Source organism: Salmo trutta, chromosome 15, assembly GCF_901001165.1.
Source record: "Salmo trutta chromosome 15, fSalTru1.1, whole genome shotgun sequence".
NCBI classification, from domain to species: domain Eukaryota; kingdom Metazoa; phylum Chordata; class Actinopteri; order Salmoniformes; family Salmonidae; genus Salmo; species Salmo trutta.
The window spans coordinates 21,389,022-21,501,103 of record NC_042971.1 but is presented as its reverse complement, the minus strand read 5'-3'; the positions used below and the strand labels follow the sequence as shown (position 1 = coordinate 21,501,103).

Here is a 112,082-nt window from a genome sequence, read left to right as displayed (position 1 = left end):
AATCAGCAGGGGATCAAATACTTTTTTCCCTCACTGTATCTATAACCTTTCCCTAATCTCGTGCTGTGCGGCTTTTCACTCCTCCTCATGGACCTGTGACAGGCAGCCCTCACGGTGATCTCCCCTGTCAATGTATCTTTGTTAACTACTGTGTAGAAGACATGAATAACAATTATTTTTAGCTAGCAAGGATCATTTTTAAGCAAGCTAACGAAAATACACACATTCTCAGGTAGATTCTGTCAACGTTACATCATTTTATGAAGTAACTAGCTAGCTACAGTTACTAGTTAAATTAGCTAGCTAGCTAGCTAATATGGTTGTAGCTAGCTAACGCTATATGTGTCACTGACTTGGTACTCACCTTCATAGTTTCTATATAGCTTCCTATATACATCTTGAACCCCTTTTCGTTCTTGCTCGCTAGAGTCTCCGAGGCTGATTTAACAATTCGATTCCGAATCATTAATATTAATTTGAGGTAAGTCCTGAAGACACCTAGTAAAAAACTGCAACATAGTGGTAGTAATGTTATGTTGTCCATAACTAGTCTGACTTCCGTTCTATAGTATGCGCCACCCGAAATTACCACACCAGTAGGAAGTGTGCTTAGAACGTTCGGTCATGGAATGTACATAAGGGCTATTGGCATGTCGAAGTTTATGTTCCTTTTGATGGCATAGAAGGCCCTTCTTGCCTTGTCTCTCAGATCGTTCACAGCTTTGTGTAAGTTGCCTGTGGTGCTGATGTTTAGGCCGAGGTATGTCTAGATTACATTTTTTATTTGTGGTCCTGGCAACTGGACCTATTTTGGAACACCATTATTTTTGTCTTACTGAGATTTACTGTCAATCTGTGCAGAAGATCTAGGTTCTGTTGTAGGCCCTCCTTGGTTGGGGACAGAAGCACCAGATTGTCAGCAAACAGTAGACATTGGACTTCAGATTCAAGTAGGGTGAGGCTGGGTGCTGCAGGCTGTTCTAGAGCCCTCGCCAATTCGTTGATATATATGTTGAAGAGTGTGGGGCTTAAACTGCTTTCCTGTCTCACCCCACGGCCCTGTGGAAAGACATTTTTTGCCATGTTTAACCACACCCTCTTCAACATATATATTGTTTGGGTACATGGATTTTATAATGTTGTATGTTATGTCTCTTGTCTCTCTCTCTCTCCCTTGGTCCAATCACCATGACTGCCAGGGGGCAAACCAAATCCCTCTCCATTCTCAAATCAACTGATTAGGCTACCAACCTATAGGTATCATCAATCAATGCTATTGTCAGAGCAGCAAATATTTTATTTACACATTTTACTGGGCCTATTCAGAGGCTGCGTTTCAAATGGGACACTACTCCCTAAGTAGTGCACTACTTTTGACCAGGGCCCATAGGAAATATGTAGGGAATAGGTTGCCATTTGTGACGTAAGCAGAGTACACATAAACAAATTATGGTTATTTGGGAAGGATGATGGTTCTTCTATGTGGAACCATAATGACTCAAATAACCGTTTTGAGCTCTTCAATGGTTCTTTACAGTTCACAAAATGGATTATTTGTTCTTTAAGTGATAATTCAAATGTAGGGGAAGCGGCTCATTCGAATATTTTGGGGCTTGGTTTGCTTACAGCTCTTTTTGTGCAACTGTGAGTGAGTGTCGCTTCTGTCTGTCTAATGTGTTGTGTTATGCCATTACATATTGTGTATGACTATGGCCAGTGGCTTTGTGTCAATTGAAAATGGTTGACTAAATCCGTCCGTGGTTCTCAATTCTCTCCTCAGGGACCCCCAGTTGTTCCAGAAGTATCTAAATTGATTAAACTTAACACACAATAATAACACCTATGTAATTTTAACAATATAATGGCTGACCAGAATTAAAAAAACTTCTTCATAAGGATCTACAAATAAAGTTTCAGATTGAGACTGGTTCTATAAAGAACCATAAAAAGGGTTCTATTTAGCCTCAAAAAGGGTTGTAACCATAGTGCTCTTGGATAAACAGACTATAATGCTATTCATATGCAAACAAATACGATAAAAGTGGCATATGGTTCAACATTTGAATTGTCAGAGTATGCATATGAATAGCATTATCATATTGTTTTTAAAACCTCTACGGGATCGGTGTACCCCCTGCGGGATGGTTGAGCTAACGTAGGCTAATGTGATTAGCATGAGGTTGTAAGTAACAAAAACATTTCCCAGGACATAGACATATGTGATATTGGCAGAAAGCTTAAGTTCTTGTTAATCTAACTGCACTGTACAATTTACAGTAGCTATTACAGTGAAATAATACCATGCTATTGTTTGAGGAAAGTGCACAGTTATGACCTTAAATGTATCAATAAACCAATTAGGCACATTTGGGCAGACTTGATACAACATTTTGGACAGAAATGCAATGGTTGATTGGATCAGTCTAAAACTTTGTACATACACTGCTGCCATCTAGTGGCCAAAATCTAAATTGCACCTAACCCGGAATAATACATTACTGCCTTTCTCTTGCATTTCAAAGATGATAAAACAAATTAAAAACGCATGTTTTTTCTTTGTATTATCTTTTACTATATCTGTGTTATATTCTCCTACACACATTTACACAAACTTCAAAGGGTTTCCTTTCAAATGGTATCAATAATATCCACATAATTTTCCTCCCTCATGATGCCATCTATTTTGTGAAGTGCACCAGTCCCTCCTGCAGCAAAGCACCCCCACAACATGATGCTGCCACCCCCGTGCTTCACGGTAGTGATGGTGTTCTTCAGCTTCCAAGCTTCCCATGGTGTTTATACTTGCATACTATTGTTTGTACAGATGAATGTGGTACCTTCAGGCATTTGGAAATTTCACTCAAGGATGAGCCAGACTTATGGAGGTCTACATTTTTTTCTGAGGCCTTGGCTGATTTATTTTGATTTTCCAATGATGTCAAGCAAAGAGGCATTGAGTTTGAAGGTAGGCCTTGAAATACAGTGGGGGGAAAAAGTATTTGATCCCCTGCTGATTTTGTACGTTTGCCCACTGATAAAGAAAGGATCAGTCAATAATTTTAATGGTAGGTTTATTTGAACAGTGAGAGACAGAATAACAACAAAATTATCGAGAAAAACGCATGTCAAAAATGTTATAAATTGATTTGCATTTTAATGAGGGAAATAAGTATTTGACCCCCTCTCAATCAGAAAGATTTCTGGCTCCCAGGTGTCTTTTATACAGGTAACGAGCTGAGATTAGGAGCACACTCTTAAAGGGAGTGCTCCTAACCGCAGCTTGTTACCTGTAAAAAAGACACCTGTCCACAGAAGCAATCAATCAATCAGATTCCAAACTCTCCACCATGGCCAAGACCAAAGAGCTCTCCAAGGATGTCAGAGACAAGATTGCAGACCTACACAAGGCTGGAATGGGCTACAAGACCATCGCCAAGCAGCTTGGTGAGAAGGTGACAACATTTGGTGCGATTATTCGCAAATGGAAGAAACACAAAATAACTGTCAATATCCCTCGGCCTGGGGCTCCATGCAAGATCTCACCTCGTGGGGTTGCAATGATCATGAGAATGGTGAGGAATCAGCCCAGAACTACACAGGAGGATCTTGTCAATGATCTCAAGGCAGCTGGGACCATATTCACCAAGAAAACAATTGGTAACACACTACGCTGTGAAGGACTGAAATCCTGCAGTGCCTGCAAGGTCCCCCTGCTCAAGAATACATATACATGCCCGTCCGAAGTTTGCCAATGAACATCTGAATGATTCAGAGGACAACTGGTGAAAGTGTTGTGGTCAGATGAGACCAAAACGGAGCTCTTTGGCATCAACTCAACTCGCCATGTTTGGAGGAGGAGGAATGCTGCCTATGACCCCAAGAACACCATCTCCACCATCAAACATGGAGGTGGAAACATTATGCTTTGGGAGTGTTTTTCTACTAAGGGGACAGGACAACTTCACCGCATCATTTGACGGGCCATGTATCGTCAAATCTTGGGTGAGAACCTCCTTCTCTCAGCCAGGGCATTGAAAATGGGTCGTGGATGGGTATTCCAGCATGACAATGACCCAAAACACACGGTCAAGGCAACAAAGGAGTGGCTCAAGAAGAAGCACATTAAGGTCCTGGAGTGGCCTAGCCAGTCTCCAGACCTTAATCCCATAGAAAATCTGTGGAGGGAGCTGAAGGTTCGAGTTGCCAAACGTCAGCCTCAAAACCTTAATGACTTGGAGAAGATCTGCAAAGAGGAGTGGGACAAAATCCCTCCTGAGATGTGTGCAAACCTGGTGGCCAATTACAAGAAATGTCTGACCTCTGTGATTGCCAACAAGGGTTTTGCCACCAAGTACTAAGTCATGTTTTGCAGAGGGGTCAAATACTTATTTCCCTCATTAAAATGCTAATCATTTTATAGCATTTTGACATGCGTTTTTCTGGATTTTTTTGTTGTTATTCTGTCTCTCACTGTTCAAATAAACCTACCATTAAAATTATAGACTGATCATTTATTTGTAAGTGGGCAAACGTACAAAATCAGCAGGGGATCAAATACTTTTTTCCCCCACTGTTCATCCGCAGGTACACCTCCAATTGACTCAAATGATGTCAATTAGCCTATCAGAATCTTCTAAAGCCATGACATCATTTTCGGGAATGTTCCAAGCTGTTTAAAGGCACAGTCAACTTATTGAATGTAAACTTATGACCCACTGGAATTGTGATACAGGGAATTATAAGTGAAATAATCTGTCTGTAAACAATTGTTGGAAAAATGACTTGTGTCATGCACAAAGTTGATGTCCTAACCGACTTGCCAAAACTATAGTTTGTTTTAACAAGAAATTTGTGGAGTGGTTGAAAAACGAGTTTTAATGATTCCAACCTAGGTGTATGTAAACTTCCAACTTCAACTGTATATACTAGGCGGTGTCAGAGGAAGGCCCAAAAAATTCTCAAAGACTCCAGTCACCCAAGTCATAGACTGTTCTCTCTGCTACTTTATGGCAAGCGGTACCGGAAAACCAAGTCTAGGTCCAAAAGGCTCCTTAACTACTTCTACTCCCAAGCCATAAGACTGTTGAACAATGAATCAAAGGGCCACCCAGACTATTTACATCGACCCCCTCCCCCACCTTTGTTTTTAAACTGCTGCTACTCGCTGTTTAGTATTTATGCACAGTCGCTATACCCCCGTCTATAGCCTCGTTATTGTTATTTTATTGTGTTACTTTTTATTTAATTTTTTACTTTTGTTAATTTAGTAAATATTTTCTGAACACTATTTCCTGGACTGCATTGTTGGTTAAGGGCTTGTAAGAATTTCACGGTAAGGTCTACACCTGTTGTATTCGGCATATGTGACATTTATTCTAATTTTATTTGAATTGAGGCTGTTCTGAGAGCAAAAGTGGTTGTAACTCAATATTAGAAAGATGTACCTAATGTTTTGTACACTCAGTGTATAAAAACGAATGAGCATTGAGTAATGAATTTTTAAAAAATCTAAAAGAAGAGATTTATTTGAAGGTGCTTATATAGTAGGTGTGAACATTGGTGACTGTTAACTCTTTCTTCCTCTTTTATCGTCAGCCATTCTCTATGCATACATTTCTCCTGCACCTGCGGAAAATACACCCACCCCAACAACACCACCTACAAACCCAGAGACTACTACTACCGATGTGTCCATCTTTGCATCTTCCACTGTTGATACTTACACCTCTACTCCAGTGATCGACCCAACACCTAACCCCACAGAGGCCACCCCCACATCCACCCAGACCAACGAGGGAGCCCCAGAGCCAGTATTGTCAACTGGCCAGACAGTGAGCGTAACGCACACAGACACACACACACAAACACACACCTTATCTATTCATTAACAGTACAGAGGAAGGGGAAACCGAATATTGAACCATGAAAGTGATACCACACTGGTTTATTGGCCATCATGGTTTCATCCTGTTTGTGTGTAACCAAATTTATTCAAATGCTACTATTCAAATCACTCTATTAGGCGGGAGCAGCAGCCCCAACTGCCAAATCAGAGGACAAAGTAAGTAAATAGATACAAAATGATGTAAAAACCAAATAAAGTACAAACAAAACAGACCAACAAGGAGACATACATCTGTCAATGAAAATGCCTGCTCCAGGCTACTCTGGCAACTGCAATCTGTTTTTTTTTTTTTTAACAAACAAGTCCAAGTAGTCCTCCCTCTTTCAGTCCGTTTTATTCCATTTGGTTCTTAATTAATATGACCTGGTTGTACTGTAGGTACAGTGCATTTGGAAAGTATTCAGACCCCTTGACTTTTTCCACATTTTGTTATTTTACAGCCTTATACTGAAATTGATTAAATCGTTTTTTCCCTCAATCTACACACAATGCCCCATAATGACAAAGCAAAAACAGGTTTTAGAAATATTTGTTAAAAAACTGAAATATCACATTTACATATATTTTCAGACCCTTTACTAAATACGTTGTTGAAGCACCTTTGGCAGTGATTACAGCCTCGAGTCTTCTTGGGTATGACGCTACAAGCTTGGCACACCTGTATTTTGGGAGTTTCTCCCATTCTTCTCAGCAGATCCTCTCAAGCTTTGTCAGGGTCTATGGGGAGCGTCGCTGCACAGCTATTTTCAGGTCTCTCCAGAGATGTTCGATCAGGTTCAAGTCGGGATCTGGCTTGGCCACTCAAGGACAATCAGAGACTTGTCCCAAAGCCACTCCTGCATTGCCTTGGCTGTCTGCTTAGGGTCGTTGTCTTGTTGGAAGGTAAACCTTTGCCCCAGTCTGAGATCCTGAGCGCTCTGGAGAAGGTTTTCATCAAGGATCTCTCTGTACTAGTCTCCCAGTACCTGTCGCTGAAAAACATCCCCACAGCATGTTGCTGCCACCACCATGCTTCACCGTAGGGATGGTGCCAGGTTTCCTCCAGGAGTGAAGCTTGGCATTCAGGCCAAATAGTTAAATCTTGGTTTCATCAGACCAGAGATGGTGTGGATATGTTTTTCCCCCAACACCACTTTCCATCAATTTGTATAGCAGACCTTCATGCCAAATTGAGCCAAAAGCTTTTTTGAAATCAACAAGGCATGACAAGACTTTGCCTTTGTTTTGGTTTGTTTCTTTGTCAGTTAGGGTGTGCAGGGTCAATACGTGGTCTGTCATATGGTAATTTGGTAAAAAGCCAATTTGACATTTGCCCAGTACATTGTTTTCACTGAGGAAATGTACGAGTCTGCTGTTAATGATAATGCAGAGGATTTTCCCAAGGTTGCTGTTGACACATATCCCACGGTAATCTCTCTCTCTGTCTCCTCTAGGTGAGAGGGATCTTTGTTGGTCTGGAGTTTAGTGGGAGGCTGGGGAGTTTGGGGAGGGGTTAGTTTTGCCAGACCGGACAGGGCTAGACTGGGTTTGGTGAGATGATAAGGGGAGATTCTATTGGCCTGAGACCAGTCCAAGACTGAACCTCCTGCACAACCACTGTGGCAAAGAACCAGAGCCCTGCCTCCTTCCTCTATCTGAAACCACTGCCAAACAACACATTGAGAACCATGATTTATAATTTAACAGGAATGCAGATTGCATTATTATGGGCCAAACTAGGAAATTGTATGCTGTGCTCAGTTCAGATAAAATACTACTTCCAACTGCTGATAATATATAATGCACACAAATATGTTTTATTTAGTTTGTTATTTTATGGAGCCATCCCTTGTATAATTTTCTTCGCTTCCCAGATATCAGCATAGAAAGTAATGCGTATGCTTACTGCCGCTAGGGGGAGCTCTGACGTCAATGGGGAGCATTAGTGGGACCGTGAGGTCTTGGATGTTTCTTCTTCATTCCTGGAGAATGCCTGGTACAGACTACTACTAACTTTTCTCCATCTCATCATTCCACCCTGGTAATTCAGGTATGTAATGTGCAAAAGTACAATATGAGATAACATGGTTAACTACATGGTCCATGAGTTTAGTGAAGGTAATTGAAGGGCGTTTTAAGAGTGAAAAACTGGTAAAAAAATTATAAGTAATGGAGGTTTGCTACGTTGCTAATGGTTTACATGTAAACAAAGCCAACAAGATTGCATCCAAACTTTTTGTGCAATGTGACGATAGAATGTGTTGAAAGTGTTTATATTTGTAGGAAAATATAATTTAACAGTTCTCTAGCTTTATGATAGCCTCGTCGAGAACCAGGCTTCCCTGGGGAAGGCCATGGCACAACATCTGCTAAAAAGGGTTGGAACCCAGTGTAAATCAATGACGCCTCCCATGTGGCGCAATGGTCTAAGGCGGTGTCACTACCGACGCGGGTTCGATCCCAGGCTGTGTCACAGCTGGCCGTAACCGGGAGACCCATGAGGCGGCGCACAATTAGCCCAGCGTCTTCCGGGTTAGGGGAGGGTTTGGCCGGCTGGGATTTCCTTGTCACGTGGTGCTCTAGCGACTACTTGTGGTGGACCGAGCGCCTGCAAGCTGACTTCGGTCGCCAGCTGAAAGGTGTTTCCTCCGACACATTGGTGCGGCTGGTTAAGCGAGCAGTGTCAAAAAGCAGTGCGGCTTGTCGTGTTTCGGAGGACGCATGGCTCTCGACCGTAGGGGATTTGCAGCGATGAGACAAGACTGTAACTACCAATTGGGGAGAAAAAGGGGTAAAAGTACAAGAAAAAAAAAATAATTCAGTTCAACACATCAAACCAATCAAATGTCTTGCTTGCTTGGGCTCACTAAATTAGTGTCGTAGGTGCAACAGTGCATGAGGATGGTTCTGAAAGATGTGCCACGGCTGTCTCGATCCCCCTCAAGTACCAAAAGAGTGTCTGTTCATGAAAGCACTGAGAGTCCAGCGAGACAAGGCCTATTTCAGGGACCCAGGCTCAGCAACAGATGACCAGCCGCCAGATATACACTAACGCCTCACAAGTCCTCAACTGGCAGCTTCATTAAATAATACCCGCAAAACACCAGTCTCAACGTCAACATCTTAATCTTTTATTTTTATTGGCCAGTCTGAGATATGGCGTTTTCTTTGCAACTCTGCCTAGAAAGCCAGCTTCCCGGAGTCGCCTCTTCACCGTTGACGTTGAGACTGGTGTTTTGCGGGTACTATTTAATGAAGCTGCCAGTTGAGGACTTGTGAGGCGTCTGTTTCTCAAACTAGACACTCTAATGTACTTGTCCTCTTGCTCAGTTGTGCACCGGGCCTCCCACTCCTCTTTCTATTCTGGTTAGAGCCAGTTTGAGCTGTTCTGTGAAGGGAGTAGTACACAGCGTTGTACAAGATGTTCAGTTTCTTGGCAATTTCCCGCATGGAATAGCTTTCATTTCTCAGAAGAAGAATAAACTGACGAGTTTCAGAAGAAAGTTCTTTGTTTCTGTCCATTTTGAGCCTGTAATCGAACCCACAAATGCTGATGCTCCAGATACTCAACTAGTCTAAAGAAGGCCAGTTTTATTGCTTCTTTTTAATCAGAACAACAGTTTTCAGTTGTGCTACCATAATTGCAAAGGGGTTTTCTAATGACCAATTAGCCTTTTAAAATGATCAACTTGGATTAGCTAACACAACATGCCATTGGAACACAGGAGTGATGGTTGCTGATAATGGGCCTCTGTACACCTGTGTAGATATTCCATTAAAAAAATCTGCCGTTTCCAGCTACAATAGTCATTTACAACATTAACAATGTCTACGCTGTATTTCTGATCAATTTTATGTTATTTTAATGGACAAAAATGTAGGAATTAATTTGCAGCATCATTGGCTGTAAGTGACAACAATGAAAGTGATCACTGTATAGTTAAAGTGTTCTACCTACGAACAACATAGTTATCTACAGCTAACTTTTGTCAATGGAATAGGCCATGCAGCTACAGGTGAACTTTTGTTTGATTGTTTATTACAGTTTGGGTTATGTTTAGGCATTGACCCCAAATTCTTAAGGTTAGGCATTAAGGGTTAAGGTTTGGGATAGGCTGAAAACCAAAATATCAAAAACAACCTTCCATCACTGGATTAGAACATGCAACCTTTGGAATCGGAGGTAGATGCTTGTGCCCATCCACAACGCCCCAGTAAAACCGAAACCTTCTTGAACGTAACAGCGCTCACTGTTGCCCCTAGTGGCCGGTTTCCACATCTCCCTCACACATGGATGTGCATCTAATATTGACTTCTATCACGGGTGACCTGCTTGTTTACAACTACTTCTGGTACAAAGTCAAGGATACTTAGAGGTCCTTTGGAAATAATTGGTATATGTCTTCAAGGTAATCGGCCCAGAGAAATAACAAAGTATTTGATGCAAGAATTGCAAACACCATGTACGCCTCACAAAAGACTTCATCCAACATCAAGGGGCCCATGTCCAGTTTGGCATTGCACAGAAAGTCAGCAGGACCATTGGAGGGCAGACAGACCTCATGCAGCGATTTGATTAAGACTGTGAGCTGAAGTCAGTCTGGAAAGCCCTCAATCTCAAGTAGATCTGAGGACATTAACCATATAGAAAGTGTGCTTCTTAATCAGAAGGTGTTTGCTTTGACCACTGGCAGGTTCTACCCAAGCTTCCAGAAGTTGCAAATAAACCTGTTGCACAAATTGGACTATGAGGACCTAGTGTTGTGGATCAGCAACCACAAACGGAACATACACCGTGAGAAGAACAAATTGTCTGCTCGTTTGGCACGCAGACAGAGGCACAAACTTTGCCAGTTGATTTCAGCTGTAGTGCTGAGACCCTAGAATGGAAATGAACTGAAATGACAGTTAGAGAAGTAATGTAAGAGAGGAAATAAGACAGTACTGTAACCAATGACAATGTAGACTCACAAAAGGTGTATTTACTTTTATAACGCTACATTCTTGGTTGGATTAATTTGTGTAATTCCTTTAACTGAAAATATTCTATGTACCTTTTCTTATCATTTACTTGTGTAATTACTTTTACTTACAATGTAATGTACTGTTAACATTCTTCCTGTTGTTGCTGTCTGAAACGTGATGAAGGAATACGTTGTATGGGCTGTGATGTGTACACCATGCAAGAGCAATAACAAATGCTATAGCCTTTTCACAACTCTTTGGGCCAACACTGGGGGGAAAGCCCACAATTTTTCTACTTTGAAAGTTGTGTAAAGTTTATAGTAGTATACTTTGTTACTTATTTCAGCCAAATAAGGCTGTCATACAATCCACTGAGCATTAATGTTTCCAAATCTGGAATATTTATTAAGGAGAAAAGTGAAAGTAAAAAAATTGCTATGGGTGACAGGTCACATCTTGGCCCACAAATATTTAAGCTAAATTATTTATTTACAGTGTGTGTATGGCATATATTCTACTATTCCACAGCTCAATGGTAAAAGGGCCTGTTTCCACAAAAATATTATCCTAGACTACATACCATAAGTCTTTTGAGGTGTTAAGCAGATGAGACAATACCTACAGTATTAATCAACATGTAAAAGTATTCATGTATACACAGTTGTGTTTGCAAAAGCCCCAAGTTGTCCCAACACTGAATCATAATCATGACCACTCAAGTGTTCATCATCCCCAAAAAACTCTATGATGATAGAGGGTAGGGCTATTCATGTCTAATGTCAGTAATAGGCAGAGCAGAAAACATTTCCTAAATTCAGAAAAGGGAATTGCACTCAGAATGTTGTCTATTATTTTGTCAGGGTTACCGCCATTGGCTGATGCGCAATAAACAGAGACACTCCCATTGTCATGAACGTCGTTGGAAGCGTACTCGAACCAAAGCGCAGTGTGATCTGGGTTCCACATGTTTATTAAATGAAACTCTCAAAAAACAATAAAGAATAAACGAACACGTGAAGCTATGGAGTGCTCACAGGCAACTACACGTAAACAAGATCCCACAAAAGACAGTGGGGAAATGGCTGCCTAAATATGATCCCCAATCAGAGACAACGCTAAACAGCTGCCTCTGATTGGGAACCATACCAGGCCAACAAAGAAATACACACACTAGATTACCCACCCTAGTCACACCCCGACCTAACCAAAATAGAGAATAAAAAAGGCTCTCTATGGTCAGGGCGTGACACCCATGAACACCTGCGTGCGCCATCTCAAGTGCAAGGTCATGTAATTTCTCTCTCAGGTATTGCCTATGCTCTTCACTGACCAGCCTATATCTGGGTTGTTATTGTTGTCCTACATGCCTCTCCAAAAGACTTGAATTGCCCTCACATACGTCCTTGCAGTTGCATGAGGTAGCACAATTATCACAGCAGTCATGTTTGGGTGATATTGGTTGCATGACCTTATCAAAGAGCTGTAACAATTTCACCTGCTTGCAGCTGGTACTGTTTGACACATACAGTCTCATCTTATTTGAAACTCCAACACGTTGTCTTCAATTGAGTTGACTACATGACACCCTTAAAGTCTATCCCCATTCCCAGTGCTGAAGTATCTATCACAACTCAGATTAGATGACTCATCTTTCAAGGCTGCGATGATGTGCAGTTTGATGTGCTCAGGTGTCTGCTGTGAGTGGTACATGTCGAAAAGTATTTTTCCATTGTGTCCTCTGCTCCTCCTGGATGCACATTTCTCCACAAGGAAATGCTGAAAAACCTGGTTATACAGCAAAGAACAGTCTTCAATTCTCTTATAGTATATGACAGTCCTTGCGGTCTCAGGCCCCTTTGACTCCAACTCTGTGAGCAACGACACGTTCACGGCCAGTCTGATGTTGTTCCTGATGTTGTTCCACCTCAACATATTGCTACATGCCCAGTTGCTTCATTATGTTCTTCCTTGTAGCCTTGGAAGCTGTAGCTGTGACGGCCAATTGAGGAACTGGAACGAGTGACCGCAGCTCTCCAACCCCTCCACACCACTTCCAAAAAGCAGCCTCCTACTCCTGTGCCTTACTACTGCCTTTATAGGAAATGGGATAAAAACATGAAAATATGCATTATTTGTCATAATAAAGGACTAAATAATCCCGGTTCAATGACAACATTGTCATGTTGAAGGTAGAGCGTGGCCTTTGTTAATTTAAAGGAGTGTCATTTTAAGAGAAGGTCCAACATAATTTTTAAAAAGTGATTTAAACTAGAATGCACAGAAACACAACTGATCAAAGAATTGGCACGTTTCAGGCATCCCTCATTTTACAAGTCATATAAATCATATCAAATCTAATTTTATTTGTCACATGCACCGAATAAAACAGGTGTGGACCTTACAGTGAAATGCTTACTTACAAGCCCTTAACCAGCAATGCAGTTAAAAAAAAGACCTACAAAAATTAAGTACAAGAAATAAAAGTAACAAATAAAGAGCAGCAGTAAAATAACAATAGCAAGGCTTTATACAGGGGGTACCGGTTAGTCAAGGTAATTGAGGCAATATGTACATGTAGGTAGAGTTATTAAAGTGTCACGGCCCCTCCTCTGCAGTGCAGGGGCGGTTCCTCCTGCAGGCAGAGGAGGGTCGTTAGTGATTGGAGCCACCTGGGCTCAGGGTATTTAAACTGCTTCACTAACCACTCTTCTCTCTCTCTCTGCTCCTCCAGGTATGATCCTGTTTTGTTGGTTCCTTTCTAGTTTTACGTAGTTTCCACTCTGTCATGTTCACACACACAGATTCATGCAGCCCTGCACTTTACATACACCCTACATTAAGACATTTCCACACCTCATTCCTTTTTTTTGTTTAAAGTTAATAGTTTTTGGTTTATAATAAAGAACCTTTTTGATTGGTCTATACCTGTTGTTCGTGTCCCCCCATTTTTGCCACAGGCTATAGCTACTATGCATAGATAATAACAGAGTAGCAGCAGTGTAAACGGGGGGGGGGGGGCAGGCAATGCAAATAGTCTGGGTAGCCATTTGATTAGATGTTCAGAAGTCTTATGGCTTTGGGGTAGAAGCTGTTAGGAAGCCTCTTGGACCTAGACTTGGCGCTCAGGTACCGCTTGCCGTGCGGTAGCAGAGAGAACAGTCTATGACTAGAGTGGCTGGAATCTTTGACAATTTTTAGGGCCTTCCTCTGACACCGCCTGATATAGAGGTCCTGGATGGCAGGAAGCTTGGCCCCAGTGATGTACCGGGCCGTACGCACTACCCTCTGTAGTGCCTTGCGGTCGGAGGCCGAGCAGTTGCCATACCAGGCAGTGATGCAACCAGTCAGGATGCTCTCGATGGTGCATCTGTAGAACCTTTTGAGGATCTGAGGACCCATGCCAAATCTCTTCAGTCTCCTGAGGGGGAATAGATTTTGTCGTGCCCTCTTCACTACTGACTTGGTATGCTTGGACCGTGTTAGTTTGTTGGTAATGCGGACACCAAGGAACTTGAAACTCTCAACCTGCTCCACTACAGCCCTGTCGATGAGAATGGGGGCGTGCTCGGTCCTCCTTTTCCTATAGTCCACAGTCATCTCCTTTTATCTTGATCTCGTTGACGGAGAGAAAAAGGCTACTGTGGAGTGCAATAGAGATTGCATCATTTGTGGATCTGTTAGGGCGTGTATGCAAATTGAGTGGGTCTAGGGTTTCTGGGATAATGGTGTTGATGTGAGCCATGACCAGCCTTTCAAAGCACTTCATGGCTACAGATGTGAGTGCTACTGGTCGGTAGTCATTTAGCCAGGTTACCTTAGTGTTTTTGGGCACAGGGATTATGGTGGTCTGCTTGAAACATGTAGGTATTACAGACTCGGCCAGGGAGAGTTTGAAAATGCCAGTGAAGACACTTGCCAGTTGGTCAGCGCCTGCTCGGAGTACACATCCTGGTAATCCGTCTAACATAAATCTTGATTAGATAAGTATTCAATCCCTGACTCAATACATGTTAGAATCACCTCTGGCAGCAATTACAGCTGTGAGTCTTTCTGGGTAAGTCTAAGAGCTTTGCACACCTGGATTGTGCAACATTTTCCCATTATTCTTTTCAAAATGTTTCAAGCTCTGTCAAATTGGTTCTTGATCATTGCTAGACAACCATTTTCAGGTCTTGCCATAGATTTTCAAGCAGATTTAAGTCAAAACTATAACTTGGCCACTCAGGAACATTCACTGTCTTCTTGATAAGCAGCTCCATTATAGATTTGGCCTAGTGTTTTAGATTATTGTCTTGCTGAAAGGTGAATTTATCTCCCAGTGTCTGGTGGCAAGCAGACTGAACCCAGTTTTCCTCTAGGATTTTGCCTGTGCTTAGTGCCATTTAGTTTATTTTTTATCCTTAACAACACCCCAGTCTGTAACGATTACAAGCATACCCATAACATGATGCAGCCAACATTAAAATATGTTGAGTGGTACTCAATAATGTGTTGTATTGGATTCGCCCCAAACATAACACTTTGTATTCAGGACAAAAAGTGAATTGCTTTGCCACATTTTTTGCAGTTACTTGTTGCAAACAGGATGTGTTTTTTTTTAAATATTTTTATTCTGTACAGGCTACCTTTTCACTCTGTCAATTGGGCTAGTATTGTGAAGTAACTACAATGTTGTTGATCCATTCTCAGCGTTCTCCCATCACAGCCATTAAACATTGTAACTGTTTTAAAGTCACCATTGGCCTCATGGTGAAATCCCTAAGTGGTTTCCTTCCTTTACGGAAACTGAGTTAGGAAGGACGCCTCTATCTTTGTAGTGACTGGGTGTATTGATACACCATCCAAAGTGTAGTTAATAACTTCATCATGCTCATGTTTTTTTAATATATATTTTTTTATCCATCTATCAATAGGTGCCCTTCTTTGTGGCGCATTGGAAAACCACCCTGGGCTTTATGGTTGAATCTGTGTTTGAAATGCACTGCTCGACTGAGGGACCTTACAGATAATTGTATGTGTGGGGGTACAGAGATGAGGTAATCATTCAAAAATCATGTTAAACACTGTTATTGCACACAGAGTGAGTTCATGCAACTTATGCGTCTTAAGCACATTTGTACTCCAGAACTTATTTAAGCTTGCCATAACAAAGGGGTTGAATACTTATTGACTGAAGACATTTCAGCTTTTCATTTTTAATACATTTCTAAAAACATAATTCCACTTTGACATTATGGGGTATTGTGAACTAACACTTGACTCTTTCCCCCTTACTACTGTAGCTCAGACTTAGCTGATAGCTACTTTATTGAAGAAAAATATACTTACTATGACTGTGATATGTGGTTGTCGCACCTTGCTATCTTAAGATGAATGCACCAGAGGCAGCTGGTGGGAGGAGCTATAGGAGGCCGGGATCATTGTAATGGCTGAAGTGGAATCAATGGAGCGGAGCCAAACACATTGCTTCCATATGGTTGGTACCATTCCATTAATACCATTCCAGACATTACAATGAGCCCATCCTTCTATAGCTCCCCCCACCAGCCTCCTCTGCAATGCACTAACTGTAAGTCGCTCAGAGTAAGAGCGTCTCCTAAATTACTAAAATGTCAAATGGAAATGTAGCCCAGTGACACAAAATCTCAATTTAATCCATTTTAAATTCAGGCGGAAACACAACAAAATGTGGAAAAACTAAAGGGGTGTGAATACTTTCTGAAGGCACTGTATACGGCAACTCCAGGGCAGACAGCCGGGATGACAGCCGGGATGACAGCCGGGATGACAGCCGGGATGACTGCCGGGATGACAGCCGGGATGGTGGACTGTGCACTGGAACTTCCCAATGCGAAACACAAATGCAGTGAGCCAGCGGAAGGTCATGTTGGATTCAGGCAATCGTATTGGACTAGCAATGAATCAAAGCTTACTTCTTAATAATGAGGTGACTTAAGAGTCCAATCCTGGAAGCACAAGCTATACCGCAAGTTATAGAACTTGTCTATAAATCAGCTACCAAAAAGTAAAGATTACATTCATCATAAATATTCATAGTTGATATTTCCACCTATTGTATCTCTGTGTTTACTGGTCTATATTTCCAAGATGAATTAAGATATCCTAATGTTGTTTGTGCATGTAGGGCAGACAACACACTAGTTGTACTCACATTTTTGCAATATCAGGACAAACATAAGCACCCCCCCCCCCCAAATTATTATATGTGAGAAACGGCATGGAATGCCTTTACACATCCGAGCACCGAGAAAGTGATGTGCACATGTGTGTATAGAATGTATATTGTGTAGAGTAGTGTAAAGCGAGTATTAGCGACAGAGTGTATACAGTTGAAGTCGGAAGTTTACATACACTTAGGTTGGAGTCATTAAAACTCGTTTTTCAACCACTCCACAAATTTCTTGTTAACAAACTATAGTTTTGGCAAGTCGGTTAGGACATCTACTTGTGTGCATGACACAAGTATGTTTTCCAACAATTGTTTAGACAGATTATTTCACTTATAATTCACTATCACAATTCCAGTGGGTCAGAAGTTTACATACACTAAGTTGACTGTGCCTTTAAACAGATTGGAAAATTCCAGAAAATTATGTCATGGATTTAGAAGCTTCTAATAGGCTAATTGACATAATTTGAGTCAATTGGAGGTGTACCTGTGGATGTATTTCAAGGCCTACCTTCAAACTCAGTGCTTCTTTGCTTGACATCATGGGAAAAGCAAAAGAAATCAGCCAAGACCTCAGAAAAACAATTGTAGACCTCCACAAGTCTGGTTCATCCTTGGGAGCAATTTCCAAACGCCTGAAGGTACCACGTTGATCTGTACAAACTATAGTACGCAAGTATAAACACCATGGGACCACGCAGCCGTCATACCGCTCAGGAAGGAGACGCGTTCTGTCTCCTAGTGATGAATGTACTTTGGTGTGAAAAGTGCAAATCAATCCCAGAACAACATCAAAGGACTTTGTGAAGATGCTGGAGGAAACAGGTACAAAAGTATCTATATCCACAGTAAAACGAGTCCTATACCGACATAACCTGAAAGGCCGCTCAGCAAGGAAGAAGCTACTGCTCCAAAACCGCCATAAAAAAGCCAGACTATGGTTTGCAACTGCACATGGAGACAAAGATTGTACTTTTTGGAGAAATGTCTGGTCTGATGAAACAAAAATAGAACTGTTTGGCCATAACGACCATTATGTTATGGCCAAAAGGGTGAGGCTTGCAAGACAGAAGAACACCATCCCAACTGTGAAGCACGGGGGTGGCAGCATCATGTTGTGGGGGTGCTTTGTTGCAGGAGGGATTGGTGCACCTCACAAAATAGATGGCTTCATGAGGAAGGAAAATTATGTGGATATATTGAAGCAACATCTCAAGACATCAGTCAGGATGTTAAAGCTTGGTCGCAAATGGGTCTTCCAAATGGACAATAACGACAAGCATACTTCCAATGTTGTGGCAAAATGGCTTAAGGACAACAAAGTCCATAAAAAATGAATCTGGCTCTGAACAGCTGCTTTCTAAACATGATGGCGATTTGTATGTATTATGCTAATTCGATTTAGACTCTGGGGTGTTAATCCAACACAGCACCCTGTTAAACTAAAGCTTCTAAGCTGCACTCACCAGCCTTGAGAAAAGGAAGAAGAGTGGATGCAGAAGAGACACAGAGGGTAGGAAGGACAGAGAGACAGCACCGAGAGAAATAAATCCTGCCTCACTTTGGAAAGTAGAAGGAAGATCTGTTCAAGCAACGCTTCTCCCAGTACTTGATTATGGTGATATAATCTACATGCATGCTGCAGCCTCTGCTTTAAAACCTTTAGATTCAGCACTGCGTTTTATCACTGGGAACGATTTTCGTGCACATCACTGCATTTTGTATAGTTATGTTGGCTGGGAGTCTCTGACTACCAGAAGGGCCCAGCATTGGTTACTTTTTGTAAAGAGGTTCTTCAGAAACTCCCCCACTACCTCAGCTCATGTATAAACTGGAGATCCAGACATTTTAAGACCCACTCTCTAGACTGGCTGGTTCTGGAGGTCCCGCGGGTCTCCACTGACCTGGGTAAAAATGCTTTTAGTTTTTATGCCCCCAGCTCATGGGATAGCCTTCAGCACACCTTGAAATTGGGCTCGCTGGTCTCCATTGGACAGTTTAGAGTATAAGGGAGGTAATACTGTATGTGAGAGTTGTGTTTTTGATTTATTTTGTTGTATTTACTGTATGTTTCCTTTTCACAGAGCTCCCTTGCAGATAAGACCCTGGTCTCAATGGTGACCCATCCTCTATAAATAAATGTAAAAATTACAAATAAATACCCACTTACACAAGTTTGAATATGCACACACACGCACATGTACATGCACCCACACACTCTCTAATACCCACATTAACAAGATCAGTGACATAAGGATTAGTCTCCAGCCAGAGGTCACTGAGGAGAGAAATGGGGTGACTCTGACCTAGATGTAGAGGCAGGCTGAGAAGGGAGAGAGAAGAGAAAGAGAGACAGAGTTGAGAGGGAGAGTAGAGAGAGACAGAGAAAGAGAGAGGTAGAAAGAGAGCACAAAGAAAGGCAGCAGGCAGGTTACCTCCACATTAGCCCCACGCAAAACAACAACTATCCACTGTGTTTGGGCCAAGCTGCTGCTACTGAGAGGATTTAGACTTGAATAACCTTGGACTCACACACAATCTCCCATGGGAGTATGTTAGTGGAGACACCACCCCCCAGTGGATCAGTACTGAACCAACATCACTTCTCATGTTGACCTCATGGCCCGTATTCACAAATAGTTTCAGAGTAGGAGTTCTGGTCTAGGATCAGTTTTTTGCTTTATAATATCACAATGAATAAGATTTTATGGACAGGTGGGACCTAGTCTTAGATCAGCAATCCTACCGTGAGACATTTTATCAATACAGGCCTTGGGCATTTAGACATTTAGGGGGGCAGGTGTACACAGTGTAAAATGAAGACATCCAAATGAATTATTGTCATCTAATTTTGCTGAAAAATGCAATTAATTAGACATCCACATCTCCATAATGGAAAGTGGTAACACTTCCCCCCCCCCCAACCCCATCTCTTAGCTTAGCTCTAGCAAACCAAGTGACAGGCTGCCGTTGTGTTGTTTTCTGCATTAAGGAATGGTGCCTTAATACTCTGAATTGTTTAAAGTCATGGTTAACTGGGCAACAAAATCCATTTATAGAGATCATTTGGACATGATATTTAAAACATGCTTAATGGAGAAGATTAACCTACATTGGTTTCTGATTTAAAAAATGCTAATAATAATATTAGCATTTGTTAGCAGAGACTAGTTGAACAAAGTGTGGATTGTAGTCCCTGTTTGGCAATAAACTGCTTTCAAGATAAGGGAATAAATATCTAAACATGTAATTTCTCTGAACTGTCCCTTTAGGAGTTCATAGTTGGCACAGGTGGAGAAGATTTCTCTTAATCAAAGCCATTTACTGTACAGGTGTGTTTGAATATTAGATAGAAAATTACACAATTGTGAGTCCTTGTTTTGAACAGATCAGGGTCGTAGACACCAAACGCACGAATACAGACCAAATGGGTTAGGGATTAGCTGAATTTGTCCAATAACAAACTCTAGTTTTTGTAGAAAAAAACCCAGCTTTATTATTTACACTAATAAATATGAACCTGGGTCCAAATACTATTTAAAATCATTACAAATACTTTAGCTGTGCTTGATTAAGCTCTCCTGTTGCAATGGAACAAATGGAAAAGTCCCAAACGTGCTCTGCAAACCCTGCAAACCTGGCACCCCAGGCAGGCTTAAGCAAAAGCTTAAAGTATTTGAAAGAGTTTCAAATAGTATAGGAACCCAGGTCAAATACTGTTTGAAGTAATTCCAAGTTATGTTTAAGCCTTTTACAACTGTTCATACACGCATTGACAAACACTGACCTCATTCTACGCCAGATGGTGCTAGAGAGTCATCCATCCATCTCTAAAGTCACAAATATGGTGACATTTGTTTAAATAGAATAATTTACAGAACGGAAGGTCATGTGATAGTCTTTCATGTCTCAGTGGTGGCCTTGAAGTGAATGACGAAACTCCGGCTTAGGGTCTTAGAGACCTCGTTGTAGTGCATAAAAAATATATATATTTTCACCGTCGGCATGGCGACTGCACACGCACACACCCACTCTTCCCAACGTCCCCGGGAGAACTGCTATGGTTGAACCTCAACTCAATATCTGTATCCTGGCAGTGCAGCCTATGTGTTGTAGCTGAATCCATGGTGCCAAGGGCTACTGTATACATATATACAGAGCAAGGCTCAAAAATCAACTAACAGACCAGACACAGGCCTTTTAGGCTCGTTGCATAGGATCCAGGTGCTGTGTAGATCTATGTAGTCCATATATTATCCATATGACCAGGCTGCCAGGCTTTACGTAGCCTATATGTCCATGACATGTAGCTTCACAGGCGTGAATGAGAGGAGGAGGCCAGCTCGTAGAAGAGCACGTAGGCATCACTGCTGCGGACCTGGCTGGATGACATGGGGCTCACCCTGTAGGGAGGACGCAGAGAACAAGTGTGTGTTAGTTAGAGCGTTGTTATAGACACAGAGATATAGAAATATAGATAGATACAGGCACAAACACACCGAAAACAGAGCTATTGACTCTGATTCGTAATATAGGGTGGAGGGGACATCATGGCGTCATTACATACCTGGAGTCATTGTAGCTGTACCACTCCCCCAGGGCTGGGTTCCTGCAGTAGGCTGTGTAGTGGCCACCCAGCGTGTTCCCAGAGTGGTTGGACACCGCATAGAGATTATACACTGCATTCACTACACACACACACACAGAGAGAGACAGAGATTAGTGTTATGTCATTGACATCACTGATGCCTTCATTCAGTTTCAACAGACACCCTATCATTATTGAAAGACAATGCCTGTTAAGCCTGATTTACAAAGAGGATGGCATACCTATAGACTATAAAGCAAGTCATTTGAACTGTGTGTGCGTGGGTGTGTGTACTGTGTGTCCTGAGTTCAATGAAGCCAGTTGATCTAGTCAGTCGAGCAATTCTAAAAATATAAAAGTAGCTGGAGACAGAGTGGTAGCCTATTTACAGATCTTGTTGTTGTTGTTGGTGTGTGTGTGTGTGTGTGTGTGTGTGTGTGTGTGTGTGTGTGTGTGTGTGTGTGTGTGTGTGTGTGTGTGTGTGTGTGTGTGTGTGTGTGTGTGTGTGTGTGTGTGTGTGTGTGTGGGTACTACTTACTGCTGTTTTCAGAGGCAAATTCCCTCATGTCCAGCTCTTTGAGGGGGAAGTTGACGTAGGTAGAGAGTTTACTGGTTCGGACGCGGTTCTCTGAGAAGCGCTTGAGGTCTGGGAGACAGGCTCCGTCAAGGACAAGCACATGTACAGTTCGAGCATAGTAGCATAGATACAGTAGCTATTGATAGCATAGTAGCATCTATAGATTTTGATAGCAATTGATAGAATAGACCGCTTTTGATAGCATAGTAGCATCTATAGATATTGATAGCATGGTAGAATAGACAGCTATTGATAGCATAGTAGCATCTATAGATATTGATAGCATGGTAGAATAGACAGCTATTGATAGCATAGTAGCATCTATAGATATTGAAGTAGCATTGAGCTTTCATAGCTCAGCTGGCTACTGGGTTAACCCCAGAACCATAGACATTCAATACACTGTTTGAAACATAACATTACAATGATTTTGGCTGCAAAGTTCCTAGAATGAGTTAATTAGAAAGATTGAGAGTAACTTAATTGTTGGGGGAACCAATGTTGGGGGAACCAATATGATGTAGTAGAAAGGATACGAAGCACAAGGATCTGGGGGAACTTCTGGATGGTGAACTTCTTAGTGCATTTCCTTCTGGCTTTACACCTGCAGCATGTCTGAAGGAGGAGTGGAAGAGAGGGTTTGGTCATTACATGTAGAAACTCAGTCTCACACACTCACTCACACACCAAGCGCAGTAGTCCCTTACCGGTTTTTCATCTCCATCCAGTACATCTTCTTTGGTGAAGAATCGCATGCAGTCTGTCAGACTCACCTCCCCTGAACCTTTCTGCAGACGCAAACACCCTCAGTCAGACACAGCTTTCTTTGTGTGTGTGTGTGTGTGTGTGTGTGTGTGTGCACGCGTCTGTGCCTGTGTCCATGCCTGCTTGCATGTCTGTGTACACTGACCTTGGCGATGGGTAGTGACAAGTCCCAGAATGGATCGAACACTGTGGAGCAGTAACCACACTCACTGCAGGTCAGAGAGCTCTTCAGCTGGCCAACAAACAGATCTACACAGAGAGAAACAGACATACACACACACACAATTATACACATTGGACATCACACACACACACACTTGTAATACGCACACTTTTTCTCAGTCACTCACCGACCACTTTGCTGTCCTCTCTCTCTAGGTATTTGTTCCACATTTTCTTCCCTTTCTCATTGTCACTGTGGAGGAGACAAACACAGATCCCAGGTGAGATTACAGTCAAACAAGTTGTCCTCTAGAACAGACACACTCCTCTCTAACATAGATCCTGGGTCAGTTTATGTTAAACAAGCTGTCCTGTAGAACAGACACATTCCTCTCTAATACAGATCCCAGGTCAGTTTACGGTCAAACAACCTGTCCTCTAGAACATACATTCCCCAGCTAGCACATAACGGTCTGAGAACCATATGTTTCTTAGAGCTTAGTGAGAGCGTGGTTGTCCTATGGTTATTTTGCATGCAACCTTCAACACCTTTCTGGGAATGGTGCAGGATAGTTGCTTGGCTTTTGGAAGATCCTCAGCACATTAAGGGAACTTGAAAACCCGCCCCAGTATTTTCTTGGTATTTCATTACTTTAACAGAACGTTTCCCATAAGTTCAAACATGGCTACATTTCATATACATTTTTGTAATGTTCTAGGAATGTTCTCCAACTGGTTTGACATTGTGAATGTTCTCAAATAGTTCAGAGAACATTAAGATACAACCCACTGTGCACACAATGGTTGAATCATTATTGTTTCCACGTCATTTCATTGAAATTACATTGAACCAACGTGGAATAGACATTGAATTTTATTTTACCTTTATTTAACTAGGCAAGTCAGTTAGGAACAAAATGTTATTTTCAATGACGGCCTAGGAACAGTGGGTTAACTGCCTTGTTCAGGGGCAGAACGACAGATTTTGTACCTTGTCAGCTCGGGGATTCGATCCTGCAACCTTTCGGTTACTAGTCCAACGATCTAACCACTAGGCTACGCTGCCGCCCCGTGTGGCAGAGCATAACATGCTCTGGTACTTTTCTGACTAGTAAGTATTTTTGAAACCTGTAGCTTTGGGCTGTATGTAGCAATGTGTAGTTCATGTATGCATGCATAATCTGTTAACAGAATTACTGACTTATTTCAATTAGCCACGAAATACCTAGTTTGAAAGTAACTGTTTTCTGGAAGCTGTCCTATGCCATTTTCCCTACATTTACCCCCACATGGGCCAGCCCCCTAGCAATTCTAGTTACAGCCTCTCACCATTTGAGTGAGAGCTAGCAAGATGCACACAGTAGAGGAGAGAGAGAGCAATGACATGGTGCACTTATCCACACATTTGTGAAGTAGTGTACAGTTTTCAGGGACCACTTTAGGCTCTTGGGTGCTAGTTTCAGAACTACTGGCTAAAATGTATACAAAAGTACCGGAGAATATCTTTAACCAATAAAACATGACTCATTACAAAGGCAGTTAACTGCCTGAATATCATGAGGCATGTCTAGGCATGCCTAGGCATGTCTAATCCTAGGAGAACAGGTCAGGTTCATTATCTACTGGGCACACACTGGTTGAATCAACATTGTTTCCACGTCATTTTAATGAAATGACGTAGAACCAACTTGGAATAGACGTCGAATTAATGTCTGTGCCCAGTGGGTAGGCACCAAACAGAAGAAAACGGACTGAAACGGTAAGGGACTACCTAGGCTTGTCCACTAAGAAACGCTGATTTTCCTTTTCAAAACGGTTAAAACTACTGAACAAGCTCCTGGGTTGGTGCTACAGGAGGTGAGACTTACGAGAGGTGGTCAATGTCCTCGGCCGGGAGCCTGGGCCGCACTGTGACCCTGTTGACCTCGTTGTGGAGGCCGTCCAATAGGAAACGCAGGAACTCCTGAGCGTCCTGCTGACTAGAGGAGAGAAAGACATTTCATTTTAAAAGCTTTCTTTTTTTTCCAACCACAAAATAAGAAATGAAAATGAAAGATATTAACAGACATTAATGCCTCACTGGGAAAGGGAGAGAGAGCGCGAGATGCTGTTTTTAATAGCTAACACAAATTTATGAACTCGCTTTCTCACGGCACACGTATGACCATAGAAATATAATTACTAGAACAGACCACAGCCCTTTTCTGAATGAACCTACTTGTATCCCACAAATTTGGGCGCGTATCTCTGGATCTGGGTCTTGAAGTCTGAGGGACTGATGGCCTCGCTGCTGACTGACGTCCATAGGGTCTGAGTGAGTTTGGCAAACTCTGTGTGTGTGTGAGAGAGAGAGAAAGAGACGGGGAGACGGAGTGAGAGAGAGACAGGGGAAAGAAAATGAGACCACTTTTAGAGCCCTTGTACTGTGAAGCAGAGGTCACATTGCAGGGGAGAGGAACCATGTGAAGAATAACAATCAGGTAGCAGACAGACCTTAGCTACTGTTCAAATGTTAATCATTTCCAAACCGTGTGTATGTGTGTGTGTGTGTGTTTGCGCAGAATAGCTCCTATAAATTTCAAATCAATTTACGACACAATCTGTCCAAGTATTAAGCATAGAGGTTATGTTACATATTAGAGGTCAGTATTATAGTGTCCCCAGGTGGTTCTGGAAATATTCTTAGGATGATAATTATGCTGCATAATCATGGTTAGTGCTTCTTTACACAATGTTGTCCTAAGGGAAATAATGGATTATTATTATGTTTTATTACCAAATAGTCCACACTGGCCCACTTCCAACCTTTTCAGAATTTGACAGCTGGTAACGTCCTAATGTTATTCTAATAATGCACTTTGCACTCAGGCTTAAGTAAAGCGCTCCTTGTTGGATCAGTAGTGTGCCTTACCCTCCATGAGAGCGGCCTTGGCCCTGCAGTTGTTGTTGAGGTCGGTGCGGTGCGTGTTCCTCAGACAGTAGTCCCTCAGGTCAGGAGTGTTGCTCAGACACTGCAGGATCGAGTTCATGAAACACTACACCAGGACAGAGAGAGAGAGAGAGGATAGACGACATCAGATCCACTACAAACCAGACATAAACACAGTGTAAAAACAGACTCGTGTGTTAGTGATTTAAGTAATGGTTTACTTACTGTGTTGCCGAGGTTTCTCAGTCCCACCAGGCCTTGAGGACTCTTGGAGTTCTTTTGAGGCAAAGAAAGAGAGACACGGGTTAGAGCACAGCAGAAATCTTTCTTCGCTCAGTCACACTATGGTACATGACAACTTACAAGAAGATGGGACCAAACACGAGGTCACCAGTTTAAGCCTGCTCTTGTGAGTCAGGAAATAGAACCCTCTATCCAGTGAATACTGAAAGAAACTGGTGGTATTACTATTTACCCCCACGGAGTATTTCACTCTGTTGTGAAAACATGGACATCATAAACTGGGTAGTTCGAGCCCTGAATGCTGATTGGCTGAAAGCCGTGGGACATGAAAACATTTATTTTTACTGCTCTAATTACGTTGGTGACCAGTTTATAATAGCAATAAGGCACCTCGGGGGTTTGTGGTATATGGCCAATATACCACGGCTAAGGGCTGTATCCAGGCACTCCACTTTGCGTCGTGCGTAAGAACAGCCCTTAGTCATGGTATATTGGCCATATACCACACCCTTATTGCTTAATTATACACAGTGCGTGAACTGTATGGCCTTTGATGACAGTAGTGTACACTGACATGTTGGATGTTCACTGGAGTTGTGTAACGTTGTCTGAAGGGTATGGTATTACTACAGTAACAGTGGGGTATTACTACAGTGTAAGCACATAGAGCTGGGATGAAACTAGTCGGCATACTGAACACATGACAGCCTCAGGCGGCGTATAGCGAGAGCCTCACGGGGCTGTGTGATACATTCACACGGGTTGTCACCGTCTCACACAAATCACATATGACTTAGTGTCACTGGAGGAATCTGCCACTGCTCTGCTAATCATCGCCATTCCACAAAGAGCCACCAACAGGCTCCTATCGCATGGTGATGTCACAGACCCTTTTTTATTTGGATTTATTTTATTTAACTCGGCAAGTCAGTTAAGAACAAATTCTTATTTACAATGATGGCCTAAGAACAGTGGGTTAACTGCCTTGTTCAGGGGCAGAACGACAGATTTTTACCTCAGGGATTTGATCTAGCAACCTTTCGGTTACTGGCCCAATGCTCTAACCACTAGGCTACCTGCCGCCCTTGAGGTGATAACTTTATAGCAGCCCACGTGATAGAATTCACAGGGCGATGTGCTACACATGGGTAAGAGAGTGAGTAGCCCTACAACTACTATGTTGGTTTTGATGGAATGGATCTCAATTATTTAACATTTACTGTACGGAGAGATCCACTGTACACATGATTACGTAATTCAGCAATTAACTGTCCCTATTCAATCCATTCATATGAATACTGGTTAAGCATAAGCATAGATTCTACACTGTATAGACTTAGCTTGTGTCAATGTAAGTGTCAATACTGTCACCACACATACACTACATGGCCTAAAGTATGTGGACACCCATTCAAATTAGTGGATTCAGCTATTTCAGCCACATGTAAACAATTTAGCACACAGCCATGCAATCTCCATAGACAAACATTGGCTGTAGAACGGCCCGTATTGAAGAGCTCAGGGACTTTCAACGTGGCACCGTCATAGAATGCCACCTTTCCAACAAGTCAGTTTGTCAAATTTCTGCCCTGCTAAAGCTACCCAGGTTAACTGTAAGTGCTGTTTGTGAAGTGGAAACGTCTAAGAGCAACAACAGCTCAGCCGCAAAGTAGTAGGCTACACAAGCTCACAGAACGTGACCGCCGAGTGCTGAAGCGCGCAGCGCGGAAAAATTGTCTGTCCTCGGTTGCAACACTCACTACTGAGTTCAAAGCTGCCTCTGGAAGCAATGTCAGCACAAGAACTGTTCGTTGGGAGCTTCATGAAATGGGTTTCCATGGCCGAGCAGCCGCACACAAGCCTAAGATCACCATGAACAATGCCAAGCATCAGCTGGAGTGGTGTAAAGCTCGCCGCCGTTGGACTCTGGAGCAGTGGAAACGCGTTCTCTGGAGTGATGAATCACGCTTCACCTGCTGGCAGTCTGACAGATGAATCTGGGTTTGGCAGATGTCAGGAGAACGCTATCTGGCCAAATGCATAGTGCCAACTGTAAAGTTTGGTGGAAGAGGAATAATGGTCTGGAGCTGTTTATCATGGTTTGAGCTTGGCCCCTTAGTTCCAGTGAAGGGAAATCTTAAATCTACAGCATACAATGACATTCTAGATGATTCTGTGCTCCAGCTTTGTAGCAAAAGTTTGGAGAAAGGACTTTCCTGTTTCAGCATGACAATTCCCCCGTGCACAAAGTCTAACCTCACGGGAACCCACTAGACAGACCAGGTCTTCCTTGAATACTGGGTTAGGCCATAAGCATATAGTTGCTTTACTGTATAAACTATAGACTTTTAACATAACTGTACATTACATTAAGTCAAACAAATGTATTCAGAAATCCCTTTTTACATCAGCAGGTCACAAAGTGCTATACAGAAACATAACATTTTAATAATTTAGCTGACACTTATCCGAGCGACTTACAGTTAGTGCATTTATCTTAAGATAGCTAGGTGAGACAACCACATATCACAGTCGTAGTAAGCTACATGTACCCCCCACCATCAGCCATACTGTGGTAACGTAGCCTTCCCTGAATACTGGGTTACACCAGTTCTGGGTTAAGCAGGTTTAATGGATAATGTTGCTTTTCCAAGCTAACTGCTACATGTAACCTACTGTATACAGTGTCCCCGTAATACACATTGCTGTATTAGAGGGACATTTCTGGGAATTGGACATTCTTGAAAGTTCCATATTAATATTACATATTCCTCTAGTGTTCTAGCTAGGCTAGTCCAAATTGAAGTGGAGGGTTTGGTGAAAGTGCATCGGTACATCTGCTGACGAATGAAACACCTACGGGAGGCAGGCAGCACCCGCCTGACGCCACAGCTGACAGGACTGGGGTGGCATCACACGTGCATGTGGGTACAGTATAAATACAAACAGTCAGGCACACACAGGCCTTAAAAGGAACATTCACACACGCCATAGACACACACACACACACACACACTGTGAATGAAGTAGAAACAGCAGTCAGATAGATACATGTGAGTCAGTAACTATCTCCTGTCCCACCCCAAACCACTCCACATACCGTACAGTATGTAACACCGCAATGCCACTTCTCACACCCATACAGGTACCAAATTCCTCATACTTCGTTCTCATAGTTCACTTTCCACTGGTCGAGCAGTACAGGCACTGACTACAGGCCAAATTCATTGAGCTGGTGAGTACTGAGTACAGACAGTGCTGCTTTACATGGCCCTTCAGAGAGCGTGTCTGGGCCCACTCTTCATCGTTAGCGCTGAGACGGACCATATGGCTTGAGCCGCATGCACAGGTCAGTTTCTCACACCCTGGGTAGAAATAGCACCAGAGCCAGGGACACTGTTACAGTGATTACTGAGGAGAGGCCCGTAGAGAATGGGCTCTATTGGCATGTGGCTCACTCAGAACATGGAGGGGGGTCCAACAATAAGGGCCCTGATTGGCTAACGGCCCATCTGTTCTAAGGAGGCAGTCATTCCATTGGTTGGCAGAGGTTGAAAGTGTAAGAGTGGGGAGAACGTTGTGTTCTCCAACCTTGCTTTGCAGGACTAGTCACAGCCAAACAACTTGTGGCTGGGCGCACACACGCACACACACACAAAACCCGCTTCATAGCTCTCTCATACACACACTCATACCCATATAAAGTTGGCATATGGTGCACCACCCAGCAGCCACACCGTAGGCGGACTGTACTGCTCATACCAATAACACTAAAAACTGTGGCGGATAAAACATTGATAACGTATTAGAACCATTGATAATGTTGCCAAAGCAGCAATAATGTTGCATTACGGTTATGCGATGGCTGTCACTGTGATGGTGCTGACTGAGGAACATTCTGCTCTCTCGATGTCCCCGTAAAGGACATCCATATCTTTAGGCCCACAGCCCATTCTAAGAACCCATGCACCCAATCATCCCACAGCATACTGTACAGTACATGAGATAAGGCGAGACATTCTTGGAGACACAGGCTGACATTCCTTATCTACTGGTGTTCGTTCAACGTCGTAAAACAACGTCACGCCCCCGATTGTTAGTGTGACGCAGGCCAAATGGTGTTAACAGTGTTCTCGATACCCTAACGTGTGTTGCAGTTATGTAACAATAGGCAAGTCAGGTTATCTTCACCCACAAGTGCTGATGGGACTTTCTTCTATCGACCAGGGAACACGGTGAGGTAAAACAGTGTTCTTTGTCAAGTGTATACTGCGGTACGTTTGACTTTCAAGGGCTAAGCAGCCGTCACTGAGGGCAATGGTTATGAATGGTGGTTTGTTTGGCGTTTCATTGCGAGGTTTTGTGTTGAGAACTTGACTGGTAGAAGGAATGATAGACAGGGTGCTATAGGGCATTGTGAGCCTTTGGTTTGTCCACTAGGGGTCATCCTGTCGTTTCCTCAGGGTTACTCATGTATCGATTAATGAGCCGGTATTTTCATAAAGGGTCTTGGAGTAGGAGTGCTGATCTAGGATCAGTTCCCCCATGTCCATGTAATCTTATTCCGTATGATCTTAAAAGCAAAACTAATCCTAAATCAAAATCGTACTCAGACGCTTGATACATACGGCCCCTGTCTATGTTGTGGTATGTTATACAGGCCTTTAGGCCTACATATACGCCATTTAAAAATACATATTATTTCAAGAACGACTTCAAAGTACTGTGTAGTGTTAATGTAGTCTGTGCCACATCAGATGATCTTTTGTCTTTAGGCCTAATTCTTCTCCTTTCAGTAGACTATGCATGTTGCATTGGAGGTTCAGAAGGGAAAGGCACGAATTTTGTCTCGTCACTAATTCTCTGTACTGTACAGTGTAGCCTACACTCAGGGCCAGAAAAGAACAGCTGGAACGGAAGAAAGCAGGCCTATATTATGTGCAATACGGGCCAGCGGTGCACGCACTCCTACTCAGCTCAGAGCAGTGGTTCCCAACCTTTTGCTGTTACTGTACCACCAAGTACATTCATTATGCTCTTCCCAGAGTAACCCGGGGAGTCCTGGTTGAGAAACGCATGTGCAGAGGATGCTCCGAGCTCTGTAAGAACTGCAGATTATGTAGCCAAATCAACTGCACGAGGTTACAGTAAATTGACAGGCAGGCAGCTTTTTCGAGCACTGTTTTCAGATGCCCGATGACTTGAACATAATGTGAAACTATTCCTATTGGATTGAAACAATAGCTATTGCATGCTGTCATACCATATTTGGATCCACATTTGTTGTCAATGCAACAACCCTGAGCCTATATCGGCCTGTGTAGGATGACAACACTCCACCACACTAAAGTGTAATTCTATTATTTTATATCATCACGGGTGTCGAAATAACGTGTAACTTTTTGGAGAGGATGTAGGCTTGCCTATTCGAGCTACAGGTGCAGAATTTAAGTTAGCCTTGCTTCACTTTTGCTTTGGCAAATCAATAACTAAGCCACAGACCCGTCAATATTCCAAGTTCCAACGTGGAAAGTGTAGTTTAAAGGGCTCAAGCTCTAAAAGCAATTTCATAACACATTTAATCTGTTGCTGACTGGGTAAGTGATATTATTATGTAAGTACGTAGACTACAGCTGCCAACATGATCCTTTCCTGAGGTTTATGTTGTTGATTGAAATGTCGCCTGTAACTAAAACAAATCTATCCGATGATAAATGTGAATATAAAATAGGCCCATAAGCCTAATATCAAAAATCGTCTGACAATATATTCGCTCAGTCACAGTTTGGGCACCGGCTACCTGAATATGCCTTTGCTTGCATACAGAATAGGCGCACTCACCTTGGCTTGATTAATAAGAAGACCCACAAATGTGGACACCAACATTGAGCGCGACATTGGAGGACTCTTCCTGCGCAGGTCAGTCTTTAGGAAGGGGTATGCGGTGACCGGCGGCTCCTCGGGCACCGTGACGGTGTACGACTGTCGCATACTAGGCATGATGGCGGTGTAGGCTACGGTCTAAACAGCAGACGATACAATCAATTAGAGGTGGCGATGCTGAAAAGTTGTCTTCCGCGGGTGCAACAGTAGCTGGTCCCTGTGTAACGTGGTTGCACTTGGTAAGGAAAATGTTCTTCTCATCGAGGACAAGGTGTTCAATTCGCATCCCTCGAAACACTTTAATGATCAAATAACACAGGGGTTGATGATCAATTGTCGCGATTTGCAGTCCGTCAGAAGTGAGACAACCCGATAGACCAGGTAGTCCAGCCTATATTCGAGCCTTTATTTATAAATAAACAGTAACATATAGGCCCCAACGGGCACTTTGCCTACCAGAATAACATTAGACCCCAAACTCAATCTGGAATATCACTGCCTGCAGACTGAGGCCGATTCGGTTTTATATGGTTCCACCTCTCTCAGTGTGGGTTGAATAAACTAGAGTCGGTGTGCAGTGCCCTTTCGTTTTACTACACAGCACACGCCCCCTCAGACTCCGTAGACGTCACGGAGTATCTCATGCTTGTCGAGACGTCAAACAGCAGAGGACGAGACCTTCTCCCCATTCACAGAGGAGGATGAAAGCCGAGCGGATGAGGACTGAGAGGAGGGTGGTGGAAATGCATGATATATCCGTCCGTGTATAATAATATATGCAATTTAGCTGACGCTTTTATCCAAAGCTACTTACTGTCATTTTACGTCTGTCGGTCTCTACATATAGATCAATTTATCTATCCATATATTTTTTACACTTTGCCTTACAACATTGGCTTCATCCACCTTGACATGTGAATTTAGCTTGACAATATAATGCATAATATCAGTGTAATGTCATAAGTAAAACCTATAACATGGTTGTAAAACCTATAACAAGCATTATGTCATGATTATGGCATTATGTCAATCAAAAGTCAATAACGTCCAACGTTTGTTGCTTGCAAATTTAGCAAACTAAAGCAACAGTTGGTCCTAGCTCAAGCATTGCCATGCGTTTCTCTATAATATTGTGAATGAATGACAAAACTGGGTTGCGTTCACTAAGGAGCAAACAGCGCGAAACAGGGAGGGCCTACATAGATCTGACCAATAAGAAACGCTTGTTTTTATTTTCCGTTATAGAACGTGTTGCAACGGTGTACAGTAATGAATACGACCCTGGGGTACAGTAAGAGCAATGTAACACATTACCCAATCAAACATTTTCCCTGGATCAGAGATTTTTTTTTATGCAAGCAGATTTTTGGCATACCAGGGTTGTGCTCATTAGGGCACACAGTCGAAAAAAGGTTTTGCAACCGTAAACGAAAATTAGCTTTCCAGTCCAGGGAGTCCCTTCACCGTTTTCTTCCGTTTGGGGTCCAATAAACTCGTCCCTACTCCTAATTGGCCCATCATCACTCTACTGTCACATTCAGTCTGTACACAGAATAATACCAGCTAGAGGGGGTGTTAAGAAAAAATAATACATCCACCTTCAAAACCTAAACAGGAAATCCAACAAACACAGCTCCTTAATCTTACGAAAGCAAATTGTCGCTTTTCGCCGCATCATTACGTAAGCAGCGTGGAACTGACCCGTTCCCTGAGAATCAGTGCATTCCTCTTATGAAACGCCACTCACGTAAGGTTGGGAGTTATGGTCTAAAAATCATATCTTGATTTTTTCAAAGTTATGTGCGATTCACGATATATATCTCGATTTAAGTGTTCTTTAAATAAGCTTTTTGTACAATTAAAGGTAAAATGCACTGCATTGCAAATAGTCAGCAATAATATAATACATTCAGGGATTGTGAAATTATACCTAGGCTAAATATGAGCCTTCCACAACCATAAGACCCACTAATGATTTAATTATTTTATAAAAAATAGATTCATCTGCTTTTTTGAAATAATCACTGATCTGGCATTCAAGTCTGTCTATTAAAATGGCCATTTTGTAAATAAAATAAAATAATTAAATGACCAGAACCATGCATAATGCACACCAGGGGAAATGGCCAAAATATCATTACATGGAATCATGGAAATATGTTTATTCTAATTCTATAGTTAGAATATAAATAATTGTGGGCACTTTGAATACAGTGCTGTTTGACATGACAACGAATGAAAATGCCAGGAAGGAGTTATTGTGACAGGGTAGGAACCAAAGTGTTGGTCAGTGTTTCCTAGGGGAGCCTATAATCTTTGGCTACATGAAATGTTTCTTCATGCAGCCAAAATATTTATGCTTCGCCTATTCCTCTTTGATTTAGAAGATACTGTTGCACAAACAGCATGCTGATTTAGGCCTACACCATCACTGGTATCAGGCTGTATTAGCTAGCTAGATTTGCTCTGACTAAGTATATTTATTAGCTAGCTAACTAGCGATTGGCATTAGAGGCTAAAACTATTTAGCTAAACTTTCTAAGAAAAGACAAACTAGCTGTTTGCAGATGTAAGAAACACAAATTAATAGTGTAATTATAGAACGCTTGTGGATTTATATTAAGAAGCAAAGTGGAAACAACATAGTTTTGATCAACATTGTTGCATGTGTCACTCAATGAACAACAAATGTGTTCATTGAGTGACAGGGGGCGGGGTTAGGTCTGTGTGGAAAGCAGCATGGAGAGAGAGGATAGGGATGACTCAAGTAGCTTGTAAAATATGCACACGGCAAATCACATTTAACAAACAAAACATGAATATATCGTTATAGAAGGTAAAGTAAAAACCCAAACTGGTCAGTACATCAATACCGTTATATAGTCAAATCTGTTATACTGCCCAGCCCTACTAATAATGACTAACTTCTTGTAGCAGGCATTATAGAAAATTAACACAGGTCTCAAACAATCTCCCAAGCACAAGCCAACGTGCTAGTCAGTAGCCAGCAAATCCCTGGGCAGCCAACTTTTGAAGAAAGGTTGGAGTGAGATTTTGCCTAGAAGGAGTCTGGGGGAGGAACCCCACGAATATTGTACTGTTTTAAATTGAATTACCTGGATTTTTACGTATTGGCTTAGGCCTGTGACCAGGGTAAAAAAAAAACAGGTCAGGTGTATTCAAAATTATTTTAATATTAAATGAACACAAAAAATGTACAACTTTGTTACTCTGAGATTTTTGGGGGGATGAAATTTAAAGTATGCTAATATTTTTTTACACATTTGTTTAGGTGATTTTACACTTTATTCAGACTGTAATGAAATTAAATGGGGAGACAGGCAAATGGGAGAAACAGTGGGAAGGTCGGAAGCACGGATTGATCCCTATTCTCAGGTGGAAAGTTGTAGCAGCCCAGTGGTTAGAGCATTGGGCCAGTAACCGAAAGGTTGCTAGATCGAATCCCCAAGCTGATAAGGTAAAAATCTGCTGTTCTGCCCCTGAACAAGGCAGTTAACCCACTGTTCCTCGGCCGTCATTGTAAATAAGAACTTCAAACTCATTCCACAGAGGGCCGAGTATGTGGGTTTTCGCTCCCCCCTTGTACTTGATTGATGAATTATGGTCAATAATTAGTAAAGAACTCCCCTCACCTGGTTGTCTAGGTCTTAATTGAAAGGGAAAACCAAAAACCTGCAGACACTAGGTCCTCCATGGAATGAGTTTGACACACCTGCACTACACCAAGGTTCTGCACAGGAATACTAATATTAATGGTTGATGGCAGTCGGTAACCAAATCATAGATTGCCGACTCCTTGTCCATAGACTGCGTTCAAGGCAAGGACACACATTTTGGTGAACTCTCTTTAAAATAGGGCTGGAATAAAATCCTGCTTGCTCTCCGGAATGGTTGTCCACCCCTGATCTGTTTCCCAAGTGCTGGGTGTTTGAAAATGTTCTTGTTATAACAATTCATTTATCAAAATCACCCAACCTTGAAGACAAATCTAATGTATATCAATATTTAGGTGGTTTATGCCATCTATGGTTTATGCCATCTAGTTGAAGTTTCTTGCCATAATCTTACTCTACAAAGACAAAAGATGAGTTTATGAGTTGTGAGTCCCCCTACCATCTCTGCCTAGTATGTGCACAATACTAAAATGTCAAAATATATATTTGAGGTCTGGAGCATTAAATATGCAGGACGTAATATGTAGGGACTTATTCAAAACTGCCCATGAATGGCTGCAAAAATACATAGCCTCATATAATTCATTTTCAAAGACACAAGTAGGCATATCAGATTTAAAATATGTGATTACAGTGGCAAAATTGGGAAGAAGCGGAATACAATAATGTCAGTGTGGGGAATAACATTAGTGTTCTTGCTGACAAGCACATTAATTACCCTTTATTTTAGCCCATTGTTAAGAATAAGAATTGTCCCATTGATCAGACTAAATAAAGTACATTGCTAATAAAATCTCATAACCAAATGTGTGGATTAAATCTACTTTTGTACATGCTGTCAAATGGCTGCATTCTGCAATAGGACCCGGAGTAACAGCAACCTAATTTTGTTGACAACATTGTACATAAAACAGCGCTACCGTGCTGCTCTTTTTACAGTTATATAAAGTCAACGGAGAACGTTCTCTCTCCATTCAGCTCCACTCTAATCTTGAGGGGCGTTTTTTTTAAACGCGCATCCAACCCCCTTGATCCGGTACTTAACAAGACCAACATTATGCTGCAATGTGCCGCGGTTCACAGCGCTGTGACAAGAAAACGATCGAGGTTCCGCTCTTGATGTAAAATTGATGTCGCAGATGCTACGATGTCAAAGCGATATGGAGCACAGTTGAAAGTTAACACACTACACAATGGACTCATTAGAAAAATAAAAGCAGTAATTTTCATTGCGTGATATATAAGAGGTGTGGCATGTGAGGGTCAATAGCGTGTGTCTCACGGCCAATGCGTGGGAGTTGGCAGCTCTGTAATAATTTTAGCCAATTTGGATCTATTTAGTAGCTAACAAGGTAGACCAGTCGACTTGTTATAAACAGGCCCTTCTGTCTGTCTGCAACAGTTTGAACAGAATACTAGCCTGTCCACTTTGTTCAGATGTTGAAATGTCAAGTGGCCAACCTTATTTCTCCGAATGAGAATGACTTACCAATTCGTTATATAATTGTGTTTTATGTTTTAACACACAGACTAGAAAAATAATTTTTCAGTACTTGGCTAAAATTCTGCTAGTGGTCCGTTTTATCTCAATGTCGCATGCAATAAACTGAGCATTCATTTATTTTCCAGAATCAATGTTCATTGATACTCCCGTTTAGTAGGTTCTAGTCTGCGCGCAATTTGAGTCTCAATGTGTTTCGGAATCCATATGACTGATTTTGTTGGACCCAAAACTCAAATGCAATTAGTGAGTTGAAACCGCTTGTCAGAGAGGAAGAAGAAGTGATCTCTCATCTTGGTTGTTGTGAGTGGCAGGAGGGGGGGCTTGGTGTGTGTGTGTGTGTTAAAACCTGTTTGGGATAGGGGGCAGTATTTTCCTGCTACTCAGGCCTAGAAGCTAGGATATGAATATAATTGGTAGATTTGGATAGAAAACACTCTAAAGTTTCAAAAACTGTTAAAATAATGTCTGTGAGTATAACAGAACTTATTTGGCAGGCGAAACCCCGAGGACAAACCATCCAGAATTTTATTTTTTGAGTTCACTGTGTTTTCAATTGGCTTTCTATGGGAACCTAGATTTCTGTGGCACTTGGTTGCAGTTCCTATTGCTTCCACTAGATGTCAACAGTCTTTAGAAATTGGTTGATGTTTTTCTTTAGAGAAATGAAGAAGTATGGCTATTCAGAACGAGGGTCCAGCCTAGTGGACTCTAATGTTTTGGTGCGCGGAAGACCTGGATCGCGCTTCACTTTGTTTTCATCCGGTATTGAACACAGTTTATCCCGTCTTAAATTGTATCTATAAGTTACGTTTTAATATACCTAAAGTTGGATTAGGAAAGTTGTTTGAAATGTTTGGAACAAGTTTACAGGTAACTTATTAGATATTTTGTAGTCATGTTGGGCGAGTTGGCACCGGTGTTTTTCTGAATCAAACGCGCCAAATAAATGGACATTTTGGAGATATAACGATGGAATTAATCGAACAAAAGGACCATTTGTGATGTTTCTGGGACATATTGGAGTGCCAACAGAAGAAGTTCTTCAAAGGTAAGGCATGAATTATATCATTATTTCTGAGTTTGTGTCGCGCCTGGCGGGTTCAAATATGATTGTCATGTGTTTGTTTGATGGGATGCTGTCCTCAGATAATCGCATGATGTGCTTTCACCGTAAAGCATTTTTGAAATCTGACACGGTGGCTAGATTAACAAGAAGTTAAGCTTTAATTTGGTGTATTGCACTTGTGAATGTATGAAAGTTAAATATTTCGAATAATTCTTTTGAAAATCGCACTTTGCAAATTCACCGGATGTTGTCGAAACGTTCCGCTAGCGGAACCCCTAACCATAACAGGTTTTAATGGAAAGGTGCACACGGACCGAGACCTGTATATAATGGGGATATGCTCATGTCTCCACCCTAACAATGGGAGTTGTTGTCCCAACGGCGGGAAGGCAGGATACAAGTATAGGTCCAAAATAAGCCCATAGCAACACATTGGGTTTATTTTGGACAGAGTTAGGCGAGAGTAAAACCTCTCGCTTCGCCTCTTCCTCTCTGACACAGCGCAGAAGGAGCGAAGGAGATGAGACCAAAAATACATGAGAATAAGCGTACATAAACGCTCGTAAATGTAAAAATAAAACTCGATTCATGCAATACAGACATCTGAAATACCGCACAAGAACACATAAAAAATTATTTAGATATATCGCCCAGCCATACACTCAAGCGTTATTATAAGAACTACGATAAACTGTGTTTACTAGCAGTCTAGAGGGCAGGGTCGTAATATGACATATATCACCTGCTCCAGATATGTATGTAATAGGGGTTAGATATTGAAATATCAGATATTATCATCATCAATAACGTACTGTCCGAACTCAACAGCCTGGGAGGCACAGTACGGAAGCAGATACTTTAACACTGTTGAGTGTATCTTACACTTGCCATTGAGTTTACAGTGATTGAATGTGAAAAGGCTGCACAGCCATTAGCCGTGGTTTATTGGCCAAATACACCTTTTTGGGCCTTATTGCTTAAATATAACACACCGCCTAAGGGCTGTTCTTAGCACGACGCAACGTGGAGTACCTGAACAAAGCCCCTAGCCGTGGTATATTGGCCATATATGTCACGACTTCCGCCGAAGTCGGTCCCTCTCCTTGTTCGGGCGGCGTTCGGCGGTCGATGTCACCGGTCTTCTAGCCATCGCCGATCCACCTTTCATTTTCCATTTGTTTTGTCTTGTTTTCCCACACACCTGGTATTCATTCCCTCATTACATGTCGTGTATTTAACCCTCTGTTCCCCCCATGTCTGTGTGTGTAATTGTTTATTGTTGAGGTTGGCACGCTTCCGGCTGGTTTGCGCCGGGTTTATTTTATTACCCGTGTTTTGTGGCAGCCTGTACTTTGTACTTGTGTTTTTGTACTTTGTGCTGCCTCACTGGTTCGTTGGGCATTTGTTTTGTGACGCAGTTGCGTTCTGTGCAAATGATTGCCTTAGTAAAGTGCTTTGTCCACTCATCTCTGCTCTCCTGCGCCTGACTTCGATGCACCAGCTACACTCACCTCTTGATAATATATCTATACAGGTGTGCCAAGCTTGTAGCGTCATACCCAAAAAGACTCAAGGCTGTAATCGCTGCCAAAGGTGCTTCAACAAAGTACTGAGTAAAGGGTCTGATAACTTATGTAAAATGTCAGTTTATTTTATTTTTTTATACATTTGCAAAAATGTCTAAAGGCCTGTTTTTGCTCTGTCATTATGGGGTATTGTGGGGGGGCAATTTAATCAATTTTAAAATAAGGCTGTAACCTAACAAAATCTGGAAATATATATTTTCCAAATGCAATGTATGCCATAAATTTACTCCACTATCACCCTATCAGTGAGGTAGGCATCTGTGTACATCAGAGATGTGTAACACAGAATAGGTTTTAATAGTGGGAGATTTAGTTACCGAGATTACCGAGATTTATCGGACAGACAGCGCATCTCAGTATGGAGCGCAGTTCACAATGCATGTATCATCTCACCAGTTAGTAACTTTTTTTCCTTGTGACAGGTACATTTGATGCAGCATAGTCTATGCTACAGTAATATCAAATTGCATCCAAAATAGATAATCCTGTTCAAGATACGTATATCGATGTCCTAGCCTACCTCTTTCAGGTAATACATTTAATGCACTATTAGCCTTATATTTAACTAATGAATGATGGGTTAATATGCATACGCTTCTAACTTATAGCCTCTATACTGTTCTCTTGCACAATATGCATCTGCTCTCAGCTGGCCTCTCTCCTTCTTTGCAACATGGATTCGGGGTAGACGTAACATAGTAAACAAACATCCAGGACACTCAAATTGGTATGATATGTTACGTTTGGTATGAATTTGTCGATGTCCATCATTGATTTAATATGTTATGAATTACAATTCGTATGATACGTTGTGAATTACAAATCATACAATATGTTACAAATATGTTACAAAATACATATAATATGTTATGAATTACAATTTGTTGTGGATAACATTAGCTAGGTTAGGGGTTAAGGTTAGGGTGAAGGTTAGGCTTATAGTTAGGAGTTCTAGGTTAAAGGTTTAAGGAAGGGTTAACTAACATGCTAAGTACACTGAACAAAAATAGAAACGCAACATGTAAAGTGTTGGTCCCCTGTTTTATGAGCTGAAATAAAAGATCCTCTAAATTTTCCATACGCACAGAAAGCTTATTTCTCTCAAATATTTGGCACAAATTTGTTTACATCACTGTTAATGAGCATTTCTCCTTTTCCAAGAGAATCCATCCACCTGACAGGAGTGGTATATCAAGAAGCGGATTAAACAGCATGATCATTATACTCTAAAATGTGCAGTTTTGTCACACAACACAATGTCACAGATGTCTCAAGTTTTGAGGGAGCGTGCAATTGGCATGCTGACTGCAGGAATGTCCACCAGAGTTGATTCCAGATCATTTCTGTTTGTAATAAATCCCTTTTGTTGGGAAAAACTCATTCTGATTGGCTGGGCCTGGATCCCCAGTGGGTGGGCCTGGCTCCCAAGTGGGTAGGCCTATGCCCTCCCAGGCCAAATCATGCCTGCGCCCCTGCCCAGTCATGTGAAATCCATAGATTAGGGCCTAATTTATTTATTTCAATTGACTGATTTCGTTACATGAACTGTAACTCCGTAAAGTCTTTGAAATTGTTGCATGTTGCGTTTAGATTTTTATTTAGTGTAGTTGCAAAGTAGCTAAAAAGTAGTTACAAAGTTAATAATTAGCTAAAATGCTGAAGTTGTCCGTGATGAGATTCGAACACGCAACCTTTAGGTTGCTAGACATTCTCATTATTGTTTTTTTGCCTTAAGTAACCTTCTGTCTAATGTAACCATACCAAACTGAAAATATCATACTAATTTGAGTGTCCTGGATTTTTGTTTACTATGTTACGTCTAGTCTACAGGACCAGGATTTTCTTTTAGCTCTTGTGGAGTCCCAGTAAAAGCTAGACTAGAATAGCTTGTTGAAACCTAGATTTTCCCAAATCTGTGGAGACTGAAGGGATCTTGAGAGTTATCCATTCCTGAGAACGGGTTTGGTAACATATGATTCTGAACTTAATTAATGAAGTTACATATGAAGGGAGTTTCTTTAAGATTGCTTTGTAAATAAATAAAAGAGAATGCAGCTCTCTTCTTACAGACAGAGAGGTCCATCCCACATTTTTATATAGACTCCAATGAAGAGTCCTAAAATTGTCCCCTGTGATAAAATGTATTGCGGAATGGTAGACTGCGTCCAAGGGTTTCAAAACAGAGGTTGCCACATGCATGTAAACAATACCACCAAAAACCAATACAGGGCGAACCGTTGTTTGAACAATCTTTTTCCAATTGTCAATACTGAGGCATGATTTCTTTCGATATCAAAAAAAACAATCGTGGATCTTAGCTTCTTAGTCATATTTTCTATATGCGGTACGAAGAACAACTTCGGACATCAATCTAGACACCCAGGTACTTATATTGAGAAACACTATAATGCAAGCTATTGTTTGCTGAATGTTAAATACAGCAGCCAAAATAACTCGCTATGAGTTTGAAAGAAGTGAGAGAACGAGCGATAGGCTATAGCAGTTATTTATTCAGACCATACCCATTCAATCTTCGTGAAGAGAAGCAAAACCCAGGGCGGACCATTTTTGAGCAAAATGATCATTAACTGGCTAATAATGGGGACCTCAAGGAAAATAATGTCTGGTGTGTTAGAAGACCAGTTTTTTGTCCCGGTAGCCTCAACAGCACTCTGTAGGGTAGCACCATGGTGTAGCCAGAGGACAGCTAGTTTCCGTCCTCCTTTGGGTACACTGATTTCAATACAAAATCTAGGAAGCTCATGCTTCTCACGTCCTTCCATAGATTTAAAGGGTCTACAGACAATACGCATACAGGCACGACTGAGCGTAGCGCAGTGTTGCAATGTAGTTTTGTGACACAAAAGGGGCGGATCCTTGTAATACGCTCCGTCATTCGACGCAGTTTTTTTCCTACCTGGAAATTGAGACCCGACGTATCATTTCTTGCGAAGACTGAGGGGCAGTATTGAGTGAGTTTTGCAACGGAAGTCCCGCCCATGTCTACATCACGTCTTTTCTGGTATTCTTTCTGGTATAAACGCAGAAAAGATGGACGTTCTTCTACTTTTCTTTTACTACTTGCAAGCTTCCTTTTTTGTGAGTTTTATTTTGAGATTTGCTAAGCGCAATTATGTCTATGTCCAGTTTGGACGAGCGTCTGTGCGATCTTGTGAGACAATACAAGAACCTTTACAACCCTTCAATGCGGTTGTATTCAGACAAGCAAGCAAAAACAACAACTGGAGGGAGATATCACGTCATTTAAACACCGATACTGATACTGATATGAAAGATACATGGAGAACGAGTCGGGACCAAGCGGGCTGTGCCTTTTAATGAGGAGTCTGGCCACTCTACCATAAAGGCCTGATTGGTGGAGTGCTGCAGTGATGGTTGTCCTTCTGGAAGGTTCTCCCATCTCCACAGAGGAACTCTGGAGCTCTGTCAGAGTGACCATCGGGTTCTTGGTCACCTCCCTGACCAAGGCCCTTCTCCCCCGATTGCTCAGTTTTGCCAGGCGGCCAGCTCTAGGAAGAGTCTTGGTGGTTCCAAACTTTTTCCATTTAAGAATGATGGAAGCCACTGTGTTCTTGGGGACCTTCAAATGCAGCAGAATTTTTTTGGTACCCTTCCCCAGATCTGTGCCTTGTTTGAACTTGTTTTTGCTTCGTCATTATGGGTTATTGTGCGTAGATTGATGAGGGGAAAAAATGATTTGATCCATTTTGGAATAAGACTGTAACATAACAAATGCTGGAAAAAGTCAAGGGATCTGAATAGTTTCTGAAGGCACTGTACATACACACCCAAAGTGGCAGCGTTAGAGTATTGAGCTGCTGTTTGGGGCCATGTGCCTGACAAATGCTAATAGGAGTGTTAGTACACTGGGGGGGGGGGGGGTAAGCACAGTGGTGTGGGCATGTGACCCATGGTGTTGGATGGACACCACCTCTGGACTGCAGCTGAGAGAGGTGAATGGACTGAGAGAAAGCGAGGGAAAGGGGAGGGGTTCAAGTAGAGGGGGAATTAATGAGAGCGAAAAGAGATGGATGAGAGAAAGTGGAGTGAGTGGAGAGAGACAAATATATTTAAAGGGATAGCTCACCCAAATTACATATTGGTTTCTTTACCCTGTAAGCAGTCTATGGACAAGGTATGACAGCAATCCATGCAGCAATCCAACTCACCTCTAACTGTTATAGGCCTATTTCTATTTTGCCCTGATATTCAAAAGTGTTGGAAAAATGTGTCAATAATCAACTGACTGGCTTTCTTGATGTCTATAGTATTCTCTCAGGTATGAAATCTGGTTTCCGCTCAGGTTATGAATGTGTCACTGTCTCCTTAAAAGGTCCTCAATGATGCCATCATTGCCCTTGATTCTAAGCAATGTTGTGCTGCTATTTATATTGACTTGGCCAAAGCTTTTGATAAATTAGACCATTCCATTCTTGTGGGTCGGCTAAGGAGTATTGGTGTCTCTGAGGGGTCTTTGGCCTGGTTTGCTAACTACACTGCACTCAAAGAGTGCAGTGTATAAAGTCAGAAAATCTTCTGTCTCAGCCACTGCCTGTCACCAAGGGAGTACCCCAAGGCTCAATCCTAGGCCCCACGCTCTTCTCAATTTACATCATTTGGGTGGGCCAGTGCCCCTGTGACAACAATTTTGGACCCCCTCGTGGCCCCCCTAAATGTGGAGTATGAAATAATTTTTACAACAAATTTTTGCTATCGTTCTTTTTTTACATCCGTTATTAGACAGTGGCAACGCGGAACACTAATTTAACCCACACATTTTCTAGAGGGACGGCTTTATGCGGAACACAACAGTTTCGTACCACATGCAAAACGATATGACAACAATAACGTCTAATGTAACTGGCCCCTCTAACAGTACAACTGGCCCCAGTTTGGCCCCCCCAGTTGAAATGGTCTAGAACCGCCACTGCTGCTACCATGTTGTGTTGCTACCATGTTGTTGTCATGTTGTGTTGCTACCATGCTGTGTTGTCATGTGTTGCTGCCTTGCTATGTTGTCAACTTAAGTCTCTCTTTATGTAGTGTTGTCTCTCTTGTCATGTGCGTTTGGTCCTATATTTATATTTATTTATTTTAATCCCAGCCCCCGTCCCCGCAGGGGGCCTTTTTCCTTTTGGTAGGCCGTCATTGTAAATAAGAATTTGTTATTAACTGACTTGCCTAGTTAAATAAAGGTTAATAAAAATAATACATTTGGCTTATTTTCTAAATGCTAACAATTTAGCATTTGTGGCACAAATCCCATTCCAGTCATGATACCGATATTAGCATGTTTTGCGCATCATGTTCAAATCATCTCATAATGGATTGGATTTATATAGCGCTTTTCTACTAAGTGAGGTACTCAAAGCCCTTTACATAGTAAGGGGTGAAACTCACCTCTTCCACCACCAATGTGTAGCACCCACCTGTGTGATGCACAGCAACCATTTGTGCCAGAACGCTCACCACACATCAGCTAGCATGGTGAGGAGTGATATTTGCCAATTAGGAATGAGGGTGATGATTAGGTGGCCATGATGGAAATGGGGCCAGGTTGGGAATTTAGCCAGGACACCGGGGTTAACACCCCTACCCTTACAATACGTGCCATGGGAGATTTAGGACACCCGTTTAACATCCAAAAGACAGAAGTGACAATCAATTTGACATACTTTCGGATGATTTGAACATGATGCATGAAAAATGCTAATATCGGTTGCATGACTTGAACGGGATTTGTGCCACAAATGCTAAAACATTAGCATTTAGAAACAGTGCCAGGAAAAATAAAACCAAAGCATGGATTGCTGTCATACCTTGTCCATTGTAATTTGGGTGAACTATCCCTTCAAGAGCAGTGTTTCACAGACTGCCACAGAATAGGTCCACAACAAACTCTGTGAACAAACTCGATGTCACTGGTTGCATGCCTGCATCACTGTGTGCATGTGTGTTTTTGTCCTCATTGTTTTTTTGTTATTTATTTAAAAAAATAATTTAACCTTCATTTATACATGTTTTTCTCATTGAGATAAAATATATTTTTCAAGAGAGACCTGGTCCACAGCAGCAGGGGGAACAATGTTTCAGAGAAAACAACTTCGATACACTAACAACATTGAACAAAACTATAGACACACGTACAGTACAACAATTACATATTACGTAAAAAAAAAAAAAAAAAACATAACTTCACCTTCTTACTAGGTGAACGTGCACTTACTGCATCTTTGTGTGTGTGTGTGTGTGTGTGTGTGTGCGCGTTCACATGCGTGAGTGTGTTTTCGTCTCAACAATTCCATTTTAACTTGGCTGGCATTTGATCTTTAAAACAACCCACACATCACAAGTATGGAACAAACAAACCAGGCCTGGCAAAGGAGGAAGGAAGAGCTCTACCTACAGTGGAGGAAGAAAGAGCTCTACCTACAGTGGAGGAAGAAAGAGCTCTACCTACAGTGGAGGAAGAAAGAGCTCTGCCTACAGTGGAGGAAGAAAGAGCTCTACCTACAGTGGAGGAAGAAAGAGCTCTACCTACAGTGGAGGAAGAAAGAGCTCTACCTACAGTGGAGGAAGAAAGAGCTCTACCTACAGTGGAGGAAGAAAGAACTCTACCTACAGTGGAGGAAGAAAGAGCTCTACCTACAGTGGAGGAAGGAAGGGCTCTACCTACAGTGGAGGAAGAAAGAGCTCTACCTACAGTGGAGGAAGAAAGAGCTCTACCTACAGTGGAGGAAGAAAGAGCTCTACCTACAGTGGAGGAAGAAAGAACTCTACCTACAGTGGAGGAAGAAAGAGCTCTACCTACAGTGGAGGAAGGAAGGGCTCTACCTACAGTGGAGGAAGAAAGAGCTCTACCTACAGTGGAGGAAGAAAGAGCTCTACCTACAGTGGAGGAAGAAAGAGCTCTACCTACAGTGGAGGAAGAAAGAGCTCTACCTACAGTGGAGGAAGAAAAAGCTCTACCTACAGTGGAGGAAGAAAGAGCTCTACCTACAGTGGAGGAAGAAAGGGCTCTACCTACAGTGGAGGAAGAAAGAGCTCTACCTACAGTGGAGGAAGAAAGAGCTCTACCTACAGTGGAGGAAAAAAGAGCTCTACCTACAGTGGAGGAAGAAAGAGCTCTACCTACAGTGGAGGAAGAAAGGGCTCTACCTACAGTGGAGGAAGAAAGAGCTCTACCTACAGTGGAGGAAGAAAGAGCTCTACCTACAGTGGAGGAAGAAAGAGCTCTACCTACAGTGGAGGAAGGAAGGGCTCTACCTACAGTGGAGGAAGAAAGAGCTCTACCTACAGTGGAGGAAGAAAGGGATCTACCTACAGTGGAGGAAGAAAGAGATCTTCCTATAGTGGAGGAAGAAAGAGCTCTACCTACAGTGGAGGAAGAAAGAGCTCTACCTACAGTGGAGGAAGAAAGAGCTCTACCTACAGTGGAGGAAGGAAGGGCTCTACCTACAGTGGAGGAAGAAAGAGCTCTACCTACAGTGGAGGAGGAAAGGGATCTACCTACAGTGGAGGAAGAAAGAGCTCTACCTACAGTGGAGGAAGAAAGAGCTCTACCTACAGTGGAGGAAGAAAGAGCTCTACCTACAGTGGAGGAAGAAAGGGCTCTACCTACAGTGGAGGAAGAAAGAGCTCTACCTACAGTGGAGGAAGGAAGGGCTCTACCTACAGTGGAGGAAGAAAGAGCTCTACCTACAGTGGAGGAAGGAAGGGCTCTACCTACAGTGGAGGAAGAAAGAGCTCTACCTACAGTGGAGGAAGAAAGAGCTCTACCTACAGTGGAGGAAGAAAGAGCTCTACCTACAGTGGAGGAAGAAAGAGCTCTACCTACAGTGGAGGAAGGAAGGGCTCTACCTACAGTGGAGGAAGAAAGAGCTCTACCTACAGTGGAGGAAGAAAGAGCTCTACCTACAGTGGAGGAAGAAAGAGCTCTACCTACAGTGGAGGAAGAAAGAGCTCTACCTACAGTGGAGGAAGAAAGAGCTCTACCTACAGTGGAGGAAGAAAGAGCTCTACCTACAGTGGAGGAAGAAAGAGCTCTACCTACAGTGGAGGAAGAAAGGGCTCTACCTACAGTGGAGGAAGAAAGAGCTCTACCTACAGTGGAGGAAGAAAGAGCTCTACCTACAGTGGAGGAAGAAAGGGCTCTACCTACAGTGGAGGAAGAAAGAGCTCTACCTACAGTGGAGGAAGAAAGAGCTCTACCAACAGTGGAGGAAGAAAGAACTCTACCTACAGTGGAGGAAGAAAGAGCTCTACCTACAGTGGAGGAAGAAAGAGCTCTACCTACAGTGGAGGAAGAAAGAGCTCTACCTACAGTGGAGGAAGAAAGGGCTCTACCTACAGTGGAGGAAGAAAGAGCTCTACCTACAGTGAAGGAAGAAAGAGCTCTACCTACAGTGGAGGAAGGAAGGGCTCTACCTACAGTGGAGGAAGAAAGGGCTCTACCTACAGTGGAGGAAGAAAGGGCTCTACCTACAGTGGAGGAAGAAAGAGCTCTACCTACAGTGGAGGAAGAAAGAGCTCTACCTACAGTGGAGGAAGAAAGAGCTCTACCTACAGTGGAGGAAGAAAGAGCTCTACCTACAGTGGAGGAAGAAAGGGCTCTACCTACAGTGGAGGAAGAAAGAGCTCTACCTACAGTGGAGGAAGAAAGAGCTCTACCTACAGTGGAGGAAGAAAGAGCTCTACCTACAGTGGAGGAAGAAAGAGCTCTACCTACAGTGGAGGAAGGAAGGGCTCTACCTACAGTGGAGGAAGAAAGAGCGCTACCTACAGTGGAGGAAGAAAGGGCTCTACCTACAGTGGAGGAAGAAAGGGCTCTACCTACAGTGGAGGAAGAAAGAGCTCTACCTACAGTGGAGGAAGAAAGGGCTCTACCTACAGTGGAGGAAGGAAGGGCTCTACCTACAGTGGAGGAAGGAAGGGCTCTACCTACAGTGGAGGAAGAAAGAGCTCTACCTACAGTGGAGGAAGAAAGAGCTCTACCTACAGTGGAGGAAGAAAGAGCTCTACCTACAGTGGAGGAAGAAAGAGCTCTACCTACAGTGGAGGAAGAAAGGGCTCTACCTACAGTGGAGGAAGAAAGAGCTCTACCTACAGTGGAGGAAGAAAGAGCTCTACCTACAGTGGAGGAAGAAAGAGCTCTACCTACAGTGGAGGAAGGAAGGGCTCTACCTACAGTGGAGGAAGAAAGAGCTCTACCTACAGTGGAGGAAGAAAGAGCTCTACCTACAGTGGAGGAAGAAAGAGCTCTACCTACAGTGGAGGAAAGAAGAGCTCATTCATGAGCATGCGTCCTGGGCCAAGCACACACATAGACACTGAGGAGTTGGCCATAGAAAATGTCCTGTAATGTCCCTTCATGTAGCAATTCAAGTGACAAAGTACCTCCGGTCTTTTCAGCAACACAGGCTCACTTACAGTAAACATGGTCTGACCAACATGTCCTTCCCCCCACTGAGCTGAACTTTCTTATGTCCTCAAGGTGTTAAGTCCCTGGCTGTGTCTGATATTGCAACCTATTCCCTACATTGCACCCTTCTTTTGACCAGGGCCCATAGATCTCTGGTCAAAGGCAGTGCACTATGTAGGGGTCCTGGTCAAAAGTAGTGTACTGTGTAGGGTATAGGGCGCCATTGTGGATGCACCTGTGTGGGGAAGTGGAGGAAAAGGGGACTCAAATACAATATAGGTATAGAAAGAGCCTATAGTGGCCTACACATAATGAGTACAACATGGAACTAGAGTATGGAGTGTGTACATTCACGTAAGACTGACACAGTGGCACCGTTACGTTGGGAACAGCAACAGCATTGGGCATGGGTACCCGGTCAGTTTGTGGCCAAAGTGTAGGACATTACCCAAGAGCTTTTGTACACAATGAAATGAGACTCAGCGGGAGTAAAACAACAGATCTCTTGTTTCACATCGTGTTGATGCCAAGCAGAATGTTTGTCGTATGTGGCATTGTGTCAGTCATATGTGAATGTACACAGTCCATGCTCTAGTTCCATGTTGTACTCTGCCATATTATGTGTAGGCCACTATAGGCTCTTTCTATACCAAATCAAATCTTATTGGTCACATACACATGGTTTGCAGAAGTTAATGTGAGTGTAGCGAAATGCTTGTGCTTCTAGTTCCAACACTGCAGTAATACCTAACACGTGATCTAAAATTCACAGCGACTACCTTATACACACAAATGTAAAGGGGTGAATAAGAATATGTACATATAAATATATGGATGAGCGATGGCCGAACCGCATAGGCAAGATACAGTAGATGGTGTAGAATACAGTATATACAGTTGAAGTTTACATACCCCTTAGCCAAATACATTTAAACTCAGTTTTTCACAATTCCTGACATTTAATCCTAGTAAAAATTCCTTGTCTTAGGTCAGTTAGGATCACCACTTTATTTTAAGAATGTGAAATGTCTGAATAGTAGTAGATAGTTATTTATTTCAGCTTTTATTTCTTTCATCACATTCCCAATGGGTCAGAAGTTTACATACACTCAATTAGTATTTGGTAGCATTGCCTTTAAATTGTTTAACTTGGGTCAACCATTTTGGGTAGCCTTCCACAAGCTTAAGTTGGGTGAATTTTGGCCCATTCCTCCTGACAGAGCTGGTGTAACTGAGTCAGGTTTGTAGGCTTCCTTGCTTGCACACGCTTTTTCCGTTCTGCCCACACATTTTCTATAGGATTAAGGTCAGGGCTTTGTGATGGCCACTCCAATACCTTGACTTTGTTGTCCTTAAGCCATTTTGCCACAACTTTGTCCATTTGGAAGACCCATTTGCGACCAAGCTTTAGTCTTGAGATGTTGCTTCAATATATCCACATAAGTTTCCTTCTTTATGATGCCATCTATTTTGTGAAGTGCACCAGTCCCTCCTGCAGCATAGTACCCCCACAACATGATGCTGCCACCCCTGTGCTTCACGGTTGGGATGGTGTTTTTTGGCTTGCAAGCCTCCCCCTTTTTCCTCCAAACATAAAGATGGTCATTATGGCCAAACAGTTCTATTTTTTTTTATCAGAGCGGTATGACGGCTGCGTGGTCCCATAGTGTTTATACTTGCATACTATTGTTTGTACAGATGAACGTGGTACCTTCGGGCGTTTGGAAATTGCACCCAAGGATGAACCAGACTTGTGGAGGTCTACAATTTGTTTTCTGAGGCCTTGGCTGATTTCTTTTGATTTTCCCATGATGTCAAGTAAAGAGGCACTGAGTTTAAAGGTAGGCCTTCAAATACATCCACAGGTACACCTCCAATTGACTAAAATGATGTCAATTAGCCTATCAGAAGCTTCTAAAGTGATGACATCATTTTCTGGAATTTTCCAAGCTGTTTAAAGGCACAGTCAACTTAGTGTATGTAAACTTCTGACCCACTGGAATTGTGATACAGTGAATTATAAGTGAAATAATCTGTCTGTAAACAATTGTTGGAAAAATTACTTGTGTCATGCACAAAGTAGATGTCCTAACCGACTTGCCAAAACTATAGTTTGTTAACAAGAAATTTGTGGAGTGGTTGAAAACCTAACGAAGTGTATGTAAACTTCCGACTTCAACTGTGTGTGTATATATATATGAGAGAGAATACTCACCATGTGGTCATGCTGGAGAGCGGTGCAATCCCATCACCTGGTGATATTTGTTGGGGTGTGGCTTAAGTCACAATTATTCTACAGTATTTTAATGTGTGTGTTTCGGTAGTGATCTCAAATGTTGGGGCAGCATTTATTTTAGAAAGATGTTAAAAAAATTAACAAAACTACTAATTAGATTAGTACAGTGGCTTGCAAAATTATTCACCCCCCCTTGGCATTTTTTCTATTTTGTTGCCTTACAACCTGGAATTAAAATACATTTTTGGGGGGGTTTGTATCATTTGATTTACACAACATGGTTTGATAGTCAGATAAAAACGGCTGCACGGGACCTTTAAAAATGTTTTTTATTGCCTTGGGTTGAATTCGAACATATCATGATGTAAATAAAAGTTTGGAGACTGTTTTTTTATTTATTTTTTTAAATAGGTTTGTTTGGGGGTAGGACTGCAATTTGCAGCACTTCTGTACAACCACCCATATAGTGCACTACTTTTGACCAGATCCCTATGGGCCCTGGTAAAAAGTAGTGCACTATATAGGACAGGGATCATCAACTAGATTCAGCTGCGGGCCAAGTTTTTCTTGAGCGGTTGGTCGGGGGTCCGGAACATAATAAATAACAACATTTAGAAGCCCAAACAGATAATATTTGACTAAAACAATAATTTCAAACCTTGCTTACATTTGTAAACAAACAATCACATACAGTGCATTCAGAAAGTATTCATACCCCTTGAATTATTTCACATTTTGATGTGTTGCAGCCTGAATTCAACATTTTATAAATTTACGTTTTTCTCAGTTATCTACAAACAATACCCCATAATGATAAAGTGAAAACATGTTTTTAGAAATTTTTGCTAATGTATTGAAGATAAAATACAGAAATCCCTCATTTACATAAGTATTCACATCCCTGAATCAATACTTTGTAGAAGCACCTTTGGCATCGATTACAGCTGTATTTCTGGGTAAATCTCTAGGAGATTTCTACACCTGGATTGTGCAACATTTGCCCATCATTCTAGTCAAAATTCTGCAAGCTGTGTCAAATTGGTTTTTGATCATTGCTAGACAACCATTTTCAGGTCTCGCCATAGATTTAAGCAGATTTAAGTCAAAACTGTAACTCGGCCACTCAGGAATATTCAGTGTCTTCTTGGTAAGCAACTCCAGTGTAGATTTAGCCTTTTGTTTTAGGTTATTGTCCTGCTGATGAATTCATCTCCCAGTGTCTGGTGGAAAGCAGACTGAACCATGTTTACCTCTAGGATTTTGCCTGTACTAAGCTCCATTCCATTTATTTTTTATCCTGAAAAACTCCCCAGTCCTTAACGACTACAAGCTTACCCATAACATGATGCAGCCACCACTATGCTTGAAAATATAGAGAGTAGTACTCAGTAATGTGTTATGTTGAATTTGCCCCAAACATAATTTGTCCGGAATACTAAGTGTTAACTGCTTTGTCATTTTTTTAAAAATTATTACTTTAGTGCCTTATTGCAAACAGGATGCATGTTATGGAAAATTTGCATTCTGTACAGACTTCCTTCTTTTCACTTTGTCATTTAGGTTAGTATTGTGGAGTAACTACAATGTTGATCCATCTTCAGTTTTCTCCTAATCACAGCCATTCAACTCTTTAGCTGTTTAAAATCACCATTGGCCTCATGGTGAAATCCCTGAGCGGTTTCCTTCCTCTCCGGCAACTGAGTGAGGAAGGACGCTTGTATCTTTGTAGTGACTGGGTGTATTGATACACCATCCAAATTGTAATTAATAACTTCACCATGCTCAAAGGAATATTCCATGTCTGCCTTCTTTTTTACCCATCTACCAATAGCGACCCTTCTTTGCGAGCCATTGGAAAACCTCCCTGGTCTTTGTGGTTGAAACTGTGTTTGAAATTCACTGCTCGATTAAAGAGTACAGAGACTTTTATTGAGGCTATAACACTTTTATTGCACACAGAGTGAGTCCATGCACCTTATTATGTGACTTAAGCACATTTTTACTCCTTAATTAACTTATTTCGGCTTGCTATAACAAACAGGTTGAATAATTATTGACTCAAGACATTTCAGATTTACATTTTTTCATTGCTTTTTCCAGTTTATTTTCCAGTTTATATTCAAGCTGTAACACAACAAAATGTGGAACATGTCAAGGGGTGTGAATACTTTCTAAAGGCACTCTCTCTATTTCCAAAATTAAAATCACTTGGAACTGATTTCCTGGAAAATAAAACTAAAACTTTGGGGGCCAAATAAAACTACGCTTGGCCACCAGTTGGGGAACCTTGATATAGGGAATATGTTTCCATTTGAGACGTAGCCCCAGAGTTCCTGACAGGGTCTTCTGACATCATCACCACCACCCACACTCTGCTCTCCGCTCCCAGCCAGCTGTCAATTACCGCTATCGCTACTAAGTCATCTCCCACAATACCACACTTTAAGGTGGAACATTAGCTGGTTGTGGTCCTGGGGTTCTGATTGGTTGGTGAGTGTCAGTGCCGTTGCTGCCAGCCAATAGGGCAGCTTTAGGGCGCCTCATGCATCTAAACTATTAGTTTTGACTTCATGACATAAAGTTCAACTTAGAGAACATGGCATCACAGTCTCTGCTAATAAGATCTTCTTGCTTCATAACATTTTTTATGGAGAAACAGAAAGAGAGAGAGAGATAAGAGAGTGTGAAACAGAGAGAGGCAAAAGAGAGGGAAAGACAAAGGCAATATAGAAAGTTAAGAGTAAGAATATGTTACTTTCTAGTGCTTATTAAGAAAATGTTGAACTACCTGAAACCAAGTGGTTTATTTCCTACTTGTTTCACTGAATCCCACTGCAATTTAAAAGGAATTTAAGCAGGGAAATATGAGGCAATAAAGTGGTTACCAGATAATTTCCAAGTAAACACTACACTCCTAGAAACAACGGTTTAGATTTGTTCTTAATGGGCTACAAACGCTTGTCACTGTAGTTGTACCCTGTAAGATACGTCCTTTGTACCTTTTTTATAGGAACATAATTGCACCCCAGTTCATACCTCAGATAGTACCTTTCTTACATATAGGCCACAAGTACAAAAGCGTGCCTTTAGATAAAGTACATTTAGCCTTTATAGAGTGCCATCACAGTGACAGAGCCACTTGTTCCTCGTAACTGGCAAAAATGTACCTCTACCATAGACCACTTAAAAACTGGTACAACACTTCCACTCAAAGGTGGCCAAAAATAACTAACTGAAAGCAACCCACTAAGCCACGCCGCCAATATAATTTCCCTGTGTGCCTTGCCTTTGAGTAAATTGTAGTTACCACCCATGACATGTTTGTTCAATTCGTTTGTTTTCAACCGAAAATACAACTCTTTATGACAATAAATTACATCTCATAAGGCCTTATTTTGAGGCCTAAATTCACCCCAATACAGTGGCCATGAAACTCATGGTTTACAGGCCACATCAGGCCTGCAAGTAGGTTTGCAAAATTCCTGTAACTTTACAGTTCCTGCTTATTCCCTCCCATTTCCAGGAATTTTCCAACCGAGATTTCTAGAAAAGTTGCAACCCTATCTAGGATATTCAACAGTTGGATTTTTTATTAGCCCGCACGCAACCTGCATTCAGAATGAATGCCAGAATTAGGAACATTATGAGGACACTACCTAAAACATAGAAACTGGAACAACCATTTCAGTAACAGGTGCAAAAAAATCCAACTAACTGATTGGATTAGTTTAGAAAAATGTATGTTATTTATCTTTGTGTAGCATAAGATTAATCAATCAATCAATGTACATGCAAAAACACAGATATTGAAAACAATTCTAACAATCTACCTGCAGTACAGCATGCTGGGAAATATGATCATGATTATAGTACAAATCTTCCTTTTAGGATATAACCACAGTGACAAAGCCATTAGTTAATTTCAAGTGGCAAAAGTTCATCATTGTACCGTATGGTGGGTATTGAGAGTATTAAGGGTTCACAAAATATATGTTTGTACCCTGGAAAACAGAAATGTACCTTCGCCGTAGAATGTCATGACTACCTTTTACATTCAAAATATTGGGTACAAAAATGTTCCATTATACTAGATTATCCACACATGTAACCTAAAAAGAAAGGTACCGAACAGTACCATGTGAGATCATTATGGGTACCTCGGAAGGTACGTTGTGTATTTTGATCTATCTTTTTGTACGTCAGGAAACAATTTGTACCCTAACCGTACCCTTATTTCTAAGAGTCAGGTAAACACAAATGGTTCCTTGTAAGAAGGAAAGACGGACAGCGAGAGGACTGAGGTGTCTGGGCAGTTCCTTGTATACGTGCTAGAACCCACATGGACCTCACCAGTCTCTGGCTTCTCTGGGTTCTATCAGAGGTGGACATTGACATCAAAGAGCAGGTAAATGGTCACGCACACACACGGACACAGGAACAATGAATGAGCTGGTTAGACTAGAAGCCGTCATCCTAGGAGGACTCATCAGCCCTGACATCAATCTATATAGCTAGCGTGACACAGAAAAGCACAGAGGACAGCAGCAATTGTAGCCTTGATTTGATAGCGTCCTTGTAAACCGTACAGCTCTGTACAGACCATTAGGGAGACAGGTAAAGTTAACAGCTTATTGCTGGGTGGCCCAGAGCCATTAAGTGTGCGCTGGGCAGAGTCCAATGCCACAGCCACGTTATTCCATCATGTACTTTGATGATGAATCAGATATGATTGGATGGTAGATGACTGTCGTAAGTGAGATGTCCTTGATCACACTCACTCACACACACACACACACACACACACACACACACACACACACACACACACACACACACACACACAAATCATGGATAAACCTGGTTGTGATTCAAGGCACACAATTGAACCCGCCGGTTCTCTCCCTCCCGATGTCACCTCACCTTGCCAATATACTATACCAGGACAGTTTATCCTGACCGCATTCCACAATCACTGTGTCACTCCAGGAAAGAGCTTTCTGGGTAGGGAAGGCTAAGACTCAAATGGTAGAGTTCCATTCAAGATCAATTTAACAAGGATATTTTAGAGCCAGCAGTGGGAACTGAATAGATTTCTGTTAAAAAGTTAGCATGGAAACTATTTATTTTGGGGACAATTACATTACTTACAAAATCCTGGGTCGTATTCATTAGGGCAAACAATTTAAAACATTTTAAAATGTAAATGAGCCTCTCTCATTGGACAAGTCCAAGTAGTGCCCACAGTTCATTTCAGTGTGTTTCTTCTATTTGGTGCCTAATGAACATGCCCATGGTCTCAGTACTTCTCAGTGAAGGAAAAGGAAGAGGAGCTGTGTTTCTCTGGAAACAGTAAAGCTAGGATGTGTCTTATTACTAATAAAGGTTTCCAAGAATGGCTGTAAAATAAGAAACATTACAGAAATGCATTAAAAACAATTCAATTGAACACACATACACTACCGGCCAAAAGTTTTAGAACACCTACTCACTCAAGGGTTTTTCTTTATTTTTACTTTAATAGTGAAGACACCGAAACTATGAAATAGCACATATAGCATTATATTTGAGATTCTTCAAATAGTCACATTTTGCCTTGATGACAGCTTTGCACACTCTTGGCATTCTCTCAACCAGCTTCACCTGGAATGCTTTTCCAATAGTCTAGAAGGAGTTCCCACATATGCTGAGTACTTGTTGGCTGCTTGTCCTTCACTCTGCAGTCCGATTCATCCCAAACCATCTCAATTTGGTTGAGGTCAGGGATTGTGGAGGCCAGGTGATGCCGCACTCCATCACTCTCCTTCTTGGTAAAATAGCCCTTACACCGCCTGGAGGTGTGTTGGGTCATTGTCCTGTTGAAAAACAAAATGATAGTCCCACTAAGCCCAAACCAGATGGGATGGCGTATTGCTGCAGAATACTTGCGGTAGCCATGCTGTTTAATTGTACCTTGAATTCTAAATAAATCACCAACAGTGTCACCAGCAAAGCAGCCCCACATCATACCACCTCCTCCTCCATGCTTTACGGTGGGAAATCCACATGCAGAGATCATCCAATCACCCACACCGCATCTCACAAAGACACAGCGGTTAGAACCAAAAATCTCCAATTTGGACTCCAGACCAAAGGACAAATTGCCACTGGTCTAACGTCCATTGCTCATGTTTCTTGGCCCAAGCAAGTCTCTTCTTATTATTGGTGTCCTTTAGTAGTGGTTTCTTTGCAGCAATTCAACCACGAAGGCCTGATTCACAGTCTCCTCTGAACAGTTGATGTTGAGATGTGTCTGTTACTTGAACTCCGTGAAGCATTTCTTTGGGCTGCAATTTCTGAGGTTGGCAACTCTAATGAACTTATCCTCTGCAGCAGAGGTAACTCTGGGTCTTCCATTCCTGTGGCGGTCATCATGAGAGACAGTTACATCATAGCGCTTGATGGTTTTTGCAACTGCACTTGAAGAAACTTTAAATGTTCTTGAAATTTTCCACATTGACTGACCTTCATGTCTTAATTTCACGTCCGGATGAAAAAAGTGTGCCCAAAGTGAACTGCCTGCTACTCAGGCCCAGAAGCTCGGATATGCATATAATTGGTAGATGTGGATAGAAAACACTCTAAAGTTTCTAAAACTGTTAAAATTATGTCTGTGAGTATGACAGAACCTATTTGGCAGGCGAAACCCCGAGGACAAACCATCCAGGATTTTTTTTTTTTGAGGTGACAGTGTTTTCAATGGGTTTTCTATGTGGATCTAGATTTCTAAGGCACTTTCTTGCAGTTTCTATCGTTTCCACTGGATGTCAACAGTCTTTAGAAATTGGGTGATGTTTTTCTTTTGAGTAATGAAGAAGTATTGCTGTTCAGAACGAGGGTCGAGTCTAGTGTACTGTTGTGGTTGGGGCGCGCGACCTGAAAGCTCGCTCCACTTTGTTTTCGTCCTGTATCGAACACAGTTTATCCCGTCTTAAATTTGATTGATTATTTACGTTTAAAAATACCTGAAGTTGTATTAGGAAAGTTGTTTGAAATGTTTGGATCAAGATTACAGGTAACTTATTAGATATTTTGTAGTCATGTTGCGTGAGTTGGAACCGGTGTTTTTCTGAATAAAACGCGGCAAATAAATTGACATTTTGGAGATATAACGACGGAATTTAATCGAACAAAAGGACCATTTATGATGTTTATGGGACATATTGGAGTGTCAACAGAAGAAGATCTTCAAAGGTAAGGCATGAATTATATCGTTATTTCTGAGTTTTGTGTCGCGCCTGGCGGGTTGAATTATGATTGTCATGTGTTTGTTTGATGGGGTGCTGTCCTCAGATAATAGCATGGTTTGCTTTCGCCGTAAAGCCTTTTTGAAATCTGACACGGTGGCTAGATTAACAAGAAGTCAGGCTTTCATTTGGTGTATTGCACTTGTGAATGTATGAAAGTTAAATATTTTTAATAATTGTTTTTGAATTTTGCGCTCTCCAGTTTCACCGGATGTTGTCAAATCGATCCCGTTAACGGGATTTGATCCATAAGAAGTTAACCTCTTATGGCTAGGGGGCAGTATTTTCACGGCTGGATAAAAAAACGTACCCGATTTAATCTGATTATTAGTCCTGGCCAGAAACTAGAATATGCATATAATTATTAGCTTTGGATAGAAAACACTCCAAAGTTTCTAAAACTGTTTGAATGGTGTCTGTGAGTATAACAGAACTCATTTGGCAGGCCAAAACGTGAGAAGATTCTGTACAGGAAGTACCCTGTCTGACTATTTCTTGCCCTTCTTTGTCATCTCTATTCAGTACAAAGGATCTCTGCTGTTACGTGACACTTCCTACGGCTCCAATGGGCTCTCAGAGCCCGGGAAAAACCTGAATGACGTAATTCAAAGCCCTGGCTGAAACACACGAGCGCTTTTGCTAAGTGGTCTATCAGAGGACAAAGGGCTTAGGCGTGGGCACTGGCCGCCCCCGCCTTTCTGTTTTTCCCTCTGTTTACAGACACGCAGATTCCCGGTCGGAATATTATCGCTTTTCTACGAGATAAATTGCATAAAAATTGATTTTAAACAGCGGTTGACATGCTTCGAAGTACGGTAATGGAATATTTAGAATTTTTTTGTCACGTTAATTGCCATGCGCGCGACCGTGATTTACCATTCTGATAGTGTCTAGAACGCACGAACAAAACGTCGCTGATGGAACATAACGATGGATTATTTGGGACCAAACCTACATTTGTTATTGAAGTAGAAGTCCTGGGAGTGCATTCTGACGAAGAACAGGAAAGGTAAGACCATTTTTCTTATAGTAAATCTGATTTTGGTGAAGGCTAAACTTGCCGGGTGTCTAAATAGCTAGCCCGTGATGGCTGGGCTATGTACTTAGAATATTGCAAAATGTGCTTCATCCGAAAAGCTATTTTAAAAATCGGACATATCGAGTGCATAGAGGAGTTCTGTATCTATAATTCTTAAAATAATTGTTATGCTTTTTGTGAACGTTTATCGTGAGTAATTTAGTAAATTGTTAGTAAATTCCCTGGAAGTTTGCGGGGGGTATGCTAGTTCTGAACGTCACATGCTAATGTAAAAAGCTGTTTTTTGATATACATATGAACTTGATTGAACAAAACATGCATGCATTGTATAACATAATGTCCTAGGGTTGTCATCTGATGAAGATCATCAAAGGTTAGTGCTGCATTTAGCTGTCTTCTGGGTTTTTGTGACATTATATGCTAGCTTGAAAAATGGGTGTCTGATTATTTCTGGCTGGGTACTCTGCTGACATAATCTAATGTTTTGCTTTCGCTGTAAAGCCTTTTTGAAATCGGACAGTGTGGTTAGATTAACGAGAGTCTTTAAATAGCTGTAAAATAGTCATATGTTTGAAAAATTGAAGTTTTTGGATTTTAGAGGAATTTGTATTTCGCGCCACGCCCATCATTGGATATTGGAGCAGACGTTCCGCTAGCGGAACATCTAGATGTAAGAGGTTAATTGACATGCATTCCAGGAAGCTGGAATGAAGCTGCCTGAGAGAATGCCAAGAGTGTGCAAAGACGTCATCAAGGCAAAGGGTGGCTACTTTGAAGAATCTCAAAAATAAAATATATTTAGATTTATTTAACACTTTTTTGGTTACTACATGATTCCATGTGTTATTTCATAGTTTTGATGTCTTCACTATTTTTCTACAATGTAGATTATAGTAAAATAAAGAAAAACCCTTAAATGAGTAGGTGTTCTAAAACTTTTGACCGGTACTGCACATGTTATGTAAGCCATAAAACTGAAATGCAAACTTCCACACACACACAATAATATTGACACAAACAAACCTACGTATACATTAGAATACATTCACAGTAGAGGTCGACCGATTAATCGGAATGGCCGATTAATTAGGGACGAATTCAAGTTTTCATAACAATCGGAAATCGGTATTTTTGGAACGATTTCTTTTTTTTACACCTTTATTTAACTAGGCAAGTCAGTTAAGAACACATTCTTATTTTCAATGACGGCCTAGGAACGGTGGGTTAACTGCCTTGTTCAGGGGCAGAACGACAGATTTTTACCTTGTTAGTCCAACGCTCTAACCTAGCCTTACATTGCACTCCACGAGGAGCCTGCGTGGCAGGCTGACTACCTGTTACGCGAGGGCAGCAAGAAGCCAAGGTAAGTTGCTAGGTAGCATTAAACTTATAAAAAAACAATCAATCTTCACATAATCACCAGTTAACTACACATGGTTGACGATATTACTAGTTTATCTAGTGTGTCCTGCGTTGCATATAATCGATGCGGTGCCTGTTAATTTCTCCTCGAATCACAGCCTACTTCGCCAAACTGGTGATGATTTAGCACTGTCGTTGCACCTAACCATAAACATCAATGCCTTTCTTTAAAATCAATACACAAGTATATATTTTTAAACCTGCATATTTAGTTAATATTCCCTGCTAACATGAATTTCTTATAATTAGGGAAATTGTGTCACTTCTCTTGCGTCCCGTGCAAGCAGTCAGGGTATATGCAGCAGTTTGGGCCGCCTGGCTCGTTGCGAACTGTGTGAAGTCCATTTATTCCTAACAAAGACCGTAATTAATTTGCCAGAATTGTACATAATTATGACATAACATTGAAGGTTGTACAATGTAACAGCAATATTTAGACTTAGGGATGCCACCCGTTAGATAAAATACGGAACGGTTCCGTATTTCACTGAAAGAATAAACATTTTGTTTTCAAAATGATAGTTTCCGGATTCGACCATATTAATTAAATATCCCAATGCCCCAATGCCCCACTGCCCTGTGTAGGGCGCCATCTTTCGGATGGGACGTTAAACGGGTGTCCTGACTCTGAGGTCATTAAAGATCCCATTGCACTTATCGTAAGAGTAGGGGTGTTAACCCCGGTGTCCTGGCTAAATTCCCAATCTGGCCCTCATACCATCACGGCCACCTAATCATCCTCAGCTTATAATTGGCTCATTCATCCCCCTCCTCTCCCCTGAAACTATTCCCCAGGTCGTTGCTGTACATGAGAATGTGTTCTCAGTCAACTTACCTGGTAAAATAAAAAAATGACCAAAGGCTCGTATTTCTGTGTGTTATTATGTTATAATTAAGTCTATGATTTGATATTCGATAGAGCAGTCTGACTGAGCGATGGTAGGCAGCAGCAGGCTCGTAAGCATTCATTCAAACAGCACTTTCGTGCTTTTGCCAGCAGCTCTTCGCAATTCTTCAAGTATTGAGCTGTTTATGACTCCAAGCCTATCAACTCCCGAGATTAGGCTGGTGTAACCGATGTGAAATGGCTAGCTAGTTAGCAGGGTGCGTGCTAATAGCGTTTCAATCGGTGACGTCACTCGCTCTGAGACTTGGAGTAGTTGTTCCCCTTGCTCTGCAAGGGCTGCGGCTTTTGTGGAGTGATGGGTAACGATGCTTCGAGGGTGGCTGTTGTCGATGTGTTCCTGGTTCGAGCCCAGGTAGGGGTGAGGAGAGGAACGGAAGCTATACTGTTACACTGGCAATACTAAAGTGCCTATAAGAACATCCAATAGTCAAAGGTATATGAAATACAAATGGTATAGAGAGAAATAGTCCTATAATTCCTATAATAACTACAACCTAAAACTTCTTACCTGGGAATATTGAACTCTCATGTTAAAAGAAACCACCAGCTTTCATATGTTCTCATGTTCTGAGCAAGGAACTTAAACATTAGCTTTTTTACATGGCACATATTGCACTTCTACTTTCTTCTCCAACACTTTGTTTTTGCATTATTTAAACCAAATTGAACATGTTTCATTATTTATTTGAGGCTAAATTGATTTTATTGATGTATTATATTAAGTTAAAATAAGTGTTCATTCAGTATTGTAATTGTCATTATTACAAATAAATACATAAAAAAAAAATTTTAAATCGGCTGATTAATTGGTATCGGCTTTTTTTGGTCTCCCAATAAATCGGTATCGGTGTTGAAAAATCATAATCGGTCAACCTCTAATTCACAGAATTGAAAAGACATTCTCAACCACAGGCATACACTCTGAAATATCACACCCACTCTCTCTCTGCTCACATCAGAGAGAAAGAACACCAAAGTCATGACTAATATTCCTGGTATTACTCAATACATCACATGGTCTGCATCTCAAATGGCACCCTATTCCTTTTATTTTGACCAGAGCCCTGGTGAATAGTGCGCTATATAGGGAATAAGGTGTCATTCAGGACATATCCACGATTCCAGGGAAGCCTCTGTGGGAAAAGTCCTTCTAGGGAAACCTACCATGCTATTGCTAGGTGAGGCATCATCACCCTGGCAAACAAACAAGACAGCACATCAGTAGATCAGGCTACATGACTCACATTCACCACTCAGAAGATATGGATAGTCATAAGTCTACTCTCATCTAGGATGATGAAACTGAGAAACAAACAACATACACTCAATAACCAATGATGTAGACGCACCTTATTTTGTGGTTTCACTTCTTCCACCTCTTACATTAGTGGTTTTTTTTGGGGGGGCATTTAGGGTTTACCCACCTATTGACCCATGGTGCACATCAACCTATCTTTTACCACTAAATCCTCCCATCAAGGCTAAATCATACATTCAATAAAACCAAATGGAAAAGGCTAAGACATGGTGTTGTAAATGGGAATTAGAGCTGGGAATTGCCAGGGACCTCACGATACGATATTATCACAATACCTAGGTGCCGATACGATACGTATTGCGGTTCTCACGATTCTATATGTATCGCTATTCAATACTGTGATTTTATTACGATTCCATGGACCAAACATATTGCTCACCATATGTCTGTCTGCTGCAGAGGGGCAAGAGAGCCATGAGAAAATGAGTTTTGATCAGTCATGGAAATAAAATAGCTGAAAACAAATAGGCTCTCTATCTTTCAAAAAAAGATGGATGACAAGCTATGAAGGAAAAATATTGCAATATTGTCAACACATTAAAATATATCATCACAGATAATATCCCGATGTAACTATAGCTTTTTTCCCCCATCACTACTATGAATAAGGCAAGTCCTCCCTTCCATTTTTTTAATTATTTGAAACCAACTAAACTTATTTAGGACATAAAGGTCACAACTAATATCACTGAAACATTGAAAAGACTGTATAAAACCCAGAATAAATACAATCTATGATGACTAATAAGTGAGTTTGGTTATGGCAGAGGCTGAATGCCTACATATGGATCTCAGTCTTGTTGTCATTCTCATAGTAGTGGCACCTCCCCAGGTCACACTGTGAGTACAATTGCTGACAGTGAGGTGAATAAAAATGCAATTGACAAATTCTTTTCAGGAGATTTTTAAATGTGCGGCTGAACAGTCATCAAAACCTGCTGTGTCTTAGAATGCAGGGTTGAATCCTAACTTGAGAGACATGCGCAAATGCACATAACTCAAAGTATTACGTTTGTGTCAATGAAGGTTTTGTGTGAAGGTTTCAAGTTGTTCAGTGCTCTCTAGTCTCTACCACTTTGGTACTATATTGTCAAAGATAGTATTTCTTTGCCCTCTCTGTTGGACATAGGCAAGGATGCCATCAAGTGGTCTACAGTGAGTATTGAACAAATACTGAAATTATTTCACCTCAATGTCCTTGTGTGCTTTTACCACCAGCCCTGTGTCTTGAGAGCCTAGGTCGTGTCTACACTTGACACTTACATGCGACTTCTGCTATCAGAATACGAAGACCACATTGAAAAGACAGGTGTTGTGTTCAGATCTGGCTGACCACTTCAGAAGGTGGTCGGATTTCTCCTCAGCCTGGACGCAATCAGGTTACCGGAAGCGCATACAGTGGGCGACGTCATCAGGACTCCTCCCACAAGTCTCCAGAAAACTTGTGTTTTGGGACCGAGAGGCACCTTTATTTAACTAAGCAAGTCAGTTAAGAACAAATTCTTATTTTCAATGACGGCCTAGGAACAGTGGGTTAACTGCCTTGTTCAGGGGCAGAATGACAGATTTTGACCTTGTCAGCTCGGGGATTCGATCTTGCAACCTTCTGGTTACTAGTCCAACGCTCTAATCACTAAACTATCTTTTCATTCTAACGTTAGAGGAAATACATTCCTAGTGTGTGAGGAATGTGTTTGCTGGCCTCATAAATGCTAGCCAGCTGGCTAATATTTCGGGAATTCTTTTTTTTGTTTGGCTAGAGTTATGCTAACCAGTTTGCAATCACTTTAGCATTGCTTGCTAGCTACAGAGGTTAGCTGGCTAGATAGCTACTGCCATCAGCTGTTGTTGTGTTATTATCATATTTAGCCTGGCATTTGAATATAGCGCAGGAATAGGGAATCCGGACACACTGTGGACACATTTAAATATAGGTGTAGAAGCATGACGTGTTCGGAATTCCTTGAACATAACTCTATGATCAGAATACTAAATCTGCATGCACTGTCAAATTAAAACACGGCCCCAGAGACCTGGCAAGCAAAGCTATGTAACCAATGCCACCATGGAACATCCAAGTCATATAGCTATCTTTATCTGCAGCTGATATGCACCTTTAAATGTAAACTCAGCTAAATCACATTGCCACGAGCAGCACTGCAGATATTGAGATTGGAGCGATGCAAGACTTGTCCTAACAGTCACACACAGTATCTGTGCATGTGCAAAGGTTTACTTCACGCTGTCACAGCGTGGTAGTCACAGAACCAAAACAGCTGAAGTTGAGCCTTGTGCTTCCACACGCGTAGTTGTTGTGGAAATTGACCCACTATTGCTGTTTACTTTCGGAATCTACAGTTGAAGTCGGAAGTTTACGTACACTTAGGTTAGAGTCATTAAAACTAGTTTTTCAACCACTCCACAAATTTCTTGTTAACAAACTATAGTTTTGGCAAGTCAGTTAGGACATCTACATTGTGCATGACACAAGTAATTTTTCCAACAATTGTTTACAGACAGATTATTTCACTTATAATTCACTGTATCACCATTCCAGTGGGTCACAGTGTGGTAGCCACTGCTCCAAAACCGCCATAAAAAAGCTAGACTACGGTTTGCAACTGCACATGGGGACAAAGATCGTAGTTTTTGGAGAAATGTCCTCTGGTCTGATGAAAACAAAATAGAACTGTTTGGCCATAATGACCATCGTTATGTTTGGAGGAAAAAGGGGGAGGCTTGCAAGCCGAAGAACACCATCCCAACCGTGAAGCACGGGGGTGGCAGCATCCTGTTGTGGGGGTGCTTTGCTGCAGGAGGGACTGGTGCACTTCACAAAATAGATGGCATCATGAGGGAGGAAAATTATGTGGATATATTGAAGCAATATCTCAAGACATCAGTCAGGATGTTAAAGCTTGGTCGCAAATGGGTCTTCCAAATAGGCAATGACCCCAAGCATACTTCCAAAGTTGTGGCAAAATGGCTTAAGGACAACAAAGTCAAGGTATTGGAGTGGCCATCACAAAGCCCTGACCTCAATCCCATATAAAATTTTTGGGCAGAACTGAAAAAGCGTGTGCGAGCAAGGAGGCCTACAAACCTGACTCAGTTACACCAGCTCTGTCAGGAGGAATGGGACAAAATTCACCCAACTTATTGTTGGAAGCTTGTGGAAGGCTACCAAAAACATTTGACCCAAGTTAAACAATTTAAAGGCAATGCTACCAAATACTAATTGAGTGTATGTAAACTTCTGACCTACTGGGAATGTGCTGAAAGCAATAAAAGCTGAAATAAATCACTGTCTACTATTATTCTGACATTTCACATACTTAAAATAAAGTGGTGATCCTAACTGACCAAAGACAAGGAATGTTTACTAGGATTACACGTCAGGAATTGTGAAAAATGAGTTTAAATGTATTTGGCTAAGGTGTATGTAAACTTCCGACTTCAACTGTACGTCATATTGCTGAGTCTACCTTTGAAGGCACTATGAATCAACTACAGATCAGCTCAGCGTCTCACAGTACATAACATTTATTTTTATTTTATTTTTTTTTACAAATAATGGTATCAGTATATCTCACTCACTCTCCTTCACCCACCATTCAACTATGCATAGAACTATGTATAGAACTATGCATAGAGTATGTACAGTACTTCCGTCCCACTAACTCACCTCAGAGACCCAGTAGGGAAAGCCATAGTAGTCAGCTCTGGCTGGACTCCGTCCTCTGATGGCAGGGCAGGGCTGCTGGTCCGACAGCCCCATGGAGGCCAGGTCCTGGGTGAGGGCCGACTGGCTGACCAAGCGATGCCGGCGGGACAAGGGCGAGGTGGACACCATATGGTACGCCGAACAAGTCGGTGAGAGACCCCTACTACCCCCATTGGTGTTAATACGCTCCCCAACCGGCCGCCATTTGTTGGTGGCCCCCAGGGCTCGGCTGAAGCTTTCACTGCGCCGACATGCCTGGGGGACCTCGATCCTGGGGAGGGGTAGCTGGGCTCTCCCCCTCTCTGGCCCTCTGTGGTTGTGGCTGGGGCTGGTGAGGCCCAGGTTCCTGGAGGTGGAGATGGCGTACATGGAGGAAGATGGGAACGGGAGGTGGAGAAGCTCTGATCCCCTACGGGGGTAGCTCATGGTGGGCTCGTAAGCGCTGTAGTAGCCCAGGGGGTTGGAGCTGGGGCTGTACCTGGGGGTGGAGGACACTCGAGACATGCTGGAGCAGAGAGGTCAGCCACAGGGAATGATACACCAGGGATGGATACGCAGACTGGAAGAGAGCAAGGAAGGAATAGCATCAAGTACTGGTCTGAGGTAAAGGAGTTGGACCCCCCATAAGATGCAGCCAGTAGAGCTGCCAGCTTCCATCTAAAATCAGATCTGCTGTGTTGAACAGATGTGTATTGGATACAGGTGGAAGATACACACTTTACGTGCTACACACAAAACACACACACACACACACACACACAGATGAGGCCGAATCTCACTGACACACACATTGGCCGCCCCTAAAGGAGAATGAAAAACATGACACAAAAAAAAATCACGTGCACACACTCATATGCACACACACACCGATACATTACAGATGCGTGCATGCATTGCACAAACACACACACACACACACACACACACACACACACACACACACACACAATATGAACGTCTCTATGTCACCCCTATGGTTATGATATTCAAGACAACCAATGCGATGTTATGAGAACCTTGTTATGTTGGTAGGCACAAATGTGCATATTTGATAGGCTACATAAATAACGTTACAAGGATGACAAGGAAATCCACTGGCTGCCAATGTGAATGTTACTAATGCATTAATCAAATAAACTCAAAACAAACACCTGTTGCTGTAGTCATGTCGTTGCTATAAACAATCTGAAAGACAAGAAAGAAAGCCTCAATTGGAGGGTGTAAAAAGTACCATAGCAACAGTAGTTGTCTTGTTCACCAATGTCCTTTTACATGGAACCAGGTTTAAATCCAGTCGGTAACCAACGTTCGATTTACTCTAAGCCAGTTAACGTTACATCATCGCAATGAGCTATTACTGTACAGTAGGCTATATAGAAGTATGTTATCTCTCACCTTCGAAGGCACTTTTCTGGAGTGTCCAAAACATGTATCTTCTGTGTCGATGTCAAACCAACATTTATTTTGCCCTTAACTATATCTGCACATTATATATTTCTATATTCCACTTTCAATCCAGATAGGGATAAAGTTGCAATGTCCTTGCGCACAGTGTACAGAGCATGAATGGATGTAACAGGTAGGTGAGGTCTATTTCGTCTTTTTCTTCTTCTTCAAATTTGTATTGGCCCGATCGCAACCAACTTAAGGTGCTTACAGTGCCACCTATGGTACTGGTGTGGCCCTATTCATCTACTTCTCTTATCTCGCCCTGTGTTTCTGCATACTGTTCTGTGCCCGGTTTCCCGACAGCGATTGAATTTAGATTTACGAGTGTTTTGACACAGGGTTGTGACAACTAAGGAGGACACTGTGTTCCGGTGTTGTTGCCATTCATGTTCTCCCTATTGAGTAGATTGTGTCACGGTAACATCTAGATGGATACCAATATTCGTTATTTATTGTGCAGTCTGCTATCCTTATCGCTGGCGACACTATGCAAGCACGTATCAGCTTTCTTCATTCAAATCTTAGTTTAGCATTAGAATTATTCCACAAAAAATGACGAAGGATCAGCTGCTAAGAAAGATATCTCCTATTGTTGCAAATATTACAATGCTTATACCCACTATAATAATGCACTAAATCAAGATTTGGCACATCATTGCCCACTTGTTAGGCTACACATGAAATATATTGAGACAAATTACAGACAGTAACCTATACAAATAGTAAAATACTCAGTTGATTGAACATTAAATGTATTTGAATATGGTTGAAAAAGACCTATCGCCTACTGTATTTATTATTTAATGCAGTCATCTCGGTTTTAATTTGAAGCATTTTTTTTATACGTCTCTTGTTTGTTTCAATTGTGTTTGTAGTCAACTTTGTTCTGAAGTTATCTGTGTTAACAGAGAGGTGGATAAACCATGTGATTCTTTGTTTATTGGAGATCTTCTGTGTATATATCTTCCTCCCGGGGAAGGACTGCCCGTTCCATGATCTTGCCATCACGGTTGACAACTCCCTTGTGTCCTCCTCCCAGAGTGCTAAGAACCTTGGCGTGATCCTGGACAACACCCTGTCGTTCTCCACTAACATCAAGGCGGTGACCCGATCCTGTAGGTTCATGCTCTACAACATTCGCAGAGTACGACCCTGCCTCACACAGGAAGCGGCGCAGGTCCTAATCCAGGCACTTGTCATCTCCCGTCTGGATTACTGCAACTCGCTGTTGGCTGGGCTCCCTGCCTGTGCCATTAAACCCCTACAACTCATCCAGAACGCCGCAGCCCGTCTGGTGTTCAACCTTCCCAAGTTCTCTCACGTCACCCCGCTCCTCCGCTCTCTCCACTGGCTTCCAGTTGAAGCTCGCCTACGGTGCTTGCCTACGGAGCTGTGAGGGGAACGGCACCTCCATACCTTCAGGCTCTGATCAGGCCCTACACCCAAACAAGGGCACTGCGTTCATCCACCTCTGGCCTGCTGGCCCCCTTACCTCTGAGGCACGGTTCCCGCTCAGCCCAGTCCAAACTGTTCGCTGCTCTGGCACCCCAATGGTGGAACAAGCTCCCTCACGACGCCAGGACAGCGGAGTCAATCACCACCTTCCGGAGACACCTGAAACCCCACCTCTTTAAGGAATACCTGGGATAGGATAAAGTAATCCTTCTAACCCCCCCCCCCCCCCTTAAAAGATTTAGATGCACTATTGTAAAGTGGTTGTTCCACTGGATATCATAAGGTGAATGCACCAATTTGTAAGTCGCTCTGGATAAGAGCGTCTGCTAAATGACTTAAATGTAAATGTAAATGTATAAATGACATGGGAGGGCAAAAAAAGCATCTAACGACCCAGTTAGCTGTTCTAACAGTGGTCTGAGGCAGCCAGAGATGGGCAATATTTCTGTTACATGTATTTGAAATACGTATTTTAATTACTTCTGAGTATTATGTAGTTTGACACTGGTTTGAACTACACTTCATCTTGTATTTTGCATTTTCAAAATACTGTCATTTGTATTTTTAAAACACTAAATACTTTTTTATACCATTTTTTTTGGTGATCCAGAGCATACCAAATATGCTCAATGGGTGACATGTCATGGAAGAACTGGGACATTTTCCACTTCCAGGAAATGTGTACATATCCTTGTGACATGGGGCCGTGCATTATCATGCTGAAACATGAATGGCATGGTATCTCTATGCATTCAAATTGCCATCTATAAAATGCAATTGTGTTCATTGTCCGTAGCTTATGCTTGCCCATATCATAACCCAAACGCCACCATGGGGCGCTCTGTTCACAACGTTGAAGTCAGCACAACGCCATACACATGGTCTGTGCTTGTGAGGCCGGTTGAACGTACTGCCAAATTCTCTAAAATGACGTTGGAGGCGGCTTATGGTAGAGAAATTAACATTTAATTATCTGGCAACAGCTCTGGTGGACATCCCTGCATTCAGCATGCCAATTGCATGCTCCCTCAAAACTTAAGACATCTGTGGCATTGTGTTGTGTGACAAAACTGCACATTTTAGAGTGGCCTTTTATTGTCCCCAGCACAAGGTGCACCTGTCTAATGATCATGCTGTTTAATCAGCTTCTTGATATGCCACACCTGTAAAGTGGATGGATTATCTTGGCAAAGGAAAATTGCTAAAAGGGATGTAAACACATTTTTGCAAACAAATTGAGAGAAATAAGCTTTTGGTGCCTATGGAAGATTTCTGAGATATTTTATTTCAGCTCATAAAACATGAGACCAAGATTTTACATGTTGCGTTTATATTTTTGTTCAGTGTAAAAATGAACAATTGCAAAGCATGCTGAATATTACTCTGATGAGCTCTGCCCCGAAACAAGGCCAATAACCCTGTGTGCTTTGCCGTTTATTTTGTTATGTTCATTTTCACATATACACATTTGTATTTTGGTCATTTAGCAGACTTAACCTTTACTGAGAATGTTGTTGATTTTCGGGCTGGCTACATTCAAATGTATTTTTGTATTTTAAAATACAAAAGGCATGTATTTTAAGTCAATACATTGATCTTTATGGTATTTTGTAATTGTATTTTGTCATATTTGCCCATCCCTAGAGGCAGGCATTAGATTAGGCCTACTAGCGTTTTCAAGTACAACATTAATAAAGGTGGTTTTGGGAAACCGCTCGGAGATTTAACGATGCTCCTACAAAGGTTCTAACGATGAACCTAGCCTTAAGATGCTTTTGGGAAACCGGGACCTGGAGTGTGAATTCATTAAGCTTTGTGGCACAAAAGGGAAGGGAAGGGAAGGGGAAAAGGGAAAAAAATTGCCTACCAACTAACGCTACAGCCATTAAATCCACTACTTGGTCCTATCTGATCCTACACAAGGCCGGCAGCCTGGGAGGACAGGACACTATTGTTCAACACACCCTGTAAGCCCTCTGCAGTACTTCTCTGCAACTACCACCACAACATCTATTTTCTGTGATTTACGTTCCATTTCTGCGGTACAGTTGATAACCATGGCTATAAACGCTTAGTCAACCTTACTGAAATGCATGTTATTTCAGCCTGATCTCATAGATCATAGATTTTGTTGCGATTCTGCAATGGGCCGGAGAGAAAATTTTATAAAACATATCCATGCAATTCGACTCATTTTGCCATGTTGCAGAAATACATTTTTGCTGTTCTAAAGCAAGTTTCCTGCAGTTCTACACATTTTGCTAGGGGGAAGACAGAACATTTTGCAATGTTATAACAAATGTTGTGCAATTCTATTCATTTTGCCATGGGGCAGAAATAAATAATAAATAAATAAAACACAAGAGAAAAACTGCTGAAGCACAACCAAATGTTGAACCTGTACCTTGTGTATTGTACTATTTTAACTACCAACAGTAAGTTGAGACCCCAACTGAGTTCCTAAAAAAATATATAATAGTAATAATTTGGGGTCTTCACTGCTTCAGCATAATACACCTCCTGTACTACTCTGATCCTGGCAACATCAACCTACCTTTCTCTCTCACCGGACACTTCTGATCTCCAGTAAAAAAATGTGTTTACACAAGGCTCATTCCAGCCTTGTGTAGGTCTGCAATCTTGTCCCTGACATCCTTGGAGAGCTCTTTGGTCTTGGCCATGATGGAGAGTTTGGAATCTGATTGACACCTCTTCTGTGGAGAGGTGTCTTTTATACAGGTAACAAGCTGAGATTAGGAGCACTCCCTTTAAGAGTGTGCTCCTAATCTCAGCTCGTTACCTGTATAAAAGACACCTGGGAGCCAGAAATCTTTCTGATTGAGAGAGGGTCAAATACTTATTTCCCTCATTAAAATGCAAATAATTTTATAACATTTTTGACATGTGTTTTTCTGGATTTTTTTGTTGTTATTCTGTCTCTCACTGTTCAAATAAACCTACCATTAAAATTATAGACTGATCATTTCTTTGTCAGTGGGCAAACGTACAAAATCAACACGGGATCAAATACTTTTTTCCCTCACAGTAAATGTCTTTTAGACTTGCCCATCACACGGTAGATTTGGCGACGAGATACTCATGTCCTGCACACGCTCACCTGTAGAATTTCGTGCCTATTTATCATTCACCTGTACAAAGTCAAATTACCGGTAAGCATATTAACATTTGTAGGTCTTGTTTACCATATAATTAATTGAGTTTCTGTATATTTGTTCAAATATTTTTTTCCAACTGTGTTTTACCCCCTTTTTCTCCCCAATTTTGATCTTGTCTCATCGCTGCAGCTCGCCAACAGGCTCGGTAGGCGAAGGTCAAGTCATGTGTTCGCCGAAACATGACCCGCCAAACCACCATTCAACTGAAGACCAAAGTCAGCCTGCAGGTGCCCGGCCCGCCACAAGGAGTTGCTAGAGCGTGATGAGCCAAGTAAAGCCCCCCCAGCCAAACCCTCCCCTAACCCGGACGACGTTTGGCCAATTGTGCGTCACCCTATGGGACTCCCGATCATGGCCGGTTGTGATACAGCCCGGGATCGAACCCGGGTCTGTAGTGACGCCTCTAGCACCGCGTTACAGTGACTTAGAACCACTCAGGAGGCCCCAAGGCCCTGAGTTTATGGTTTTATAAAATCATTGAAGCATTAATGCATGTAGGTGCAACTTTTTAAGAAACATTAACATAACAGAGACACAATGGTAATTATGAGAACCATTCAGTTTATTCTGGAAATGGTATTGCTTCTCTAAAATGGGATGGTTGCCTCTCTTGTCTTGCTGCCTTTTTGGGTTACTTAATTATCCAAACTCAATATTTTAAGGCCACTTGAAATTCATACAATATCACATAAAAAAAGCCTGTATTAACAATATGGACATTTGTACATAATGAAAATGTTATGAAATACTCCGATATTTTCTAAAAGGAAATTGTTATTGCTAGCTATATGGAGTGGGGTGTGCTTCCTTCTGTGTCATTCATTGTACAAAAACATGACCTGTTCACATGCTGAGAACAGCATAGGTAGGCACATTTGACCCAGGTCACTTTGATATTTAGCTCATACTGATATCGGTCTGGAGAACTGGTTCTACATCGGTCTTTATAAAATGTGAAAAAAATTAACCAAAATACATTTGAGAATTAATTTCACCTTCACAATATTATTATTTTTCAATCAAATGTATCGGAAAGCATCATTTGAAACATGAGTTATTTTAGAACTGTTTCTGATTGAGACTGGCACATGTGCCATGAAGTAGGCACGTAAAATGTCAGTGGGACATGACCAAACACTTTGGTAGTTAAGACACATCCACCAGAGCAGGTATTCCCAAACTGGGGTGAGCGTACAGGGTACGCGCAATGCCGTCGGGGATACGCCAAATAAAAATGTGATTCACATACATTTTTTTATTTAAATCTTCACATTTTCAAACAGTACATTTATATTTTCCAAAGGGGCTATACATTTGAGTGAGTTTTTTTTCTCGTCAGAGTAGCCTCGATTTACTGCCAAAAATAATATAAAACCATCTCGTGTTCAGCGAAATAACAATACAATATAAAATACAGGTAGCCTAGTCAAATAATTAACATCCAATCACATTAACCGTTACTCTCTCGCGGGAAACCTTCACTCTTGCGCAGACATTTAGAAACTAAACATGACAATTTGAAAAATAAGCCACACGAGTTTTTTGAGCGAGAACAAAGACGACTTTCGAGTAGTAAGACATGTATAAAATCAACAGATACCATTAATAAGAAGGGGCTAGAAGCGTTTTATATGGTGATGTCATGACGTTGGCCTCTTTGGGTACAGGAAGGACAGTTGACCCCCTCCCCTTTGTACCATCACCCAACCTACCTTCCCCCCAACCCAGGGTTGTAAAAATTCCAAGAGGAGAATCTACTATCACATGTTTCATAGAGAGACAATATAGCCATATTACCATAAAACTGTTTATATAATGGCCTCAGCGATGAGACTGGCATCATAATGGTTGTATAAAATGTATTAATAAGGTTAAAGCTATTTGTAATACATTGAGATGCTATGTACTGATGTTAATGTGATAGAATTGTATTTCTGTAACCAAGTCTAACTCAGTCATAGGCACGCCCCCAGGGACACATACAGGACCAGGCGTCATTTGACAAGCCTGTTCTATGGGCACTATAAAACACCCCCTGATTTACATTTCTTCAGACCAGGCCTCCACTCCATTGCGAGAAGTGGGCCAGTAGGTTTTATCATCCAAGTACTCTACTGAAAGTGAACCATACCACGTGGTTAACTTTTAGACTATCGATATCGACAGAATAAGAACAAGTCTTTGATATTAATTATTAGTCTGCAGCTAAGACTTTGGTGGTCAAGATGTGTTTGTATCTGTACTGATGGCGCAAAAGCCATGACAGGGAAACATAGTGGAGTGGTAATGCGCGTGCAAGCAGTTGCTCCCGACGCCACTTGGGTACGCTACAGCCTCCACCGAGAGGCTCTTGGTGCCAAGGGAATGCCTGACAGCTTGAAAGACGTTTTGGACACTACAGTGAACTCTCGTGTATTTTCTGCACTATGCAATAATATGGTCAGCAACCATGTAAGGCTTTTACAACATACAGAAGTGCGCTGGTTATCAAGGGGCAAAGTATTGACATTTGGCGTTTTTTTTTATGTTCACTTGTCTGACCGCTTGCATGATGACGAGTTTCTTACACGACTGGCCTATCTGGGTGATGTTTTTTCTCGCCTGAATGATCTGAATCTAGGATTACAGGGACTCTCCGCAACTATATTCAATGTGCGGGACAAAATTGAGGCTATGATTAAGAAGTTGGAGCTCTTCTCTGTCTGCATTAACAAGGACAACACACAGGTCTTTGCATCATTGTATGATTTTTTGTGTGCAAATGAACTCAAGCTTACGGACAATGTCAAATGTGACCTGAGTGAGTTGGGTGCGCAGTTACGCAGGTACTTTCCCAAAACGGATGACACAAACAACGGGATTCGTTATCCCTTTCATGCCCTGCCTCCAGTCCACCTACCGATATCTGAACAAGAGAGCCTCATCGAAATTGCAACATGCTGTTCTGTGAAAATTGAATTTAATCAGAAGCCACTGCCAGATTTATGGATTGGGCTGCACTCAGAGTATCCTGCCTTGGCAAATCGCGCTGTTAAGACACTGATGCCCTTTGCAACCACGTACCTATGTGAGAGTGGATTCTTGGCCCTCACTAGCATGAAAATTAAATACAGGCACAGACTGTGTGTGGAAAATTATTTAAGACAGACTCTCTCCAATACAACCCAACATTGCAGAGTTATGTGCATCCTTTTAAGCATACCCTTCTCATTCACAATTTTCGATGAACAAATAAAGTTTTATAATGTATGTAAGATGGCTAAATAAAAGAGCAAAATTATAGATTTTTATTATATTAATTGTGCCATGGTCCTATAAGAACTCTTTTTCACTTCCCACAAGCCGGGTTGTGACAAAAACTCATTCTTATGTTTAATAAATGTATCGTATAGTGTGTGTGTGTGGCAGGCTTACAATGATGGCAAAAAAACAACATTTGAGAGTATGCTGACCTTGGTGCTAGAGGGGGTACGCAGCTGGAGGTTGAATGTTTGAAGGGGTACAGGACTATAAAAGGTGGTAACCACTGCACCAGAGCATTACTTGGTATGTTACTGAGACTCATACTGTAGTTTCAGAGTAGGGGATCAGGGGCTGAGAAGGGAACAGGTAATCAATTCACAAACACAGCCTCTGACTTCACACATAAATAGTGATACAATTATTTTAAACCAAAACACTGTATCTAGTACTAACTCACTAAGCTGTTTGTTAAATGAAATATACCGACTTTCTGCTGTCTAGCTATATATATATACGTGAATAGAGAGACTCTTTTGGAGGGCTTTTTCCATTGTGATCCAGTGCCCCAGTCTTGTGAGTTGTTGTTATTGTTTAGTGCAACGGGTGGGAAGTGCCTCTCTGCTCTGTGATTGGTTGCTGTGGCAGTCTCTGTGACAGTGAGTAGGAAGTGTAGATGTCTGCTCTCCTCTGTTTCTACGTGTTATACTCCTCTTCTCTTGTCTCTCTCTCCCTCCTCTCTCTCTCTGACTGTCCGCCCAGGGTTAGGAGAAGAGGGAATTGTGTGTGTGAGTGAGGAGCACGGAGACCACGGTGCTAAGAGCCAGAGGGAAAACAAGGGGTCGAAGGTCAACGCTGGAGCTGACAGCTGCATGGAGGGAATAAAAAAATAGAACGTCTTATGAAGTGTAGAATAGAAGGTCAGATGAGAAAGAAGAGAACCCCAGTGGTTTTGGGATCAAACATAATTTTTTGGTGGTACTTTACATTATGGTTCCGAAATAACCAGGCATTAATTAAAAAGTTGACGATAAAATGGTAACAATACAGTATTAATGATTTACGTGCTTGTTTCTTGAAGATTGATTTGTATTAATCTTGTATTTGATTAACAAGTAGTTACCAATTCTGTTGTATAAGTGGGTCGTTCCACCAATTTTGGTGCCTTTTGAGATCTGTAACTTGGTGAAAAATTACTTTTCATTTCACCTAATTTTAACATTCTTTAATAATGTTCAACTTAAAAAAAGATGAAAAAAAAGACTACAGTACAGTAAGTGCCAAATAAAGTAACAGGGTTGATCGTAACAGGATTTTATCTGAAATCAACCATAAATCCCCTTGTGACAGTGGAAATGGGAAACATGTTTGTTATGAAGTTGCTCTTTATGACAGAATGGTTCAATTAGGTGAAATAAATGTATTTTTAACAAAATTACACTACCTTAAAGGCAGTATTTGTAGAATGACCCATATTATTTATTAGCATTGTATAGATGTGAGAGGATGATGTGTGTTTACCTCGACAGCTCTTGCCGTCCCTCTGTAGCATCCCAGTCACACAGCTACACATAGCTCCCATCCCTTTACTGGTGCAGATCTGCTCACAGCCTCCGTTACCCACCTCACACCAGTCCGACTCTAATATGCACACATAAACACAAAATTATTAATCACACACATACTAGTATTTACACAAACTCAAACATAATGCATGCAGATGTTGCAGTTGGACATCAGACACAGACAATAAACACACACACTCATACACTAAGGCGACGTGTCTATCACATACACACATACAGTACACACACACACACACTAGGGCAACACTGATGTATACCTCGCCTTCTGATGGGTCCTACAGTGAGGATCTGCTCCTTGTGATCGCTGTAGTCTGAGTACATTCTCCTGTTGTGGGGACAGTTCTACACACACACACACACACACACACACACACACACACACACACACACACGCAATAAGGTGGAATAACGTAGCCATTGTAAGCTTAGCCATTGTAAGCATGCTTCACAATATGTTAGATTTGTTATCATTTGCCGCATATTAACACTTTGGGCCAGTTTCCTGGACAGATTAAAGTGGTTCCTGATGTAATGTGAACCTGTGTTCGGTGGTCACCACCATGTTCAGTGTGCAGTGTTCAGGATCTCCTCACCACTTTGCAGGCATTGGTCTCGTGGTCACACAGTGACACGTCACAGTGGAGGTGGACCTCACTGTAGTCCCCGATGAACTTGAAGACGGTGACGTGGAAGCGGCAGGTGAGGGACACCCCGTTCTCAGCCATGCCGATGGTGTTGTCCTTGACGTTGGGACAACTTTGGAAACAGAGAAGGATAATTTAGTGTGGTCCTTTCCTGTGTTGTCTCACAATATCCTACAGCCAGGATTTCTGGAAAACCTGGAAACTTTGGGAAAGTCGCAAGAATTTTCCGAGCCTGATTATGGATAGGGTGCCGTTTTGGCCATAGGTGTTGAGCCTACCCTCTCTCTATGAGGACGTAGCGGAGGTGGTCGTTGCTGTAGCGGGACGGCGTGGCCCAGCACATATTGACGATGAGGATGAGCTGGTCCTCATCGGCCCCCTCCACAAACACCCCCACGAAGATGACGTCCCGCGTGCTCAGCACCACCTCGCCCTCGCGGTACGGCTGGCGGTACGAGGAGTTCTTGTACAGCGCCATCTTAGTGATGAAGTTGCCTTCCTGGGTGGGGAGGGTGAGGTTGATAACACTGGAGAGAGGGAGAGAGAGAGAAAGCGAGAGGGAGGTTGGGAGAGAGAGAGAGAGAGAGAGAGAGAGATAAGGTGGGGGGGGGGATAGAGAGAGGGAAGTCAGGGAATGGAAAACATTGGTCGTGTGCAATCTCTTGTCTCCTTGTCCAATGTGACATGGCACATACTGTATCTCTATCGTTCACATAAATGTATAGATATAAAACCAAAATAAATGCATATTTCAGACTACATTTCATCATGTAGGGTTGCAAAATTCTGTTAACTTTCCCAAAATTCCCAAAATTCCCAGAAAACCTGATTCAAGTATTCTAGATTTTCTTCTTATTCCCTTCTGATTCTGGGAATCCTACAATTGGGATTTCTGGAAAACCTGGACATTTTGGGAAAGTGTGCAACCCTAGTATTGAGAAAAAGAAGGTCCTCTAACCTGAGCATGGGCTTGAGCACGGTCTCCAAGGATATCTTGAGGTCTAGCTCGTAGGCACAGGTAAACTCCACGTTGATTGTCTTGTCCCTGGTGATGATGTTGCCTGTGTTGTTCACACTCTCGATCCACACCGTGTTCTTGTACATGATGTGTGTGCCGTTGGACTGGTAGAAAATAAAATGTTCACATTTTGAAGATAGAAATTCCAGACAACCGTCATTACAGTAGGTATAGTATGACTATTGATCTGAAGAGATTTCACTAGTAACATGGAGCCCTACTGGCAATTTGGATACACTGCAAAAAGTGAAATCTAAGCAAGCCTAAATACACTGTATATACAAAAGTATGTGGCCCATCTATCTACCTACCTCATCCCCATACTGTATTTATTTATCTTGCTCCTTTGCACCCCAGTATCTCTATTTGCACATTCATCTTCTGCACGTCTACCATTCCAGTGTTTAATTGCTATATTGTAATTCCTTCGCCACCATGGCCTATTTATTGCCTTAACTTACCTCATTTGCACTCACTGTATATAGACTTTTTGTTTTCTTTTGTTCTACTGTATTATTGACTGTATGTTATGTTTATTCCATGTGTAACTCTGTGTTGTTGTATGTGTCGAATTGCTATGCTTTATCTTGGCCAGGTTGCAGTTGCAAATGAGAACTTGTTCTCAACTAGCCTACCTGGTTAAATAAAGGTGAAATAAAATAAATGTAAAAAAAATTGTGGATTCGGTTATTTCAGCAACACCAGTTGCTGACAGGTGTATAAAACCAAGCACACAGCCATGCGATCTCCATCGACATTGGTTGTAGAATGCCCTTACTGAAGTAAAATCACTCAGTGATTTTCAACATGGCACCGTCATAGGATGCCATCTTTCCAACAAGTCAGTTTGTCAAATTTGTTTATGTGGAAGGAGACCACTGATACAGGGACAGATATATTATCACACCCCTAATGATTAAGGTTAGAATTAAAAAATGATCCAATGACCCTCAATCTGTGGTTAATTACCTGTACAATGGAGCCGCAGTGGCCCTTGGTGTTGTTGATGTGAAAGGAGATGAAGTCCTCTCCCTCAATGCCGGGGCAGTACTGGTTGTTGATCCTCACGTCCTCACGCTCGAAGCCCAGCTGGAAGAGCTTACACTTGGAGATGGACACCTCCATCTGGGCGTGCTTACATGTCACCTCCGCCTGGATTATGTCATCTTCGCCTGGCGCAAAACCACAGGGCTTGAGAATCATAAGAATACGGTGGCTACCTAGTATTCAGTTTCTAGACTTGGGCTTAAGTCGTGTTCAAACGGTTTACTCCCATTTCATGCCTAGTGAACACGGTATTTCTTGTAAGAGATTTGTATTTCTTGTAAGAGATTTGTATTTCTTGTAAGAGATTTGTATTTCTTGTAAGAGATTTGATCAAAATGAGTTCGAGTAGGATAAATAAAATGACTGAGATAAAAAAATGACATTTCTACCATTGTCTCTATTCTTGTCTAGCCCTAACAATCAATCCCCCGCCCCACCCTCGCTCACCCCTTCTCTCGATTCCCCCACTCCCCCCCCCCCCTCGCACTCACCCCCAGCATTGTTGGGCAGCTCAGGGCAGCCACACAGGTCTCCCCCGTTCTCCTGCTCACACGTGTTGTTGGTGCAGATCTCTCCTGCGCAAGGGTCGTAGATCCATTCTGCTAATGACAGATCCAGGAACAATGTTAGCTGTCACACCACTAACACTCACCCATGAGAACACAACTGAACTGACTGTCATTCTTGAATAGCCTGATGCTCAGTTTAGAGAAACATAAATCAAATTTCCCTGCAATTTCCCCCACGGACACCAACGCATGCTCAAAGTTCAAGTTACCCGTACATATCTCAAGTTTGGATCCACACCCAAGTAATTCATACACCTCAGTTAACTGTTTATCATCTGCGTAACAACGAAAGCCATAACCATTGTATAACGTGTTTTGTGTTTTACATCGCCCTTTGGTAGCATGTGTAGTAAGAACAATAACGGACCTACCCCTGCGGAACTCTGTATGTTACCTTAAAGTAGGGGTATTCAAATCTTACCCTACAAGGTCCGGAGTACTGCTGGTTTTCTGTCCTACCTGATAATTTCATTGCACACACCTCCCAGCTAACAAAAAAAATGTTACCATAACTTTGGAGAATGTTCCCTTTAGAGTCTCATTAGGTCATTACCGAATATTTTCATACGAATCTTCCAGTGATGTGCAAGGACTGTTTCCCAAAGACCATTCCCTTAATGTCAAACAGAACTTGCCCAGAACATGGTTACCATGTTCTCGGAATATTCAATATTAATGTCATAGACACTTTTCATTGGAACGTTGTAAGAACATTCATGTGTCTACTTTTCTGAGGGTTTGGAGAATATTCCATCAACGTCACAACCAAACATACATGGTTGTGATGTTCTCGGAATATAAGACATGAATATTCTAGACACGCTTCATGGGAACGTTGCAAGAACATTCCTGTGTTCAAATGACATAGTTTAAAACATAGTACGTTCTGCCAAGGTCCTCTGGAGGTTTTTGTCTAGTTCCCAGCTTGGTCAGAGGGACGTCCCTAAATACGTTTTTAGGACGTCGCCTGATGGTCCCTGATGGTTCAATTGACATTTCTTTGTATATATTCATAAAAATGATGCCAGCTCATTCATGATTTTGACAGGCTGAAAAACACTGCCTGCCTCTCTCTCTCATCCCGACTCCTACACGATCATTACTATGGGACAGTTGAAGATCAAATTTGAATATTGAAACAATGTTGCAAATGTCGGAGAGACAGACAGCAAGATTAATACAAATCTCCGCTGTTGAAAACCAAATGCTAGTCTAAAAGAAATGTGAGATAATGACTAGATGCTTTTTACAGTGGAGATCAAGTTTATAACTTCCCTGCCTGAGCTGATGAGACAGTGGATTGCCCAGTCAGATGGAACAGAGTAAATAGGCATTTTAACGTCATAGATTTAGCCGGTGGTAACTTGTGGAATAGACACCGGCCGGAATGCGCTTTTAACCATTCAGCATTCAGGATTAGACCCACCCGTTCTATAAACATATATACAGTACCAATCAAAAGTTTGGCCACACCTACCCATTCAAGGGTTTTTCTTTATTTTTTACTTCTTTCTACATTGTAGAATAATAGTGAAGACATCAAAACTATGAAATAACACATGGAATCCTGTAGTAACCAAAACCAAGTGTTAAACAAATAAAAATATATTTTATATTTGAGATTCTTCAAAGTAGCCACCCTTTGCCTTGATGACAGCTTTACACACTCTTGGCATTCTCTCAACCAGCTTCATGAGGTAGTCACCTGGAATGCATTTCAATTAACAAGGGTGCCTTCTTAAAAGTACATTTGTGGAATTTCTTTCCTTCCTAATGCGTTTGAGCCAATTAGTTGTGTTGTGACAGGGCGGGGGGTATACAGAAGATAGCCCTATTTGTTATAAGACCAAGTCCATATTATGGTAAGAACAGCTCAAATAAGCAAAGCGAAACGACAGTAGTCCATCATTACGACATGAAGGTCAGTTAATGCGGAACATTTCAAGAACTTCTTCAAGTGCAGTCGCAAAAACCATCAAGCGCTATGATGAAACTGGCTGTCATGAGGACCGCCACAGAAAAGGAAGACCCAGAGTTACCTCTGCTGCAGAGGATAAGTTCATTAGAGTTAACTGCATCTCAGACTGCAGCACAAATAAGTGCTTCACAGAGTTCAAGTAACAGACACATCTCAACATCAACTGTTCAGAGGAGACTGTGTGAATCAGGCCTTCATAGTCGAATTGCTGCAAAGAAACCACAACTAAAGGACACCAATAAGAAGAAGAGGCTTGCTTGGGCCAAGAAACAAGAGCAATGGACATTAGACAGGTGGAAATCTGACCTTTGGTCTGATGAGTATAAATTTGAGATTTTTGGTTCCAACCGATGTGTCTTTGTAAGACGTAGAGTAGGTGAACAGATGATCTTTGCATGTGTGGTTCCCACTGTGAAGCATGGAGGAGGAGGTGGGATGGTGTGGGGGTGCTTTGCTGGTGACTGTCTTTGATATATTTAGAATTCAAGGCACACTTAACCAGCTTGGCTACCACAGCATTTTGCAGTGATACGCAATCCCATCTGGTTTGCGCTTAGTGGGACTATCATTTGTTTTTCAACAGGCAATGACTCAACACACCACCAGGCTGTGTAAGGACTATTTGACCAAGAAGGAGAGTGATGGAGTGCTGCATCAGATGACCTGGCCTCCATAATCACCCGACCTCAACCCAATTAAGATGGTTTGGGATGAGTTGGACCGCAGAGTGAAGAAAAAGCACCCAAAAAGTGCTCAGCATATCATGAAGCTGTTTGAGAGAATGCCAAGAGTGTGCAAAGCTGTCATCAAGGCAAAGGGTGGCTACTTTGAAGAATCTAAAATATAACATTTTATTGGTTACTACATGATTACATATGTGTTATTTCATAGTTTTGACGTCTTCACTATTATTCTACAATGTAGAAAATGGTACATATAAAGAAAAAGCCTTAAATGAGTAGGTGTTTCCAAACTTTTGGCTGGTATTGTATATATATTTTTTTACTGCAACCGCCAACCACAGGAGGACTCAGGAGCCTGCTCTCAATGAGTGTAGACAGCTTGCTACTGCCACTCTTCTAATCATCAGATCGGGGGAAGAGAGGAGGTAGGGAGCCCATGTGGGTAAATGGGGATCCCTGCCTTGTGGGTAAATGGGGATCCGACCCCCCCCCCCCCCCAATTTTTAATAAACTTCATAATAAATAAACGTGACTGGTCAATTGTGTGAGTTATCCAACCACAGGAGCCCGCTCTCAATGTTTAAAATACACCAGAGAGCATCATTTTGCCCCAGAGGATCAATAGTTTAAAAAAAAATAACTGTGGATTAAGTTATCACAAGCACATACCTCTATCTGCCAAAATAAAGGGAACACCAACATAAAGTGTCTTAAAAGGCTGCAAGAACAGCTTCAATGAGCCTTGGCATAGATTCTACAAGTAGTCTTAAAGCTTGCCAGGAAAATGCACCCAATACCATAACATATACTTTGTATCTCTTGTTTACTCAAGTGTTTCCTTTATTTTGGTAGTTACCGGTATGCCTACAATTGGGAAGGCAGCAGTTTGGGCAGCATGTGCACTAAATATACAGCTTGCATTGTGGCCATAGACATTTAATCCATGGAAGGGTTTTATAACCTCTTACCTTGGCAATTTGACTGTTAAACTCATGGGTACACTAGCAATGGATGCCAGTCCTCCTGATTTACATGGGAGCTGTCATCTATGGATGCCAGTCCTCCTGATATACATGGGAGCTGTCATCTATGGATGCCAGTCCTCCTGACTTGAATGGGAGCTCTGACTGACTGTGGTTGGTTGAGGCTGTCGGTTTGCCTCTTTCGCAGATTTCAAAATACAATCGCGGGAAAAATGTACCGTTTGGAAAGCAAATGCCTACTGCTGGAAATACTCATCTCTGTACAACCAATAGATTTTATTTTTCTCAACACCCAATTTTTTGCTAACAGCAGAACTGTTTTTCAAAGTAGCTGATCTTGAGATGGGCTATTGCGTGTGTATATATATATATATATATATACATATACATATACATATACATATACATATATATGTATATGTATATGTATATATATATACATATATACATATATATACATATGTGTATATGTATATGTATATGTATATATATATATATATATATATACATATATATATACATATACACATACACACATACACATACACATACACATACACATACACATACATATACATATACACACACACACACACACACACGCACACTATATATAATTTATTAGTCCGGCCCTGCATATCTGACACACTTTGCCACAGAATTGTTAGCTGAGCTACCAGTCCCTGATTAGGGAAAAAAAAGCTGTGAAGTTGGCTTCAAGATCCAGATTTGAATTTGAGGGCCTTGGTGTTCTGAATATTCTTTATCATGTTTTATCAATATTCACCCTTGTACCTCCCCTTGTAACCCCTTTCCAGAAGCCCATTCTCTCCTGCCAGTGGCGCCATGCCCCCATGACCGTCCCCATGCCTGTGCCCTTACAACAATTCTCCTGGGCAATCCACTTGGTGTTGAGCGTGCCTAGGGAGCGGCAGGCCTCGGCGTAGGCAGCCAGCGAGCCGCACACCTGGGCCTTGTGGTGGTTGTAGCAACCATCCAGGTAGCAGGACTGGTAGAAGGGCCTGGGGTCCAGCAGGCTGTGGCAGGGCTGGAAAAAGCCCTTCATCTGGGTGAGCTTCTGGCACCCCTCCTCGCCCTGGAGGCCCAGCACAGCTGTGTTCTCACACGACTGGGCCAGAGCCACGTACTGGGTCTCATCACAGCTGGAGTGAGGGAGGGTGAAGAGATGGGAGGTAGAGTTTGGCAGAACCATCCATGCTTTTGAATGCACCAATGATACAATATGTTTCAACTCGCACCACTACATTCTCCATAAATCCTAGGAGATCCTGGGCGTTGCTAAATAACCAGCAAACACATTTTTTAATGGCTTTGAGGAAGCAACAACACCATAGGGTGGTTTTTTAAAATATATATTTTTTAAATAGAACTGTCACTTTAACCACTAACTGTCTATCTCTCCCATGCCCCCCCTTTCCCATGCCTCCTCTCCCCCTCACCCGTTCTGCATGCCATTGGTCTTCCAGCTCTGGGCCAGCTCCAGGGCGCTGATGGCCGACTTCCCACGGGAGGTGACGAAGTCGTCAGTGGGGTTTCCGTTGAAGTTGCCGCAAAGGCCGCACACCTTAATAATACATGCTATTTTATAGCTCTCTTAGTTATTTTCTAAAAACCCCAAATATGCTTTACAATAACCATGTAATGTTCTACATAATGCTTACATAATGTTCTCCAACCATAAGGGAAAACAACAACAAACCTTGTTTTGCAACCGCTGGCCCATAGCGATGCTGAGCGTGTTGAAGCGGTTGTAGCGCACCTGGATGTCCTGCGGCGTGTCGATGACCAGGAAGCCCTCCGATGTGGAGATGCGCATCATCAGGCCCGTGACAAAAGGCAACGACACAGGAGTGCCGTTCACCTGGTTGGGGGGAGGACAGCATGCACTCGTGGTCAGACTTTTTAAGTACACGCACACACAAATAATTGTACGATATATATGTAACTATACACATGACTCACCATCCAACCTCAAACTAATAAAAACACCCATATTTCACATGTATTCTCTCCAAAATAAACAGATGATAGCGATGCAAAAATAAAATGCACCTGTTGACACCCCAAATCATCTTCCTGCTGCCATACACTCATCCATCCATCCAACCATCTAACCACCCTTTAATTCATCCATTAAATCTACCCTCAATCCCTCCCCATCACCTTCACAGTGCTCCCGGAGATCAGGATATTCTCCTCGTTAATATAGAGGTACACATGGGAGATGGTGGTGAGGTTGGGCCTGCTCCACTTGTCGAAGTTTGCGATGAGCTGAAAGGAGAGGTCAGGTAGCTTGTGGCAGTTGGTGGACAGCACGAAGGAGCAGGAGGCAGGCAGGCGGAGGGACGCCCCGTCAAAGGTCCTGAAGACACCACCACCGGATGCCACGCAGTGCTGCGAGCGCTGGGCAAAGCAGCCGCGCACGCCATGGCGCAGGGCGCACTCCTCCTCGGCCTTGCAGCGGCGTGGGTCACACTGGATGAGATTACGGCTGATGCACTGGCAGCGCTTGGTGCAATCACTGTTCCAGAACAGCTGTTTGGGCTGGAGGAGGGATAGCAAGCGGGAGGGGAAAGGAAACAAACCTAATGAACTCATTTTAGAATATATAAAAAAAATGCCTTTCCTTGCTCACAAAATAGATTTAAATCCCAATGGGATTTTACCTGTATAAATCAGTGCAAAAAAACTTTGCCCGCGCTACAGACTGCTGTATTGCTCTTCTAAGACACACCTACTCATTCATGGGTTTTTCTTTATTTTTAATATTTTCTACATTGTAGAAAATAGTAAAAATAAAGAAAAACCCATGAATGAGTAGGTGTGTCCAAATATATATATATATATATATATATATATATATATATATATATATATATATATATTGTAACGATCATCGCCTGGTGACGAGGAAGCGGACCAAAACGCAGCTGGGAGCGAACACATGTTTATTCAACACACTGGAATTAAACATGTACACAAAATTCAAGAAAAATACCGATACGTTACTTGCTCAAACAAAGAGACAACACCCCCACAAACAGCGTGGGGAAAACAGCACTTAAATGTGATCCCAATCAGAGACAATTAGCGACAGCTGTCTCTGATTGGGAATCGACAGAACCCAACCTAGAATTTCCCACCTAGAGCCTACACAAGGCTAAAACGTAAACAAAACACAAACCAAGGAAAAATACCTAACATGACACACCCTGACCCAATATCCCCGAGTTCACCTGGTCAGGGCGTGACATATATATATATATATATGAGGAAAGAAAAAAAATTATATATATATTATTATTTTTTCCTTCAGATTTTTCAGGGGGTGCTATTGCACCCTCAGCACCCGTACTTGCTGCGGCTATGTTTCCTGGGAGGTTTAATTAACACTCTGAGAATGGAAATTATAGGTTATTTGGAGGTTTTTGAATAACTTCCTTAAAACTTACACTGAATGTTTCAATAATACTTTTAACAACACTGCTAGCTTATTTTGGGTAAACTCTTTTTTACTCCAAGCACAGATAGGAGACATGGAAATTAATTTCCTTTCACATTAATCATGCAAACACATGTATTCAGTGAGATTCAACCCTATAATCTTAAATTCTCTATCCATTGAATTTGTCCACTGTGCCAACAGGATGGAGCTAGCATGCCATGTTTTTTTACGAATACAAAGCTGCTAATTTTAGTGTTTTAAAACAGACCCCATTTCAAAGGAAACAAGCTCTCATTAAGATCAGGTGTGATCAATTAGTGGGCCCCTGAACACTTAACAAGATAGAGGATAGAGATAGTTTTGTTTATGCTGAGAACGGAATGTATATGTTTTAATAACGTTCTTATAACGTTCTCTGAACGTTACTAAAGTTCTTGTGGTTTTTATGGAAAGTTTACTTAACATTTTCGGGAACAATTTGAGAACATAACTTTAAATAGAACCATGTGGAAACCTGTAGGAAACTTTATGCTGAAGTACTGAAATTCCCACAGAATAAGGTTTTGTTAACGTTCTTGGAAGAATTTGAGAACATTCCCAATGTCAAACTATTCCCCATGTCAAAATGTGACCATGTTTGAACTTTTAAGAAACGTTCTGTTAAAGTAATGAACGTTTTTTTGTCAAGTTCCTTAAATGTGCTGAGAACGTTTCAAAGCCATTGGCACCATCACACCAACTCCTTGAATGGCCTACTCCATGAAGTTTACACTTGTGTCTAAAAAACATGATTTTCCTCAAAACATATTATTTTTACCATTAAGTGTGTGAACATTACTGTATTTATACGCAGGGTTTTGTTTTTCAACAGAAAAAGTCAAAAAATAGCTGGAGTGCGTTAAGTACTTTCTGTGTACTTTCACAAGCCATATTCGAAATCTTAAGCTAACTAGCTTGTCACGTGTATATGAATGTCTGTGGAGAGAGACTACTGTCTATGTGACTGACTCACCTCATAGTACTTGCCATCGTTGTAGCAGCCACAGTTCTGGGGCTGAATGCAATCCTTGCCATTGAGGACGTATCCCTGGTTACACTGGCAGCCCTCCACACAGTCTTGGGTGCACTCCCTCTGACCGCGGGCTGGGGCGCACTGCGGTTGGCACACTGACATGCAGCTAGAGTAGTGGCTGTTGGCTGGGCACGTCAGCACTGGGGAAGGAGAAAAATAAACATGTCTTTATATAGATAACGAAAATGTGGGCTGCGTCCAAAATGGCACCCTATTCCTTATGTAGTGCGCTAGCATTATAGAGGGAATAGGATGCCTTTGATTGAGACACAGACATGACGATTACATGATTCATTTACCTGGCATTGGTTCTCTGGACAGATTACAGTTTGGGTGCAATGTGGACGATAGATGCAGAATAGATAAGAACAAGAATTAAAATATCAGTTGGTTATTCATTTGACACCGTACTGTATGTCATTGTGCAGGACGGTAACATAAAGCTGCTGCTCTGTGATTCATCTCTCCTTTACTCATATGACTGAGAACTCCATGTAACCTTGGTGAAAGTATCAGTTGTCACTGTTGGGCACTAACTTCTAATCTCCTGAGGGTATGGGCATCTACTGAGTGAGAAAGGGGAGTGCAGAAAGTTTACATTTTGTAAGAACATGCTATTGTTAAATCTCATGTATCCTATGGAGAGGAGGAGGGCAATGGTTCTGGTTTCAGTCAACAGATAAGGTAAGACAGGAGTTGGGGAGGGGTGAGGAATTTTGTCCGAGGTCAGGTCAGATGAGTTCAGGTCAGATGACGTGAGAGAGAATAGGCACCACTAAAGTCCTGTCTAGCAAACAGAGATGTATTGGCTGTCCAGATGTGCAAGGAGGAGACTCAGCATAGGAGGAAGGTATAAATATATGTGCTTGTGTAAACATGTTTTGTCTTTGCAGCTGTTTGACCCAGTGGGTGAATAAACTTGGTTTGAGCTTTGATCAGTTGTCCGTTAGTTTTTCACTCTGTTTGTCAGAACCTAACATTATCTAATAGGCTATTACTACTGAGGGGTAGTGCCATGTAAGATAAGCCTCCACCTGGGCTGGAGAGAATTAAACTCAACTCAATCTACTTTATTCATGTCTCAATTATTATTGTGCTCACCACAGGGTGTGTCACTCCTCCAGTCTAACACCCGTACCCCCTGGGTCTGGCATGTGCTGGTGTAGATCTGCAGCCAGTTGCAAGTGGTCCCCGAGGCACCCTGGTCCAGGCATGTGTCCTGCAGGCAGCTCTGGTAGAAGAACGCCGGCGCCACCTTGCTGTGGCAGCGCGCAAACACACCGCCGCGGTCCACGATCAACCCGCACAGACGCACTGCCTCGGGCTCCACAAACAAGTACAGCCCATCGCCCAGGTGGAATCGGATTCCCGTGTAACCCCTGCCATCAACATTGATGCCTCCTCCCTCACCATCTTGGGCCACGCCTTCCACGTAGGCGTCCGTGACGAGTAAAGGGGCATCGATGGCACCAAGGCCTCTCTCGACCAGCCCACAACGTGGGCACGAGTCGCCGCAGCCCACCTGGCAGAATGTGTCTTGCTCAGCCCAGGCCATGCCCCAGTTGCTGGTGGTGAGTGCGGGTGGAGAAGAAAGTGGCATGCCCTGGCACAAGCCGCAGGTGGTGTTGTAGAGGCGTCGAGGCAGCGTGAGCAGGAGCAGGGTGTTCCAGTCGAAGGCAACCTTCAGGCCAAAGTCCGTCTCCACCACCAGCTGCATGCCGAAAGTGAAGATGTGGACCTTCCCTGGCCCCAGCTTCAAAGGCAGGTACAGACGTTCCTTATTCACCTGGGAGAGAGCATGGGAGAGTGAGTCATGGCTGTTTGTGTGTGTGTGTGTGTGTGTGTGTGTGTGTGTGTGTGTGTGTGTGTGTGTGTGTGTGTGTGTGTGTGTGTGTGTGTGTGTGTGTGTGTGTGTGTGTGTGTGTGTGTGTGTGTGTGATATATCTAGCAAGTCTGAGTGCATAGGATTGAGTGTGTGTATTGTGGTTTTCCTCAGATCTTTGGGTTGGTTTGTGAACCTTTTCCAAATGTCGCTCAGGTCAGCCGTTCCCCTGAGCCCAATCCAGCCCGATAAAAGATGCCGATGGAAATAAGATCTGCCCTGAGCCAATCAAAGAGGAATTCACTCTTTGCTCCGCTATTCTATCGGCTTGAATAACAAATAACTCTCCCTCACACGTCTGTGTGAGATTCACAACACATCAGTCACACTGGAAGGATGAATATGCATTGAAATGAAAAGTGTCAAGACTTAGTAAGAACACATTTCTCCTGTCTTTTTTTTCAGTTGGATTCTCTGAAAAGCATTGGTAAGATTCTTGGCCTGTTACTTACCTCATGTGTTTCTTCCTAATAAAGTCTAACAAGACTGAGTGGAACCAAGCCAAGTCAAACCACATTTTACTGAGCTGGCCTAGTTACGCATCCACCATAGTTTCTGGAATCGTGCTAAAAAAGGACAATGGGAAATGAAAATATCTGAGCCAGTACAGTTTAATTCAGGACGGAAAGGTAATGTGAAAAGTGTATAATACACTCACCGTGATGGTGTGTTTGTAGCTCCGAGACACCTCAATCTCATAGCCGTAGACTTCCAAGATGAACCCCCTCACCCAGATGGCCTGCCCCGTGTCCCTCTCCTCGTTCCGGGCTGACAGCTTGAAGCGAGGGAGGTCGGCGCTGGTGCTCGTCCTGGGTCGGGTGGTGGTGCTCTGGTCCATATCCTCCTCTCCCGCCACTCCGCCGTTGCACCTCGTTGTAGCCAGGATCAAGGTACAGCTACTCTGCAGCTCGAAGGGCACACCTCCGAATGGCAGGAAGTGGCTGTAACCAGCGGCAATGCACAGCGCTTCGGTGCGCGTCTGGCAGAAGTAGAGGCCCTCAAGGCCCTCCTGGCAGTACTCACCCTCCCGGCACGGTGCCAGCGTGCAGTAGACGCTGTTGTCCGAGCCGTTGCAGTAGCAGCGCTCATGGCACTCCCGGTCATTCCAGAAGATCTGGTTGCTGGCCAACTGCCGGCCCCCAGAGCTGATGCAGCCGCAGTCACTGCGCGCCACGCACTGGCCGTTGCGGAGTGCAAAGCCCTCCCTGCACTGGCAGCCCTCCTGACAGGGCAGTGGGCACAGCTTAGCGGGCTCATCCAGGCCGGCGCAGGTCAGCGGGCAAGCGCTGGTGCACTCGTCGAAGTAACTGTTCTCCGGACAGGGCAAGGCTGCGGGAAGGAGAGAGAGGGGTGGGCGGAGAGAGATGAGAGTGGGGTAAAAGACAAATAGAGATAGAGGTACCGTAACAGAAAGAAAAAGAGAGTGAGAGAAAAGGATAGAGACATAGAGAGAGGTCGGAACAGAGACAGAAACAGAAACAAGAGAAAGGGCTATTCAGAATTAGCAGAGCCAAGGTTTGGTTAATAAAGGAAAAATACACAATCAGTCCATCACTCAACATCACTCCAAGGTGGTGGCGAGGGACTAACTCACGGCAATTGGTAGCACTCCTCCAGGCAGCAAGGCCCACCTGGGCATCCTGACAGGCCGAGGCATACGCCTGCAGTGAAGAGCAGAGCACTGAGCGGTTTCCCTCCCGCACGCACATGTTGTACAGGCAGTTCCGGAAGAATGGCGAGGGGTTGACGGCACTGTGGCACGCCAGGAAGGAGCTGTTCCCCGGGTCATTGATGTTGCCACACATCCACGGGCTCTGGTAGAGCCGCAGGTCCGTGCACATGCGGTACAGGTCGTCGCAATCACCATTGCACGTCAGGTCGTCGGCGATAGCCCGCCAGCTGTCAGTGAAGAGTTCGAGGGATTCGGCCAGCCGGCCGTTAGGCAGACGGAGATCGTCGCTGGCGTTTCCGTTGAAGAGACCGCACAGGCCGCAGGTGGCGTTGTAAAAGAGGGTAGAGAGAGAGATGTTGAGGAGGCCCTGACGGGTGTAGCGGACTAGGACCAATCCGCTGGATTCCACCACGGTAGCGTTGCCAGGGGTGCGGTAGATCATAAGGGTCTCCAGTGGGTGGACATAAGGCAGTAGTACCAGCTCACCGTTCAGCTGGGATTTAGACACATCATAACATTATGTCATAGAGAGGTAGTAGCAGCAACATTCAGTCACTGTAATGTACTGTAGTGCAGTGATATATCTGTTACGTAGTTACACATTTTCAATCAGTAAGACTGGTCTGAATGGATCTTTTCATTCATCTAGTAAACTCATAATTCACATCGCTTCCTATCTCACTCATCAGCATAGCAGGTATTTATATGGCAGGGGTTATAATGATACCTTGTCAGCATGGCAGGTATTTATAGTGTAGTGTCTTAATGTTAGCTCGTCAGCATAGCGTCACGTCTCTTCCTCCTTTTCTATTAGCAAGCGTGTGGAATGTCACTTCAGCCTATGAGCATGGTACACTAAGGCAATTCCACCACAGTTGCTGATTAAACTACTCACTCGTGCAATAATCAATGTCTTTCTTTCAACCAATGGGCATGAATCTAGGGGAGTATTTATATGTCGACTCAAACCTTGTCGTCCAATGACCTATCTCCCCACCACCACCAGCATAATAACCTTAAGACCCGTCATTGGAACTCCTTTCCCCCAGCATAGGGCAACCTGTCGTCAGCATCTTGCTCTGAGGAGCATTCCTTGGAGACAAAGCCTACACCAAACTATTCAATAAAATTCCTTACTATATTATCTCTGTTGTCATTCAGTTAAGCCTGTACTCAATTGAACTACATATTCCAGCTAAATTACTTTGAGAAAGGTATTCATCTCATGATGACAGCCTTTCAGGGCCAGTTTCCCAGACTCATATTTAGCCTACTCCTGGTGTAAGTTAATGCTAAATGAAGTTTCTCCACAAAGTGATTCTTAGTCCAGAAGTAAAGTTGCCCTGGGTCCAGTGGAGGCTGCTGAGGGGAGGACTGCTCATAATAATGACTGTAATGGAGCGAATGGAATGGCATACAAAAAAATGGAAACCATGTGTTTGATACTATTCCACTTGTAGCCCAATATCGATGCTCAGAGAATCTTTACAAATACTTTTGTATGTTTACTTGTCTGAAGACTCATGCATTTTCTCTCAATCAGACTGTGGTAGCACCAAAATAGCCTAGCCCCATACTGTATATTTGGAATGACAATGAACAAACACAGAGAAAAGTTGGCTAAAGCACAAACAGACTCGAGCACTAGGCTATATTACTGACCTTCACTGTGTCAAAGTCCGATCCACCAATCTGGGCCTCCAGGTTGGCCACCCTGACCACCACGGGCCGCATCCAGTGCGGACCCTTGTTTACCAGCCGCCGGCCCATCTTTACTTCCACAGCAGACACGTTGGCCGGCGTTGGCCCACACGACCTCAGCAGGTAGTAGGAGCTGTCGTCCGGGAAGGGCATGGAGGTCCCGTCGAAAGAGGCCGTCACAACATTCTGGTCCAGAGAACACAACCCCTCCCTGTGCGGGTAACAGCCCAACAGGCCGAACTCTGTCACACACACCTCGCCTTCTCTACATGAATCGTTGAAGCAGGAGACTTCGCCGTTGGGCCCACAGACGCAGCGCAGGGTGCACTCTCCACCCTCGCCGGCAGGGCCCGCCCAGAAAGTGTCGTTGAGAGGGTAGTAGAGGCCTTCATGCTCGCAGCCGCAGTCCTGGTACCGGACGCAACGGTTGCCACTCAGCACGTATCCCGGATCGCACTGGCAGCCCTCTGTGCAAGGGTGGGTGCAGTACAGGTGGGAGGTGAGGTCCGAGCATGAGGCGGCGCAGGCACTGGTGCACACCTGGTAGTGGCTGGACTCAGGGCATTTCAGGGCTGGCAGCCAATCAAAGGAGAAAGAGGATGTTACTGTATTTAACAAATCATATTAACCTAAGATTGTTATGCTGTTATGTGCTACATGATTACTACTGTAAGTTACATTATGATATTAACCACATCTAAGGGACAGATTGACATTTACTGGGGGGAGGGGTGGTCAAAAATAGGGGGGGTTATCAAACTGCTGCAACTGACAGTTGAACTTGAGGTGAGGAAGACCGTTTCAGGCCTACCAGAGTTACTAATATCTAACAATGTAGTGCTTATCTTTATACAAAATATAAGGATAGAACATTTACAAACTACCCTCCTTCTGTACGTCTATATCTGTATAGTAGATGCAGTAACCATCTGACATGAAGAAATGCATGTCGGTGTCGTAGCATGGCACCTGCATATCTCTATCTATCTGGGGTTAGGCCGAAGTTTCTCTTCCGAAGCCTATTGGCCTTGCAATGCCCTGATACATTTAGTGCTCAAATCTCTGACAGCTGAACCTTGAGGTGGACAATTATTGTTTTAGGAAAGTACACTACAACCCCTCCAAAAAATAGACTATAAAGTGTTGCATATGCTACACATCGGAACACAAGGAATAGTGTTTTCGTAATTTGTTATAGGCTGTTTTTAAAGACACGTAAATGTGTCTCATTTGGCCAACATCCCTTGTTTATTGATGGTGCTGGCTGCGCCAGATTGAATTTGAATGCATATGGATGTCCATTAAATTTCTCAAATGTTCGGTATATTAAAATCTTCTCTGTCATCTTGTCCGGTGCCAAATTTTCCTTAAGGAAACTCTGAAATGGCATATTGTTTTTATGAAGATTTTAGAATATTCGCATAAAAATCTGTCGCCATTTGGATGGAAACCTAGCTATAGACACGCTAAAGACTCTGGCAAGTTTGCTAGTCCAGTGTCACTTTGATTATGCCTGCACATCATGGTTCACCAGCAGTTGTAAGAATTGTACTTAAAATCACCCCTCATACTCATCTGAAGGTTGAGCATTTATTAATCTCTATATCTATGTAATTATATATTAATTATGTAAAAAATAGATCCCGTAATCAAAAGATTGGACACACCTACCCATTCAAGGGTTTTTCTTTATTTGTACTATTTTCTACATTGTAGAATAATAGTGAAGACATTAAAACTATGAAATAACACATATGGAATCATGTAGTAACCAAAAAAGTGTTAAACAAATCAAAATATATTTTATATTTGAGATTCTTCAAAGTAGCCACCCTTTTCCTTGATGACAGCTTTGCACACTCTTGACATTCTCTCAACCAGCTTCATGAGGCAGTCACCTGGAGTGCATTTCAATTAACAGGTGTGCCTTGTTAAAAGTGCATTTGTGGAATTTCTTCCCTTCTTAATGCGTTTGAGCCAATCAGTTGTGTTGTGACAAGGTAGGGGTGGTATACAGAAGATAGCCCTATTTGGTAAAAGACCAAGTCCAAATTATGGCAAGAACAGCTCAAATAAGCAAAGAGAAATGACAGTCCATCATTACTTTAAGACATGAAGGTCAGTCAATACAGAACATTTCAAGAACTTTGAAAGTTTCTTCAAGTGCAGTCGCAAAAACCATCAAGCGCTATGATGAAACTGGCTCTCATGAGGACTGCCACAGAAAAGTCCCAGAGTTACTTCTGCTGCAGAGGATAAGATCATTAGAGTTACCAGCCTCAGATCACGGCAATTCACTGCACCTCAGATAACAGCCCAAATAAATGCTTCACAGAGTTCACGTAACAGACACATCTCAACATCAACTGTACAGAGGAGACTGTGTGAATCAGGCTTTCATGGTCGAATTGCTGCAAAGAAACCACTACTAAAGGACTCCAATAATAAGAAGAGACTTGCTTGGGGCAAGAAACAAGAGCAATGGACATTAAACAGGTGGAAAACTGTCCTTTGGTCTGATGAGTCCAAATCTTTTGGGTTCCAATCGCTGTGTCTTAGGTGAACAGAAGAGTCGGTGAACAGAAGATCTCTGCATGTGTGGTTCCCACTGTGAAGCATAGAGTAGGGGGTGCTTTGCTGGTGACAGTGTCAGTGATTTATTTAGAATTCAAGGCACGCTTAACCAACATGGCTACCACAGCATTTTGCAGTGATACGCCATCCCATCTGGTTTGCGTTTAGTGGGACTATAATTTGTTTTTCAACAGGACAATGACCCAACACACCTCCAGGCTGTGTAAGGGCTATTTGACCAAGAAGGAGAGTGATGGAGTGATGCATCAGATGACCTGGCCTCCACAATCACCTGACCTCAACCCAATTGAGATGGTTTGGGAGGAGTTGGACCGCAGAGTGAAGGAAAAGCAGCCAACAAGTGCTCAGCATATGTGGGAACTCTTTCAAGACTGTTGGAAAAGCATTCCAGGTGACTACCTCATGAAGCTGCTCGAGAGAATGCCAACAGTGTGCAAAGCTGTTTAACACTTTTTTGGTTACCACATGATTCCATATGTGTTATTTCACTATTTCACTCTTCACTATTATTCTACAATGTAGAAAATAGTCAAAATAAAGAAAACTCTTGAATGAGTAGGCGTGTCCAAAAACTTTTGACTGGTACTGTACGTATTTCTTTTACTGACAAATAAAATCAATCAATCAATCCAAACTGTGCAGCGGCCAATTGATGAATGGAAAGAGGCATCTGTTACAAAACACCAAAAAGTTTAATGGCATTCAGAGTCAAGCCAAGCCTTCGATACTAGGTAAGCCTACAAGGTAGGGAGGGATATATTTTCTGTTTGTCAAGATTGACATTGTCTATTTATTGGGGTGTTAAAAACGCAAACCATGATATTAAAGTGCCCAAAGTCGTTATGCTTTGTTTATTGGTTGTGTGGCGCATTGGCACAGAAACCTGTTGGTGGAAAATTAATTGGATATTTTATAAAATGAAATATGGCATCAAAATGTTGAAAATCTGATTTCCCCCTAGCTGATCAGTTTCTGCAGCCGGCTCTGATCGTAGCGTAATGAAACAGGCAGGGAGAGTGAGCTCGTCTGTGGTGGTCGGCCAACCCTCGACTGTGCTACAAAAGCATGCTGAAGTGACAAAGTTGATATCCACTTTTATTAACACAGTTATTGTTATTTGTGGTCCTAAACATTATTTTCAGTTAATTATATGGGGGGAGGGTGTTCAATTTATTTACGGTAAAAGGGGAGTCATGTGAAAATGTTTTTAACTTTGGGGAGGGGTGTGCATTTTTTTATGACACTGAGTTGGACCAGCCCCTCCCACCCAGTAAATGTAGATCCATGACTAACAGAAACAGTAGGTAACATATTTATTTTAAGGACAGGTAGCTATAAAAATGTCCAAACAAAACCATTTCTACCCGACATATAGATATATATCGGGACAGAAGAGCACCCACCACAGAAGGTGTGTGACCTCCAGGTTCGTATGGTGACCCCCAGGGCTTGGCAGGCTAAGGCGTAGGCCTGGATGGCCTGACAGAGGGTGGTAATGTTGTCCCTGTTACTGCACATGTCGTAGACACAACTATAGACAAAGGCCGTTGGGTCCACCACTGCCCTGCAGTCCCTGAAAGGCCCGTCCGTCTTGTTGATGATTCCACAGTAGTCCGGGCGGAAGTAGAACGCCTCGGTCAATGGTTCACAGACACTGCAGTTCTGGGCACAGCCGTCTGTGCAGCGCCAGTCAGCGTCCTCCGCCCGCCAGCTGCCACCCAGCGCCACTACGCTCTCGGCCAGCGAGCCGTCGGGCAGCACAGGGTCGTCGGCAGGGTCGTCGTTATAGTTACCGCACAGGCCGCATGTGTTGTTGAAGTAGGAGCTGGGCAGGGAAATGGAGGCGTAGTGCTGCCCATCGTAGGTCACCAGGAGGCCGAAGTCGGTCTCCAAGGCGACGGCCATGCCCGACTGGTACACCCTGACTGCACCTAGCTGGAGTTGGACTGGCAGTGTCTTCATCAGTCCATCCACCTGGAAAAGGAGAGGAAGGAGATTCAGGGCAGATTATGCAGTACAGTACCACATAAACACCATATTAGATTAGATAGCCCAGCTAACAACTCTAGAGAAAGATCACTTTTTTTGTAATGTTACCTGTAATGTACCCCAGATGTTTGAGTGTCCAGTTTTCTGTTAGTTAGGGGAACATTTTATGTATGTTAGCAAAACCCTCCTGAGAACCTATTTAGCATGTTTTGGCGAAAATTCCCTAAATGTCAAACATAACTTACACAGAACATGGTTGCCATGTGCTCAGAACATAATATATGCATTTTCTAGACTTGTTTCATGGGAATATTTCAAGAAAATGTATTTTGTATTAGTTGTCAGGACTTCACCTGATGATCCCAAAGAAACGTTCTCCCCCCCAAAAAATTCATTCTTTGGGACCATCAAGCAACGTCCTGATAGCTGATACACAGGAATGTTCATGAAAGGTATCTAAAACATTAATATCTTATATTCTGAGAACATGTCAACCATGTTCTTTGTATGTTTGGTGGGACGTTGATGGAATATTCCTATGAAAATGTTAGGTAATGACCTAATGAATCTCTGGGAGAGCGGTACACAGGATCTGCTGGTCTTACCTGTCAAGCTACATGATCAGACCACTGTTATGTACCTAGCCTCCCAAAGGTACAACATGTGACCTATAGCCATCTGACCTATGGCAAACTGACAAGACTGTGTTAGCCCGCTGAGCTAAAACCTAGACATCCCTACATATTTGTCCTCCTTGGAAGTGCTGCTCTGCTCACCTGTATTGTGCCCTGGCTGCCCTTAGGCAGGGTGACTCTGTGGTCGTACACCTCCACAGTGACATCTCTCAGCCAGGACACAGAGGCCACGCCGCGGTTCTCGTTCTTGGCCTCCACGCTGAAGAAGGGCAGGCCTGCCACCTCCCAGCAGGGCCGAGCTAACAGGTAGGAGCAGGTGCCCTGGAAGTGGTAGAGGAAGCCATCAAAGGTGTGGTAGTGAGGGTCGCCGAAAACCACACAGGTGCTGGTGCGCGTAGACTGGCAGTAGAAGGCACCCTCCTTCTGCTCACACGTTTCCAGCTGGCTGCACGGCGCCTCCCGGCAGAGCACCTCATTGTCCATGTCCAGGCAGCGGCACCGCTGGGAGCACTGGTCGGACAGCCAGAAGATCTCACCGCGCCGATAGAACCGCCCTAGGAGAAGATATGGACATTCATGACTATGGGTCTCCCAAGCCATGATGTTTTTTTAATAAGGGGACTCATGTTGTGTTATGAGGAGAGTAATTGAAGTTTACAGAAACTGTCTACATGCACTTGACTAGTACCTAGACATTCGAACCTAGACATTTGACCAGTGTGTCAAGTCTTTGTTATGTTATAATTTTTACCCACCATTGTAACTGCAGCCATTGGCAGGGTCTATCAGGGCAGTGTCTACACGGAAGACCCAACGGCCAGGCAGGTTTACATTGGTCGTCCTCTCAATTTCAACCACGGCATTGGAACGGGACCCAGGCAGGTTGAGGAAGTTACCGATTTCTCCTCCATTAAAACCTGACTGGAGAGGAGAGAGATGGGGAAAAGGCAAGTGAGGAGGTTATCCCCTTTATAGAGGTGGAAGGCATCAAGATTGGTCTGTTGTATTTTAGCTATATCTGGGAGGTTGTGATTGGTCTGACATGTTTTAAGGGTGGTATATGGGGCATTATGATTGGACTGATGTGTTTTAGAGGTGGTAAGTGGGGCGTTGAGATTGAGGGGATTCGAATAAGCTATGCCCGTCACGTGACCGGGTGAGGAAGGTGCGCTCTGCACAAATCGAATGGTAATCTGTGCTGCTCTGTCATATTGTCAACAATGCAGAATGGTGCATTGTACAACATCTATTTCCCATAAAATATAGATTCAAATTTTCAAGCTAGTTATCATTGGGAAGTCAGATAAACCATTTTTTATCAAAAGCAATCAATTTTGCATGTGAAAACAGAGAACCTTACTTACAGTTGAAGTCAGAAGTTTACATACACTTAGGTTGGAGTCATTAAAACTCGTTTTTCAGCCACTCCACAAATTTCTTGTTAACAAACTATAGTTTTGGCAAGTCAGTTAGGACATCTACTTTGTGCACAACACAAGTAATTTTTCCAACAATTGTTTCCAGACAGATTATTTCACTAATAATTCACTGTATCACAACTCCAGTGGTTCTTTGGGATAGGGGGCGGTATTTTGACCTCCGGATGAAAAGCGTGCCCAAAGTAAACTGCCTGCTACTCAGGCCCAGAAGCTAGGATATGCATATAGATTTGGATAGAAAACACTCTAAAGTTTCTAAAACTGTTAAAATAATGTCTGTGAGTATAACAGAACTGAAATGGCAGGCGAAACCCCGAGGACAAACCATAAAAAAAAAGAAAAATTCACTGATTTCAATGGCTGGCACTTTTATAATAGGGCGAAATCGTCCCTGATTGCAGTTCCTAGGGCTTCAACTAGATGTCAACAGTCTTTAGAAAGAGTTTCAGGCTGATTTTTGGAAAAATGAGGGAGAAGTTGTAGTTTTTCTAAGTGGCTCCCATTTTGGCTGTAGTGTTTCCAAGCGTATGGCCGAGAGAGCGCGTTCTTTTTGTTAATCTCCGGTAAAGACAATAATGATTTTCCGTCTTAAATTGTATCGTTTATTTGCGTATTTGGGTATCTCAGGTTTGATTATAAACATTGATTGACTTGTTTGGATAAGTTTATTGGTAATTTTTGGGATTCATTTTGTATGCATTTTGAAGGAGGGAAACCGAGTGGATTATTGACTGAAGCGCGCCAGCTAAACTGAGTTTTTATGGATATAAAGAAGGACTTTATCGAACAAAAGGACCATTTGTAATGTAACTGGGACCTTTTGGAGTGCCAACAGAAGAAGATCTTCAAAGGTAAGGCATATAGTATATCGCTACTTCTGACTTTCGTGTGTCAACTCCCTGGTTGAAAATGATTTGTTATGCATTTGTGTGCTGGGCGCTGTCCTCACATAATTACATGGTTTGCTTTCGCCGTAAAGCCTTTTTGAAAGCTGACACATTTGCTGGATTAACAAGAAGTTAAGCTTTATTTTGATGTATAACACATATATTTTCAAGAATGTTAAATATTTGAATTTAGTATTTTTGAATTTCGCCGGATGTTGGCCAGGTGGCACACTACCGAAAATTCCAGAAAATTATGTCATGCTTTAGAAGCTTCTGATAGGCTAATTGACATAATTTGAGTCAATTGGAGGTGTACCTGTGGATGTATTTCAAGGCCTACCTTCAAACTCAGTGCCTCTTTGCTTGACATCATGGGAAAATCAAAAGAAATCAGCCAAGACCTCAGACAAAAAAATTGTAGACCTCCACAAGTCTGGTTCAAAAACGCCTGAAGGTACCACGTTCATCTGTACAAACAATAGTACGCAAGTATTAAAACCATGGGACCACGCAGCCGTCATACCGCTCAGGAAGGAGACGCGTTCTGTCTCCTAGAGATGAACGTACTTAGGTGCGAAAAGTGCAAATAAATCCCAGAACAACAGCAAAGGACCTTGTGAAGATGCTGGAAGACACAGGTACAAAAGTATCAATATCCACAGTAAAACGAGTCCTGTATCGACATAACCTGAAAGGCCGCTCAGCAAGGAAGAAGCCACTGCTCCAAAACCGCCATAAAAAAAGCCAGACTACAGTTTGCAACTGCATATGGAGAAATGTCCTCTGGTCTGATGAAACAAAAATAGAACTGTTTGGCCATAATGACCATCGTTATGTTTGGAGGAAAAGGAGGAGGCTTGCAAGCTGAAGAACATCATCCTAACCGTGAAGCACGGGGGTGACAGCATCATGTTGTGGGGTGCTTTGCTGCAGGAGAGACTGGTGCACTTCACAAAATAAATGGCATCATGAGGGAGGAAAATTATGTGGATATATTGAAGCAACATCTCAAGGCATCAGTCAGGAAGTTAAAGCTTGGTCGCAAATGGGTCTTCCAAATGGACAATGACCCCAAGCATACTTCCAAAGTTGTGGCAAAATGACTTAAGGACAACGAAGTCAAGGTATTGCAGTGGCCATCTCAAAGCCCTGACCTCAAATCTCACAGAAAATTGGTGGGCAGAACTGTCAAAGCGTGTGCGAGCAAGGAGGCCTACAAACCTGACTCAGTTACACCAGCTCTGTCAGGAGGAACGGGCCAAAATTCGCCCAACTTATTGTGGGAAGCTTGTGGAAGGCTACCCGAAACATTTGACCCAAGTTAAACAATTTAAAGGCAGTGCTACCAAATACTAATTGAGTGTATGTAAACTTCTGACACACTGGGAATGGGATGAAAGAAATAAAAGCTGAAAGAAATTATTCTCTCTACTATTATTCTGACATTTCACATTCTTAAAATAAAGTGGTGATCTTAACTGACCTAAGACAGGGAATTTTACTAGGATTAAATGTCAGAAGTTTTGAAAAACTGAGTTTAAATGTATTTGGCTAAGGTGTATGTAAACTTCCGACTTCAACTGTATTACTTCACGAGCTTAAACTACATCACTTTTGTTTTGTGCCGACGGCCACAACGGGGCACCTGGCTCACATGCAGGAAGCACTCCGGTTCCAAATCAAATGCAATCAACACTAACCCGGTTCACCCGGGTTAGCGGGCATGTCAGAGCTATTAATCGAATCTCCTCATTGGTTTGATGTGTGCCAGGGGTGCTATATGTAGGTTATCTTGATCAGACTACCTGTGCTGTGCTACCACCCAAACCAGTCAGAGGGTCTCCTCCACTGGCTGTGCCTGTGCTCCAGTTGATCTCTCCATAGTTGAACATGGAAAAGCATGACAGACCGTCCGATATCAACACAACCTGAAATGTGTTCACCTATAGAGAGGTGAGAATGTGCAAGCATATGGTAAGTTCAATAGTGAGATAAAACAAAAATTCACCACCTGGCAGAATTGACCTTTTAACCTAAACAAACAACCCCTATTAGACTAAACAAATACTTACCAAGAAGTTCCAAGAGATTTTAATTTGAGACGACTACATATGAAAGTTACTCTCAGTTCTGCATAAGTATCATACAGAGACACATGATTAAAAACATTTATTGTAGGATAAATGGTACCATCAGAGGCCATCGTCCGCGTGCATGCAGGTGTTTTGTGTGTGGAGCATATAGCAATCCCTGTGATTCATGATTGTGGTTATTTTACCGGGGTGGTCTGACTGCCTCCGTAGAAGGTGACCTGGTGCCAGGTTGTGATGAAGATCCAGGTGGCTGTGAAGGTGGGCATGTTCTTAAAGTACTTGCGGATGTCTTGTGTGGCCCGCTCCAGTAACTCTGGGTCTGTGCTCTCACGGTAGTACACGTCTCCGCGGATGCCGTTGTGCACGTCTGCCCATAGTGGGGCAATGAAGGATCTGCTGTCACCCAGGGGGAAGGCCTCGGGGGTGAACTGGCTCACCTGTACTTCGAAGGAGATCACACCGTTGTTGTTGACCTGCAGAGATAGAGAGAGAAAGGGAGGCACGGCCCCAATTGATTTGTTGATGAACAGATTGATGATCAAATTAACAATTAATGGTTAGATGGATGATATGGTGGATCAATATTTCTCTCTTATGAGTTGGGGATATTTACTGGTATTGAAGGAAAGAAGGGGTAAATGGGAGCTTACATAGATGGAGCGGTAGGGGTTATTGAAAAAAATGAATGGCATGAGTATAATTATTTCAGTGGAACTCCCATCATCCATCTTGGGTGTCTCCAGATCTCGGCAGGTAGGCCCATAGGGGTACATGATCTCCTGAGAAAGAGCTGAATGAAGGGTAAGACAACTGTCGTAACAGATCTAGCAAAGAATGGGGAACAGCTGTTCATAAACATATATAGAGACTACTCATGTAATCTGATACATTTTGGTGATTTCAATCAAGATAAGAATAAAGTCATGCTTGTTTAACCAGAAAGAAAGGGAAAATAAGTATATTTTCTAAACATACACAACTTTCACTCTTTCGTAATGGTCTATAACACAATGATCCTTGAGCAATTTGCTCTGACCTTATATCTCTAGATAAGATACAGAATCAGAATCGGAGCCATGTCACTCACCTTCTCTCCGAGAAAAGAAGCTGAAGAGGTGGAAGAGAATGACTGGAGTGCCTGGTCTGATCATTCTAGATGGAGGAAATAGACAGAGAAGGGACTGAAGTAAGGCCACTGAGGACAATGAGAGTGAGAATAATTAATTGAGGACAAGGCATTTAATGAGAGGGATTCAGGAAGGTGTTGTTCATTTAGTTTTCTGATTGTTCCAAAGCCATAGACCCACAAAACCTCATGAACCACATCACCAGCAACTTGAACCATATATCTTCTAGGAGGCTGATACCAAAGACATGTAAGAGTTACTCACAGAGACAACTTCTCCTTAAAAAAAGCGTTTAACAAGGGCACTGGGGAACGAGAGACAACTGGCCAGCCAGTCGACAATGACATGTAACTTCTTTAAGATCAGTCTCCCAGGTCTCCCGTGGGGGTACCCCCCCGCCCCTTCTCTCCGCCATGGTGGCCCATTAGAGGAGCCTTGAAAAGGCCCCATTATGGGTTCAGGAACAATGTGTCAGGATCACATTTACTTTGCGGTCCCGTGTGAGTGGACCAAGCCAGGAACCCTGCGGCCCAACCCAAGCCGTTCCTACTTCTCCTTGTCTGAGGAAGGAAGCTAGGCCTGGGACCTCATTACCACATCTGTTTAGGAGCCATGCCTTGTTGACTAAAGAAAGGGCAGCGTAAACAGTGGAGCACTAATGGCTTTAATTGAGCTGGCTTGAATTGCCAGGGTCCTTACTTTGGCCCTCGCTTGTCGCGTTGGTGCCTGGCTTGGCAGGCTTTCTACTGCCAAATTATACTGAAATAAATATAAAATGCAACATGCAACAATTTCAAAGATTTTACTGAGTTACATTCTCAGTAAAAAACCTATTAATACAACAGTAGCTAAGATGGGGAGAAGTCTGTCCATAATAAAGCGCTGCTCTGCCTTCTTAACAACACTATAAACAAGGCAGGTCCTTCAGGCCCTAGTTTTGTTGCACCTGGACTACTGTTCAGAAAATTACAAGTTGCTCAGAACAGGGCACCACGGCTGGCCCTTAAATGTACACGTACAGCTAACATTAATAATATGCTTGTCAATTAATTAGTGTTGACAAACTGAATGTACTGAGCTGTCTGTTTTAACTACTAACGCACAGCTTGGACACCCATGCATACCCCACAAGACATGCCACCAGAGGACATTTTGTATTGTAGATATGTAGTGGTGTAATAATGATATATGACGTACCGTTTTATTTTTGGTTTTATATGTAAGTGCCTTAATGTGTTTGGACCCCAGGAAGAGTAGCTGCTGCCAAGGCCTAATAAATATAAATGGGTGATATGTCTGGTGAGTATACAGGCCATGGAAGAACTGGGGCATTTTCAGCTTCCAGAAACTGTGTACAGATCCTTGCGACTTGGGACTTTGCATTATTATGCTGAAACATGAGCTGATAGCGGCGGATGAATGGGCCTCAGGATCTCATCACGGTATCTCTGTGCATTCAAAATGCTATCGATAAAATGCAATTGTGTTCGTTGACCGTAGCTTATGCCTGCCTGTACCATAACCCCACCACCTTCATGGGGCACTCTGTTCACAACGTTGGCATCAGCAAACCGTTCGCCCACGCCACGTCATACACGTGGTCTGCAGTTGTGAGGCCTGTTGAACGTACTGCCAAAATCTCTAAAATGTTTGCGTTTTTCTGATAACACATTTCTGTGTTCTATTCATGTGCTGTATTAAAAACCAATTTCTGTGTTCATGCAAGTGACTGATTTAACAAATCCTCACGTATCAGTATCTGCAATTTGGCAGTATGCCCAGACCTTGTTTTGAGTACGAACTAAAGATATCTCAGTTTCAAGGTCTCAGCTTAGAGAGAAGAAGTCTCGTGAGGTATTGGTCTGTATTGGTGAGGTATTGGTCTACAAACCAGTATTGGTCGGTCACATGAATGAAACAAAATGGTAATGATTAATTAATGACGCTAAATCATGCAAATATAACTTGTCTGTGTATAGCCATATATAAGACAACTCCTGGGACTGCCCAGGAAGAGCTCCTAATTGACATGTGTACTATGGTGCATTGAGTTGGTTGGAACGTCTCCAGCGCGCTGACAAATAAAGGATGATTAATTTAAGATTGACTTCAAGTGTCCCAGTGTAAGAATTTCCACAACAAATGACATTGGAGGCAGCTTATGGTAGAGAAATGAACATTCAATTCTCTGGCATCATCTCTGATGGACATTCCTGCAGTCAGCATGCCAATTGAACACTTCCTCAAAACTTGAGACATCTGTGGCACTGTGATGTGTGACAAAACTACACATTTTAGATTGGCCTTTTATTGTCCCCAGCACAAGGTGCACCTGTGTAATGATCATGCTGTTTAATCAGCTGCTTGACATGGATGAATTATCTTGACAAAGGAGAAACGCTAACAAATATGGATGTCAACAAATGTGTGCACAAAATGTGAGAGAAATAAGCTTTTTATGCGTCTGGAATATTTCGGGGATCTTTTATTTCAGCACATGAAACATGGGAGCAACACTTTACATGTTGCATTTATACATTCTATACTGAACAAATGTACTGCCAAGTCGATCCAACGGACAACACCTGATCTAATTCAAAGCAGTGTTTGATTGAATGGTAGTAGAATGGTAAATGAATGGTTGTCATAAATTGAATGTAAAAATAAAGTTTACATTTGCGTCCTGTCCAGAGCTCTAAAATAAATAAATGTATAGCACTGGTGCCCCCAACATATGAAATTTAGGAGCACAACATAAAATATACGCACACCAGAATAATTTTAAATGTTTATTGACTGAAATGTAGCATAAATCAAATAAAGTTTTTGGTTAGCAGATGTTATAGCAAGTGTAGCGAAATGCTTGTGCTTCTAGTTCTGACAGTGCAGCAATATCTAACATGTAATCTAACAATTCCACAACAACTACCTAATACACACAAATCTAAGTAAAGGAATGGAATAAGAATATATACATATAAATATATAGATGAGCAATGACAGAGGCATAGGCAAGATAGGTAAACATTATTAAAGTGCCATTATTAAAGTGACTAGTGATTCATTTATTAAAGTGGTTGCGCGCGGTGCAGTTGCCGTATCAGGTGGTGATACAGCCCGTCAAGATGCTTTCAATTCTGCATCTGTAAAATTTGTGAGGATTTTAGGTGACAAGCCAAATTTCTTTAGCATCCTGAGGTTGAAGAGGCACTGCTTGCGCATTCTTTACCAGACTGTCTGTGCGGGTGTACCATTTCAGTTTGACCATGATGTGTACGCCAAGGAACTTCAAGCTTTCCACCTTCTCCACTGCTGTCCCTTCAATGTGGATAGGGGGGTGCTCCCACTGCTGTTTCCTGAAGTTCACGTTCATCTCCTTTGTTTTGTTGACGTTGAGCGAGAGGTTGATTTCCTGACACCACACTCCGAGGGCCCTCACATCCTCCCTGTAGGCTGTCTCGTTGTTTTGGTAATCAAGCCTAGTACTGTTGTGTCATCTGCAAACTTGATGATTGAGTTGGAGGCGTGCATGGCCACGCAGTCATGAGTGAACAGGGAGTACAGGAGGGGGCTGAACACGCACTCTTGTGGGGCCCCAGTGTTGAGGACCAGCGAAGGGGAGTTGTTGTTTCCTACCTTCACAACCTGGGGGTGGCCCGTCAGGAAGTCCAGGACCCAATTGCACAGGGCTGTTGAAACCCAGGGCCTCAAGCTTAATGATGAGCATGGAGAGTACTATGGTGTTGAATGCTTAGCTATAGTCAATGAACAGCATTCTTACATAGGTATTCTTCTTGTCCAGATGGGATAGGAGAGTGTGCAGTGTTATGGCGATTGCATCGTCTGTGGACCTATTGGGGCGGTAAGCAAATTGAAGTGAGTCTAGGGTGACAGGTAAGATGGAGGTGATATGATCCTTGACTAGCCTCTCGAAGAACTTCATGATGACAGAAGTGAGTGCTACGGGGCGGTAGTAATTTATTTCAGTTACCTTTGCCTTCTTGGGTACAGGAATATGTACCCAAGCCATGTCCATAAACACACCAGCCAGCTGGTCTGCGTATGCTCTGAGGACACGGCTAGGAATGCTCTCTGGGCCGGCAGCCTTGCGAGGGTTAACATGTTTAAATGTCTTACTCATGTCGGACATGGAGATGGAGAACCCACAGTCCTTGGTAGCGGGCCACGTCAGTGGTACTCAATTATTCTCAAAGCGTGCAAAAAATGTGTTAAGTTTGTTTGGAAGGAAGACGTCGGTCTCGGTGTCCGTGACGTGGCTGGTTTTCTTTTTGTATTCCGTGATTGTCTGTAGACCCTGCCACATACGTCTTGTGTCTGAGCCGATGGATTGCGACTCCACTTTGTCTCTATACTGACATTTTGCTTGTTTGTTTGCCTCGAAGGGAATAACTACACTTTGTTTTTGGCCATAATCTCAAATCACCTTTCCATGGTTAAATGCGGTGGTTCGCACTTTCAGTTTCGCGCGAATGCTACCATCTATCCACAGTTTCTGGTTAGGGTAGGTTTTAATAGTCACAATGGGTACTACAGCAAGGGAAAAAGGTATATGATCCACTGCTGATTTTGTACGTTTGCCCACTGACAAAGAAATGATCAGTCTATAATTTTAATGGTAGGTTTATTTGAACAGTGAGAGACAGAATAACAACAACAAAAATCCAGGATGTGGTCTGTTCAGAAACCCTTAAACCTTTTTTAAGTTTAAAATGTTGTTTTAGTATAAGCCAGAGATGTGAATTTAAAATGATGCCAATCATTGTTATTTTACTTGTAAACAGAAAAATACACCAAACACGGTTATATTCAAAATGACAAGAAATGTGTTTCACAGGAGAGACTAGGGTTGTCATGCTCTGACCTAAGAGAGCTGTTTTTCTCTGTTTAGTTAGGTCAGGGTGTGATATGGGTGGGCATTCTATGTTTTTTGTTTCTATGTTTTAGTTCTAGTTTTTCTATTTCTATGTTGTTTTTTGGGGTTGATCTCCAATTGGAGGCAGCTGGTCCTCGTTACCTCTGATTGGAGATCATATTTAAGTTGGGGTTTTTCTTCCTGGGTTTTGTGGGTGATTATCTTTTGAGTAGTGTTTATTTCTCTCTGCGTCACTATTTGTTGTTTTCGTTATTCAAGTTATTTGAGTATTGCAACGTTTCACGGTATAATAAATATGTGGAACTACAACCATGCTGCATTTTGGTCCGATCCTTTCGACAGCCGTGACAGAATCACCCACCATCAAAGGACCAAGCAGCGTGCCCAGGAGCAAAAGAAATGGACCTGGGAGGAAATTCTGGATGGAAAAGGACCCTGGAGGCAGGCTGGGGAGTATCGCCGTCCGAGGGAGGAGATTGAGGCAGCTAAAGCAGAGCGGCGTCATTATGAGGCACTGTACCAACAACGAGGCAAGTGCGAGAGACAGCCCCCCAATTTTATTTTGGGGGGGGCACACGGGGAGATTGGCAGAGTCAGGTTGGAGACCTAAGCCAACTCCCCGTGCTTACTGTGGGGAGCGAGTGATCGAGCAAGCACCATGTTATGCTGAGATACACACTGTGCCGCCAGTGCACAGCTACAGCCCGGTGCGCTCGATGCAAGCTCCTCACAGGTGCCGTGCTAGAGTTGGCATTTAGCCAGGAAGGAGTATGCCTGCTCAGCGTTCCTGGTCTCCGGTGCGTCTTCTCGGCCCAGGTTATCCTGCGCCAGCTCTACGCACGGTAACCCCAGTTTGCCAACACAAACCTGTGCGACCTGTCACAACGCCTTGCGCTTGTCGGGCTACGGAGGTTATCCAGCCAGGACGGGTTGTGCCAACCATAAGCTCCAGACCTCCAGCGTGCCTCCATAACCCAGTACGTCCTGTGCCTGCTCCTCGCACTCTCCCTCCAGTGTGCCTCCATAGCCCAGTACGTCCTCTGCCTACTCCTCGTACTCTCCCTCTAGTGTGCCTCCATAGCCCAGTACGTCCTGTGCCTGCTCCTAGCACTCTCCCTCCAGTGCACCTCCATAGCCCAGTACGGCCGGTGCCTGCTCTGAGCACCCAGTCCTCAGTGCGTCTCTCCAGTCCGGTGAGACCTGTTCCAGCTCCACAAGTAAAGCCTCCAGTGATAATCTATGGTCCGAAGCCTGTAGAGATGATCCATGGCACGAAGCCTGTAGTGATGATCCATGGCCCGGAGCCTGTAGGGATGTTCCATGGCACGAAGCTTCCAGAGTTAATCCATGGCCAGGAACCTGTAAAGATAATCCATGGCAAGAAGCCTGTAGGG

The 112,082-nt window shown here is 42.6% G+C and overlaps 2 protein-coding genes across 4 annotated transcripts; both read right to left on the bottom strand.

Annotated features, from left to right (window-relative positions):
* Positions 1-19,870: 19,870 nt before the first annotated feature.
* LOC115148616 (ubiquitin carboxyl-terminal hydrolase 2) lies at positions 19,871-68,958 on the bottom strand. 3 transcript variants are annotated; one of them, XM_029690662.1, is made up of 14 exons: positions 68,804-68,958; positions 68,560-68,593; positions 67,370-67,967; positions 26,286-26,336; positions 26,043-26,166; positions 25,350-25,461; positions 25,000-25,110; positions 23,320-23,384; positions 23,115-23,218; positions 22,912-22,992; positions 22,741-22,819; positions 22,166-22,273; positions 21,607-21,727; positions 19,871-21,442 (listed from the first exon to the last, which is right to left on the bottom strand). In XM_029690662.1, exons 3-14 carry the CDS (start codon positions 67,910-67,912, stop codon positions 21,352-21,354), a joined length of 1,590 nt encoding a protein of 529 aa, XP_029546522.1. In that variant the 5' UTR covers positions 67,913-67,967; positions 68,560-68,593; positions 68,804-68,958; the 3' UTR covers positions 19,871-21,351. The 3 variants fall into 3 exon arrangements, with proteins under 3 accessions (XP_029546522.1, XP_029546523.1, XP_029546524.1); XM_029690663.1 differs by lacking the exon at positions 68,560-68,593 and having other exon boundaries at positions 68,804-68,939; XM_029690664.1 differs by lacking the exons at positions 67,370-67,967; positions 68,560-68,593; positions 68,804-68,958 and adding an exon at positions 32,145-32,747.
* A 7,790-nt stretch (positions 68,959-76,748) lies between these two features.
* Positions 76,749-105,818, bottom strand: LOC115148615 (alpha-tectorin). Its single transcript, XM_029690661.1, has 22 exons — positions 105,755-105,818; positions 105,318-105,457; positions 104,853-105,140; positions 104,380-104,517; positions 101,004-101,169; positions 100,390-100,802; positions 99,028-99,598; positions 94,991-95,601; positions 93,288-93,821; positions 92,315-92,878; positions 90,876-91,560; positions 89,715-89,914; positions 87,421-87,801; positions 86,957-87,118; positions 86,697-86,821; positions 86,119-86,399; positions 81,515-81,625; positions 80,946-81,148; positions 79,886-80,080; positions 79,237-79,457; positions 78,970-79,070; positions 76,749-77,596 (listed from the first exon to the last, which is right to left on the bottom strand). The coding sequence occupies exons 1-22, from the start codon at positions 105,816-105,818 to the stop codon at positions 77,493-77,495; spliced, it is 6,258 nt and encodes a 2,085-aa protein (XP_029546521.1). The 3' UTR covers positions 76,749-77,492.
* Between the last annotated feature and the right edge of the window lie 6,264 nt (positions 105,819-112,082).

Excerpts from the sequence above, each read along its gene's own strand:
- LOC115148615 (XM_029690661.1), bottom strand. The coding sequence starts at position 105,818 with ATGATCAGACCAGGCACTCCAGTCATTCTCTTCCACCTCTTCAGCTTC. Across the intron at positions 104,518-104,852 it reads GAGGCAGTCAGACCACCCCG|GTGAACACATTTCAGGTTGT; the intron begins GTAAAATAACCA and ends ACCTCTCTATAG. Across the intron at positions 92,879-93,287 it reads CGGCCTGTCAGGATGCCCAG|GAGGGCTGCCAGTGCAGGGA; the intron begins GTGGGCCTTGCT and ends CTGCCCTGTCAG.
- LOC115148616 (XM_029690662.1), bottom strand. The coding sequence starts at position 67,912 with ATGTCTCGAGTGTCCTCCACCCCCAGGTACAGCCCCAGCTCCAACCCC. Across the intron at positions 23,385-24,999 it reads GAGGACATTGACCACCTCTC|TGACAATGAGAAAGGGAAGA; the intron begins GTAAGTCTCACC and ends TCTCCTCCACAG. Across the intron at positions 21,443-21,606 it reads TACAGCTACAATGACTCCAG|GGTGAGCCCCATGTCATCCA; the intron begins GTATGTAATGAC and ends TCCTCCCTACAG.